The following is a 104,547-nucleotide window of genomic DNA, read 5'->3' on the forward strand; positions in this document are numbered from 1 at the left end:
AGGACTATTTTCCTGAACCCACCAGAAGTATAAAATAAATTCCTGTATTTGCTTTTAAGCAAAAACATTGAAACTAATAATCAGAAAACCCTCTGGTTGGACATGCAAGATTTCCTCTTCCACACTAGTTGTCAAGCAGCTAGAGAAAGAAGCCTGTCCTGCGTATCTCTCATTCCACATGCACCACGGTTTTAGTGTGGGGCTCATTGCTGTTCTCGTTAAAGGCTGCTGGGTTTTTTTCATGTTTTTTCAGTGGGCATGGACTTCAATCTGAGGTCTGTATTTAGACATCAAAAGCAATTTAAAGAATGTACAGAATTTGTAGTAAGAAAGACACCAAGGACTCAAAAGAAATAAAAATAACTTTTTCAAATTATTTTCATTATAACTTATTACTAAACTATGACAAAGTTGGGGGGGGCAGGGAAGATCTTTAACCAAATACCCAGATTTATAGTTTAGTGAAATGTGAATCAGCTCTCCCCAAAAAATACAAAAAGAAAGGTGAGGCAAAATTAATTAACCTGCAGAATCACTGGAATTTTTCAACTTAGTGTCTCCATGCATGGAAAAATTAGTGCTAGGATGCAAGTATACAATGGAACAATTTCAAATGCCTCCTTTTCTTGTTTCATCACATTAATACTTCACACTGCGCAAAATTCAATATCAAACATGTTTATATCAACTATATTTTATCACAGGTTAGTGTCTTGCAAGGATCCCCAATTTGAGGGGAAGGTAGCATGTACCTTGATAGATAAGATAAATCTACACTGAACTACATACTGTAAGAATTCTCACAAGTATTGTTATGAATGCAGAAGCCACTCACTCTTGAAGGCTACAGGAGGGTTGTCAAGAAAAGATCATCTGAAGTATGATTTGTGCATATCTTCAAAACTTAAAAAGAAACAAATGGTGCTCAGGCCCAGCCTGGTGTGGAGTTTATTTTTTGTGTCTAATGTATATGTGTTCAGAATTTATGGCAATGATTGAGGAAACAACACTATCAGGGCAGGACTTAAATTGTCTCTGGCTTTAAAGACATATTTATGTGTCATTTAACTTAATTTAATTTAAAGATATACTAACAGTTAGAGATCCTTTAGAGAAAGTTCTGTCTTTAATGTATATATGTATGCATGCAAGCACATATCTCCCTAAAGCCAAATTTTAAGATGATGATCACTGGAAGCAGAACTACTACCTTACCAGCAAAGGGATCAAAATCCACCACCATTCTGTAGACATGCAATTAAACAATTTCTTTCACAGACATGCTAAGCCTTCTGATAAATTGAATTGTTTCAAAAAAAAGCCAAAGGGAAGTACAATTTTTGCAAAATGAGTAGTATAATCTAATAGGGAGAAAGGTGGGGGGTTTCCACAAAAATAATCTTATAAAACTATTTTTAAAAAGATAAAAACCAAGAAGAGTATCTTCAGGATACTGAAGGCATCTTAGCTGAACATAGTGTAGGTATTACTTCAATGCCATCATCAATATCATAATCAATATAAAAATTGGGAACATATAACTTCCAATTCCTATGTGTACATAGACATTTTCTAAATATACCAAATGAATGATAGATCATAACAAATAGCCCCTGTACACATTAAAACTTACTATCAGCTGTGGTGGAAATATGACTTTGTTTCTTATTCAAGTATAAAGTTTTCTGTTGACTTACATTTCAATATTAGGTACTCCTGCTCAATACAGAAGTACAAAGTTGCTCTAATGATAGATGTGATCTGTAAAACAACACTAGTTTTATTAGAGACATTTCTGCTGAGCACTTCATTTCAATCTTTATTCTACGAAAATCATATTGCATGTAACTGATTTTTGTGTTTTGTGAACTTCTACTGAAATAAGATTACATCAATAGAAACAGATGCAGATGCTGCAAAAGCATACATATAATTGCACCACTGTTAGACGAAAGTCCTACATACAGCCTGACACTATCAACAAGGAGTTAAATACAAATGGAACATATTATTCTCTGTGACTTCTAAAATCCTGGTTGCCAATTACAATTTTAAAACATTCTGAAGCTAAAATATTATAAAGAAAGGCAGGTCCTGGTTAAAAGTTGAATCACATTCAAGGTTATTCTTTATGTTTGTATTAAAGATCAGATTTATCAAATTTCATCAACTCAAAATGAGAAAGGTCAATGATCCTTGTGGGTCCAATAATCTAACCCTTCATTGTTCAACTTATTCTTGGTATGTGAAAAAAAATCAGGGTGAAACTCCCACAAAATTTTTCAGTCTACCTGCTATATCAGTGACTATTGTTTAAACCACTGATTCATTACTCACACATTCTTGGTTTGTCTCTGCATCAAAACCAACAATTAAGAGAAAGCAGTATTTCTGCAATTTCCTGGAGAGCCTCCTATGCCCAGGGAAAAGTGAGTATGGGGCTGAGTGGTCTCTGCCTCTGAAAATGAATGATTTGCATGTGTGTATACATTCAGTTATTTACTAAAAAGAGCAGACAGAGAAAAATCAAATAACTCCCCCTTGGAAATATGCTTGTCACAGTCATTCTCCTGAGAAAGTACAGTTTGGAACCATAATACACTTTTTTTTTTCTTTTTACAAAAAAAAAAGGCACTGATGGGACAGTTCATCCAGCTAAGGGGTGACCAGCTCCTGGCAATTCACTGAACTGTACGAGAAAAACCAGCACAAGAGCACTGAAGGGGAGTAAATAAAGATAATTTTTTTTATTCCTTGCCTATAGGGTCTGTCAAGGGCCGACAGATGCTGCACTCAGACACCTGCATTTGTTAGTTTTGGACTGACTCATGGCAGTGATAAGGGGCAGGTTTTTCAGCACGCAAACACATGGGCTCTGTTCACAGCCACTGCTTCACAGCCGCGTGTCATACTCCAAAGGCTCATCTGCATCGTCAGCTCCTCTGGTGCTTATCTCCATTTCTATTTCGAAGGCTGGACCGACCCTTTCCAGTGTGTAGTCAGTTCTTCTCAAATCTGTGGCAAGAAAATAAATTCAATGATGCAGCCAAGTAAATGTTTGAAAAGCATGTACACCCCAGGCAGTGTCCAACCCAGTGACTGGTGGCAGTCTGTTAGCTGTTTCCAGGAGGAAGAAAATCTGCAGCATAGCAAATCATAGCCAGGGGGATGAGAGCCCTGGGGGGACCCAAAATGGTGTGAGCTGATATGAATGAACCCTCCCTGATAGTATTCATTCAGCTGATTTTCCCCTCTATTATCTCTAGCTGCCACAGACACAAATAATCAAAACCAGTAACACTGCAGTTTCTGTTTCAGAATCAAACAGCAGTTATTACTCCATGTAGGCACTGAAAGGAAGGAGCTTTCCCCCAGAAAAAAATAGGTGGGTGGAAATTCATCCAGAATAGCAATCTGTTTTGGCTTTGAGTCTTTTAAATCTGCCCCACATCAAACAGAAGCACACTCTATCAAATCTAACATGAACAACAGGCAATCCAACTAAGCAGAAGTAAGGGCTGCAGTGTATAGGACCCTATCCCAGGGCCAGGAAACCGCCACTGAGTTTTTCCCCAGCTAATGCATTGCTAATTTTTAGATTGTTACTCTTTCTTATTCTAAAAATTATTGCTGATGTTATCTGTAGTGGCGACACTGGAAAAATGAGCTACCATTTTGCAAAGCAAGGAAACAATTTAGTTGGTAGAAGTTTTCCTGCTGAATGCTAACATCAGGTTGATAGGCTCCAACACTTAAATGGTTGCTGGGCAAAAGAGCAATATTCTCATATCCGCCTTTGCACAGACAGAGTGTGCCTGCTATAGTCTTTCAGCTCAATAGAATTTCGGTTCTTGTCTTTATAGCACACCTAGCCCTTTACTTCCTTGCACTTAAAAAGTTATACAAAGATTAAAAATTAATCTTTACTTTGCATACCAGGAAGTTTCAGCCTCCTGCAGCAAGAGTTACAACGATGCTTTGTGATGAAGTTTCTTATTGCACCTTCTCCTAGGTTTGCTGGTCCGAATACCATCTTTCCAGATCTAGAAATATTATTAAATAATCAATGAACTCAAAATAAACCAATTGCAGGGGAGGGAGATGACAATGTTTTCGAATTTTTAATCAGAGATAAGTTTGCCCTTCACATAAAGACAATCAAAGCTTAGTGTACATCACAAGTTTCTTAGCTCTGGGACAAGAAAATTGCCAATTCTGGTAAAGTATTAGCCTACATATACCCCACACTATTTTTCCTTCCTGCTGCATCTCAGAGATGCTCTAAAGGGAGACAGGACAGACCCAGCAGTTCCTACTAAAATGCTCAAAGGAAATTTGGGCACAGTGACATTTAGACAACATACGCCAGAATCTGAGTGGCTCTGTTGCAGCCACTGCTCATTCTCATCAAGCAAATGATTTGGTTCTGGTTTTGATGGTACGTACCTGGGAACAAACCAGAGCTAGCAAGGAGTTACTTCTACCTTATTTAAGAATAGAAAGCCAAAAGCAAGCAGAGCTCTAGTCACATCATTATGCAGCACAGAAAAAAACCCCACAGTATACTGTTGACAAGCAAGAGTTTAAAATGTATTGGCTTCTTCCTATGCTCATTTCCATGTGTCTGCACTCTGGCCAATTCAGCAACATTACTAGGTGATCCATTTGTGGAAGTGTATTGCACACTCTGAGTGAAGCTGACACAATTACAAACAGAAGCAAGCTATATCCACACATGTATTAGAAGTACCACATAATTATAACAGATTATTAATGTAGTCTGAAAGATCAGTGTTCATTAATTTTAATATTGCTCCACCATTATTCTCAAGAATTTAATTGACATTCTAGACATCATGGAACACAGCACACAAGAAACACTTCCAAAGAAACTTTATGAATGCTAGTATTTTATTTTAATGATATGCAGAGTGGAAACAACACATTTTAGAATCTGAAATCAATTACAGTTCTGAGAAGCTATAGAAAAAGATTTCAACTCTCTCAAATCTATCCATAATCCACACTAACAAAATATATTCTCTCTAAAGAAAGCAGTTTTCAAATATGACACTCTCCCTTTTCACACAGAAGAAAAGCAATGATTAGCCAAAACTACTATAGAAAGCTTAGTATCTGTCTAATTTCTGGCAGACACTAAAGACTATCTGTCTTCTGGATCATCTGAAGGACTTGTCTAATCAGCCTTTACTGCAAATTAATACATCAGTCAAGGCAAGACATGAAATATTATTTAAGTGCCATACATACACTTTAAACAACATGATGCTATATAGCCATTTCTATCCCTTAGTATAATCTGGTAAAATGCCAGTAAGAATAGAACATACTTAAGTATTTGCTTGGGCAGGCCTTGGAAATTGAGAAGACTTCTCTAACTCCAAGGCTACAGAACCGTTCTGATACTTCCTCTGATCTGTTATTCCATGCAAAGTGCAGCAAACAGCACAAGACAGACTGATAATTTTCTCACGCTGTTGTGAGATAAACAGGGATACTGTCTGCAACACATATGAAGTAATCTTTCCTCTCTAGCCAGCAAAGGTTCAAGAGGAATACTGCATTTAAATTTGGAAAACTGCTTCAAGAAATACAGGGCTAAATTGGGAAAATATCAAGAATGACCAGCAGTCTAGATATCATGACATACATGAAAAGATTAGGGGGTAGCCTAAAAAGAAAAAAAAGAAATTGAAGGAGAAAATGATGACTGTCTTTGAGCTTGTTGAAATTTTTTTCTCTATGTCAACAGCAGAGAGGACCAGAAAGAAATGTTTCAAGAAGGAAATCAGGAAAAATCTTTCAGACAGTAATGATAGCAAACTATTGAAAACAGATGCTCCGGGAAGTTTTTAAGGTCATCCTTGGAAGACCTTAAGATTTGTCTGCACAAGACATGTAAAGCCAGGAATAACCTGGTGCAGAAGAAGAACCAGCTGAACTCTTCAGATCCCTTCTAACCCTACAAATGTTTTATAAACAAGGTCACTCTCCTGGTTATTCAAGGTCCGATTTTGTTTCCAAGGGGACAAAAATACAGAGCCCAGCTTTCCTATTTCCAAAGCAGGTGCATTAATGTGAGCTAATGGGCTTTAAAAACCAAAACATGTTTCTCCTTTTGTTCAGAACCTTACCTAATAGTTATGCTCCATAAAAGCCTACCAGATTGTATCAGACTGGTCCTGGCTGGCAGGCAGTTAACACAGACTGTGCTGATGCAGAGTGCTTCTTAATAGTCCAGAGCTACAAATGCTCAAAGCAGACAATAAGTCATTTACAGGGCTTTACTGATGGAAGGTAAAGGACTGTGGGGGGCTTCATGGCAAGCAGCACCTTCCCAGGGAGGTACCCAAGTCACTTATTCAGTATGTTTTTGTAGATTTAGTTTCCAGTCCACCTGTTTCTGTTGTGCAGGTTTCTACAGTGGAGGTTCAGTTCATGCAGATGTTTTGTCTACTGGCAGCAATTCAGCTGTAAATTGTTTGGCTGGAAGTGCACAGCTTGGTAAAATTCAATAGATCTGTTCTTCAAAACACATGCTAATGAGTAGCTTCACAGAACACAGTCTTCACTCATCTCTAAAACCTTCAGCCCATCACTGTCTGCTTAAGAGCTTTCAAAAGGGAGAGTAAGAGACCTAGCACCTCTGACGACTCCTTTTCACGTTTGTATTGAGATTTTTGATTGTCAGCACCCTTTTTCTCACCTCTCTCAGCAGGCCCAACGCATCAGTTCCTTCCAATTTGAGATTCAGCCCACTATTTTCCTCATCTCTGAATCTGCTCTACAGACAAGCCGCACCTAAAGTCTGTGAAAGCTTTACCCGTGTGGACTTTCTTGTGGATTTGGCAAGTAGTACATGCTAAAAAGAGCATCCAGAGTACTGCTTATGAAACAACTCTTCCCAACGTTTAGGCAGTACAGGAATCTGCAGGGACTGCTCTGTGTCACAACCTTACTGCTGTGCCTTGATTACTTCTGCTTTTAAAGGAAATGTTTTTATGAACCTTATACTGTTGTGGTTTAACCCCAGCCAGCAACTAAGCACCACGCAGCTGCTCACTCACTCCTCCCCCCACCCAGTGGGATGGGGGAGAAAATCGGGAAAAGAAGTAAAACTTGTGGGTTGAGATAAGAACGGTTTAATAGAACAGAAAAGAAGAAACCAATAATGATAATGATAACACTAATAAAATGACAACAGTAATGATAGAAGGATTGGAATGTACAAATTATGCGCAGTGCAATTGCTTACCACCTGCCGATCGACACCCAGTTAGTCCCTGAGCCATGATTCCCCCTGCCCCCACTCCCCCCAGTTTATACACTAGATGGGATGTCACATGGTATGGAATACACCGTTGGCCAGTTTGGGTCAGGTGCCCTGGCTCTGTCCTGGGCCAACTTCTTGTGCCCCTCCAGCTTTCTCGCTGCCTGGGCATGAGAAGCTGAAAAATCCTTGGCTTTAGTCTAAACACTACTGAGCAACAACTGAAAACATCAGTGTGTTATCAACATTCTTCTCATACTGAACTCAAAACATAGCACTGTACCAACTACTAGGAAGACAGTTAACTCTATCCCAGCTGAAACCAGGACATATACCCACATCATTTTATCACTTCATACACCCTATGCAGTGCACATGGCCAGATATTCAACTGATGTTAAATATCCATAAACTTACACCGATTTACATCATCTCAGGATCTGTCTGAGATGTCATAGTATCAGGCATACTTTCCAAACAGATCTGTTATTTTTGTCTTGGTACTGTATCTAAAACCAAGACACAATGCACTATCACAGAGCTAGAGGTCACATTTTGCCATTACAAAGTCCATTTCAAGACAGCATGCAGGATGCATGAAAGAAAAGACTCATTACAAGATATTGACATGAGCCACTAAATCAATGGAATTAAAGAAGCAAAACATAAATAATTTAACTATAAGGAGTGCTAAAATTTGAATCAGCCCTGTCAGTCAGATGCCATCTATTGTCTCCCAGGCTTCTAAGAGAACGTGAGCTCAAAGCAACTTTTAAGGCAGCGCACAGGTTTTGATTAAGTATCTTATTAAGTATCTTACCTACAAATGAAAACTTAAAACAGATCTTGCTCCTGCCAGAAATGTTTCTCTTGTGAGCAAATGAAGGTTAGAGCAAAGAAGGTTGGAGCAAAGACAGTACTTTTACATTGTTATTATTATTACTAATTTAGAAAGTGTTTCTTGGAACTGGATATCTGCTAGCTGCTTACAGAATCCGTTCACAGTTTCACTGCCTTATTCCTTTAGACCCCTGAATCAAAACAATATAGTTTCACAACTTGCTATTCTGAAGATTTCCCTGAACATAAGAAAATCAAGCTGGTTTTGATTAATTAATCAACACTTGCTCTTTAACTAGGATTTGACTGTTTTGCAGATGATAAAAAAAAAAACCAACAAAAAGTTCTGAAAATAAGATCTGTGTGATGACATTTTAGTACACATGACAAAATTATTTTATAACAAAAATAATCCAGAAGGACACTAATAAACATACGTTTCAAGATAATTAGATAAATATTACTCCTATTTTAAAGAGGATAAGCCGAGTTGCCATGTGAAGTACTGTGGTCAATGACTGGCCACAGTCTTCAGTAATACCTATTACAGTTTATGCTACCACTGATATAAAAAATCCACTTGAACAGTAGAAAACCAGACTTTTATACATCTGTAACAATACCTTAAAAATGTTTGCTAAAATCTAGTGAACTACTACATGATTTGACCTCTCTGCCCCTCTATCCTAAGCTATCCTTGTGCTTCTGTCACAGTCCTATGACCTACTTAGGGCAAAGGTTTGTCACTGTGAGGTGCTCAGCATAATTTTGATGTTGCTTCCAAAATAAATATTATATGGCCAATACACCTACATTCATATTTAAACAATCATGCAACATTAATACAGTCATTTATTACTAATCTTATTAATGAAATATTAATAAAAGTCCCACAACTAAGAGCCTGCTTGTTCTGAGTTCTAGGTAGGTCATCTGATATTTCTATAGTTAATTGCCCTTTATAATTAAATCAGACTATTCATACTTATATCTTCCTTCTTTTCAAACATGAGACACCCCTTCCATCAGATGACATGAGCTGAGCAAGAGGGAGCCAACCTGAGCACAAGACAGTGGAGATGCAGGGATGCCAGGCCACAGCTGGAAAGATGTGTGGGTTTAGGAAGACTCCCCAGAAAAGAGTACCCTGCAGGGCAGCAACCATCAACACCACTGCTTCTCCTCTCCCTACAGCAAATACCAGCGAGCAGCAAGGTCACAGGATGGGAGAATGGCTGTGGCTCTGATTCTGAAATTTGACGCATGAAGGCAGACTGCTAATTCTATGTAGTCTCTTTAGTTTTTGTAACTTTCTGCACATGATTCACCATCTCCGTATCATGGGTCTGAGACTGTAAGGTGCAGCATGCTTAAATGCAACACTAGGACCTATCGGAAAGATCAGAGATCCAGAGGCCCTCTCCTCATCCTCTTAAGCTATTGTGGCCCCATATACTCCATGAAACAGTGCCCCACCACGTAAGAGAAACTGGACTGACACATTTAAGTTACTGATGACCTCCACCGGTACAAATTTGTGAAGAGACTTACAGGGTCTTCTGTCTCCAATTCCTGCTCTCCCTGCATAGCCCTGGAAAATTCCTGTGCTCCCAGCACAGACACACAGACTCCCCACCTTTCATACACCTCTCACCACATGTTGGGAGCTGGAACACTTACAGCACCCCAAATCCACAGTCCTCCAAAGAACAGCTGAGAATGTAGTTTTTCCATTGCCATCATACCTTCATTTAACCCAGAACACCATGCGAAAAATAATTAAATCTCTCACACAAAACATAAAAAACACCCTAAATATACAGACTGTTGGCAGAACATCTGAAGTGAATGACAATTTTATCAGAAAGAAACCTACTTTTTGTCTTCAGGTTTAATCACAGATGGATCTGTAAGGTTTTCCCCAACACCTACAACAAAATCAACAGTGTGTGTTACAAAGGAAGGTAGTCATGATTTCATAATCTGGCACTTAACAAAAACGTAATTATCCATTTTCTTTGTAGATCATAAAGTGTCATAGTTAAAATGTGAGTTAAAAAGAAAATTCTATGAGTATAAAAATCTGTTAAGTATTGGCAAACATACAGAGTTCTTATTACAGTCCTGACTGCAGCTGCTTTGAGGTTTATTTATATGGAGATGGAAGGTTTACACAAATGCACTAAATATTATGCTGAAGCTCAACTAACTAAGCAAAATGTGACCAACTGTAAGACTACTATGTAAGTTGGAGTAAAGGTATTAATCAGATGTGGATCTTACTGATATCAATAGATCTACTCTCAGATGCAGATTCCCTTCAAGGTAACAAACACAACAAGCCACAACTTTTCAATTTGCAAATACTTGGGTCTGCTATCTCTTTTTTCTTCTGAATGGCCATGGAAGTGTATTAAATAAATAATCTCATTATGATACCTGAATGGTGACACCTATGTTGCAGTTTTCCCCAAACTGATGACGTACCACCATTTTACCAAAATTTTCTTTTCTTATATCTGAGGAAAACATTATGCTTTTACACTAATGAAAAAAGTCTACGATCATATGATATGCAATTATCTTTATTTCAATAGGCCACTGATGGTACGTTTATATTCTGCAATGAAAACCAGTAAAGATTATGGAAATAGCATATTGTGACTGAAATACCCCCAAATTGTAACACTCTTCAATAAGGGTCATTTCCGTTGATGTAAATTAGACAAAATGTGGTGTATATGTATGTGGAGATGGCCCTGGTATTATATAGTAAATTGTGATATAGATTAATTCTATTAGAACTCCAAGGGGAACAGCCCTTGCACTTTTCCTAAACTCTAGATTAGAGAACTACAATATATACACAAGGCCAAAACCAGAGCAGATTTCAGTTTGTTTGAGATGGAAACTGAAGCTCCAGTCTTGATAAGATTTACATAGATGTTTAAATTCTCTGTGTTTGAGCCAACACAGTTGGTCTGGAACTGTTGAGACTTGTATAATAAACCCAAGCAAACTTCAGACAAATTCTAGTAGGCTATGGTGAGGAATACACACCTACTCTTTCTGTATTTTTTTTCATGTGCAGCTAAAACCAAATGAAGGCAAGGATGGAATTATAAGTTTATTTTGCATAATAAGCATGTCTTTTTGTAATTCACGGCTTCTGGATGCTGTAAAATGTAAATACATTAAGTCCCTGCCTACCCATACACATTTCCCTTGACAGAAATGACAAACAATAGTGTTTATACTGTTTGATGGGTGATGTTGATCTTCTGAACACTGTCAACTGTTTTATCTCTTTAAAATATGCCATGTTCCCACTTACACATGTACAGTAAAGTGATCACATGCTCTTTGAAGGAGTCACCAGACTTTGTGAATAGCATTCAGGCTTGCAGCTTATGTAAACTGCTTACAGATTTATTAATATGAAAAATAAAAAAAATACAGATAGTAGTTTGCACTTTTCTGACAGATACAGACGTACATTAAGTGTGCATATATATATGGGTACGCTTGAGTCTCTGTATTATTCATATATCTTAACAAAAATAAAAATACCTTAACTGTGGAATGGTTTTTTGGAGATGGCTGAAATGTTCCTGCACAGTTTATCTACCTGCTCTTTTGCCCATTCAGTCTAGAGGTATTTGAAATCAAATTATTTTCCCATTACACCTACATTAATCTAGAGTGTTTCTGGGGATACTCATTTATCAGTGCCACACAACAGACATCCAAGGGTTTCTTGAGCTTTGACAGTATGTATATGAGAACAGAATTTGACCCATTCCTCAGTATTAAATTCTCCTTTGAGACAATTGCTTATCATTGGGTTTCAAATAGTGATACCATGCTAGCAGTCACCTTGCAAATCCAGGACAAGGAGTTCCCCACGGGTGTACACATAGGTCCAGTGAGAGAAGGCCAGCATCAGTTCTTCCAGCAAGCTATTGGGAGTAATCTCATCTCCGTTGTTGTTGTTGTATTTCCGAAACTCACCAGTCATGTACTTCTCAATGGTCAGCCACTGGTTTGCTGAATGGCAGTAGATGAGGAAAACTTCCAAGAACCTGTAGATACAAATGCTGTCTATCAGGAGCTGGCAGGGTAATGAACATCCTCACAGTCAGCACACGGCATGATGCAAAACAAATATATCAAAAAGGAGGCCACGTCTTCCCTAGCTGGAGCATTTTGAACAGCAGGAGGTACCAAATGGTAGATAGCACAAAGGCTTTCTCAGTTTGATAACTCTCAAAACAAAGCACATGACCAGAAAGTACAGTTTATGGACAAACAACATAACCTGATTTACATCAGCCCACCGTAAATAAGCTATATCAAATTGTCTTATGTTAATTGTATAAAAGGCAATTCTTGCTTAAGTCTAAGGAACAGCATTATGAAGAAGCTTATTTTGCCATCACATGTAGCTTAAGACAAAGTGCAAAGCTCCCTACCTTTCCTCTTGAAAAGTTGATTATCATTAGACTGTCTAAGCAGCAGCTATTTCAACCCGCTATGGAAAAGGAGGTTGCACTAGACCTGGGACACAGCTGAAAAGAGAAACCTTTGACACCTATACTTGAAAGACAGTGATTTTACCTTGGAGTATAGGGAATAGTATGAGGCTTCACTTGATTGAAGGTATAGATTAACTTCTGGGCAGCCCTTTGCTGTTGGATCTCCTGAAGAAAATAATGTTATAAACATCACTTTCTTCTTCATGAGGAAAGGTGCCATGGATTACTCAAAACAAACATCTGACTGTATACTGTTTACAAATTGGAGATATATCTTCCTCAAAACCTTTTTCCTTTCCAAAAGATAACATCAAATTGTATGTCAACAATGCTGAAGACATTCACATGTAAGCAGTATAACACTTAAGGCACATCAGGCTAGACCAGTCAGTGTACCTTCAGGTCTGAACTCACCCTCAGGCAGAGATGTAACACTGTGCCATCATGAAAGATCTTTTGCCAAGTCTGAACCACCTCTGGCAGAAAAGACTTCACAATAAATACTTGTCCCAGCTTTAATACATCATTCTCAGACCAAGTACAAATGACCTTCATGGCCCTCCGCAGACCCCCATCCATCTCCTCCCGTGACAGGACTTGGATCATTGCAGCCATACCACGCTGGGACCAGGAAGACATGCTTTTATCAAGGTTCATAGGTGAACTTTCTTCTAGCCGATAAACCGTAACTTCCTCTCCAGCTTAAATAAAAGGAAGTTTTATTAGCAGAAGCCACACATTGCAGAAACAGGAGATAACCGCATTTTGATTTGGTGACTTAAAATAACATACCACTTTACACACCTCTGTAAGCCACACTTTAAAAGAGAGCTTTTTTGTCATTACTGTTCATCTGTGTGAAAACTTCACCAGCCTAAACTTACACGACTTACTACATACATTCTGCTTCAGATCTACTGTGATAACATAAGTGCTCCAAATAGCTTATATTAAGCCTCTAAACAGAGATTAATTTAAGACCTTCTGGACACTTCCACACAAGCAAAGCTCATTGATTTATATGGACCAGAATATCAATCTCACTTGCCACAGTTTTTTAAGTACTTAAAGATGGTTGAGCTTTAAAAGTACATATTTTTCAAGGGTTACCATTTTATCTCCAGTGTATGAGCTTTAAACGCCCTGAGTGTGGCTCCCCCTGTTTATGCACTGATGTGGAAGGGGAATTTTTAGTAAGATTGGTTTTAAGTTAATCAAGATCCATGGAACACTCACAGTATTTTCCTTGTAACTATGCTTAACAAGCAAACAAACAGACAAAAAAAAAAAAACCAACACCAAATAAACAAGGCAAACAAACACACACAGCTTGTAATAGTTATTGACTACAAAATTAAAAGGCTGGAGAGTGCTACCTTTAGACGCAAATAGCTGAGTTGTTTCAAAAGTGGTAACTTGGCTACGATGAGACAGGGAAATTAGATTGAAAAGGACATGACTTTCCTTGGAGAAAGGAATCCTAGGAGAACAAGCTAAAGCAGATTAACAGGAAGTTTACAGTTTTGGTGTTTTAAATTAAGATTTGTCTTTTTCTTAGAAATTCCAATGTTATTTGTACTGCACAAAATTTCAGATGTTCTGCTCCTGCTAATAACAGTTTTCTGAAAGCAGAACAAACCTGGTGAGCTTTAACTCAGTCACACTCTGTTTCCCTATGTAGTTGTAATAGAATTCCTCTCTTGCAGCGTAAGCAAGATGCCTTTCTGTTGCCATCATTTGTAAACTAACAGAAAAGTGGACTGATTTTTTAAACCTGGCTTTCCTTCTTGCAACTCACATTATTGCAATGTTAATTCATAAGAAATAGGTTTTCACTGGCAAGTGTGATGAGGTAACTACATCTGAAAAATGACAAAGAATGGCATAAGGAAGGACAAACTGGATTCAGAGGAGTAGATTACATCCCTGCTCCCAAGCCTACCTTCACCAGTTAGCACAAATGTAGATACTGTTGAACGCCCCAATCTGCACACATTTTAATTTAAAATAAAGCAGTGGAAAAGTCAGTGTCTTACATAGAAGACAGACACTTGAATAAAGATACTATAACTAGACGCATTTTTTAATCTTACATTAGATCTTCATTTTATTATCTTTTGACAATTTAATACCTAGAAAGGTGTCTCCTGGGAGCTTCAAAGATTAGAATGTTCAATATGCTTATAGCTATATTAATTATCTGCAGCAATCTGGTCCCAAAAAATCCTATGATGCTGCAAGTATCAGCAATTAGTTGCTGTGAGACAAAATATTCTGCCCATTGAAAAGAAGGCACCTAGATCTCATGTGTCTAGAGGCAGAGCTTCTGCTGCTGTAAGCCAATACCGCAGACTAATTTCACAACTCTTCCAAACAATTTATTTATTATTCTCTACCACTCTTCAGTTACAGCACAGTTCTTTTTCCTTACTACACTACAAGTTTTCTGTACCAGGTACAGGAATAGTGCTCTTTCAACCAATACCTGGTTTTCTTCTGGATGGGATATCCTATACATATATATACATGCATGTGTGTGTGTGAGAGAGAGAGAGAGTGAGCATGCAGGTATTAAGGTGAAGGGGAATCTTTTTGCTGTCTTCAGCTATCCTAATGATAGGTATAGAGAAGATGGAGTTAGGCTCACCACTTTGGTTGACAGTAATCACATAAATACCAACAGATAAAAGCTACAGCAAAGGAACCCCCAACAAATACTGCAAAAAATACTAGGTCCACAATAAAGTCAGTCAAACACTGGAAGAGGTTGTCCAGTGAAGCTGAGGAATCTCCATTTATAGACATATTCAAAATGCAATCGGACAGGCCCTCAGCAACCTGATCTGACTTGGCCGCAGAAGGAGTTTCACCAGCTGACCTCCAAAAGCCCCTAAATTACTGCATGACTACAATTCTGTCCTGGTTCTTCTCTTTTAGAAAAGAAGAATTGCTGAAATTAATCCAAGGAAATTTCTCAAACACAGCCTTTAAAAAGATAATGCACCGACTATTTATAAAGCAAAAAACATAAGCAGGAAGCTGGTACTCACCAAAGAGCTGCACTGGTGTAAATGGTATAGTCTGAGCAAGTCTCATCAAGTTGTTTCTTTCAACAGCTGCAAACAACATAGATTTCACTACTATACTGAATAAACAACAAGCTGGCTGAGTTTCAAAAACATCTGGCAGCACTTTACTGTAGTGTACAAAGCCAAATAGGCTGCAGTGTGATCCTATGTCAGATCTGATCACCATTCTACCCAGTCAGCAACCCCGCTTTGCAGGCCTATGGTATCTCACAAGCATGAGCTGCCACTCTTTCCCCTGTGCATTGATTCCCTCCTTCCAAGGAAACAGGCTCTCTGGGACAAGCCCCTTGCACTCTGGCTAGAAGACCTGCTTCTGCTAAACCTTCATCCTCCTCCATCCACCAAGGACTGCCGCTACTTCCTCCTCCTGCCAGCTCCAGTACAGCAACATTCGTACTGTGCCAATGCGATGCATTGGCCCCAGCTGCCCTCACTGCCTGTCTTGTCAGGCTCAGAAGCACCTGGGCATTTAGCAAGACATCACAGGAAAATCCAAGCTTGCCCTGCACAGAGCAGTGTTTCTTCATCTGGGCTCCTTGCCAAACAACATCAGTAACATTATTATATCTCCTTAATTGGCGGCTTATTTCTCAGGCAAACATCTTCAAAACTTCAGAGCGCCAAATAAATATTTATGGATTTGTACTCACAATGACTCAGTTGTCAGGAAGGGGGAGAGAGGTGTGAAGTAAGCCACAAAGAGAGTAAGACTAGAACAAGAAGGCAACTCAGATGCTACAGTGCTGCCTGCCTAATTTCCCTATTCAATGCCTGAAGACAAAAGTAGCTTCCAAAGCAGAGAGTGAACCACAGCAGAGCTGTGTTTCTCTGCAGAGCAACCGAAAAGCCCTGATGGCAGACCCTTCCAGAGCTTGGACACCATCTGTCCTTCTTTTTAAGATTACTTGTCTGAGCAGAAATTAATTAGAGATTATGCAGCCCAGAAGGACAGCGCAAAGGAGACCCATAACATGTCAATCCATGAATTAGGGTCCTCATTTGAGAAGATCTGCATTTCAGACTCCACTTCAAGATTTGTTTACATATTCCAAATTTAACAGGCATTGGTTAACATGCCTGAACTGTTTTAGAGCATGGACTGAAAACCAAGGTCCTCCCTTGATGCCTCAGCAGGAACACACTCTAGTCACAAAATCAGTGCATAGCAGGGACAAGGATGTGAACAGGGGAGCTGCCAGACCTCTGCTAGTGCCCACTCTAGAACCTTGAGAAGCAACGTGAAGTGGACTTCCACCAAATGCTGAACTTGGGTCAAAACTCAACGTTTTTTGAGTGTGCAGAGAAGCAGAACTGTATTTGCCTGCACAACACGATAGCAAAAATAATGCATAAGCTGTATATGGTGCAGGATTTTAGTATCAAGCTTTGGGGCTTAGTTGGCTAAATTCTATCGTGATCCTCCTGAGGAAACAAAACCTACACAGGAAACCTTTCGACACATTTGTCAATTCATAAAGGAAAGTGCTCCCATCAGTGCTAAAAAGTCCTACCCAATCTCAAACAGCATGCCTGACAAGAGCCAAATTAACCACTGCAATAATGCCAAGATGTCAGAGAAATTACTGCTGTACACTGATGACAAACCAGGAGGTGCTATTCCCAGTGAAAATCATGTAGTTTTGTTGAACTTCTGGAGGCTGCCCATGCCCCCGGTGTCATCCTCGGCTGCCCATTACAGGAGGCCAAGTCCTGTGGGCAGCTGGGCATGCGCTGCTCCACTTTCCTCCAGGAAAAACCGGCGTCCCAGCCATGTGGGAAAGGGAATCTGTGCGTGCTAGGCTCAGGAAAAGACAGGGCTGCGGGCAATTAGTATTCAAATGATGTATTCCTTGCCAGGTTTCCAGGAGTTCATAGGTATATAAACACAGATTAAGTAGTACAGGACCAATTAACTGAAGAAACCAATTCCAGAAAGTACAAAGGAGGATGTGGGAGGTGTGAGGGGCAGTGACAGCTATAAACAAATGACTGCCTCCTCTGCCCCCCCAAGGAATTGGAGTTCTATTCGTTGTTTCCACTGATATTTTGAAAGCAATTATCTACCTTCTGCTCTGAATTTGCCAGAAATACTGGGAATGGAGCAATTAGCAGCAAGAAAACAATTCATAATTTCCTCACTGGAGTGTTAGGTATGAATTAATACAGAACCTTCTTAGCAGCGGGCAATTGTGCAACTCCTCAAAATGAAAATCACAGAGGATGACACGGGAAGAACTAATGATCTTTTTAATTTGTTAAATTACTCAGCTATCTTTCTGGTGCCTCCTGCTTACCTGAGTAGTGATGATGCAGATCTTGAGATGTTTTCAAGCAGGCAAAGATATCTGAAATAACGTTTAAAGGGTCATTACGTTAATTATTATAGCAGAGATAAATGCATGAATTTTTAATTCCTTCCATCCCAGAGTTTGTCATGAAACAGATTAATCAGAATTACTGTCTCAGCATTCTAAAGAGGAGAATCACTAATAGGTTTTAACTACATTATAATGTACAGTATACTGGCAGATTTCAGTCATCAACGTAATATAGCCAGATGACTTATTTGTTCAGGGAAATGGTTGGAAACTTGGGATATTAACCTCAAGGACATATAGCTTCTCTAAGCCAATTACACCTCTGGGATATTAAAAGCACTTTGCTGTCCATCATGCTTCACAGCCTCCCAAAGGCATGATTTTTCCAACTCCATCCCCAGTCATTAAGCATTCCATTAACTATACTATTACACCAATGTTATAATAATACTGTCACATTAACCCACAGCATCTAAAATGCTGTTAAAATATAAACAGACAACAAGTTCTGTGGTTACATATTCAGCAGGCACAGCCAGATCAAATTTGGTCCAAAAATCTGTTTTATAAAAAGTCTTTTTAATAAAACCAAGATTAATGACCATGTTTCTATTAATTAGATGAAATAACTTTTTTCTATTGGAAAACAATCCTCCAAAATGCCAGATTATTTCAGAAAATATGTTTACTGTACTACTTTCAATTCTGAAAAATGAGATAATCAAAACTGAATCTTCATCAAAATATTTGAACATTACACTTTTCTTCTTGGTGTATTTTATTTGCTTATATTCCCTTTCCTAGCAAAAGAGATCTTAAATAAAAAACACAGATAGATGTTGGCAGAAGGGCCAGCATTTCCACTGAGTGCGCTTGGTGATTCAAGGTCCCTTTTGCTCTATTTCTTGCTGGACCCAACTAGTTTCATTACATTTCATATGTTGTAAAACAACAAACATGAAAAGGGGAATGGTGACTAAGTCTTTCCTTTTGAGAATGGGAAAACCGGATTTTAATCAAAGCCATGGTGCGCTCTAGAGAGTAGCCCCACAATTCACTACACTTGCAGCAGTGTGCTTCAGCACTGCAGCGTTTTGTGCAAAGCCAGACCCAGAAAGAGCAGTGCTCGAAGAGGAGATAAGTCTAAAAGCAACTCATTTCTGTGTCACAGCTAGCCTCAAAAAGAGATGATAGATGCCCAGCTGCTCAGCCTCTTACAGCTAAGTGGCACGTCAGGAAAACTGTACGATAGACTAAACGGCAACAAATAAAAGTGAAGTTAACTAGCACTCTAGTGGAACAAAGTCATTCCCTGCTATAACCTTGAATTTCTTCATTGGCCATTTCATAACAAATTCAATCCTTCACTGATTTCATAATTTCAGGGAAACCACACAAACAGAGGAATTACACCAAACTCCAACTTGAAAAATAAGCATATGTTAAAAATTTTACATCACAATCTATCCTCAGGTATACAACCTGCTTTAAATCAGGAGGTCTCTTAGACTGCCAGGGATGAAAGCAGCACCATCATATTAAAGAATTTCCTTCTCCTGAAAAGGACAACATTACTGGGCAGACTAGAATGAAAATAGATCTTTTTAAGATTTTGCAGTTATCATGAGGAAAACATGTCCTCATAAAAAAGATCTTTCACTTTAAAGTACAAATTAATAACTAACATATGAAACAATAGCTGAATATTTTCCTGTAACCCTCCAACTACAGTAAATTAACCTCCTTTTGGATTTTGTACTTCAGAATTGTCAGAGTGAGATTTGCAGAGAGGAATTAAAATGAGTGACAAGCAATCAAAAACTTACTGCCGGTTTCCTCTGAAGATCTCAACCTGTTTAAAAGCAAACATTTGATATTTTACTCTAAAATTTCTGTCATTAAGTTAACACTGATACATACATAGAGAGGTGATCTATGTGAAAGCAAAATTCACAAGGGTTTGATCAGCAATCATAAAACAAAGTAACCCTCAGCGCAACTTTGTTCATTGCAACAATCAACAAATAATCTTCAGTTACTGAGGAATAGCCACATTTTCCTGCATGTTTCTTTGTCTGCTTTATGTTGAGCTGCTCTTACAATTCTGCACCACTGTTCACATCATTTACACTGCAATAACGGTATCACTTAAAGACAACTTCAATCATATACACAAGTGTTCATTTTTCAATCAATGCTAAAATGTATTCAGAGCTTCATATGCCATTACCATTGCTTGCACAAAACCAGACTTTTAAAACTGATGGTCCTTTGGATTAGCAAGGCTGCAAAAAGACTACAGCATAAGCATTAATGTTAAAGCAGTCTTTGTTACAGCCGACAGCAGATATGATTCACCTCACAGACCAGAAAGATCCCACTGAAGACAACAGACGAAGTGACAGAATCAGGCCACTCAATGGCCTGTAAGTCCTGCTGGTAAGTATGCAGTTTGCCTACTATTTTGCCTATAAATGACTGGGTTAAAAAAAAAAAAAAACAAAAAAACAAAAAACCCAAAACCCCAACCAACCACAGGACGGGTAAAAAACATGGTATCTTTTTTCATCTTCCCATAGTGAAATCATATGGGGTGTGACAGCTTTCTAGTGTCTTTTATTTATTATATCCACAGTGTTACTAAGTAAGAGAGGTATAAAAGAAATTGATGAAAATAAGAAAGAAAAGGAAAAGGAACATAGAGACAGCACTGCATGTGGAAAAAATACCCCCAGTATTAAGATAATGATCAATCAAGCTAGAAAAAAAAAATCAAAAAATACACAATAAAATTGAAAATACTTTTGAAATCAGTATACTTTCACTAAATATAATCAAAGCTTAATAACTATTGAAAACCCATTAAGAAAACCAAGCTAAATATTTTGTAAATGTGCAGACTCAGTATGAAAAAGATTAATCAGAGAATGAGAGAAGCTTTCAGGAGCTGCTAGCATTTTAATGATTAAAAAAGGAAACATGCAATTCGCACAGCAAAAGCAAATGCAACTTTTCATGCTCACTAGATTGGAATAATGGCTAGTTAAAGATGCTATGGTGATCTTAGTGATTGAATTAGAAAATTGGATTATTGTTAGAATAAAAAGGGGTGTCTATTCCACCTAAAATTATACACTTTGTTTAAATGGAATTACTTTATCTCCATTAATAAGGCTTCATTTAAAGAAACTTAAACAGACTGAATTGCCTTAACTCTTCATTTCATATAAATTTCTCATCCTAAGTATATTGCAGGAGTGAAGTGGAAACCTGCAGAAAGTGTACCACTCTCTTTCTAAAAGCATGTGATGAATATCTTAATACACTAATAATACATACGAGGAGTTCCTGTTCACATTACTTTTCTTGGTGGTTCCAAATATGCTATTACTCAAATCCTGTAAAGAAAAGAGATACTTTTACTGGTAAAATCTGCACATCACTGTCACATACACGCTGCACTCAAAAAGGTACAATCTTGAAAACACTTGTTGATACGCTTATTGTTAGCATGAATAATGACACCGACAGGCACTGATTCACAGCACTGCCATACCTACACTAAAATGGAACTAGTTTTCTCACATTACAGTTCTCCATGCTGTCTCTATACATTTGAATAAAATACTCAGGTACCCACCTATATCTCAATACACTCACAAAAGCATGTTGAAGGTTTTCTAATATGGACAGTATTAGAGAACTCTCTTTATATTAGAAAATTCCAATGTAGGGATAGGTTTTACAGTGGTTGAAAATAAAATGTACCCTAAACCTCTATAACAGAAGAAGGTAACACATTGAACAGCTTTCCAGTGATATTTAGATCACATATTTTCCAGGTCTTATAGTTAAAGAAATACTCAAATAGTCTTTTAAACTACCAGCCATATTAGGGAAAATTGGGCCAGCCAGGTCTTCCTAATGTGCTAGTCAGAAATGGGATTATTCTTCTGAATAGTAGTCAGGCAGATTTCAATCCTCAAAAGAAACAGCGCTCCCCCCAAAAAGTTCAAAGATGACAAAGTTTAAAGATAACTTAAGTAAAATTCAGCTTTGAATATTATCAGAAACTTAACTCACTATTTTTTTATTTCACTCATATTTGCACCTTATAGCTTGCTTTGCAAATGAAAAAGTCTTTAACAAAACCAAAACTTTCCTACACACACCCTTGCTTTGCTTCCTGCTACCCATCAGGAGGGATTTCTGAACCACTGGTGTTCAATGGGTAAATCTGAGAAGCACCACTTTAGGAAAAATACATTTCTTTAAAATATATCATACTCCAAGCAGAACAGTTAGATGCAGCAACATTGCTACATCTCAACAATATATATAAACTCTCATAACCCAGACAGGACTTAAGGAGACGCATAATGACTCACTGGGTATTTGAGGCTGTACCTTGAAAGAATAAATAATTTGAAGTTGGCATACTGGAAGTGACTAGTTTCAGCCTCACTCCAATCCTGCTGTCATCAGTGGAATTTTTCTGAGAACTTTAAAAATCCCACCCTTGAGTTTTACCCAAGACATCTTAATATGAGTTTTGAAGCACCAGATTACGTGGTTCCTTCACACAGTTTTCCTGCGTAATTTATTTTGCTTGTCTGACCCCGTGTTTCACATTTCAAAGATTTATTGATTTAGACTCCACGCTCAGGTTTTACAGAACACAAATTCAGTAAATTTATTTCTATTTCTCTCTCTCTCTCTCCACTCTTTCATAGGAAAACCTGCCATTTTTAAAATTTACATTCAAGCTCTCTTTCCTGGTATTTGGGATTCAAATCCTACAGCACTAAGAACAGCAGATCTGGAACTATCTACTTTATTTTTATTCCTTTAAAAAAAAAAAGACAACTCATAGCGTTCACAGTGAAAAATAAGCTAGGCTTTAAAGATCACCATTTTAATAATCAAGAGTGCTATAAGTAAAACAAGCAAGGAAGGGTGCTGTTGAAAAAGGAAGAGGGAAGAATTACTTCACAGTTCCTTTTCTTAATTTAGTCTTTGTTAATTTCCCTTCATACCTCTCAGATACCTCTGCGCAATGTAGTGAAAGATATATTTTCTTCCATTAGCTACACCTTTTTAAAACGGACAGAAGTCTCTATAATCCAGATTCCTGCCTCTAGTCTTCAGGAAATATAAACTGATCTAGCCCCATCAAAGTCTATGAGCCTATGTTGATTTACATAGGCAGAGGACCTTTACATTATAAAGCTGCAAATTAATTCTGATAAATAATAAGATATGGTGCTTATAAGCCAGTGGTTAAGAAATCTAAACTTTGCAATTATTATCAATACTTAATTCCCACTTTTCAAGAAATAACTATCTCTGTGTGATAGATTAAGAGCTATGTAGCTAACTTTCCAAAATTTACTTCACTCTGCTAACCAATTTTGCCTATAGGTTCAAGACCAAGCTGTGTGCTCACTCATTGCCTAATTAAATATCAACACATGCGTCATTTCCGACCAACTTCATACTCCATGATTCAATAATTTAATATCCTACTTCAATAATCTTAATAGAGTGTTAACAGCCGTTAAATTATTCATTTACTCACACCCATACACTGTGCCAGCAGACAACAAAAAAGTTCTTTGTCTCTCAAGAGGTATTTCATGACAAAGAACCTACAGTGGCAAGTCCAGGGACATCAGTAGAGCTATCCTGGGCTCATCCCAGCCAAAACTATGGACTAGGATGTGCAATCTTAGGTCTTACCTCTCGAGAATGCCTCAGGTAATCACAGAATGGTATGGTATGCCTACCAAGGTCTTGATTTTTCATTTTCTGGTGCATGTAACTGAGGCGTTCCAAACCTAGCCAAAAGAGCAGGTGTCAGCTATTTCCAGTGTGTAGATGAACAGCTCTACTGCTACAAACTAAGCACCTATGCAGTGCTAATAAAATAAACACTTATATACCCTATTGCCCCAGCAAACGTGTAATGGGCTATAAAAGCAATAACAGAATTTCATAGGGTTAAAACGGACTGTTCCCATTCTGTGTCAGCAGATTTTGGAGGAGTGCAGCCCTTCTCAGACCATGCTGTGCTGAGTCACAGCATTCGCTGGTGCTTCTCCCAGCAGCTCGCAGAATGAAGCCAGTGAGCCGCATCACAGCAAAACTGAAAGATAAGATGAACTATGCAAAGGATTTCTGAGAATGAAAGAGCTGGAGAATTACTAAAAGAAGAGTAAGAATGCCATTCCTTTTTCATTCCAACAGAGACAATACAGAATTCATTTATTCCTTTTGGAGGATGTGTTTCTGAGCAATGAGTAATGAATAATGCATGCAGAGGATCTGCCAGCAGATACAGTATCGCAGCACTGCCTGTGAATGTAAGCGCCCGGAGAAATTCACGAGAGTTTATTTTTGCAATTAGCCAGCATGCCACTTTAGAAGACACCTCAGGAGAGGTGGCAAGGATATCATCCTCCTTGCTTCCCACTTATTCCTGAGGATTAGTACTCTACTATCTCCCATGCAAGACAGGCAGCACTCCCGGAAAGTTTTACCTGACCTTCCATCCAACCTATGTCCCTTTTGCCTCTGGCAATGACGCAGCAAATAACCAAATTGTGTGTGTCTGCAACCTAAGTCTAATTCTGTAAAAATTATGCCATGAGGTGAAAGTGGTGGATAACATTTTGAATTTATGAATTTTTATTTACTGCTTCTTTTTTAAAGCTGTTCTGAATTTCACCATCTGCAAAATATCACATACTTAGCTGACTGAAATTAGACACAGTGAGCCAGTTCTTGCTGTGTTTCTCTTGCTCATCCCAGACATTGATCTCTGCAGGCTCTGAGCTCACTTGGGTGTTCTGGGGACAATCATCCACTCTAATCACCTGGCAAGACACAGACAAAATGACACTCGATTTATAGGATGACTAGCACCTCTGCAGTTCCTCTGACAGCCTATGATGTGGCCTTTCAGAGCATAGCTGAAATGCCAATGACTGAACTCGCTCTCAACAAAGAAACAGATTTTCACTTTCTTGTTACAAGTTGCAGAAGACACATTGCTTTTGTCTAGTAAATACTACTGATGAAAGATCTAGCACTTCAGCTTTTTAAAACAAAGTTGGAAGTTCCTCAGAATACCTTCAGAGGTATTAGGTCTCAAAGTTCAAGTCTAAGATCTGTTGCTGACCTGAGCATCTTATGTAAACAAATCAGTCTTCAGCTTTCATCTCACTAAGCAGAGATAACTCTTTCCAGCTGAAAAAGATCCTAGGAATCTCTTTATAACTCTATAAATAGGTTTTTATATACGTACACACACATATAGTTATGAAAGTTGCCCCATATATATGACAGAATCAATATGCTGTCTGAAATGCGCTAAATGTTTGATGGATTCAGAGAAAAGACTGCGGGACTTTTGTAGGCAGGAGGCAACTTTATGAGGCCTGGTTTGCTTGTTTAGAGTTGAACACCGCCTGGATATGGCTCACCACTCCTTCAGTCTCTCCCAGATCATATGAAGCCTCCCTAAGTCCTCCTGCCAGCTAAAGTGCAAGGACTGGTTCTTTTCTGTGTAAAATCAATAACAGCCCTGGTATACTATCTAGCAAAGTCCATAGACTTCAACACATTCAAAACCGAAATCCCACACATTCAAACAAAAGGGAAATTAAACCAAAGCCAGACACACAAAAAAGACGCCCCAATTTGTGTGCAGCATTTTAAATGTATACAATTTCAACTAAGCCACACTGCAGAACTGCTCTTATTGAATGAAAAAGACAGCTATGTGATACGTTATTCTCTTGCACCTGCACATACCGGCACCTGAAGGGGTTTTTGATTCTTCTTTCCTCTCCCAGACTTTCTGTCTCTGTTTTGTTGTTTTGCTTTTGTTGCCTCACTGTGGTGTAGCTCACTGGATCCTAAAGACTCTGTGGGAAAGAGTCAAAAAACACCATTAAACTACAGAGCTTTTGTTTACTAAGAGAAGATCTGATAAGTCTGAGAGTTGGCAGATCTCCAAAGCAAGCTGAGAAAGACTTGTGACACCCAAAGCTAATACTCATGCAGTTCAGTGCAAAGATGTGCACCATCACAAGGTATAAAACAACAAAGGTTTTCCATCACCTCATACTACTCATACTTAGAATTGGATCTGCCATATTTTAGCTGTTGGTAAGCAAACTTGGTGGTGGACCGGAAGGGTTTTAAACTAGCTATAAAAATGTATACCTCTTAATTCTCCATGCACCCATCTGACCTATGATACTGTTAATGTATCTCTTAGGGATTGTGTAATTTATTTTGGCTCCTGTAACTCTTGCATTGCACACCCAGGGCAGAAGACTTCTCCTGAGCAAGCACAGTCCATCTGTCACCCCAGATGTGTAGCTACAGCCATAGGGATCCCATGAGATGGGGAGAATCAGGGTGGCTGACACACAAGTGTGGTGCAGCTTGGATACCAGGCACATTTCAGAAATTCCCTACAACAGTCAGACCTAGCACAAAGAAAGTGAAGGAGTAACTCTGGACTGTCTCCTACTACATTCAACTGCAGTTAATACCTCCTGGGTGCGAGCAAAACATTTTTACAATGTCTTGGGCTCCCCAGTAGAAGATACTGTACAGGTATAGTGTTTTATAATTACCATCTATGGCCTTGCAGGTTTTCCCTCTTTCCTCTTTCTTAGGGGACTGTAAGCTGTTGCTCCTGCAGAAACTCCAGTCCCTCCAGAGTGGGCTGATCCAGAAGGAGGTGCTGCGTTTCAGCTTGTTCTGAGAGATGCTGCTGCTGTGATGTGACCTCTCAGAGTTGTAGGAGAAGGACTTTGATTCTCTTATCTGGACATGCCTGGGAGGACTACCCGTGCAATTGCAGTCACTGTTGTAGGTGGAATGTATGCACAGGGCTGCCTTCCTTGATTCTGAGCTGAAAACCCCTTTTTCATCACCTTCAGAGAATCCCCAGTTCACATAACCACCTTCAGTTTTTTCCCTGTCATTGCAGGAGGGTGTGGCACTCTCTTCAATATCGAGCGATGGCTGGAGACCAGGAGGATGATCAGCCTCTACAGCATTAGTCTTTTCTGATGGCAAATGAATAACAAAATCTCTCCGGCTCCATTGATAATCTTCTGGCTCTTTTCCAATGAGGCTGACACTCTGCAAGTTTCGCTGCACCACAATGCTACTTTGCAGTTCATCTCTGAATGCATCGTCCCCGTACTTGGCAGGAGTGCTCAAAAAGGACAAATTTAACGCGACATCCTCAGAGAAAGACCCTCCCTGATGGTCAGGGGGCACCAGCAAAAATTGTCCATATCTAGGAGTTGACTTAGTCTCAGAAGACACTCCTGAAGTGAGTGTGTCACTTTCTATTTCTATCTTTCGAGAGTTGTCTTCTACCACCTTCTTACTCTCAGTCCTCAATACATGGTCTTTGCACTCTGATGGCCACTGACTCCTTACCAAGCTCCGTAAGAGGGAGGGTGGCATGCTGTAGTAGTTGTATTTTTTGTCATACAAACATTCCAGGCTGCTCAAGGTCTTGGAATAGAGTGCATTGCTCCAGCTATGGGGCAGCTTCCTACAGGTTCGATGTTTTGTGTCAGCCAGTAAGGCTTCTTCCACCTGCAAGGTGTCTACAGCTGAAAGCACTTTCAGGATGTCCACTGTCAAGGCAGACAGGTCTTGCAAATGTCCTAGCTGGCTGTCTAGGGAGAGTAAAGACTCCTTGATATAAAATACCTTCTCATGCACTTCTTTAAGCTGCAGAAACATCTCCTCCACTCTAGGTGGAAAAAGAAAATATAATTAAAATACCAAAACACAGATGTTTACTTCTGTTTGTCAGATGATGAAGGAAGCCATTAACACATTTCAAAAAGTCAGTGTTTCAAACAGCCCTTTTTTTTTTTCTTTAATGGTGACTTCCATTCCCATTAATATCTATATTTGACAAAACCTATCCAGACTTACAAAATGTCTTTCAGATTACTGGGCCAACAGCCAGTGACATTTAAGGAAACAGGCTTTTTGTTCAAGGAGTATCTGTTTTACAGACTGCTATTTTCCAACTAATATCCATTTCTTGCCATAGAACTACTAAACCGTGGACAGCAGGACACAGCTTTTGCAATGCTGCATTGGCTATTGCTGTAAATGTAAAATGCTGTAAAGTATACTTCTTGTCAGCCAGTCATCCTGCATTTCTACACTTCTTGTGCAAGAATGAGAAGGACAAGGTTCACACAAACCTACAGATACTCTTGCATTTCTCAAATACTGGAGACTGCTGGGAAAAAGGTCTTCTCAAGAACCTATCTGGCCTCTGGGAACAGATTCTGTATATCTGATGCCATCAGTTATCTTCAGGTAAAATTCAACTGCCCAAAAAGCAAAGCCTTTTTTTATGGTCTTCAAATCCCCAGTGAACAATGCAAGAACTTCTTGGCCTGGAATGGTATCATTTTAACCAAATCATTATCTTCACATTTCCTGAAGATACTCTCCCTAGTGCTCTATCACTAAGACAATGATAAACTAGCTGCAGGCAATATGCAGAAGTTGCTCTTTTCCTTTGTCACTGAACAACTAAAAGATGCAGTATTTAACCAATAGCTGAATAAAATCAAAGACCAGTGTTCCAAAATATTTTATTCACCTAAATTAATTTCTTGTATTAATGTCATATAATGCTGTGCAGTGTTTCACCTTTGCACTCAGAAAAAAATTCCTTTCCAGATCTATATTTATCCACTAAATGAAATCTTCTTGCTGTAATCGATTCTCCAGCTTTTGAACAAAGCTACTTATTTTATTTCTTTTACAGGGGACATTCATTTTGCCTGTGTGTTTTGCTTTAGTATGCAGAAAATAAGATTATGAGCAGGCAAAGATTAAGAGGCTACCTTTCTCTATACAAAACACATTTATTAGATGAGACCAGTATTGGCATTCAGTAAGACTTTTTATAGGACTCACTTTCTTTAACTGTTCCCATTAAACTTAATGGCAGCTTTGCCATTGATTTCAATAGAAAGCTAAATTAGGCCAATACCAAGAGTTTTGAAACCCCATTGACAGTTGTATATTGACATTTTGCAAACCAAGACACTACATTGCAGATAACACTACAATGGTTATATGGTTATTTCTGTAAACAGCAGTTATACTTAATCACAAGCAACACTCTCACAACGTTCCTACATTAACATGTATTGTATGCCGTACTCTGGCATGTTTTCATGGTGCTACCTGGTCTGCAAAAGTGAAACTGAGCAACACCTTGCTATACCCCTTTAACCACCTGCACACTGCACTCATCTGGGGATGCAATTCTGCCTGCAAGGCTTCCCAGCCAGGCCTGCTATCAGTTCAAACAGATACGTGGTATTTCCATCAAATTAGCAAAGCCTATGCATGTTACTACTCCTCACATTCACAGTGACCGTAACCTGTTTCAAAAGCATTAGCTTATTAAAACCTTTTTATATGACAAATGTATGCAAAGAGCACAAATCTGAAGCAAAACACACCTTTCTGTTGTCAGACGGATCCTTTCACTGTCACTGGAACTCAGGCTTTCATTCTTCTCATGAAAATATTTTTCCACACACTGTTCCTCAAAGTCGTGGAGTTTCTTTAACTCCTCATCACTCAGGTACAGCTCTGAACAAAGGAGGTAGGAGTTGTTATGAAGCATGCTGACAAATGCAATTGTTTACAAGCATCCATGAGAAAAAAAGAAAACTGTCAGAACTGTTTTCCTCCCCCTCCCTTGACAGGAATAAATCAGACTTAACCCCATGAATTTGGGCTTATGTATAAAGACTTAACATGCCAAATACATGTAATTGTGTTTTCTAATCCTTCCTTAGCCAGGGAGCAAAATCACACTGACAAAAATTCCAGTGCAATCCCTTTTAAAGCCTCAAAAGTACATACCCAAATTGCTGCTCACAAATATGTATTTTCTCCCAAACTTTTTCCTGTATTTTGTTGTACATGTGGGACTCACGAGACTTATAGGTATGTAAGACTTACAAAGATTTCACCATAATTTGGTCCAGGCATTCATTTAGGGCTAGTCGCCTGTAACAATTACAGTCCTTTCAGGTACTCAAAGCTACAAAGCTTTTTTTCCACCTAATTGCTTCACATGTTCATAGGTATAAAACAATAAGCAAGATTACTGGGTGAAATAGAACACATTCAAAAGTTTAAAACCCCACAGCTTGGGCTGCTTATGATGCTATTCTTCTAGCACACCGTGACTTCTGAGAGAACAGATCAGTTATAAGTCAGTATGAAGAAATGCATATGGTGAAAAGCGTCTTTTTTCTTTCCTTTTTTTATGTACCAGAGTCCTCACTGCCCTTGCTAGGGGCTATCTGTGTCAAGCAACACGGCAGCCCCTCGCAGTGCTCTGGGGTCCCCATCTCACTCCAAATGAGACTTGATCACCTCCTAGGCTCCTTTTCCCCCTAACCCATCTGTGTTCTTGCCTCCAAGATTTTACTCTGTATCTTGTTACTTTCATCGATTTTCCACAGGGTGGCACTGGATCCTCACTGCTAAAACCAGTTAATTCTAACCACACCAAAATTTAAGTAGAAGAAACTTATGAAGTAATTATCAAGCAATGCATAGGCATATAGGCATATAGAAAAGGGACACAAAAGTACATAAACAGAAAAAAGTCTCTTTCTGAGAAAAGTGTAGGCAAGGCATAAGCCCTCTTCTACCCAAGGACTTTTAGAAGTGCTAAGCAGTATTTTGGTTTTCCTTGTGCCTAATGCACCTTACAAGAAAGACACTCTCTATGCTATGTCAGTGACTTATACTATGCATGCATATAAAATAAACAGTGGTACTCCAAAGGCAGGCTGATGTATCTAGTCATGATAGAGGAGCTGAGCCTGGCAGCAGGAGTAAAGCGGCTCAGCATTGATTAGTTAAGCCCATTTTTTAACTCTGTAACCACCTGTGAGCATGCCAGATCTTCAGGGATTCATGTTCAGCAGAGAAAATTCTAAGTGAAGCATAACCACGCAGGGTCTGCTCACCTCTGTTATTAGGCATCAAAGATGTACATTGCATTGAAAAGGATGAGGCCATATAATACTATGCACCAATGTTCCCCTATGTTTTTTTAGATAAGGTTACAGCCACCAGCCTCTCCTCGTTCCCATTCCCCTACCTTACCCCACCAACCACCAGGCCCCACTACTGAGAAGTCACTCCCATCCCAACATCTTGTGGTCCCCTCCCTGCAATGGCTAGGGCTGCTCCTGGCAGAGCTGCAGGAGCTGGTGACAGTGGGACAGGGAACTGGCATTGCCTGAAAAAGTCATTAGGAAGGACCCTGGGATGGAGAAATCCAGGTTGGGAAGGGTGAAGGAGGTGGGCTTAAGGTGCAGTGATAAGCCAGTGCACAAAGGCAAGGATGCAGCGTGGAGGTGGGAGGCCCCTATCTATGCTCTCTCTCTCTCCATCTGCCATCACTGGATCTCCTCTGTGGCTACTTTCTCTGGGCAATTAAAAATGAATTGTTGGTCTTTTCAGGACAAACATACAGAAATGTGTACCTCCAGTATTGTTTACTTTCTTTCAAAATAAGGCTTTTCATTCCTACAGAGTAAGTTGCTGTCACTTTATTTCAGCTCAGAGTTGTGATGTATTTTGACTGATGCACAGTATGTAGCACAGCAAAAGCCACATACAAAGCGAAGCATTCCCCTAGTCACAGTCACTTTTTCCTACAAGAGTTCTCAGACAAGCAGGTTAAATTCAGTTTTGCAAATAAAAACAGCCTCCTACCCAGAGAATCTCTTTTTTTTTTTTTTGGAGGAACTGAGCTACAAAGTGATGGGAGGCTGGCAAAACATTCCTCATGAACTACTTCTTTTAGAACCCATCTTAGCTCTGCTTACTTAGTCCAACGTCACCTTCCTCTTGATCCAGCTCATTTGGTGGCCAATGGTGGAAGATGCGGTTTATCAGAAGTCCAATGTGGCTCAGGAGGATGAATGGTGGGGGCAGCCATGGCTTCTCATGGTAGGTCATAATGTAGCGGTACCGGTTGTACTTCCAGAGCTTGTTCGATATGGATTTCAAATCATAATAAACATTACTGAGAAGAAAGATAGAGGGGGAAGGAGGGTAAAACACTCCTGTGAGGAATACTCCCAATACAGCACAAGATGCTTGTCTACAGATCTAATTTGACACTGAAGAAAAGTCCCATCCCTCCAGTGAGGTAATTCAGCTTAGCAACTTTCATTTAACAAAGCAGCAGCATGTGCCTGCAGCTAGTGCACTGAGAATGAGATCTTCAAAGCTGCCTAACGGATTTGGAGATCCAATTCCCATTCACATTAATGGGAACTGGGCAAAAAATATCCCTGAAGTGGCTTTGAAATCTCAGCCAGATTATTTAAACTTTAATACATAGCCTAACTGAGAATTCAACATTGTCTGCCTCTTTGGACTGGATTAAATGTAGGAGTCAGGCTAAGGGAAGAGTGTTAACAAAATGGTTCTGTGCACTCCCCCTAAACAAAATACTTGCTGCAAGACACAGCTACATGAGCAATTCTTCTGCAGGGTACTCTTTGGAGCTGTTATATTACTAAACGTGACTGTTGTTGCACTGAATAATTTCCTGTATCTACTATCATAGACCCAAGCACAGGAAAGCAACTTAGTGGTTTCTGGCACTGTAATTTCAGTTGCACTGTCATACTACACAGCCAGCATATAATCACAAAAACATCAGCTTTGCTTCTGGGAGCATAATTAAATATATTGCTCATACCCATTTTTGGTCCCACTTCTGGAACAATCAAATCACTAGGCAGAAGATTTAACATATCATTATTGCTGAAGGTTTAAATCTAGAAATAATTCAAATTACAATTTCACAGCTGTGTATTAAAAAAAAAAAATTGATGCCTTGCCACAATTTCAGGAAAGGGATTTCTAATTGGAAGTGGGAATAGGATGAGTTTTGATCATTCAGTTTTTTTGAATATTAATCACTACATTTCTTCATTTGAAATTTTTTAACCTACAGCTGACTTTTTCTTCCCCAGAAATACTAGAACTCTAGGAAATAATAATTAACTACTGGGTTAGACTGCTCTTTACTAATATTTTACAGAACTTGATCTACTACAAAGGTATCCCTGTTAAAACTTGAAAGGTCAGAATTACTATAAAGACACTGATTAAATATTATAGAATTACTATGAATTACTACAGAATTACTATAAAGAGCATTCCTACTCAGGCAACAGACATTAAAAAGCATATAGTTAAAAACACTACAGTTAGATTTCAGTCTAGGACATATCAAATTGCACCAAACAACAGGAATTTTCAAATTATTTCCTAAAGGAAGAGCATGCTCCTACAAAGTCATTATCCTCTTCCCTTGAATACCTTCTCCACTTATCTGTCAATTTAAACCTTGGGCTACCCTATGATGCACTTTATATAGGCTCTCAGCACAACAAATACAACTTCCACAAACAATGGACAAACTACTTCAGAGCTGAATTAATGTTGTTTGTTTGCCAGCTGGAGTTGTCCACTTTCACAGAGTCAGACTCTGTTTAAATGGCAAAACAGTTTAGGTGTCTGCTCACCATCCCCTTCCTCCCACCCTCTTACCTCCACCATTCTTTTTTTATTCACTGGATCCCCATGAAAGATGGGGTAACAACCACCATCAACATGCCCCTGCTGTGGCGTTTTTGGTGAAAGGCTTTTGCAGAAGTGTTGGCAGAACATGTATTAGTTGCTTTTGCTTTTGTAGTAATATACCACGGTACCTACTTAAAGAAAGCAATAAGCAAGTTGACCATGATGATGTACTGCACAAATAGGTAGACAGCTTGGAGGAACGGCGTGAGGAAGGAGCCAGGAGGACAGTCTTCATTGGTTTCACAGACTGAAATTGAAGGACATACAGAGCATGGTTAGCATGGGAATCAGAGCAGAGCACAACAATGGCATATGCTCGTCATTTGCCCCAGCCAGAAACAGAATAGTCCTCGTTACTTTCATGGAGATACATACTAAATTTCCAACTAAAAAGTCTAATTCCACATAAAGGAGATCTGAGACCTCTTCATGGTACTACTGCCCCATAGTTTCCATTGCAATTCATAAGCTGTAGACACCATTTCATACATATCCATTCTTATGCCAGTCACCCCGACTTTTTGTTAAAGGGAAAAATAATGCAGCTGAAATGTATTTGAGAGAAGGCATACACTCAGGTAAACTGAAATCCAAATCTTTGATCCTTAAAGCAAGTGGAAAAGTTTTCACTGATTCCACTGTGGAAAGGATAGAGTGCAAGGGCTGCTTTATCAGTACTGGAGTGTTATTCCTTCAGAGCTTCAGTGAGATCACATTAACTCATGTGCAAAAGGATATATGGCTACAAATATTTGTGAGACAAAGCAACAAATCATAGAAATTAAGGGATCTCTCTTAATATTTTTAAACTGTCAAAATACTTTTCAGTCTTTATAATTTTTAAGCAAATACCACGTTTGAGGAAATTTTAAAACACATTTATAAGGCACCAGCCCTAAATTCAGGACATATTCCACAGCATAAAGAGTCATTAGAGAAAACATAGCTTTATTTGGGAAGTCTCAAATTTCTAAAGGTTTAGCATTAATAAGCATTAAACTGTGAAACTTAAGAGTATCCTTTCATTTAAAGAATTCTGACTTAATATAACCAAAATACATAGCAATCATGTGACTGTTTCAGCAATAATAATGGATGCAACATCTTAAATTATTTTAATGAATCAGGTCTCTGCTGAACTATGTATCTTAAATATCTATATCTATTTGCATACCTGCTTTTCTATTTTAGGGACTGTTTTACTTGTACCCATCACTTAGCAGCATGAGAGTGCCTTCCATCTCTAATGCTGAAATACCTCCTGGAGTGCCTGGTTCTCTCTTACTGAGCCAAGGTCAAAGCCATAATCAAAATATATAATTTTTCCTATTTACATTGATTGGTTCTATTTTCCCGATGTTCAACTGGTTTATCTATTTAAGAATGATACCAGGTAACTCTTATTATGGTGAAAAATAATTTTTCTTTCTTATTTTTCCTTTTTTGTTTTCCCTTTATTCTTTCTTCCTTTAAGGCAACTGTGTAGTCTTCTCTCCAAGAGATGAGCAGCTTTGGATTCACCTAATTGGAAAGTCTTTTCACTGCCAGATCCCCTGACCATGAACTAGCTTAGTATTAGTTCCTATGTGCTTTGCTCTGAGCTTTGCAATATACTTCATTTGAAAAGCTAAATTTGAAGGTTTTAAACCTTAATCTTTATTTTTAACAAAGAAACTAATATTCTCACATTTATTCATGCAGTATTACTCATTAAGGACACATATATTCTGGAATCAAAATTGTTTGAGAAAGAATAGACTCAATATGTAATCAAAAGTCTAGTAGCCCAAAGTAGGCATTAGATTCAAGCTGTTGGGTTGTACTGTGAAAATTACCTACCATCTATTTCTCCAGCATAGACCTCACCAAACATCATCCAGTAGGGTTGAAATACAATATCTCGTGCCAGAGTCCAAGAAGGAGGCTCCTCTGGTGAAAGGATTGCCTTTCGTGACACTCCAAAACTCAACAAGACTATGGCCATCATGACCACAATATAGAACATGTTTGCTGTCTGGAAGACATGTTTGCATGAAAGAATTAGCTGTGTTAATTATATGTAAAGGAGACATACACTTTAGGGAAGAGTATTAATCACTGTTTTTACAAATCAGAATATAAAACCAGGGCTAATAATCTAATATGCTGAAGGAAAAAAAAAATAATTACTTCTATGACCTGGACTACCCAAGTATTTTATAGAGGTCAAAGTCACCTTGGACCAAAAAGGCCACCAGTCCTGCTTGCCTCTCAATTCCCTCTTAAGATCTTAAGCAAGATTTGAAAAATGCAGAGAACTTATGATGGTGCTTTTCCTCAGTAGTATTTCTTCCAAACTGAGAGCAAGGAATAGCAGTGAAAATTATTTTGCCTTCTAACATTGAATTGGAATTACTATGCAAGACAGAATATAAAAGCATTAATAAGATAGTTCCCAATAACTGAGGGAAATTACAGTGGGAATCTGCAGATGTCCCTAAAGACTAAGCAGCAGTTCTTATACCAAAAGAGAAAAAAAAATTAACTTTGATCTCAGAGAAATTTTGCCTGCTAAAATGGGATATAATTATTTGAATCAAAATGTAAAATAATAATGAGACAGTTTCCAAGAGCTAGGGGAATTATCTACAGTAGTGAGCCTATCTGCAAGAGACAGTGATTTTTCTTTCTCCTATTATCAAGCTGGATCAGAAACTCAACTCAAATGCAACCCTTCTCTAAGGAACGAAGCAAAAATGGCTTTTGTGAATAAATTCAAATAATGAATAAATTAGAGGGAACTGAAATTTATTTTGGTCAACTCACAAACAGAAAAAGACATGGTATTTTCAGGTAATACATTCACTATGAATTATTGGGTGACCTCTCCTTTGACCATCATTCTCTTCTGTCACTTCTGACCTTTACACATTTCTCAACAAATGCCTTAACTACAAAAATATTGCTCCAAAGCATAATACTTACCATTTTTCCAATCATTGTCAGGTATGGGCCAGCGTGCTGATTCACAGCAAAAAGATCAAGGAGCCGAGCATACCAAAATATTATATCCAAGCAGTAAAGTAGCCTCCCTGCAGTTTGAACAGGGGCGTCGGACCAGCGCAAGCCAAAACCAATCATAAACAGGATGATAGCTATAGAATCAGTAAAATTCCAGTATTCAGAAACCCAAACCTTCACTTTTTGGCAGAATTTTCCAGGTTCTGAGATAAATACCTGAGTAGAATGTGGGAAAAAGAAACAAACAAACAAACAAACAAACAAACAAAGGAACTCCATTAAAATCACAGATACTTTCTTTAACCTTTTCTGTCTGAACTGTTTCATGATATTTGGGAATGTATAATTTTTTTCCTTTTTTTTTTTTGCAGGCCTGTGTACTGCATATTGCCATTCACAGTTCATTGAGGTTTGTACTTATAGTGTTGTATTGCTCAAGTATGCCATACCAAATAGGATAGCTCTTTCTAAAGAAAAATGGATTCTGAGCCTGAACCCATTCACTAAAGAGCACATTCCTCAGCACAAAAGAGCAGCCAATATAGAACTGTTATGCCTACATATCATTATAAATTAACAAGCATTTATTCTAGAGGAATGGTCACAACCTGCAACAGCCCTTTCAAAAGCCCCTAAGTCATGGAAAGTACCAACCTAACCTTGCTGATGGGAAAATAACGAATGCCTTTTATTTCAGACTGAAAATATAAAGAAAGATCCTTGTATTCCAGCAAGGACATGCTAAAAAAAGGACTGCTGGCAACTAGCAAGGTAAAGAATGAAATATTCAATCCCTGAACTGTGAGGTGCCCCAAAGGGATTTTAAGCTTCACTGAGCAAATGTGTGAAGTGGAATCTTTGGGAGGCCATAAATAAAACCTTTGCACATTGTGCAAGTGAGGCCAATTATGCAGTGCTATGTAAGATCACACTGATAAGTACCAAGCAAAGGAGAGATTTGGAAATGTTACGCCCTCATTCTGCAAGAATTTATGCATATGAACACATTAATGTAAACAAGTGATCCTACTCAATACAGCTGGACTAACTCACATGAGGAACTAGTTGCAGGATCAGGGCCTAAGGCTTTAACAATTAGTTGATACAATCTCGAGAAACAGAGTCTTGCAGTTATATAAAACAAGGCTCTCAGCAGTTAATTAGCTGCACGTGCAAGACACAGTGTCCTACAAAGTCTTTGCCAGCAGACCAGAACTAGTACATGGACAAAGAAAATCAAGTAGAAGACATGAATCTCAAAGTCTCCAATGAATGTTAATGGTAGAAGGAAGAGCTGAAGAGCTGTTTCCACTGTTCCACCATCAACACGATGCAACAGCACAACAGTGATTTCCAAAGTGCTTGCTGTTTCACATTCAATTTTTTTCTCAATTACACAATCCTCGTGTAGGTTTTTTCAATTTTATCTCATGCAGCCACAGAACTTGCATGTTTATTCAAGTTTCAATATATTCCCAGTATTTCTGCTGCCCCTTGAAATCCTTCACCTCTCTCATACTGATGTCACAGTCTTCTGAGTGATCTATTGTAACAGCATCCTTCACTCAGAACTGTGACTGCTTTTGTGCAGTTTTATTCCTCTAAAAGTACAGTATTTCAAATGTCATATAAAAGACAAATCACACCACTGTTGTTTACTATGTGCTGATTCTACAGTGAAGATATGTCTGACCAGATACAATAATTTGGGAAACACATAGCTGCCTTTGTCCCCAACCTCAGGTTTGGAGTGCAAGTTGTGTTCAGAAGCTTGGATCTAATCAACTGCAAATAATTGCAATTAATTTTGATTGGAATATAATTTTTCCATGTTCAGTGAATCCAGCATTAAAAGTTGATGGTGGGTTTTTTCCAGTTTTGTTTATAGAGGGTCAGTTAGACTTGATGGAGACCCATAGATTATTCTACACATAACACCTTTTAATTGATAACAATGTCCATGCTGAAAGTAAGTATCTAAAGACAAATTCCATATATGTTATAAGAAACCTAATGGTCCACTCAAAAAAATTAAGAAACTGATAGCATATGTCCATACATTCTGTATGGTATGTCTAAATATTTTTATGGTTTTAATTTTTTTGTACCAGCCGTGGAAACTGGTTTGCTGCTAGATGACTGTAAAGGTGAGATTTGGTAAATAATTATTAAAAATCTTATCCTAACACTATGATTGAAACAATAGACAAAAGTGTAGCCAGGGAATTAACTAGTAGAGGTAGTTACTCATAAGTTTTACAGTTCTTTGCTCTTATGACTGGATGTTCCTGTACATTAGATAAGAATAATATTGAAACTGACCATATGTGACTGAAACCATGTTAAGCTCCAAGATCAAAGAACAAGGATGACGAACAAAGACTTGAAGGTCAGCCAACAGAATTTCAAATGGGTCGGTGGTCACAAAAGCAGCCCTTCGACTTAAATGAAGAACCATTGCGCATGATCAGACGTAGGCAGTACTATGATAATCAGTCACAATAATTTTTATGTATATGTATACTAATCTGATTAATATGTAATTAGTTACTCCATAAAACCTGTTTGTGCTGAAGCTTTGGCATGCACGCTAGGTGGAATTATGTCCCATGCATCCAGCGCTGCAATAAAGAATGTCTGCTTTCTAAAACTCCAAAACGAGTCTTGGAGAGTTTCTTCAACCGACTTTTTGGTATCAAAACAGGTGCCTACACTGGGGCTCCAAATTTCAATTCAGCACAATCACTCTCAAGTGACCTGCGCATTACCACTGGCTTTACACAGAAAAATAGAGCTTTAAGGACAAACTTTAAGATGCATTTTCAAAGCCCAAGTAATGGTCTTCAAACAAAAGACTTCTCAGAAATAAATGCCCTGTATAATTCTTTCCTTTGCTAAATTCTCTGCAAAAAGAATGCAGGATTTCACATTCTTCAGTTTATGGTATTCTCTGGTTTATAATATATCCTCTATAGTTGAGAAGTGTGAATGGAAAAGCTTACCTCCCTGACTTTTTCAATAGCAGTGCTGAAAACATAAATGATAACAAGCCACTCTTGCACACTTGGTCTTGGTTCCATCTTCACCAACACAGTGTAAGTGAAGAGCATGAGAAACGCCATGTATGCCATCTACAAAACACATGGTATATAATCCATATGCACAAAAATCTCTAACAAGTTTCTGCAAACATATTAACAGGTGATTAGCCTAACTATATGTATTCAAACTGTCAGATTTTTGAGCCCAAAATCTTTCCTCCAGTTCTCCAAAGTATTTTTTATGGGAATATCCTTAAACATCATTTGGAAATTGGTGCTTTAGTCCTGAAAAAATAGGAGCAGAAGACGAACTATTGCAGCACGTGTTCACCTAGGCCCCAAACCCATTTATGAGACAGAATATTTTATCTGCACAACCATTACTTGAACGTAAAGGCAGTACCATGCTTTTATCCTATCCTTCCGTGGGAGCAAGTACCATTCTCAAAGCTACATGAATCACTGCTGGTTAATCATTGCCTTCCAAAACACAGGAAGAACAGTATTAGGTGGAAAGCACATATTTTAAAGGTACCAGCACACGCTATAAATATATCTGAGATAATAGATTAACTTATAAAGCAGTTAACCACACCCTGTTAAAGGAGTAACAGTTTATGTACATGGTGGTCTGACCCAACAGGCAGCCTGGTCTTGAACATCCTAACCTCTACTGACACAGGGCTAGTTACTAAAATTAATTTAATAAATGCATATTTCTCTATAGCAAATGATATCCTATAGATTAATATTCATTCCTTCAGAAACAGTTCCTAAAGAAAGGGACACAAATATCTGTGAGGTATTTAAGGCCAGCTTCAAATTTATTTCTACATGTGCAATTAACCACTGTAAAAAGCTGTGCTCAGATTTTTCTTTAGTTCCTTATAATCGTTCTCCTTTTTTTTTTTTTTCAATGCAGCTGCATGATTTTAGCAGAACCACTAAGTGGCTGCAAATCCATGCCAGGCAAAGTAAAAGCAGCATCAAGCAGTATTTGAAGATCAAAGGAAGGTTTTGGCAATCTGAGTTCTAACATGATGACCAACCGTGTGAAACCAGAACTTGACAATTGGCGCGTTGTAGAACTCATAGATTTTTCTAGTGCCAGGCAGGTTTCCTTGTCCACCGTCTACTTGGCTTTCATCAGACTTCTGGGCAACCTTCTCCACATCATAATCTTTCTTTAAAAGGAAACAGCATTTTAAAAGTAAGAAACCATGGTCTATGATTGCAAAGGTTGTGTCATGTTAGAGGAGAGACAGGCACAGATGTTTAAGCTTTGTTCTGAATATACAAACCATTAGTGTAGCTCGATTTTGTCTGGTTACAGCCATCTCATTTGCAACAATTAACATGCACACTTTTCCACTATAAATACTCATTTAGAGTTTGCTCTTATGACCACAGGCAGTGGACTGGGAATCACCAGACCTGAATCCACTCCTGTTTCTGCCACACATTTCTTTAAGTCTTTAAGCAAAGTCACTTAATCTCTCTATGTCTCACTTTCCCCATCTGTGAAATACAGGTAAATAACAACTCCCAATACGACATAACTGTGTTAGCTAGAACTCCACTGACAACTGTGGCACATGCTGAAATAAGGGAATAAGCATCACATTTCTATTTCTGCTCATGTATACAGTCGCATAGAAAAAGTCAAGACAGTGAAATTCTAAATACAGAATCTAATTGCTTCTTTTGATGTGTTGTATGCCTGATATGAAGATGAGGATGAAATAAGTACTCTCTTGCAAAGATCTGCCTAAAAAAAATACAGGTAACTTCTTTATTATCTTCAGTAAAATAAAAACAAAAAAGCAAACACACTTGATTTTGTATCCAGAGTTTGACATTTGTCTGAGTACCCCTCTGAAAGTACAAATATCTGATTGCCACTGAAGCCTAAGAAGAATTGCAGACACAGAGCAGTGGGCAACTGACAAAACCAGAAGGTACTTAAAGGAGTTTCCAGAGATGAAGGAGAGAGGCCTGGGGAAACTATAAATAGCTAATACTTGGGCAAGGCTGAGGGAACCAGACTACCTTGTTCAGTTTTGTTTCAATGCTGGCCAATTGCCTTGGCTAAAATCAATGCTAAAACCTACTGCTACTATACATCTGCAGTATAGAACTTTTATGTGACATATTTACCCCTACTACACAACATTTCCTTGGGTTATCAGGGGAAAACTGATTTTTTTTCATCACACTAGACTCAGAGAAGTGCTAAACCAGAGAATTTGATACACAGAATCATCCCACTGTGTTAACATCAGATCCTCCGAGGTGAAGGAGAGAATTAGTCCCATGAAAGAGTACAATTTCCAGCTGTAGCAGGTCACTGGAATTTATGACTGTGTGTGAAAGATGCTCTATGTGGCACATGTACACTGTTGAAATTTTCTGTATATTCTTCTATAATACTTCATATCAGAGTATTTAAGAAAAAGCAGTAGCTCAGCCCTTTGTTTTAAACAACACTCTATATAGATACAATCAGAGGTTAAGCTTATTGCTAGCACAGGAAGGAAGCAGCGTGTCTGAGGCAGGTCAGAAAAGTGCTTACGCACATTGCTGTGTTGCCTTCTACCAGACTGCAGGGGTGGTCCTGCTGCAAATAATTACAATTGGCTTGTCCTCTGTATGATAGCTGTTACCTAACCCATAAAAAGCATTTTTGAACTGACTATATTAGACAGGCACTGCAGGATATAATGGCTTTGAGCATTTTTTTGCATCAGAGAGAGAAAACACAAGCATGGCATTGACAAGCCTACCATGCTGCCGCAAAAGCCCTCAAAGACAATCCGCAGTCTTTCATTTTACACAAATTGAAAGTTAACTGAGAAGGTCCCAAGCAATCTACAATACTTACGTGCTGTAAGATAAGCAGAGCAAAAAAGATTGCCTGACAGCTCTCACTTGACAATCCTGTTTTCATTTGTTAGCACCTCACCAACATTTACCTTTTTGGATGGAAATTCTCTGTGTCTGCTGTCTACCTCAGACTGAAAACTTTTGGAAATTTTCAGTTTAAGGAATGCATTGTGGAGAATGAGAAAAAGAAAGGACAGGCAATTCTGCCTGGCGGAAGTCTGGGGGAATTCAGATCTTAAAAGGCAAAGACTTCACCTATGCTGGAGACTCCCCACAGACAGGCCTAAGAAGGACTTTTGCACAACCACAGGTCCCTGCAGAGTGTTCCAGGACTCAGTTCAGGTGACTAAACCAAAAGCACAGTGCTTCTCTTGTGCTTTAAATGGCATCTCTGCTAGGCTCAAGCGATGCAGAAGTAGAGATACCCTGTTTTTCAACAAGTAGGGCAGGAGCTAGACCTCTGGAAGGGCTATGGTGTAATTCAGGAAACCAAATCTCAAGGAGAGACTAAGAGTGAAGGATGGCCATGGAGAGGGGGAGAGGCTGCAGCTGAGACGTGGGGCAGAGGCTATTGGCCAGGCAGAGCAGAAGGAAGGAGTGAGCTGGAGAGGATGAGACCTGGCCTGCCTCAGTTCTGCTGTTTCCCTGCTTTGGACAGCAAAACTGGGCAACCTGAATTGAGTTTTATGGATATGATTTTGTGTATGATATGAAACCATTCTTAGATTATTTGGTATACAAGATTGCATAGGTATTTATCTGCAGCTTGAATAGAATTTGTGCCCTAAAATAACTGTGTAACTGACAGATAATTATAATCTCATTATACTTCTGTGAGGTTGGGAAGGATTTTCTCATTATGACCAGCACAGAAATGACACCCAGGACAGATGAATTGTCCAAGGTCACTTAAGTCTGTATCCAAACCAGGGATCAAATACCTACTTCTTGAGAATTGGGCCCTGACACTTCCAGCTGATCACCTTCTCCTCACTCCACAGGATTATACTGTGGTAAACAGACAGACCTTGACACATAAATGACTGAACATTGCAGACTAACCAGAGACAAGGCATCTTTAATGCTGGTTGGGCTCTGATCCCCATGATACCATGTGAACTGGTGGAAGTCTTGAGACTGAGGCACATGAGACATTTCTGCCTTGCTTTTAAACTCCAGCATCAAGATGGTGGGAGGCAGGAGAATACTCATAATGACCTAAAAGAGAGACACAAGATTTAGGAAATTAATTCAGCAGTGATAGCATAGACCTGAGGCCATAGTCAGCCATGCACAAACCCAGTGCAATTCCGTTGGCCTGGGAGGGAGCCACTGGTGTGGGGAATCTCTATCACACTCCTACAGCCTCCAAAGTGTGTTGCTCTTGACTGTTTTGTGGCTTTGAAGAGTGTCATGGTATCTGGGAATACTTTAGATATGGCTCCCTATGACCAGAGGGCATCAGCAGCTGCCATCAGCAGCTCAGCTGGAGAACCAGCAATGCAGGGCAGTGAGAGCAGGTGGGGAGGAACTGAAGGGTGCTGAGAGAATGGGAACAGCAAAAAAACCCTCACGAAATGCATTCTCCTAACGTCATCCCACAGCTGCTTTGGCAAAGCAGTAAACCAGAAGCAAGTACTGTCTTCCCATCTTTCTTTTCTCTCCCAGATGTGCACGCTCCAATCCATACTTAAGCACATTTGTCTGAAGCTGCATTAGACGCGTTCATAACCACAAAGACATGTATAAAGCATCTAAACAGCATCTAAATGCTCAGAAAAAGCTAAAGTGATGTTACCTTAAACCAGGAGTTCTTCCGCATCTTCAGGCGTCCCATCCACATATCAGTCAGCAGCATCTGTGTGCAAGTATGTGATACAAAAGGCCGCAGTCCCACAGACACTGCTAGTTTTAAGCAAGTTGAGTTGCTCCAGTTTTTCAGTTCATAGGTCAGCAACTTCATGGCCATCTGCTCATTTTGTTTGAATGCTTTCTCCAGCACATCTAAGGCAAGCTGCCCAAATTCCCTAGAGCAGGAAGGAATTAACAGTTAAAATAACAGGGATCAGTCAAAAATCAGAATCACTGCTGCAAAAAGGTTGGTTCAAAAACTCCATTAACTAAAGTTCAGCTAACAATCTCAGTAAGTATGCCTTCTCCCATTTTTCCCGTTGCTTTATCAACGTATCTAGTGAAAAATAATTTGGGCAGTAAATCTATTTAGTCCTAGTCACAAGGTTTAGGGTCCTTCTGTTTTCTGGGGGTTTTTTGTTTTGTTCCTAATCTCACTCAGCAATCAAAATGGACCCTACAAAGTTCTGTGTATTTCCTTCAACAACAGACTTATCACCACTGTAGGCAAGCATTGCAGGCAGTTGCAAAAGCCTCTTCTTTTACAGTGGCTCTTAAAAATCTCTGTAGGTAAGACTCCTCAAGAAAGATACACCTTCCTTTAAATTAAGCTTCGGAGCTGCATGCAAAACAAGACAGCACATCTTACTGTACTCTGAATCTGAGGCATGATGTCCATAAAGCATACAATATGTCATCAACAAGAAAAACTACTAGAAAACACTAACATAAAACTATAAACTTGAAGAAAACTCTTGGTCTACCTCATTTTTTATTCACTCAGTTATTTCAGCATACATTTTTCTTTAGGTCTTACACAGAGCAGGATTTAAGCACTGATTTTAGTTTGCTCGTTACCACATTACAGATTTGAAAAGTCCAACGCATGTGTGCCACATGGCTTTTTAACAAGTTGAACTGGAAGGGAGGCTGTAAGGGAAATTCCAGTCTTCCACTTGATCATTTAGCAGACAGTGAGCTATGCATTACTCACCTATATTTTAATTTTCAAATATGCAACTAGATAACATGCTAATAGCTTTCCTTTAACTTGTGACCAGACTGCACACCAATACATAGCTCTATTATATAATATGAAGAGTGGGCAGCTGAAAGTATTTCTTTTACACTTTGTAGTCCACAGCACCACTAACCTTACAGATTCTTAGTGGATTAGGAAGATATCTAACCATTCTAAGCACTGCAGAACTTTATTAACTGAAGTGAAAGGAGAACTCATACTTTGAGTACTTCTTGAGTTCTTCTGAAGTGTCATCCACCATGTTGCTCTGTTTAGCTTCATGTGCCATTGCCCTGTAGAGTTTACAAGCCACAACGGCTTTTACCATGGCTTCCTCTCCATGCTGCCAGAAGAACATTGCCATCCTTTGCCTTTTCATTAATACTGCCCAAACCAGGAGGTCGTTATAGGGGTAGATAAAGCCAGATGACTCATAGTTCTCTGCAAAGTTTATATCCTCTTTTGATTTCTTCTTACACTTATGGAAAGCAGTGGATCTTTCCTATGAATTTGTTTTTCAAAAAGAAGAAAATCTCAATGAATGGTTGAGGTTCAGATTCATGTAAATAAAACTGCACACAAATCTGAATTGCAAGTAGCAAACTATTTGACTGTTATATACATTTAAATCATAAACCACAGCTAAGATCACATTCAGATTACCAATGCTAAGAAGCTGGTAACATTAGTGGAGGAAAAACACTCCTTGCTCTGTACCCATGCCACTCATAGCCTCCCCTTCCATAGTGTCGGGCAGTCCCCAAACCCCTTGATACCAAGATCCTACTTTCACTCTTTTCTTGTATTTGTGTCATGACAAGAGAAAAAGCAATCAGTAGACTGAAACATACACCATAGACTTCTGATACTTAAAGATTATTTTCACTCTTTGCCATACTTGTAATGTAAACTTGCTATACATTTGTGTCTGGATATTTCTCCATTAAAGGCAAAGAAAAAGTCTTACTGGTATAAGTCAGGTTGTCTCAGTGCTATAATGGGTTCATTTTGGCTCAGACTAATTCCAATAAAGCCATTTAAATTCATTCTACTTTATGTTTTGTCTGTCAGATATATGCATGTGGCGATCTTTGCTCTTTAACATTCTTTCTTTGAAAGAAAATATTCTATCATAATTTTTCCAGATATCAGAACTGTATCTTTTCTTAGCAGGCTTACTATAGCTACTTTAATAAGCAATCATGAAGAAACATTAGGAAAGTAAAGAGAATTCCTACTGTTGCTTCCAAATAAGAAGAGTTTTCACCCATGCTTGGTGCTCAGAAATTTGGTGATACTACATTTCAGTGAACAAAAGCTCTTAGCAACAAATGGATGGAAGTTAAAAAGTATCACAGGAGGAGTCTGAGCTTGATTTCAACATTAAAATTGCAAGACTTGTACTTCATGAACAGTGAGCAGTAAAACATTGCTTCCACTGGAATTTAAGTAGAATTATGATAACTAACAGCCTGACCAACATATGTCTAAAATCTCTCAATAAAATTATTAGCAGCCTAATATGTCCTAAGCAAACTCTAGAATAATTAATTATATTACCTTGTATTTGTAAGGTTGTGCTGTTCTGAAGAACTGAGAATGCAAAGTACTTTCAGGAGATCCCATTCTGCTACCTGTCTGATTACTCTGATGAAGGGAATGAGACAGGCTCTGGGAAAAGCTGGAGAGCACTCTCTAGATCCAAAGGCATACCAAAAAACCACAAGGAGAGAAATGCAAATTAGAGATTAATTTTGCCTGTACTTATCTCCGATTGCAATGGTGCCTGTATAAACTGATGTTATTCAAAGAAAAAATAGCCTGTGTCACACCTAATTTAAAAAATATGTATTTTTCTGAATCTCTAAATTAAAAATACTGATTTCCCCAATAGCATCCACCAACTACAACAACAACAGGGCTTGCACAAGATTGGAATCATCCAATCTGGAAGCTCTTCCAAGTGCCTACCCTTAATAAAGAGTGCCATAAGCCCTTTAAAAGACAGAAGTTCTCTGAACTTTTTGCTGACAGTTTTCTCCAAAGAATGGCATGTCTAGCACCCCTGGGCATTTTGTTCAGTGTTGACTGAGCGGGAAGAATGTTACCAGCTGAATCACTAATGCTTTTCTCTGCAGTTCTAGTTATATGATCATGTGGTTTCAGCCATCCCTGTTGAGGTCAAATTTCACGAGGATACAGTGAAGAGTGTTACAACTGCTCAAATATCTCTTTTTAAACATTGTATTAAGACAGTGACACACAGGAAGCTCTGTCTCTATGTTTGTGTTCACTCCAAGTAACAGTTTTCATTATTTCTTCTCATTTTCCCTACTCACCCTGAGGTTCTTCTATTATTCATGAAAGTAGTACATGGAGAGGAAGAGACATTTTTGTTGTTTGATTTTTAGCACATGGAAGTACTTTAATCAAAGTCCAGTTCCACTCTGAAAACTGGGGAGAATTCTTATGTAGTAAATCTGCTCCTTCTGTGATGTTGGGAATGATATTCAGCTAATTTATTGAGAAGTTTAGGCTGTTTCCAAGTTAAAAGTCAGTGGGGAAAATGAAAGTTTTGTTCTGAGGCAGTTTGTTTGTTTGTTTGTAGAGGTGATGCTACAGAAATGCAGACATGGCACAATGTTGTGCTGTACAGTGAAACACCTCAAGCATCTAGAAGGTGCAGAACGGCATGCATGTCCAAGCATAACCTTATGCCTGCACAAAGCCACTGCATTATGGGTGCAGCCTGGCACATCGAGCATGAGACTTCCCCTGTGATGACCAGTGCATCACGGAAAAAGCTCTTCCAGGCAAACACAGCTCATTGGCCTGGGCAGGAAGATGCACCACTAGCACTGAGCTGCTTCTAAAAGGTAAGACATTTGCTCAAAACTCAGGTCAGGGATGTCCATGTTGCTCTTCACTATGCCATCCTGACATGCTCTAAGTCTAGTTCAGTGCCTGTTGAATTCAGTATTTCTGTGATGTGGTTCAAGTTGCAAGAGCAGAAACATGCAACTGCTTTGCAAAAGGGAAAATGGTGGTTGGTACAGCCTTGTGGATCTTTACTCATGGATGACAGACAAAGAACACAACCTGGCTACTGGACACAAAGGTAAATTTACTGAACTAAAAGTTAATTTAACAATCACTGGTGGTCTTGGGGGGCAGGGAGTAGTTTGTGGAGAGATTTGTCTGTTTTATTTGCAACCTTTCCACAGCTGGCAAAGAGATTCATAAAACTGACAAGCGTGGCATTCATTTAACTGATACTCTTCAGACAAACCACAATAACAACCTCATCTATTTTCAGGTGTCATGTTTTGGCTTTTCTTCGTGACCAGTAGTAGCCATTTCACAGAAGTTACCTTATGTTTTCTGTAGAGATCATTGTAGAGAATTCGGAAATGCTTCCTTGTGTAGCTGCTCCGATAAGCTCCACCAAGGAGGTACTCTATCACCAGCCCAATATCAATCAGTGATATCTTATAATCCAAGGAAAGGGTATTCTGAAACACCAAATGTCACAAGCATTTCATGATGCTATTATACGCAACATTGAACCATGTCAGAGCCCTACTACTATGAGAGGAGTCTGGAAGAAGGTGCAACTGAGAGCTCCTCCATCTGTCAGGAAAGTGCACACATTCATTAGGCATACGAAACTCCCCTAGGAGGAAGAACACAGGCACATCCACATTTTCAGCCTGAAAAGTGTGACATCTACAGTCCACTGCACCCACATTGCATAGGAACATATATCGTAATGTTCACAAGACCAGCTGCATTCAACAGTGAGGGTAATGTTTCTTCAGGTTAATCACCAACAGCCAGAGAGACTGATAAAAATCTTCTTCTTCTCATAACAAGAGAAAACTAGCACAGTATGATTTGCTCATTAAACTAGTTCATTAATTAAAAATGAAGAAGTAGATGAAGCATGTATTTAATGTTGTAGAGTAATTCCTGGAGACTGGTAATCTCTTGTAGAGGGTCAAGGCTGTCATGACAACTAGGACAGCAACCGTACCTTCCGAGTTTCTTACTGCTTCTGTTTAAAGCACCACTGCTTCCCAATTTACCTCCACTGTCCTTCCAAGACACAAGATTTGTGAAAAATTCTCTGAAGAACAGATTATTTTCCATGCAGATTTTAAAGATTATTGGTAAAACCTTAAACTACAACTCTTAGAAGTGAAAAATGGGCCTGCACATAGATGGCATCAGAGGCACTAAGTATTCCTAGCGGTGTATGCCTTTCAGACTGTGAAAAGTCATTTAACTCAGTAGACTGAGGTTTTTTCAACAGACTTTAGTGTACAGTACAGGTAAGGTAAGTACAGCCAGGTAAGGCCACCCAGCCCTGGGGAGCAGAAGGCACCAACAAGCTGAGCACTCTGGGGCAAAAGCATGTCTCACAGGATAGAGGTTGCCAGCTCTGTCATTGAGAGTCAGGCAAGTGTTTCTTACTACCTATACTTGTAGATACTTCTCTGCACTAAAAAGAATATTTTATGAGGGCAGACTGCAATGTATCTCCATTCAAATGTAGCAGCAGCAAAGCTGGTCACACTAATTGAGAAAATATTCTGAAATCCATGGTCACATCACTCTGGCGACTGTCCTAGCTACTGTGTTACCATATTTAGTAAGACTGCAACTGCACAACTCATTCACAGAGCACTTACGCATACTTATAGAAGCTCAGGTGAAAAAGGCTTTTCAGCATTTAGACCTGTTTGCAGGTCCCAAAGTGAGTTTAGCCTACCCAATGGTGTATAAAGTTTTGAAATTGTGCACCCATTTTCTACCTAAATTCTACTATTCCATTCCAAGTGTCAAAAGCTTTCCTTTAGATCACACCCTGAGTTCTCCCAGTGTCCTGAGATGTAAGCAGGCCATGTGTTTTAGGAGAGGGGTCATACCAAGGAGCAAATCACTTCAGTATCAGTGAGAAAGGCAGATTTCTCAGCCTGGAAAAGTTCAATATATTTTCAACACTGAGTTCTTCCAGATCTGTCACATAAATTAGACCTCAAATATGTCCATCAGTATGGGAACACACAAACAATAGCTTGCTATGGAGACCAGAATACCCTACACCTATCTAAGAACCATCAATGGGATTGACAAGAAAGTCACCCACTATACGAAAATCATACCAGAAATCCCACTACTTGAGACCACAGAACTCTGCAAACAGTCAGACTTACCATTTTATTTTATCTTAGCATTCATACCCTAGAAAGAAATAGCAAATTAATCTAGTTTTGGATCTGGGCATCTCCTGAAGTGGAGAATAGATGCAGAAAGAACAGCTCATCCCTTCCTGGCTAAGCAGTGCTGCAAGGTACAATAGATAACAGAAACACAAAATAAATTAACTGTGTAGCTAAATAACAAGGCTGCCACTAAACTACTAACAGAGCCAGTGCTCCATGAAGTAGTCATCCACTGCCACCTTCTGTTCTCCTAGGCACCGCAGCACATTAAAATAATATTATATCTTGTCACAGTATCTTTTTGTTAGTGCTCAACAAGGAAAGACTTTTTTAGCTTTGGGGAAAAAAAGAAAACCTTAAAGCAATGAGCATAATTACTGCACTAATTACTAAGTCTTTTGTACAATCACTTCATAATGTCACTTTAGTACCTTGAGAAAGAGAGTCTGATCTACACAAACTGCTTGGCTTTGAAACTAAGGTACAGGACCCTTGGGAGCACTCAGTAGTAGTATGCTAGTTAATTGCTTAGGGGGATCAGTGGGATGAAGATAAAACCACTTAGTAGATATAGAAGAGTAGTAACGAACCCATCACTTCTACTCTTAAAATTCCCCTGTATTACCTAATAGCAGTACACCAGTGGACACTGAAGTTCTAAGCTACCATTTTTGCTCCCCAGCCTTTCCTATGTCTATTACCTGTTTCACATCTCGAACTAGGTGATGCAAAAGTAGATTTGATGGTCCTTGTTTCTGTGGTGTGAAAAGAGAAGACAGTAAACAAACACATCAACCTACCTTAGAAAATATGTACAGTAAAAGAAAGCAGCTAAAAGATCGTTGGCATAAGCTACTATGATTCAAACTCTCCCCACTCAAACTCTCCCCACAAACCTCTTCAAAAACATTTCAACACTGATCTCCAATACCTCTACTATCTTAACTCTTGACATATTCTAGAAAGAAGTTGGTATCACTTTGGTTTAACAACATATAATTTTCAGCAAGATAAACATGTATCACATACCACACTAAAATCAGAACATATTTCTCATAAGCTTCAGGTAAGTACTCAGTTTGGTTCATGTCAATGAATTGAAAATAAAAAGCTGTGACACCAATCCAAAAACCCAACATGACACGCAAAAATTATAAAAATCTGTTAATTTTCAATTTTTTTCAAAAATCCTTCATAAAAATGTGGCCTAACTATCAAATCTCTTAAGCAAAACAGAATTCTTACCTAATATTGTACACTGGGATTTCAAATACTCACTGTATTGTAGAGTTCTTCCAAACGAGATATGGTAAGAAAACGGTGCATGTTCACTCCATGCTCTATTAACAGCTTCACAAAATCCACACGGTCCATCACTAAAGCATCCAGCATTGCCTGTTCCAATGCGCCAACCTCCAGAAGGACAGAGGTGAAGGAAAAGCTTAGAAAATTATTAACTTCTTTTGGAAATAAATAAAACACTCCTGAACAGCTAGGGATCTCTTTACCACAATGACTTGCCTTTACATATACTTAAAGTGCACAGTACAAAAGAAAAATATGCTGGAGGAAGCATCAGTGTAAAAAATCCAACAGAGAGGGGGAGTAAAACTGAGTCTCCATAAACCCAACATCTGTAGAGACTTCTACAACTCTAACTTTACAACCAGACTCTGATAATACATTCCCTACTCTTTAATTCACTTCAGAAGCTAATGTATGATAATGCAGTGGGTGGAGGGAAGCCTTTCATTTTTTACATATGACAAAAGCCATTTCAAGGTACTGTATTTCAAGATCTCTCTATAGAACTTGAAGTTCTTTAAAGCAGACTTCTTTTCAAATATGACAGAGAATCTGCATTAGGATACACTCTCTCAAAGACACCATGAAGCAGAGCTCTACCTACAACAGTGTCCAAACGGTGAAAGCACTCTACTCATGGCACTTGCACAGAGCTCAGCAGAATTTCTACATGCAAAATAGCAAAGGAGTTGGACATATGAGGTTCATATAAATCCATATAAAGAATTTCTACAGAACACGTATGGACAGAAAACACACGGGGGTAAGCAGAGTGAGGATTCTGGCACACAAATGGGGCAGGTACTAGTGCTAACTTGGCACTTGAAGTTAGTCTTTCCATGTACGTATTTGTGTTTGGCAGAAGTGATATTAAAAGACGACCAATAAATGTTACAGAATTGCCCCATGTGAAAAGAAAACTTGTGCACTGTTCCTGAATTATTGGTGTTTCTTCCAGAAATCTCTCGAAGTAACCATTCTTCTATTAAATTTCCTCATGCAGTCTATTCCTTGTGCTGGCAGTGTGTCTAAAGAGGTTTAGACAGCTATCTGGTAATTACTAAAATGACATTTGTTGTTGTAAAGTCTGTTTGACATTGAGCTGACATTTAAGCAGAAACACAGTTAGAGCTGGTTACAATCTCTACCTTCTGAAATTTGAGGACCAGAGTTCTAGAAAGAAATGGCCACAATCTGTGCATAATTGTGCATGCTTCTTTAAAAGACTTAAATAGACAGAAAAATACTAAGACTACATGGAAAACTGCCTAAAAATTGCTGCTTAAATATCTAATTCAGAATTTGAACACACAACCACAATAACCATGCACAAACTGTAGACCCTGACAATGGCAGGTCTGGCAGACCCTGACAGTCAGAGGGGTACTCGCCTTTAATTAAGAAAGCAACTAAGTCAAAAGCAAACTTTAAAACTGCGCCTGTGCATTTTCTTTTTTTTCTTTTTTTTTTTCTTCTTTACAAGGTATGAAGAAAATAGTGTTATTTAAGATTTTTCTCCTGCTTAGTCAAAAGAAAAACTTTCAGGAATATATGTCATTCTAATTTTTGCTTGGAGAAGCAGCAAGAGATGTAAGGCTTGTTTATTACGAGCTCTTTACAACTTACTTGAAGGGGAGAACATACTCATTATCTGACAATGACTTGTCATTCAAAATGGTGCTGAACAATTGCACTGAGATAGATATGAACAGATACATAGATCTTTTTCAAACAGAAGCAGAGGAGTGAGTGTAGGGGGACTGCCAGTGAATCTGTAAGGCCAGAGGATGATCCAGGTATAAAAGAAACACGCAAGGAGACAAGGCTATTGCAGAAACGGTAAATTAATTCATTGCCTCACTGCTCACCACAGAACATGTTAGGAATGGTCCTACATCAAAGCTATTCTTTATGGCAGACAAATCTGAGGAACTGTGTCAAATTGAAGTGTCAGTAGAAAAGATTATAGAAGTCATCCGTAAAGTGGTAGCAAATTGTCAGGACCAGGTGGTTTTCACCTAAGAGTTCCCAGGGTACTGAAGTGTAGCTGAAATCAGCCCCTCTAACAGCAGAATGGAAGATGGTAGAAAATATACCAATTGTTAAAAAAGATAAAGGAGTCTGCAAGTTGTTAAAGTATGGCATAACAATACAGTTAGAACTTTGTAAGGACAAATATAATGAAACTACAATAACAAATAGCAATGTAGGTAAATACAGCAGAGTAAGAGGAAACAAGGTGGTTATTTTGTAGAATAAAATCAGAACTCTACCAGAATATTAGCAGGGACAATGAGGATAAGGCTATCCTATTGATAAAGTATGCTTGTATCTCCACAAAAGCTTTTGATGATGGCTTTCTTGAAGGACTTCTAAACAAATTAAGCTGCACAAGGCAAAAGGTCCTCCAATTGTTTAATAACTGATCAAATGGTAGGGAAAAAGATTATTAATGGTGGTGGGAGACCAAGAAAATCCCACATATTGAATACTGACTTGACAACACTTGCTGATGATACAAAAATACTCATCATAATAAAACTGATTGGGAGGAGGTACAGAAAAATCTCATAATATGGGCTAACCAGCCAAAAAAGCAGGTAAAATTCAATATTAGTAAATGTGAAATAACATGCCTTTGGGAAACAACCCTACCCACATGTCAGTCTTGAAATAATTCAGAAAAAATGTTAGTAGATGTATCTTCTGAAAGCATGAATGTAATTGGATGTAAGTTGGAAACACATAAAAAAGGCATACAGACTATTAGGATTTATACTTAGACAAGTACAGAATAATCTATAAAATGTTTGTATTTCACTAAATATCTCAATGAAGAACTCCATGTCTTGAATACTGGGTACAGTGCTAGTCTGCCTATCCCAAAAGATGACTGACACCTGAAAAAAGTACAGAAAAGAATGTCAGAAATATGGAAAAACTGAACAGATAATCACATTGGGAAAGCCAGGAGTGAACTGGGGGGACTATGCGACAGTTCTCTAAAATCTTCTGTGTCAAAGAGGAGGGGACTAGGAAAATGTTATTTGTTACTTCCCATACACATAGAATCACAGAATCATTTAGGTTGGAGAAGAGCTTTAAGCTCATCAAGTCCAACTGTAAACCTAACACTGCCAAGACCACCACTAAACCACGTCCCTAAGCACCACATCTACACATCTTTTAAACATCTCCAGGTATGGTCACTCAACCACTTCACTAGGCAGCCTGTTCCAATGCTTGACAACCCTTTCCAAGAAAAATTTTTCCTAATATCCAATCTAAACCTCCCCTGGCACAACTTGAGGCCATTTCCTCTCGTCCTATCACTTGTTCCTTGGGAGAAGAGACCAACACCCACCTTGTTACAAACTCCTTACAGGGAACTGCAGGGAGCAATAAGGTCTCCCTTGAGTCTTTCACCAAGGAACAGAAGGCATCAGATGAAAATATCAGGTAGCAAACAGCCACTGAAATTTAACATTCTCAGTTTAAGATCTCTCTATTTAGTAAAGCCTTTGCCACTGTTTCCCACAGCATTCTCCTGGAGAAACTGGCTGCTCGTGGCTTGGACGCACATACCCTTCACTGGGTAAAAAACTGACTGCATGGCCAGGCCCAAAGAGTTGTGGTGAATGGAGTTAAATCCAGTTGGTGGCCCGTCACAAGTGGTGTTCCCCAGGGCTCAGTATTGGGCCCAGTTGTGTTTAATATCTTTATCAATGATCTGGATGAGGGGATCAAGTGCACCCTCAGTAAGCTTGCAGACGACACCAAGTTGGGTGGGAGTGTTGATCTGCTCAAGGGTAGGAAGGCTCTACAGAGGGATCCGGACAGGCTGGATCGATGGGCCAAGGCCAACTGTATGAGATTCAACAAGGCCAAGTGCCGGGTCCTGCATGTGGGTCACAACAACCCCATGCAACGCTACAGGCTTGGGGAAGAGTGTATGGAAAGCTGCCCGGCAGAAAAGGACCTGGGGGTGTTGGTCGACAGCCAGCTGAATATGAGCCAGCAGTGTGCCCAGGTGGCCAAGAAGGCCAATAGCATCCTGTATATGTATATAGTATCAGAAATAGTGCAGCCAGCAGGACTAGGGAAGTCATCATGCCCCTGTACTCAGCACTGGTGAGGCCGCACCTTGAGTACTGTGTTCAGTTTTGAGCCCCTCGCTACAAGAAAGACATTGAGGTGCTGGAGCGCATCCAAAGAAGAGCAACAAAGCTGGTGAAGGGTCTAGAGAACACGTCTTACGAGGAGCAGCTAAAAGAACTGGGGTTGTTTAGTGTGGAGAAAAGGAGGCTGAGGGGAGACCTTATCACTCTCTACAACTACCTGAAAGGGGGTTGTAGTGAGGTGGGTGCTGGTCGCTTATCCCAAGAAACAAGCGATAGTACAACAGGAAACAACCTCAAGTTGTGCCAGTGGAGATTTAGATTGGATATTAGGAAAAATGTTTTCACTGAAAGGACTGTCAAGCACTGGAACAGGCTGCCCAGGGAAGTGGTTGAGTGACCATCCCTGGAGGTATTTAAAAGACGTGTAGATGTGGCACTTAGGGACATGGTTTAGTGGTGGACTCGGCAGTGTTAGGTTTATGGTTGGACTCAATGATCTTAAAGGTCTTTTCCAACCTAAATGATTCTATTATTCTATTCTATGAACCTATGATTCTATTATTATATCATTTATACTAATTCACCAGTCAAAGCAAGTTTCACCTGCCATACCTCTTACATAAATGGAAAGGAATTATGCAGACTCACAGGCCTTGCCAACATATATCTTCAATGATAAAAATGGCAAAACCATAATGCTTTTCTCTTACTCATATATTATAGCATTTGAAGCAGTAAGATAGATGGTGTCCCTCTTTCTTTAATATCTTACACAGATGTACTTCAATAAAGCTTATCAACAGTTCACAGCAGAGTTGTTGAAGACAAAAAACTAAATAAACACAAATAAAAAAAATATGTGCTATAAAACAATGAAAGAAGACATTGGGAAAAATAAATTGTCTTCAGAGTCAAAACATAACAGGGTATCATAAAAAAAATAATCATAAAGGCAAAAACATGCACACATCATTTTGTATACACAAATCTTTTCTATATTCCATAAAAACAAAAGTCTGTTGGACAGAAATACTGTTACGGGTATATGGTCAAACACTCAAAAGTTATCAGCTAATTGATCACCATGAATAATGGTACAATTATTCATTGCTCAATCATACACTATGTTTCCCCAGAGGGCATAGTCTTATTCAGTTTATAGAGTGAATGATGCTTTCTTAGCAGGGAGCTATTCAACATTTTGTTCTAACATTATTGTTCCAGGCTTGGTACATCCCTTATTATTCATACACCGTTCAAATCCTGAAAATGAAACCAGCAATTTCCTTCTTTGCCTTTCAGTAGGCACTCAACACCATTTATTTTTACCAGGTTTTGTGCAAGAACATGACATGATCATCTGCACTGCACAGATAGTGAACTGAGCCCAAAGAGGCAACAACAACAACAAAAAAATCCTTTCATTCATGGATGCCTAATTGTAGACATCTCAGGCATAGTCCTCCATGTATTCAGCCTTATACACCACAGGAAAATACAGACTGGTCATCAATAAATTCAGCTCTCTTGTGTCAAACAACCAGCTGCGGTCACTCAAAAAAAAATATACCCACTGTCCCTTTTCCAAGATTTACATTGTAAAGAAGAAAAGGCGCTCGGGATTGGAAAAATCAACCTTGTAATTCTTGGAAGCGAAAACTTTTGGAAGCATTAGAAAAAATTTCTTGAAGAAAATATTTACTCTTGTAACAAACGGGAATAGCATGTGTTGAGGCACATACAGTTTTACATTTATGATCTCTAAAAATCCCTCACTTAGGGAGAGTTATACTTAAATACTGGATTACATCTGAAAACTTGAAAAACACAATTATAGGACTGATTCAATTGCTACTGTATGTTCTTTCACAAGCATACAGTTAATGTGGGTCTAAATCATGGCTTGCCTTGACTGCAGCTATTCCTAAGAAACAATCTCTGAAATAATGCCATGATGCCACATTACCACAGTTAATTCTACCTTCTTTTACCTGGTCACACCATAAAGGACCGTGATTTCCGTATTTCTGTCTAAAGCTGTAAAAACAGAGGCAACACTCATTTCAAGTTTACTCCTTTGGCAAGAGAGTACTCTGGGCTACAATGAAATATCCTTGACCACTGATGACTGTCAACACAGGCTTGAGGAATACAGATCCAGAAGGACCACTGAAACTACTTGGAAAAGCTAGCAGCAAAAACTACAGGAATTATAGGTATCACCTTTTCTCTGGGGAAACAAATGTGATTTTCCATCTGATGCACTCTGCAATTGAATACTTCACAATTTTAAGAACAATGCCTCTCCAAAATCAAAGATGATTACTCCAGAAGACTGACTCCAAGCATCAAACTATTCCTTAATTAAAGCTTGACAAATGCAAATCATGGAAAATTTGTCATTATAATAAAGTGTAAAACCACTGTGAAAAATAAAAGGTAATATTACCTTCCAGTGTTGTCCATAAACCAGTATGTGTTTCTTGGCAATATCTAGCCGGTTCCAGGCCAACGCCAAATCTAGCTGAGCTGAAGCAGACATATTTGTACCTAGGAAACAAGTAAAGGACGTAGCAGTTTTCACACATTGATGTTACTCCTTTGCTTTGAAAAGGTAAACCAATGGAACTGTATGTCAGCTGAAAACAGATCATACTTTTAGACAGGTACCTTTCAAGAGTGCAGTCAGAATTGCCAAATCAATGTCCTGCTGATCTTCTGACTCCGCATCAAATATGGTTATCTGTTAGAATTGCAGAAGTACACTATTTGAGGTGAGGCAGGGAAGTCTGTAGTTATTGCTTCTTGGAAAGGGCTGTGGTAGATTAAATCATACACATTTCAACACAAACAATGGCAAAGGCCCAGACATGATTTTCCTTTGTTTCAGACAGAAAATGTACCATTTTGCTTTTTAATTCAATGGCATCCCAGGCAAACTGGAATCAACCTACTGCTTAATAACTTGACTCTATTTCTTTTTGATTAGCCTTTAAAGCTGAGAAATGTAAAAATGCAACATGGTTAATATCTACTCAGTTTTCAACTAAAAAACAGACAAATAAAGTAAAACAAAAAAAATAATAAAAACATATTGGGTAGTTTCCATCTTAGTGATCATTGCTACAATAGTCATTACTCCCATAACAAATACTTGGTACTTCATCATATTTGAGAAGTCGTAGCAGACTGGTGAAGTTCCCAGTGACTGGAAAAGGGGAAACATGACCCCCATTTTTAAAACGGGAAAAAAGGAGGACCCAGGGAACTACAGGCCAGTCAGTCTTACCTTTGTGCCTGGCAAGATCATGGAGCAGATCCTCCTAAAAACTATCCTAAGGCACATAGAAAATAAGGAGGTGATTGGTGACAGCCAACATGGCTTCACTAAGGGCAAATTGTGCCTGACAAGTTTGGTGGCCTTCTACAACGGGGTTATAGCATTGGTGGATAAGGGAAGAGCAACTGACATCATCTGCCTGGACTTGTGCAAAGCATTTGATACTGTCCCGCACAACATCTTTGTCTCTAAAATGGAGAGAGATGGATTTGACAGGTGGACCACCTGGTGCATAAGGAATTGGCTGGATGGTCACACTCAAAGAGCTGTGGTAAATGGCTCAATGTCTGGGTGGAGACCACTGATGAGCGGTGTCCCTCAGGGGTCGGTGCTGGGACCAGGATTATTTAACATCTTTTCCGGGGACATGGGCAGTGGGATTGAGTGGAACCTCAGCAAGTTTGCAGATGACACCAAGCTGAGTGGTGGGGTTGATACTCCAGAGGGAAGGGACGCCATCTGGAGGGACCTTGACAGGCTTGAGAGGTGGGCCCGTGCAAACATCATGAAGTTCAACAAGGTCAGGTGTAAGGTCCTGCACCTCAGTCAGGGCAACCCCAAACAGGGATACATGCTGGGCAATGAGTGGATTGAGAGCAGCCCTGAGGAGAGGGGCTTGGGGGTGTCAGTTGGCAAGAAGCTCAACATGACCCAGCAATGTGCACTTGCAGCCCAGAAAGCCAACTGTATCCTGGGCTGCATCAAGAGACATGTTACCAGCAGGTCGAGGGAGGTGATTCTCCCCCTCTACTCTGCTTTGGTGAGACCCCACCTGGAGTACTGTGTCCAGCTCTGGGGCCCCCAGCATAAGAAGGACATGGACCTGTTGGATTGAGTCCAGAGGAGGGCCACAAAGATGATCAGAGGGCTGGAGCACCTCTCCTATGAAGACAGGCTGAGAGAGCTGGGTTTGTTTAGCCTAGAGAAGAGAAGGCTCCAGGGAGGCCTTATAGCAGCCTTCCAATACCTAAAGGGGGTCTACAGGGAAGATGGAGAGGGACTGTTTGTCAGGGAGTGTAGTGATAGGAAGAAGGGTAATGGTTTTAAACTGAAAGAAGGTAAGTTTAGATTAGATATTAGGAAGAAATTCCTCACTGTGATGGTGGTGAGGCACTGGAACAGGTCACCCAGAGAAGTTGTGGAAGCCCCATCCCTGGAAGTGTTCAAGGCCAGGTTGGATGGGGCTTTGAGCAACCTGGTCGAGTGGAAGGTGTCCCTGCCCATGGCAGGGGGGTTGGAACTAGATGATCTTTATGGTCGCTTCCAACCCAAAACATTCTGTGATTCTATGATTGTACTCACAAATGAGCACCTCAGCTACTAAACATGCCAGCACATTTCAAAAGTACATTTCAATACTCAGAGACAAGTTCTAGCACAATTCTGTTATGAGTAGAAGAATGGATGGAAACTTTTCTAAACTAAAAATAAGACAGAGAAGAAAAAAAGTAGGAATTACTTGATCTTTCCTGTGAAAACAAAGATGTCTGGCCTTTTACTAAAATCAGAAAGGCTGTCATTTCATAAGCAACCACTGAGACTTGAGAAGTTAACTAAACAGGTTCTGTGGAGCTACTCAATATATAAATTAGCATAGACACCTTTGTGTTAACTTTATGTTAGAACACAATTACTTCTACAAGTGCTGTGCTCATGCCAACCCACCACAGAAAAAGCAAAAAGGGTAACAGCTAACGAAGATGTCCTAAACTCAGAGCATGAACCTCACTCACGGACTCTCTGTGTTCCATGCATTCCATCAAAATGTGAAAGAGATGACTGCACTGTTTCTGTCCCAAGCTAAATGTGTTTTGAATCATCACTAAGACCTCCTCCTTCACTTGAGGGCACAGCTCCCTGAAAAACAGATATACAAGCAAGAATAAGTATATTTTTAGCTACTTCTTACCAGCCCAAATGACACCTCAGCAAAAGACAAAACTTGTGCTAAGCAGAGACATATAAGAAATCTCTTTTATTTCTACTTTTCTGTTGATTTATTCCTGCCTTCTTTCAACAAAACAAAGCAAAGGCATCCCATAGCATAAATTATTATTCACACATGCATTAGTTCTGACCATACATATATACTATTGGTAATAGAACAAATGAAAAAGGTAACAATTTTCAAAGGATTGTCTGTGAATATAAAGCTAAAAATCACTAAAAGTTTAGCAAGCTTTTTCTTTTTTTTAATAATCATACAGGGATAAAATTAAATTCCTCATTATTTGTTCATCAGGCTTCATACCTCTCCCATCTTTTTTCCCCTCATTTATCTTTCCGTTAACCTTTCCGTCTATATTTTACTTTTCTTTTGAAATGGCAGGATTTTTTTTTAAAAGAAAAAAATGGAAGAAAAAGCAAGTGAAGAAAAAAGTTCTCAATACAACACACTAGGGAAAAGTACCACCCTCCCAAAATAATATTTAGAAAAGATAATAAATAAACAATTAGGATATAAAGTTTATTAAATTGTTCATTTTTTTAATTGGAAAGAACCCAGGCCACCTTTATAAATTTGATTTTTTATTTAAAAAGCACTTTTGACTTTGAAAAACTTTCACAGAAATATTAATTGGCTATACAAATATATATATATATTTAATTCCAGTTTGGACATAAAATTTTCATTCAAGGTAGGTTTAATAGAGTCTGCAGCTGAGGCTGCACTGGAGGTGACATAAAGAGTTACAGCTAGACGAGGATGACAAATCTGGGTTACCACTGGGTAAACCAAAGCCAAAGCCAAAGAACCTTAGTCCTCCTCCTAACCCAGTCTGAGGCTCCTACAGCTACAAGCCCCAGCTCTAGTCTCAAAAGCTTTGTGCAACCCAAACCCAAGCCCACTTACAGAATACTTATGGCAGGAGAAAGGATTGAGTCAAAACCCAAGCAGGCACCCTGGAGTCACCCAACAATGTCCCTCAGCAAAGGTTAGAAACGTTATAATAACTCAAGATAGCTAGATGCAGTTTCTTTTTCCTCTTCAAAAAAGCCACAGTAAATTTGGCAGAATAATTCTTTCAGCACTAGTTTGAGGCAGGGAAGGAAGAAACTCTGCTCTCACTTCACAGAAGTAAAAGCCAGCAAAAGACCGTGGTGGGGTCATTACTAGAAGCATTAGAAATTATCTCAGTGGTTTTGAGACAGGCTATTTCAGGTCCCTCCCAATACAGCAGACCAAGGAGGAGGAGCATTATGCCACTACTCACCCTGTATCACCTGTGTGTTTGTGGGTAAACGCCAGGATATCTGCAGCTCTGCCAGTGCCCTCATAAACCACCACAGGGACAGCTGGGCTCGCCCTCACGTACTCCCACACCATTAGGATCACGTTGGGGCCTCCTTCCACCACCAACCCAACTATGGGTACACCTTGGCCCATTCCTGTTTCAAAACACACCTAACTGGTTACAAACAGGTCTCAGTCACACCAAAAAATCAGAACATGTTGTAAATAAATACTCCTGAAGGAGTCTCATACATAGTTCAATGGAGAGGAAACCATGCTTTCACCATCTCTAATTTGACTTACACTTTTTAAGACTTTCACAGAACTTCTGCAACCAGATCAAAAAGACCAAGAAAAACTCCTGATGAAATTGTAAGTAGCCCTAGCATTGGAAGGAAGAAACATCCTTCAGAATATCCCTCTGCCCTTTACAATAGCTCTCACATGCAAGGACATTGATGGTGTTTGAAATTTGGTCAATATCCATTTGTTTACCTACACACATAGAAAAGTAATCAGGCACTTCTTTACAGACTTTCTCAAGTTTTACAGCAAGCAGGGTGGTTTTTTTAATAATCAGAAACAAATTTCAAATAAGCTGCAATAGAAATGGAAAAACAACTGAAAGTCTGACCTGCAAAATCTCATAGTAAGAAAAGATATAAGAGGATGAATAAGAAGCTCTAAATATGAACATGTTAAAAATTGGCTAAGTTTCTAAGTTTGTAAATACTATAATGTGAGAAGATAAAGGAAACAAGGATTCAACACCATAACTCTAATGTCTTTTTAACATACCACAAGATTTAAATCACTAGGTAAGAGTGAACTTCCCCAAATAATTTATACAATCTAGTACATAAAAATAAATACTTGTCTACATAATAAATATTTCATTCATCATTTCTATGCCGTAACTCAGTCATTGTACAGACAAACAATGGAAGATACATAATCTGACAAACAAACATTGGCTGAAGGTATTCCTTTCACAACCAGTCTTTGTTTCTGTACCTGAGGAGGTCACAGGTCTGCAATATAGAAGAGTGATGAGGACAAAAGTAATGAACAGGGGAAGAAGGATTTGAATTCCACTGAATGTGACAATTTTTCCACCTAGAAAAATGCTGGGAAACTATCTAGTGCTGATACAGAGACCATGAAAAACTACAAAGTGAGCAAATGCAATACTTACTAAATAACCTGAGTCATTTAGATGTCTCTACAACTAAGAAACCAAAATGCAAGTTAGCCCAAACGCATAATGCTTTATAAAAATGCTGTCCTTTTCATTTTCCTGATATTCAGGTTCAAGACACATGCAATTAATAACTTTCAACCTCAGTGAAATCTATGGCAAATGAAGATGTACAACATGCAACAGGAAATGTCAACTACCTCCACTATTTTTAGGACAGGCTTTTCTGTCATAAAGCTGACCACAGCAGTACTCACTTGTGTGTATTTTTTGAAGTGATATGTACTTCTCCAAATTCCTCCTGAGCATCATTTCATTCCCATACTTGCCTACTGTCCCATCATCTGCCATTAGAAAATGAGAATGCATGCTGTTGAGGGTGCTTAGCTTGCTGAGTGGATTACCAAGAGTCTGGTACAGGCAAACTACCTAAGAAAACCAAAATAAAAAGATCTTCAAAGAAACCAACAAAATATCACCATTTATCTTGCCTCGCTTGTATGTGTTTCTTCATCATATTGTGATCTTCTGAACGCCTCCATCACACTTTTTGCTGCTCTACTCAAACATGGGTTTTCATTTGATTCTTAACAGCAACAAAACCACAATTAATACCACAGAAAGCATTTCTGATTAGGCTTGTGGTCCTTAGTGAGAGTCACTGCCTGCCTTTCTTTGCAACAGTTGAAACACAATGGCGTATTTTTTGTGGGTGTATTCCCATTAAAAACATGTAAGCTATCATTTATCAGGACAGATTTCACCTTGTCAAGTTTTTTTAGACAGTGATGTAGATTGTGCCCCCACACTGGCACTCACATAAAGTTCTAGTTTATGAATAAAAATCATGCATATTTATAGCCTATTTGTGTATACCGTTAACCTGATTGCTCATCCTGAATCACATGAATATAGAAATACATCATTTGTAACCACAAGAGAATTGCTTAATTAACTACAAAATTTCAAAAAGGAATGGCAATTTCCTGTAAGAAGAGAAATATTTTAAAACTATTCATTTACATAAAAAAAGCAAAATACAGTCCCTCAACATACCACAGAATTCTACTGGTGAGCAAAATCTAAGCTTCTATTACTGAGAAAAAATATCAAACCAGTGAAATGAAGCAAGCAGAAAATAAAGCATACAAGAAAGCTAACACCCCTTGAACATGAAGGCTTTTATTATTAAAATGTGTCCAACTCACATCTTTTCCAATGAGATCCCTCTGGTTCTCAATGATACCCCATGGAGGAATCCCAACAGCACAGATCTTTCTTAGGTGTGGTGAGGCACAGCCTTTCAGTGCATCCCCCACATGCCTGGACACTCCTAAACAGATAATTAAAACATCATTTTTCTTCTACATTTGGAGACCTGCTACAGGACACCAATGAAAGGGTTTCCCATCATTTAATTTATTCTATGGTTATGTTTTAACCAGAAACAAACCATCCCACCCAGCTTCTATATTCGACGTGCAATGCAGGAATTGTAACGCTCAGACGTAATGCACCAATGCTTCAAACTCAACACATATTTCTAATTAATAATACTCATATATGTTGCTAATGGTGCTTTCTACCTCCATAAAACTTTATTATTTATGTAAGTGCACAGGACAGTTCTCCTGTATGGTCACCGGATTGAATAAAAGATAAAGAAGTACAGCTGTTTCAGTTCCATGGCTTACCAATCCCCTCAGTTTTTAAGAGTAGTCTACAAGGAGTTTCAGATACTAATAGGCTAATTAATGTACTATCCTAATTCAGAACTTTCTTAATTATAAAGCACAAGTTAAATTTAGATTTGAAAACTGTTTCAAAACCACCAATCACAGTCCTCAGAACCTAAATATTTTAATGAAGCAGATAAAACTGACTGCAATTAAGTTCTGGTTATCTACTATCAGTGTTTCTTACTACATGCAAAATACTCTGCTCTTTAAGAAAAAAAAAATATTAAAAATATTCAAAATGCCTGTCAACAGCAGAGGAACATGATGTCATTCTTTGAATTATCATTGTTCCTTAAAAAAAAAGCTTCATTTTGTGCTAAAATATCAGAAATTATCAAAAAATGTCATTATATTTGCCTTAAATGTATATGCTTGTATGCAGAGAAAGAACACCAGCAGAAGACTGAAACAAAGAAAAATAATTATGCTACCGCTGTTGATGCCTTCTGTAATTATCCATGCTCCTGTAGTCTCAGCAGCCTTCACCAATCCTTTGCTGAAAACCTGCTTGACCTTTGAGGGAAGCTTGAAATCTTGAATGCCTCCATGAACAGAGATCACTAGCTTTGGTAACTCCATCTGCCATTCTTTAACCATCAGGTGCAACAGCTGATCCAAATTGCTATCATAGGAGAGTCTAATATACTGGAAGAAAAATAATGGGTAAAATAAACAACCTTTAAATACTCCAAGAGAAGAAACTGATCTTACAAAGTTTTCAGCATTAATGTCTTAAAGATTTTGTGCAGGATTAGAACTTTCACAATACCACTAACATGATAGCACAAAAATACATCAGTGAGCAATACACACAGCAAGACAGACTACGCTTAATCACGGTGAAGTTCAATGTAAAAGTATTGTACATACACTCCAACCTGACTTACTTTTAGATTCCCCTGCCCTCTTAAGACAAGCAATCTGATATTCACCCAACACCACTTTTTGCATTTCTTATGCTGAAATTATAAAAAGAAGTCATATACACAAACCCAGCATCTATTACCTTGGCATGGTAAGTGTGATCTCCATCTTGAAAATTGATTGTACCAAATGCATCCGTTGGACTTGTCTTTGTGTGTTTTTGCACAGACCATTCTCCACCATCTATCTGTGGGGCAGTCTGATAAACAGGCCAGCTACAGTTTACTCCTGGGTGATCTCCAATCAGCCGTCCACAGCAACATCTCTCATTAAAAATAAAGAAATTATTTTATATCAAACCCCTTTGCATGCAGCTCTAAGATCTTCATGAGAATAGCCCAAATAGTTTTTCTACAAAGAAGGATATTGTAGCTTTCTGACACAGAATATAATAAAAATTAACTAGGCTGAAAAAATCTCAACAATGTTAAAATGACATTGAATTAAACCATAAATATGTTTTGTTGGATACAGAATTTGTTCTCCACCCGAGGAACACTAATAACAGTTGGAGGGTTAGAATAATCTTCAAAGGTCCCTTCCAACCCAAACCATGCTGTGATTCTGTGTGATTCTGTAACAGTTTGAGAGTCCCGCATACCAATTCTGACCTGAACAATGTAGCTCAGATTTACTGGTCTTGTACGTGACATTTCAGAGGAATATCTTAGGACACCAAGGTTTGCTATGGTTATTACCCAGGTTATTCTGGGTAGTGAAGAAAGATCTAGGAGTTACCGCCATTAATCAGGGGAGCAGCAACCCTCAGTCTAGAAAGAACTTCAGGGTGGCCTATGAAGGCCTATACTAAGGTCACCTTTGGATGCCAGCAAAGTGAATATACAAAATAAACAGACTGAAGTGCAATGTTAAGGGAAATTTAGCAGAAGTTCAGTTAACATTAAAGGCTCGCAACTGGATGAATAACCTAGATTCCAAATTCAACCAGTATTACTGTCTTACAGGCTTCGACAGGCTTCAGTGTCTTTTACAGGATTAACTTCAATATAATTTATAGTGACATCTGACAGTCCAGTTGTCCTTTAGACATTTCAGAATTTAATATACACTAGCAAATGGAGATAAATTCTTCCCTTTTACTCTTTTAAGATACCAAACAGCCTTCAACAACCCAAACTCAATAACTGCCTTGGGACTCAGATGTATTGCTTGTGCATCTAGGGGCAAGTTAGACGTAAACATCTGCAAAACCTGAAGAGGTACCTTCAGAAAGAGACAGAGTTTTCTGTGGAGATGAGTAAGAACTAACTGGTGAAAAAGAAATAGATTACAAATAACAAACAAACAAAAACAAACCCCAAAACAATGCTAAGCAAATTAACGAAGTGAACTGCTTTAGAAAGGTACTTTTTCATACCCAGAAGCCATGAAATTATGTTTGCATTCCAGTTTTTCAACACAGGCAAATTACATTTGATTGATTCAATGCTCTGCAAAAGCAGACTGGAGAAGGAAGCCTCCCACACTCTTGGGGAATTAATAACTCAACTAAACAATCTTATTCAGTGGAGACTTAAAGAGTTGTAGAAGCCTAGCACTGCAGAAAAGACTTAAGCTCTACTGTCACATGTATGATGATGGTTAGCTAGAAGTCAGAAGGCAATAGGAACTACTGAAAATGTCCAAATTTTTGTCAAGCTAATTCAACATGGATTAGCTAACCTAGACCAGCTACACCTTTTCCCTAGCTGAGACAAACAGTAGGATATCACAGAAATACAGGGACTCACCAGAAAGAAGTCAGGCATGTGCTCACAACTGAATCCTGGAAAAAGGAAAAGGAAATGATCTAGCTGGGGGCGGGGGGGGGGGAAGCCTCACAGAGGGATTTTTATTGCCAAGTGTCGTGGTTTAACCCCAGCCACCAACTAAACACCACGCAGCCGCTCACTCACTCCCCCCCCACCCAGTGGGATGGGGGAGAAAAACGGGAAAAGAAGCAAAACCCGTGGGTTGAGATAAGAACGGTTTAATAGAATAGAAAAGAAGAAGCTAATAATGATAATGATAACACTAATAAAATGACAACAGTAATAATGAAAGGATTGGAATGTACAAATGATGCGCAGTGCAATTGCTCACCACCCGCCAACCGACACCCAGCCAGTCCCCCGAGCGGCGATTCCCCGCCCCCACTTCCCCGTTCCTATACTAGATGTGACATCACATGGTATGGAATACCCCGTTGGCCAGTTTGGGTCAGGTGCCCTGGCTCTGTCCTGTGCCAACTTCTTGTGCCCCTCCAGCTTTCTCGCTGGCTGGGCATGAGAAGCTGAAAAATCCTTGACTTTAGTCTAAACACTACTGAGCAACAACTGAAAACATCAGTGTGTTATCAACATTCTTCGCATACTGAACTCAAAACATAGCACTGTACCAGCTACTAGGAAGACAGTTAACTCTATCCCAGCTGAAACCAGGACAGTATCCACCCCTTATTCTATACCATTGACGTCATGCACAGTTCCCATACCTTTAGTTACATCCTGATCAATCATCATCACCTTTGCATCCCTTTAAGACATATGAACAATGAGATAGAGAGATATATATATATGTATACACACACAGAGATATCATTCCTTTAGTTCATGGGTCATGTTCATAAAATGTTCATTGAGTTCATTTAGTTTCCGACTCTGGGCTCCATCTGTCATACCAGTCTTTCTGGGCAGGAGGGATGGTGCAAAGTCCTCTCAGTCGGTAGAGCAGAATTGGGCTTCAGTGAGGTGTGACAAGCAGGTGACATTTGGCGCAGCAGGAGGATGGTGTGCACCGTTGGATTATTGCATGCTGGAGTCAGTTCTGGTTCCATCACTACTGCGCTTTGCTCAGTTTTATCACAGTTCTTTTCTTGCTTGATCTAAGTGATTCTTACTATAGTACTATGGATATAGCATATAACAATTATAGAAGGATAACATACAGTAGCAGGGTTATATAGCAACTAATATACAGTTTAATTCTGGCTATTCTCCCCTAAAATTAAATCCCCTTGAGGCACACATCGGACTTCCCCATCTTTTCGCATCACCCACCAGGTGCACCCAGGCCCTTGAGCAAAAGCAATCCCACAAATGGGTTTACCTTTGCCTGAGGCAGGAGTAACCCAGACTGTCTTCCCTAACATGTTTTTTATGTGCACTACAGGGACTTTATCCCCTTCTACAGTATGTAAAAATTCTGACTGGGCAGGGCCACCCCGATTGGCAGATCCTCTGGTGTTGACTAACCAGGTGGCTTTTGCTAAATGTGTATCCCAATGTTTGAAAGTTCCACCCCCCATTGCTCTCAATGTAGTCTTTAACAGTCCATTGTATCGCTCAATTTTCCCAGAGGCTGGTGCATGATAGGGGATATGATACACCCACTCAGTGCCATGCTCTTTGGCCCAGGTGTCTATGAGGTTGTTTCAGAAATGAGTCCCGTTGTCTGACTCAATTCATTCTGGGGTGCCATGTCGCCACAAGACTTGCTTTTCTAGGCCCAGGATAGTGTTCCAGGCGGTGGCATGGGGTACAGAATATGTTTCCAGCCATCCAGTGGTTGCTTCCACCATCGTGAGCACATAGCGCTTGCCTTGGCGAGTTTGTGGGAGTGTGATATAGTCAATCTGCCAGGCTTCCCCATATTTATATTTCAGCCATCGCCCTCCATACCACAGGGGCTTTAACCGCTTGGCTTGTTTAATTGCAGCACATGTTTCACATTCATGGATAACCTGTGCAATAGTGTCCATGGTCAAGTCCACCCCTCGATCACAAGCCCATCTATATGTTGCATCTCTTCCCTGATGGCCTGAAGCATCATGGGCCCACCGAGCCATAAATAGCTCACCCTTATGTTGCCAGTCCAGGTCCACCTGAGCCACTTCAATCTTGGCAGCCTGATCCACCTGTTGGTTGCTTTGATGCTCTTCAGTGGCCCGACTCTTGGGTATGTGAGCATTACATGACGTACTTTTACAACCAGATTCTCTAGCCGGGATGCAATATCTTGCCACAGTGCGGCAGCCCAGATGGGTTTACCTCTGCGCTGCCAGTTGCTCTGCTTCCATTGCTGTAGCCACCCCCACAGGGCATTTGCCACCATCCATGAGTCAGTATAGAGATAGAGCACTGGCCACTTTTCTCTTTCAGCAATATCTAATGCTAGCTGGATGGCTTTCACCTCTGCGAACTGACTCGATTCACCTTCTCCTTCAGCAGTTTCTGCAACTTGTCATGCAGGACTCCATACGGCAGCTTTCCACCTCCGATGCTTTCCCACGATGCGACAGGATCCGTAAGTGAACAGGGCATATTGCCTCTCATTTTCTGGCAGTTTATTATACAGCGGGGCCTCTTCAGCACATGCCACCTCCTCCTCTGGCGACATTCCAAAATCTTTGCCTTCTGGCCAGTCTGTGATCACTTCCAAAATTCCTGGGCGACTGGGGTTTCCTATGCGAGCCCGTTGTGCGATCAGTGCAATCCACTTACTCCACGTGGCATCAGTCGTGTGATGTGTAGAGGAGACCCTCCCTTTGAACATCCAGCCCAGCACTGGTAGTCGGGGTGCTAAGAGGAGCTGTGTTTCAGTACCAACCACTTCTGAGGCAGCTTGAACTCCTTCATATGCTGCCAATATCTCTTTTTCAGTTGGAGTATAGCGAGCCTCGGATCCTCAATATCCTCGACTCCAAAACCCCAGGGGTCGGCCTCGGGTCTCCCCAGGTGCTTTCTGCCAGAGGCTCCAGGTAGGGCCATTCTCCCCAGCTGCAGTATAGAGCACATTTTTAACATCTTGTCCTGTCCGGACTGGTCCAAGGGCTACTGCGTGAACAATCTCCCGTTTAATTTGTTCAAAGGCTTGTTGTTGCTCAGGGCCCCATTTAAAATCATTCTTCTTTCAGGTCACTTGATAGAGAGGGCTTACAATCAGACTGTAATTTGGAATATGCATTCTCCAAAACCCCATGACACCTAAGAAGGCCTGTGTTTCCTTTTTATTAGTTGGTGGAGACATAGCTGCTATTTTGTTAATCACGTCCATTGGGATCTGACGACGTCCATCTTGCCATTTTATTCCTAAAAACCGGATCTCCTGTGCAGGTCCCTTGACCTTACTTTCTTTTATGGCAAAACCGGCTTTCAGAAGGATTTGGATTATTTTCTTCCCTTTCTCAAAGACTTCTTCTGCCGTGTTGCCCCATACGATGATGTCATCAATGTATTGCAGGTGTTCCGGAGCTTCACCTTTTTCCAGTGCAGTCTGAATTAGTCCATGGCAAATGGTGGGGCTGTGTTTCCACCCCTGGGGCAATCGATTCCAAATGTACTGGACACCCCTCCAAGTAAAGGCAAATTGTGGACGACACTCTGCTGCCAGAGGGATTGAGAAAAACGCATTAGCAATGTCAATTGTAGCATACCACTTGGCTGCCTTTGACTCTAGTTCGTATTGAAGTTCTAGCATATCTGGAACGGCAGCACTCAGCGGTGGCGTAACTTCATTCAGGCCACGATAGTCAACTGTTAGTCTCCACTCCCCATTAGACTTTCGCACGGGCCATATGGGACTATTAAAGGGTGAGCGAGTTTTGCTGATCGCTCCTTGGCTCTCCAGTTGGCGAATCAACTTGTGGATGGGAATCAGAGAGTCTCGGTTGGTGTGATATTGGCGCCGGTGCACCGTCATGGTAGCAATTGGTACTTGTTGTTCTTCAACCCTCAGCAACCCCACAGTCGAAGGGTCTTGAGAGAGACCAGGCAGGGTAGACAGCTGTTCCGTGCCCTCCGTCTCCAAGGCAGCTATACCAAAAGCCCATCGATACCCCTTTGGGTCCTTAAAATACCCTCTCCTGAGATAGTCTATGCCAAGGATGCACAGAGCCTCTGGACCAGTCACAATGGGGTGTTTCTGCCATTCATTCCCAGTTAGGCTTACTTCAGCTTCCAATACAGCTAACTCTTGGGATCCCCCTGTCACACCAGAAATACAAATGGGTTCTGCCCCTTTATAACTTGATGGCATTAGAGTGCACTGTGCGCCGGTGTCTACTAGAGCCTTATACTCCTGTGGGTCTAACGTGCCAGGCCATCGAATCCACACAGTCCAATAGACCTGGTTATCCCTTTCCTCCACCTGGCTGGAGGCAGGGCCCCTCTAATTCTGGTCAGAGTATCCAGTATTCACTTCTCGTAAAATTGGCCTAGAAGTCCCTTCAAGAGGATCAGAAATAAGATCAGCCCTTCTACTCTGTTTGGAAACCGGAGCGGCATTTTTCCTGGTAGAATCCCCTTTTGTGGTGTTTTTTCCTCGCAGCTCACGTACCTGTGCATTTAGGACTGAGGTAGGTTTTCCATCCCATTTCCTCATGTCCTCTCCATGATCACATAAGTAAAACCACAGGGCACCTCACGGTGTGTACCTTCTATATTCTCTCTCTTGGGCAGAGGAGCGCTCACTCCTAATAGCTGAGACATTGGTCCTTACAGGTGGGCAATAGGACATCTCCTCTTTGAATTGCTGGAAATCCTCGGACAGCTTCTCCACAGCCGAAATGCAGGCTTGTAGGGAGGAGGAGAGATTTTCTTCGTATTGACGGAGTTGGCGAGCCACTTCATCCACTGTCGGTGCCTCTTCGTCTTTCCAGGTCATTATTGCCAGTGAGTTGGCATAGGACGATGGTGCGCTCAGTACAAACTTCTGCCACATGGGTCGTGTGCATTGGACTTCGTCTGGATCTTTGGGTAATTGTGGGTTGTCTCTAGCACAGCTAATTCCCTCAGATATTGGATACCTTTTTCCATGGTTGTCCACTTGCTTGATTGACATATAACGTCTTCCTTAAAGGGGTACCTTTCCTTCACACTTGACAGGAGTCGCCTCCAGAGGCTGATGGCTTGTGTCCCTCTTCCAATTGCCTTGTCAATGCCACCTTCCCTGGCAAGCGATCCCAGCTGCTTGGCTTCCCTACCTTCTAATTCCAAGCTATTAGCCCCATTGTCCCAGCATCGGAGGAGCCAGGTGATAATATGCTCACCTATACGGCGGCCAAAATCTTTTCGCATATCCCGCAGCTCACTCAAGGATAGGGACCGGGTTATTACCTCTGGTTCTGCCTCTTCCTCCTGTTCCCATGATGACCCTTGTTCGCCTTCATCCTTTGCTAAGAGAACTGATTTTTTTGTATATTTCTTTTTCTGTACGGGGGCAACTGATACTGGTGCAGGTTGGTCTGCTGGTTCAGTTGCAGTACCACTCGCCAGGTCTTGGATAAGCACAGTGTCTGTTGCCAAGGTTTGGGTAGCTGCTGTGCTCGTTGCTGGGGCTGGAGGGACCTCAGTGCCCGTTGCCGAGGTTTGGGTAGCTGTCATGCTCATTGCCGAGGCTGGAGGGGCTGCAGTGTCTGTCGCTGAGGTTTGGGTAGCCACAGTGCTCGTCGCCGGGGCTGGAGGGGCCGCAGTGCCCGTTGCCGAGGTTTGAGTGACCGCAGTGCTCATCGTTTTGTTGTTAGGTCCAGAGACCTTCTCTTCCCCTTGAGGGTACTGAGTGGTGTCGAACAGGGCTCGATAGGCATGGGCCAGGCCCCAGCACGTCGCAGTAATTTGTATCTCTCTGGAGCTGCCGGGGTGACAGCATACCTTTTCCAAATATTGTACTAGTTCTTCTGGATTCTGCACTTGTTCAGGGGTGAATTTCCAAAACATTGGAGGTGCCCACTTTTCTAGGTACTTGCCCATACTATCCCACACACCCTGCCACTCATAATTATCCAGCCTTGGGGCAGATCTCTGGGTGATTTTCTTAAATAGTTGTTTAACCTTAAACGAGAGCTGAACCACATTCAGAAGCATGCTAATTCCTAGCAGTAGGGCTAGGACCATGCCGGTCCCAACATCCCAAGAGTATTCAAATTTTTCAAAATTCTCAAACACCATTGTAACTGGACTGAAGGAGAAAGGAGAGGGGAAGAAAGGTATCCCGCCCATAGACTGGTTTTCCAAGGAGGAAAGGTAAATGGTATAATTATTAATAGTTTCCCACAGATGGCTCCCACAGTATAAAGGTGACAATGCTGAGTGCAAGTACCGGATTAATCCCACAGCCGACGACTTTATCATACCATAAACCAGTGTTATACAATACATCAAAGCAAAAACCTTAATCTACCTCCCATGGATGATAAGCAGCAGAAGAGGGACTACATACAGCAGGCAAGGTGATACATAACAGAACTTTAAAAACCAGAGCAACAACTCTAAGAACACATAAATCAACATAATGACCAGCGACTATTAGACTGATATAATGAATGCTTATAACAAATTTGTTTTAACAAGCTCTGGTCAGGTTTGTCGTTATCTCAACCCTTCGAGCCCCACGTTGGGCGCCAAAAAGGACTGTCGTGGTTTAACCTCAGCCAGCAACTAAACACCATGCAGCCGCTCACTCACTCCCCCCCCACCCAGTGGGATGGGGGAGAAAATCAGGAAAAGAAGCAAAACCCGTGGGTTGAGACAAGAACGGTTTAATAGAACAGAAAAGAAGAAACTAATAATGATAATGATAACACTAATAAAATGACAACAGTAATAATGAAAGGATTGGAATGTACAAATGATGCGCAGTGCAATTGCTCACCACCCGCCGACCGACACCCAATTAGTCCCTGAGCCATGATTCCCCCTGCCCCCACTCCCCCCAGTTTATACACTAGATGGGACGTCACATGGTATGGAATACCCCGTTGGCCAGTTTGGGTCAGGTGCCCTGGCTCTGTCCTGTGCCAACTTCTTGTGCCCCTCCAGCTTTCTCGCTGGCTGGGCATGAGAAGCTGAAAAATCCTTGACTTTAGTCTAAACACTACTGAGCAACAACTGAAAACATCAGTGTTATCAACATTGTTCGCATACTGAACTCAAAACATAGCACTGTACCAGCTACTAGGAAGACAGTTAACTCTATCCCAGCTGAAACCAGGACTTCTGGTTACTCTAACCAGAAGTATTGCCAGGTCTGGCTCACTGCATGTCTCCACAACCATTTGCACTGTGGTAGTGGCAGAAAAAAACCCAGGGATTAGCAGAGGGGGCACAGGAGCTGCTGAAACAAACTATTGATCTAGGGACCTCATTTTGATGACCCCAAAAGCAAAACCCATTATAATTTTACCTCCTCAGAGGCAAACCAAGACAAATAGGTCAAGGCTCATAAACTAAAGAAAAAGTATCCAAGCTGTAACTTGGAGAATAAGCCAGTCACACTAAGTCGCTTACAGATGTACAATTAACTGACTATTTCAGAAAACTGTGAGGGATCAACACAGATGGAAGATCATTGCTGACATCATGTTGCCAAATAACACATGGACTCAGAATCCACACTCAGAGTTGCTATAGAGACATATCTAAACTAAAAGTGTTTCAGAGCAATGTAGCTGTAAAGCAGGTAGCACAAGGGACACAGATTTGGATAAAATCTGCCCACAAGGAGCACAAGGTTGATGAGTATACTTGTTTATGACTCTTCCTGCATACCTCAAAGGAAGGATCAGAAGAAAGAAACAGTTTTGATTTTATTATTGGTCTTCAGAGGACAAATTTCTCTACAGCTGTGCTATTAGCCTCCTTGCTCCATTTTTTTATGCTTGGGTTTTGGGGGGAATCCAGGGTAAGAGACAGCAAGTGTCAGGAAAAAATTGATCTTTAGATGAAAGATGAGAAAAAACATAGATACCCTATTGTCCTTTGGTCCTGAAAATACCTTGTGGTCACTGTACTCCTAGAGTGGTCTCACAATAACAAGACCTTTCATCCAGGAGCCATTCTGAAAGACAGAGGACCAACAGCAGTCCCAACCAAATGCTACATTACCTTACATTACTCACATACCACATTACACAGACTGAGTCTGACTCAGCAAATACCAGTGCTTGGAAGGACAGGACTGAAAAGCAATCAATCAGGCTCATTGGCAATGGATTAAATTTTCTAAAATACTAATTAATTTCAGCCCATCATTAAAATATGAGCACAGAATGACTATCTATCTCATACGTTACTGTTCCATACGGGGTTACATCAGCAGTTCCTCCTAGAGCAGCAAGAGTCAGAGCAACCTGCCTTTTCAAAGCAGATATCCTGTGGAAAGGAACTAACCATCTGACAAGACAAATCAATGCTGTAACCTTGACACTGAGAGGCCAAATGAACACTGAACTATGTTAGTAATTAACATCATTTGCATTACATACTTAACATTTACGTGTAAATGTACCCAGAGGTGAGCTGCACTCAGAACAGCTCAGTTATGCTTAGCAGGCAGTGGAGGAACTGCACATAGACCTACCACACAGGTGTGCAGGGTACATGCACCTGCTTTTACCTCAGGGATTACCATAGCAAAAAGTATGAACTGTGAAGGACTGGTGTTTCCCAAATAGCTCATGCTCTGCTCCAAGCTGGCACACTCACTCTCTAGCCATCTAGCAGGAAGGGACAAGGTGCTAAGGACTCCTGAGATACTTGAGAGGTCAAAAGCCAAGACTAAGTGGCTCTTAGGAAGGTTGAGGAAACCAAAGCAGAACATAACATACAGCTGTCTCAGGTTTTTTTCTGTAAGGTTTTGTGCTGTGTGCATAGTGACAGGGCTCAAGGAGGAGAAGAGCTACCAGACAAGGATGATGGTTGAGTCGGGATCACTTGGGAGCACTTGACACACACATGTGCCTGGGACCTGTCAGGCTGCACCCCAGGGTGCTGCAGGAGGTGGCTGATGTCCTTGTGCAGCCATTCTCCATCAGCTCTCAAAGGTCATGGAGATCAGGGAAGTCTCCAACAGTCGGAGAAAGGCAAATGTCACACCTGCCTTCAAAAAAGGGCAAAAGCCAATCTAAGGAATTGCAGGACGGCCAGCTTCCCATCAGTCCCAAGTGAAATCAAGGAGCATGTCCTCCTGAAGCCCATGCCTGGGCACAGCAGGGACTAGACAGCAACAGGGAGCAGTCAGCAAGGATTTACCAAGGGTAAATCATGCCTGACTCACCTGACTGCCTTCTGCGACAAAATCGTGGGGATGAGACGACAGCAGCAGATGCCACCTACCTCCACTCTAGCCAGGCTAGGATAGCAGTGGATGACACCTACCTCTGCTCTAGCCAGGCTTTTGGCACTGTATCCCCTAATATTCTTGTACCTGGGCTGTGACATTACCGTCTGGGAGGGAGGACACATTGGTGGGTGAGGACCTGGTTGGGTGGTGGGCTCACAAGTTGGTGGTTGTTAGGTCAGACGCTGCCTGGAGGCCAGTATGAAGCAGGGTCCTGCAGAGTCTGTGTGGGGTCTGTCCTGTTCAGCATCTCCACCAGTGACCTAGAGGAGGGGATGGAGGACAAGTGCAGCCCTGGGGAGGGGCAGCTCTGGGGCATGGCCCTGGGCGCTGGTGGGCAGTGAGCTGAGCCGGGGCCACCCGTGTGCCCGGGCAGCAATGAGGGCCAGCAGTGCCTGTGGTGGTGTGAGCAGGACATGGCCCGAGAGCCAGGGGAGGGCAGGGACTGTGCCCTCTGCTTGGTCCTTGTCACACCCTGTCTAGGTACCACCTCCAGTTTGGTCCCCAACACAGAACAGAAACCAGCAAACTGGTGGGACCCCAGGGGCGAGTGACCATCCTGGTGATGGATGGCAGGGCTGGAGCCCTTGGCCTCCAAGTAGAGGCTGCAGGACCAGGGATGGTCCAGCTGGGAGGAGGGATGGTTTCAAGCGCACCCAACAGCATCTCCAGCACTGACAGGAGGGAATGGAGGAGATGCAGCTGGGCTCTTCACAGTGGTGTGTGGTGGGAAGGCAAGATGCAGCAGCACAGCTGAAACACGGGAGGCTCAAGCTGGAGTTAAGGAGAAGCCTTTTCCCCAGGAGACCAGCCCAGCGATGAAGCCGGGGCCTGGGGATGGGGAGCTCTCTCTGGCCTTGGGGGTTTCACACCCCAACTGGGTGAAGTGCTGAGCAGCCCAGTCTGACCACCCCAGCTAAGCCTGCTTTGGGCAGGGGCTGGGACTGGAGACCTCCCCAGGTCCCTGCCCGCCTGAGCTATCCTGAAATCCTATGAATGTACCATATGAATTGATTTATTGTGCCTTTGCAATGACTTTACCTTCTTTGCCTCAAAGGCTCACTAGGCTACTAGTGAAGGAGGGAGCAATGTCAGTAACACAAAAGCAAGACTTCTGGATAAGTCACACTTCAAGCAACAAGGGGAAACCTAAAGGGTCGCACTGAGGCAAAAGTTACTGCAGTAGCCAGATTACAAAATCCGGTGCCCTGGCAGGCAGCACTTCAGAGATTGCGTCCAAAGAATATGCCTAAAAGGTCAGATATAGCGACAATTTGTGAGAACATCTCAGATGTGTAAGGATGCAGAAGTTCAGCACCAGATTCATGAATATTCATGCAGTGAGAATGCTACATCTAGGTGCCGTCTGAGATGTGTTTGTGAGCACTGCACTGAAGAGTAGATAGAGGCCACTTCAACACGCCAGAGAAGCACAGACAAAGGTGCCAGTAAGTTACTCGAATTTGATTAGCAACTACTAAATGGAGTTATTCTACTTAGTATTAGCAAACAGTTGCATAACCTACTCATAAACTGTTTGCAAACCTTAGAAGTTCTTTGCAAATAAGAAATCATTAACAGATTTCATTTGCCTACAATATTATGTCAAATTATAGTAGGCATCAAGTACATTCACATGACTTTTGGACTGTTGTGGAAAATTACAGATCACAGGAGGTCCAAAACCTGTCTCGTTGCTGATCTAATAAATACAATATAACCAGTTATAACACTCATGTGAAAATTATTTCCCCTCGTTAGGAACAGAAAAATTCTCCTAGAACAAAGCTTTGTGTACACCTTAAGATACACAAGAACACAAGAACAGTTAACATTTGAAAAATGTACTTGCAACATAATGGCTGACTGAAATGATCATCAGACACCCACACCCATTCTGCATATATAGACAGACCAACAAATAGGAGTCACATTAATTTAAACAGCATGAAAATGCTCAATGAAAAGTGAAAGAAACACCTACAAGATAAAAAACCCACAAAGGTACAGGATGTCTTACAGAGAAAGGTGAAAGATAAAAACAAACCCACCCTGCAGGGTGCACACTTCCAGCTTCTCTTCCTCCCTCTCGCACCGTAGCATTCACATTCATGCAGCTAACCTGTGTTTGATTAGGAGGCTGATTTGGTGGAAAGGTAATCTTGGTTTGGTTTTCCACCCGGCCAGGTTAATTCTCCCAGACCAAATAACAACATGGTCACTCTGCAGGGGGAAGGGGGAGGACTGCCAAACTACTGTAGGCTCAATTTAGACAGGATTAAACCCCTATATGTTGAAGCACAAGTTAACTTCAGCTTAGATACCCACCTGGGCATTGGCAGGTTAGAAGGAAGCATTAAAATCCTCCCTGCATTTCTATTTCCAGAATACCTGCAAAAATATTTGAAACTCTATTCTTCTGCTCTAAAGCAAAATAGACATGCAACCATTTCCTCAGAGGGAGTTGACCCTTTCTGAACAGACACCACACAGATCATTTGCCTTACTTACAAGGCCAACACTATTCTGTATATCAGCCCTTTACAGTGATCTGATTTCAAGGAGTAATTTATTTGCTTTTTGGAAAATGTGACTCTTGTTTCACATAAATCTTAGAAGCAAAATAAAATGTGTAACATAATGAAAAAGCAAATAATCATGCTCATGCAGTTGACAGCACTAGTTTGCACCAGCTTGCTAATTCTTAGTTATCAGAAACTCATTATTTCCTGTTGCTTCAGCCTTCAGAAACCTTTAACACAAACCAATGTCAAGGGAAGTTAAAAATTTTGTTCCAACAACTGATAATTCATTATCAAAAACATACAGCATCAAAACCTATTTGGGAACACCAGCTAAATGACAAATGTTGGATTGAAAACAACTAATTAATACAAGCCAGAAAATACTACCTGTCTGAAAAACCCACACACAAGTTAAAAGCACCAAAGTGATGTAATTTTTGTTGCTTGCCTTCCCAAAAGCAGGGACTCAGAAAGCCCACTGCAAAGAAGATGAAAAACCTTCGGAAAACATATCATCAGGGATGTTTCTATTACCATCTTTCACAGAATCATAGAATCATTTAGGTTGGAAAAGACCTTTAAGATCATCAAGTCCAACTGTTAACCTATTACCGCCAAGTCCACCACTAAACCGTGTCCCTAAGTGCCACATCTACACATCTTTTAAACATCTCCAGGTATGGTCACTCAACCACTTCCCTGGGCAGCCTGTTCCAATGCTTGACAACTCTTTCGGTGAAGACATTTTTCCTAATATCCAATCTAAACCTCCCCTAGCACAACATGAGGCCATTTCCTCTCATCCTATCGCTTGTTCCTTGGGAGAAGAGACCAACACCTACCTCGCCACAACCTCCTTTCAGGTAGTTGTAGAGAGAAATAAGGTCTCCCCTCAGCCTCCTTTTCTCCACACTAAACAACCCCAGTTCTTTTAGCCGCTCCTCGTAAGACGTGTTCTCTAGACCCTTCACCAGCTTTGTTGCTCTTCTTTGGATGCGCTCCAGCACCTCAATGTCTTTCTTGTAGCGAGGGGCCCAAAACTGAACACAGTATTCAAGGTGGGGTCCCACCAATGCCGAATACAGGGTGACAATCACTTCCCTGCTCCTGCTGGCCACACTGTTTCTGATATTGGCCAGGCTGCTATTGGCCTTCTTGGCCACCTGGGCACACTGCTGGCTCATATTCAGCTGGCTGTCGACCAACACCCCCAGGTCCTTTTCCGCCGGGCAGCTTTCCATACACTCTTCCCCAAGCCTGTACTGCTGCATGGGGCTGCTGCGACACACATGCAGGACCCGGCACTTGGCCTTGTTGAATCTCATACAGTTGGCCTTGGCCCATCGATCCAGCCTGTCCGGATCCCTCTGTAGAGCCTTCCTACCCTTGAGCAGATCAACACTTCCACTCAATTTGGTGTTGTCTGCAAGCTTACTGAGGGTGCACTTGATCCCCTCATCCAGATCATTGATAAAGATATTAAACACAACTGGGCCCAATACTGAGCCCTGGAGAACACCACTTGTGACTGGCCACCAACTGGATTTAACTCCATTCACCACAACTCTTTGGGCCTGGCCACCCAGCCAGTTTTTAACCCTGTGAAGGGTATGTGCGTCCAAGCCATGAGCAGCCAGTTTCTCCAGGAGAATGCTGTGGGAAACAGTGTCAAAGGCTTTACTAAATTCTAGGTAGACAACATCCACAGCCTTCTCCTCATCCACTGAGTGTGTCACCTGGTCATAGAAGGAGATCAGGTTAGTCAAGCAGGACCTGCCTTTCATAAACCCATGCTGACTGGGCCTGATTGCCTCGTTGTCCTGTATGTGCCACAAGATGGCACACAAGACGATCTGCTCCATAACCTTCCCCAGCACAAAGTCAGGCTGACAGGCCTGTAGTTCCCCAGATCCTACTTCTAGCCATTCTTGTAGATGGGCATCACATTTGCTAACCTCCAGTCAACTGGGACCTCCCTGGTTAGCCAGGACTGCTGATAAATGATGGAAAGTGGCTTGGTGAACACTTCTGCCAGCTTCCTCAGTACCCTTGGGTGGATCCCATCCAGCCCCATAGACATGTGTGTGTCTAAGTAAGTGGTGTAGCAGGTCGCTAACAATTTCCCCTTGGACTATGGGGACTTCATTCTGCTTCCCATCCCTGTCTTCCAGCTCAGGGGGCTGGGTGCCTCGAGAACAACTGGTCTTACTGTTAAAGACTGAGGCAAAGAAGGCTTTAAGTACCTCAGCCTTTTCCTCACCCTTTGTCACTATGTTTCCCCACACATCCAATAAAGGATGGAGATTCTCCTTAGCTCTCCTTTTGTTGTTAATGTATTTATAGAAACATTTTTCATTGTCTTTTACAGCAGTAGCCAGATTAAGTTCTAGTTGGTCTTTGGCCCTTCTAATTTTCTCCCTACATAACCTGATGACATCCTTGTAGTCCTCTTGAGTTGCCTGTCGCTTTTTCCAAAGGTCATAAACTCTCTTTTTTTTCCTGAGTTCCAGCCAAAGCTCTCTGTTCAGACAGGTCGGTTTTCTTCCCTGATGGCTTGTCTTTCAGCACATAGGGACAGCTTGCTCCTGCACCTTTAAGATTTCCTTCTTGAAGAATGTCCTGCCTTCCTGGGCTTCTTTGCCTTTCAGGACTGCCTCCCAAGGGACTCTGTCAACCAGGCCCCTAAAGAGGCCAAAGTCTGCCCTCCAGACGTCCAAGGTAGCAGTTCTGCTGACCCCCCCCTCCTTACTTCTCCAAGAATTGAAAACTCTTATAATTTTGTGATCACTAGGCCCAAGACAGCCTCCAACCATCACATCACACACAAGTCCTTCTCTTTTCACAAACAACAGGTCCAGTGGGGTGCCTTCCCTAGTTGGCTCACTCACCCACTGTATCAGGGAATTATCTTCCACACACTCCAGGAACCTCCTAGGCTGTTTCCTCTTTGCTGCATTGTATTTCCAGCAGACATCTGGTAAGTTGAAGTCCCCCATGAAAACAAGGGCTAGCAATCATGAAACTTCTCCCAGCTGCTTATAGAATATTTTGTCTGCCTATTCATCCTGGTTGGGTTGTCTATAACAGACTCCCACCACAATATCTGCCCTGTTGGCCTTCTCCCTGATTCTTAGCCATAAACACTCAACCCTACTGTCACCATCATTAAGCTCTAGACAATAAAAACACTCCCTAACATACAGGGCTACCACCCCACCCCCTCCTTCCTTGCCTATCCCTTCTGAAGAGTTTATAGCCATCCATTGCAGCACTCCAGTTGTGCAAGTCATCCCACCATGTTTCCGTGATGGCAACTATATCATAGTTTTCCTGTTGCACAATGGCTTCCAGCTCCTACTGTTTGTTGCCCATGCTGAGTGCATTGGTGTAGATGCACTTCAGTTGGGCTACTGATCCTGCCACCTTTTTATGGGTAGAAGCCCTAATTCCTACGTGATGACTTTCAGGCACTTCCATGGTTTCTAACACCTCAGTAACCCTTGTGTCTTTGCTGCCGCATGGATCTCCATCCCCTACCTCCACTGAGATGGCAGACCAAAGGATCTCACTAGCACACTGTTCCTCAAACACTGGCATGCCGCCTCTAGGCTTATCTCTAGTGAGCCTGGTTTTATCCTTTTCCCTCTTCAAATTTAGTTTAAAGCTCTTTCAATGAGCCCTGCTAACTCCTGTGCAAAGCTCCTTTTCCCCCTTTTAAGACAGGTGTACCCTGTCTGCTGCCAGCAGGCCTGGTGTTGTGTAGACTGACCCATTATCAAAAACCCCCAAATTCTGCCATTGACCCCAGGCTCTTCCTGTTTCTTCCTCATCATTCCCTGCAACTGGAAGGATAGAGAACACTACTTGGGCTCCTGATCCCTTAACCAGTTGTCCCAATGCCCTGAAGTTTCTCTTGATTGCCCTTGGACTTCTTGTTGCAACTCCATCGCTGCCTACCTGAAAAATCCATAATGGATAATAATCTGAGGGCTGTGCCATGGTAGGAAGCTTTCTCTTCACATCTTTAACCCAGGCCCCAGGGAGGCAGCAGACTTCCCTATGAAGTAGGTCTGGTCTGCATATTGGGCCTTCTGTTCCCTTCAGAAGGGAGTCTCCTATGACAATGACCCATCTTTTTTTCTTTACGGAAGTGGTTTTGACACAGGGCGTAGGCCGACTTAACCTTGGCAACACTTTCATGCTAGATGAACCATTGTCCTCATTATTGTTTGATTCCACTTGCAGAGCCTTGTACCTATTATGCAAGGGCACCTGGGAAGGTGGGGTAGTCACAGAAGAACGCGCCTGCTGCGCCAGGCAGGAACTTGTCGCCATTGCCCTCTATCCCTTAGGTCACTGTGTTCAGCCAGGCAGAGAGAGGACAGGGAATCCTCCGTATCATGCATCCTGTCTGCCTGTTGGGCCTGCTTCAGGGAAGGTAGGGTGCGATTCCAGTAGTCTGTCTCTCTCTTGCACTCCCTGATACTCCTCAACCTACTCACCTCCTCCCGGAGCTCTGTCACTAAGCGGAGGAGTTCCTCTCCCTGGGCGCACCTCCCACAGCGGTGCTCACTGCTGCCGTCCTGTACTGGCATGACGGCAGGGCACAGCCAGCAGCCTGGCACCTGGCTGGCAGCATGTGCCCACTGGAGCTCTGTCTGGGCAGCTGCACCAGCTGGGGCAGGTGCAGAGCTTAGGGAGGCCATGGCTTTCTGCTGGGTGGATACCATTGCTCCCTGGTCGAGCTGGCAGAGCTTCAGCGCCCTTCCTGCACGCCCTGCCATGCCAACTGCCGCGCCGCACTGTGCCCCTGCCATCACGCCACGGCCTCTTTGCCCAACCTGGTCCCTGGTGCTCCCCAGGAGCTTCTTTTATAGGTGTGGGGGCTTGGCCACCAACGCTCCTTGCCCTGCACAGGTCCCATCAACCACTGTGGCACAAACTGCGGGCTCCTGGTGGTTCTCTCAGCTCCCCGGAGGTTCCCCTGGTTCGGGAAACCCCCCCGGCACGATGCTGGAGCCCTCTGCTGCAGATCCTGCCGGCACCAGAGCTGCTCGCCTGGGCAACTGAGTGCTAGTTTTGGTTACACCGTGTTCTTCTCCCTTTATTTTGTTCTTCCTCTTTCCATAATTCTTACTGTTCTCCATGGCTTTCGTCTCACTCTCCTTCATATTACCCAGGATATAGCTGGAATTGTCTCCCATTTAAAGCCATATTTCTGCCTTTCATTCCTCAGGAGAAGATTAAGACAAACTCATCCACACAAGGTATTTGGATAAAATTTTCTATTGCAAATAAATTAAAGGTTATCATACAATTTATTTTACCCAGGTTTATGCTAAACATTCACCAGCACAGCCCCAGAAATGCTACTCTGACGATATAAGAGGAAGGATATTTTTGTTGTCATTAGTTCCTTGACTAGGAATGCCTATCATTAAATTTAGGTCATTATAAAAATCATAGATACCTATTTATGCACTCCTACCTGATTAAATTCTGGCACACCTGGCATCCTGCAGGACACCTGTGATAAAAGATGGATAATTAATATATGCTTGTATAAAAGAAAACATCCGCAATGGTATTCAGAAAGTATCAACTCACTTGTGAAAAAATTCTCATCAACAGCATTAAAGGCTGTATTCTTCTGCACTCACCCCTGGAAGACAGACTGGGTAACTTCAGTGATTTGTTTGGTGTTTTGCATTTCAGACTGTATATCAAATCTGCATTTCATAGATGAGCTATTTATCTTATCTACTGTACGCTATCCGTGTGTTCAAAACAATATGATCAAAATTACAAGTTTACATCCTCTGAATGTGATCTCACCGAGTTTATTTAGGCAACACCATCCACTAGATACACAAACTGGAATGCCAACTTATGTTTGCTTTCTCAAGTCCTAAAACACAGGTTGAGGATTTGATTTTCCTTACTCTTCACACTCTACACCAGCCTGACCAGAAACCTCTATCTCAGAAGACTGTGATCAGCAGCAGGCATTATTCTGAGGAAGGGAGAAAGTGGTGGTATAGGATTAAGAATTCCTGTGCAGCAGTAACTCCGTGTAACTCAATCTCTCAATTGGATGCCATACCACAGGTTTGGTTATTGGACTGAGAGCAACACATCTAAGAAGCCTAGGAAGGTCAATTATTGCCAATTTCTAATTCAGACGAACAGCCTCATTTAAAATGTACTGGTGACAGTATCTATGAAGACCCATAAACACCAGCAATCACCAACCGGGGTATTGCAAAACTGCAAAGAATTTCATCCAAGTTACACACAATGCCCATAAAAAATTATTCTTTCTAAACGTAACAGAAATAAAGTGAAATTCATTGTTTTACCTGTGAGGATCTTTTGAACTGGGAATGATGTGTACACATTCTCTTTTACTGAAGACCTCTTCGATCCAAGATTTGGGGGACTGAAAAGACATTTCAAATGTAATTGTATTGCTGAACTTAAGAACATAAAGCCAAAATATGCACTATAACATCTACATGGCTGTATATGCATAACACATAACTCAGAACGATTCCCATCACAATGTTAGATGAAACCAAACACTATAACCTGAAGTTACAGCTCTGAACAGTCCTAGCCCTTCACCCCCAAGTTTTACACAGCCCCACAAAAAGACCAATATTAAAATTTTCCCACCCCTCACTAATAAACATGAAAATTATTTAGAGGATCTGTCAAAAACATATACAATAGAGGAAGTGGTAAGGATGAATCAGAACTGCTTAAAGGACTGCACTTTCCTTGTGCCAGAAGACTAGCAAATGGCAATCTTACTAAAGCTCTAAGTGTCAAAAAAGGCAAGAAATTCTTTTTGCCTGAAAGAGATGGTTGATTCCTTCTTTTACTATTCTTCACAGAGTTAAGAATAGATTCATCCTGGTTATATGTTTGCTGAACTAGGACTACTGCGAAATGCAAGAGCAGGGACCAAAGACTAGACCTAGCACTTAGTGTGCATGTCAGGTGCGTTTTTCCCACTGGCCTCCTGGGACACTGTGAAAACTGTCTCCATGAAGCCTGTTGCAGCCAAGTAAACTGAACAGTCACTATGGTACACAGTTTTTTTTCAAAGAATCTCACTGGGACTCTTCAAACCTCCTTCTCTTCAGGTCTATCAGGATCAAATTCCCTGAAAGGAAGGATGGGGTTTGGGTGCTGAAATCTGAAATCTCTGGGACTGAATTTAGTAAACTGGAAGTAAAGGCTTTTTTTTTTGTTGTCAAAGGGAACTAGCCCCACAATGAAACATGCAATAGGTATTTTATCATGAAGAGTAAATGCAATTATACCTGTCATCATTGTCTCATTGTTTCTCATGTTCATCTTGCTCTCTATCTGTTACATAGACAGCAAGCTATCTAGGACAGGGCACAGTGGACATACAAAGCAAACAGTAACCAAATAATAAACATTGACTCCTTATTCACTCCTCATGTTTAAAAATGATTGATCCTCTGCAAAATGTCTACCTTCTAAAAATACTTATGGTAAGTATTTGTGTCCATACTTGTTTGTAAAATGTGTCTTTCATACAATGACTTAGAAAATAATTCAGTTCACAAGAATGCCAGTAATTCAACTTATTAAGAGTACTGCTGGGAGCATTTTATGGATGGAGTTCAGCAATAATTCTTATCAAAGAGAATACATCTCTTTTATCTCCTGAATGGAATTATGATCCTTAATAAAGCAGGCCTACTAGGCAACAAAAATTTTTTTTTACGTTATGGGATGACTTGGATGAGAATGAACTTTAACAAACTTTTCATTAACAGGAAAGGGTGGGACAGAAAAGCCAAGAGGCTGACAGATCTTACAGCATTTGCTGAGGCAACATGCTCAGCCTTGTGAGAGAAGAACAACATCCAGCTGCTGTCACTTTAACTTAGTAAGAGCACTAGTAGTTCAAAGTAATTTTGAGCAACCTGTTGGCATCGCACAGTCTCAGGTAGCTTCCTTTCAGCTACTTTACCTCCAGCATGACACATTCTGGAAATCAAGCGTTATCTGGGTATCTTTCCAGGTGTGAAGGCCAGCACTGGAGATATACAGTCCAGCGTAACAGGGAAGCATTGCATCAGCCTAGGCACCACCAGCAAAACATGCTGCCAGCTGAGCAAGGCACTGGCACTCAGCTAATCCACATGTGAATACACTTGAAAAGAGGTGTCAAAGAAGTTTTTTATCTCTAAAGCTTAGTGTTCCTCATCATAAAGTTACATGACACAAGACAAAACATAAATCAATAATTTTAAAGGGAGGAGAGGTCATCTGGTACACAACAGCTGTTTGGTGTGGTTATCTCAAACCAAAATATAACTTGCAGTCCTCAGTGATGGCAATACATTGTGTGAGTTGAAGTTACAACATCTAATATGGGAGATGAAAAGGCTTCTTCTCTACTGTCAACTTTTTGAACATCTAAACTGTCTTCTAAAAAACATACCTTTTTTTAAAAAATTCTCTTTTTTTAGATTTTGGAGGGTGGTTGGGGGTTAAGACAAAAATATCAATGCTTAAAATTCTGGATGTTTCGTGTATCCTTTTTCAATTTGGTCCAAAAACACCTATGTTTGTCTGCAACTGAGGCAGGAAGGGCAACGATGAACACGCTCCACAGCTGCTCAGGCCACTCTAGTCACAATGGGTCGGGCTCAAGGTCCAACAAAGCCAATGGAAAAAAACTCCTACAGCTTTGGATCACATGCCATGAATCTAACCTTGCTACTAAAGTGGTCATTGACAAAATTCCCATTTATTTCAGATGAACAAGATCGCTATGAAATTTACTTGATCTTTGAATCTCAAAGCACCAAGGATGCACCTTACCCAGTGGCACAGAGACTCCACTAGCACAGCACTCACTTCAGGTAACTCCAGGATTCTCAGTAAATAGGACTGAAAACAACATTTCAAAGTGCAATTGATACAATACTGGGAGTTTTCACCCTGATCTCCAAAGAAACATAGTACCTACCCATACAGATATTTCAAGATTAAACTTTGCTTGTTTATATAAAGTGTTTGCCAGAGTGTTGCCTATACTGCACTCTTTCACCTCCTTGCTTCCTGTAATTTTTACATTTTAAAAAGCAGTACTTAGATAGCATATCATCTGTATATGATCCTGACGAAGGCTGTAACTTTAGCATTTGTTTTCATCTCAAATGATAAATATGTGAATATAGCAAAAAACATTGTTTGCAAAGTCCACCATTTTTTGTTTAATGAAGTTCCTGAACAGATGGTACTACTTAAAAATAAATATATATTGAAATTCCAATCAACCATAGGAAAAAAATAAAGTACAAGACTGTATCACTGTATTTCATCCTATGAAGCACAAATCTCAAAACTGAAACACTGTGAAATGCAACACATTTACCATTATTCTTAATTTTATGTAAGGTGAAATCTTCACTTAGTACATAAAATTTACACCATAACAATAACATTCATTTCTTAATCTAAGGCTTTACTTAGGTTTCTAAGCTAATTGTATAACCAGGAAAAGGGTTTTAAACCTTCATGCTTTTTGACTTGAGGGCTGGGCAAGTACAAATGAAAAGAGACTTCTGAACTGCTATTTGTTTGCTCTTGATTCCTATCTTCGTAAAAGACCTCTGTAACATGTATACCTCCTCTCATAAAACTCTGGCTAACATTTCAAAACTGTCATAATTTAATTAAACTTCAACAACAAATTAAAACTTCTCCCGTCACTATAGTGAGGTACATACACCTCAGCCAGCATGAACCCATATCCTTTCTACCACCAAACCCGAAAGGAGTCAAAAATACACCTACATGTTACTTCTTACTGGCAAATTTCTCTTCTGATATACAGAAGACCTGAAGCCAAGTTTATATTGCAGTTTTCCTTCCAATTTTCCTTCCAGAAAGTCCTGAGACCTGTGTTTGGGAGTTTTGCCTTCTCATTTCTCGCCAGTCTGAGGATTAGGATTGCTGCTTATACTTCCCTGCCACAGAAGAGGCTTTGGAGATTTCTAGACTGATTTAGTCAATGGAGTGGCAAGAGTTTGGCTCTGAAATTTAAGGCACATGAGTAGTTTTTAGAAAATTGCTTTTAATCACTTCTCCAATATCTTTAATGTCTGAGATCCTTGCATAATATGGTATTAAAGGGACACTGTCAGGTCAAATTTGGTTAAACGTAAGTAATGTTCAAAAAATTAAGGTTTCTAGAGGTAAAGAAAGAGCATAAAATTTAGAGAAACACCTGCACCCTCATTTCTTTCAAACACTTGCTTATGGGAAGTGAGAGTAGACAAAACCTAAAAATCCAGCCTAGCAGGGAGGTATCTGTCCTCCAAAATCCAGGGGTGCCATCAGCGAGGCAAGTGACCATGCCACCGTCATGCCAGGGTCACGGAGCAGGTACGCAGCGCTTGGCTCACCAGTCTCAGAGGATGGGGCGACGTAGCCCTGAGATCACCTGCTGTACTGGTGGCCCCACTGATTCCACCACCCACCCATCCAGCGCAAACGGGTGAATGCTTCCGCTGCTGCTGCTGCTGCTTTCTTCTGCCCCGCCCCCCCCCCCCCCCCCCCCCCCGGTAAAGGACTTGCCAGAGTCAAAGCCTTTAGATGCACTGCACCAATTAAACACTGATAAGTAGGGGCTAATGTGCATTTGTCCTGCTCAGAATGAGATTTACTAAACTAAGATCTGCAAGAAACATTCAGCCCCTTCAAGACCAGACAATAAGCACTGTTCATTGGTGGAGTACCAAACTCAGGAAAACTAGGTTACAGTGCCAATACTACATGACAAATTTTTAGTACCATTAGCTGTACTTATGTTCCCTTTGGGGTGAAAGGCACAGATACACACATTTTCTAATGAAACAGCATGCTGCTCCAGACACTGTTCAATTCCCTGCAAAAGGAAATTAAGAGGCACACACCTCTGTGTCAGAATAACTTCATCCATTATTGAAATATAACCATTTATTGGACAAAGCAGGATCAACTGCCTTTAATGACACATTGTAGATCCAGACAGGGGCAGATAATGAGAAATCATATAATGACTAGCCAGTTTAAGTAACAGGTTAGTTCATTTAGGCAAAGTACAGTTGTGCTGGAAACTAGCCAGAACAATCAAGTGCTAAGTCACTTACTGAAACTGCAAAAAATTTGTACTGGTAACAGAGAGCAATAATTTCTATCTTGTGTCTTAGCCAAAACTCTACTTCAGGAGCTGAAAACTGCTGCCAAGCACCATGCCTCAGCTCTGCATACACTGTGTGTATAGTGAATCCACTACACAGAACCACTTTTCTATGTCACCTCTCAAGAATTTGGGTTTTCCTAAAGACCTTAACTATTAGAGCCAATATTTCTGCATTGCTGAGCACGTTTGGCAGAATCTTAGCAAAAAACCCAGTATAGTTACACATCACATAACTCTTTTTTCCAGTGAGGAAATTATTTGTTACCCTCAAAATGCTTGGATGAAAGCAAATACTCATTAAATAGCAACAGATAATCCTGGGGCTAATACATTTGCCTCATGACTCCAGTATACTTATACAGTACCTGTAAAGAACCTGTACTGCTGATGGCAAGAATTAGAAATACCCGAAAGATCCAAAACTGATTTTCAGTGCCTGGGAAGGAGGGAGACACCATTTTCAGGTGAAAGCATATCTGTGAGTAGTCAGTGTAGCATAGTGTTTGACCCACCCTTATTCAAGTACACAATGAGGGGAAGGAAAGAAGAACTTCCCCTTATTACAGCCACTGCAAAAATCCAGCCTCTGTGTTCAGCACAGCGTCCTAAAATATCTTAAACCCTTTTAAAAATTAACTACACATAGAGCAAGTCACTTGCAAGAACATTAGATACCTGAAATGCAGCCAGAGTTCTCATAAGCTAACACTCAAGACTATTTCACAAGAGCTCAGCCTGTAAGCACATTGGTATCTCTTGAACCCTTACCCCTGGAAACTCTTCCTGAGCCATAAAAGCTAAGGTGGACTTGCAGGTACCATCATTTTATGCATAATAATTCTTAAGTGAAAAACAGGACTTCAGCAGTATTTCTGCATCCCATGGCAACTGGTAAATTACTGCCAGCATTAAAGAGATTTCCAACTTAACAGGCTGTCTTGCATAAGCTTTTCAGCGCAGGAACTTTCTGGTTCAGCATCCATTACATGCATGCTTACAGTATGAAGTAATATAACAACTGACTGTAACAAAGAACACCACTTTGGATCCACATAGGGTAGAAGTGCATTGTAAAACTCCAGGGTCATGTGCAATAAAATATGAAGCCAATGTGAGGTTTTCAACAAACTCTCAGGTCTTCTACAATTCCCTTGTGTTCAGGCTACCCTGTCAGAGGACAACAGCCTGGCTTTGTAACACAGACGCAAATAGCAGTGGGGTCATGACAACAAAATGCAGGAAATACTAAATACAAAACTCTTACCTTGTCAAAGAAGCTCCAGCTTGACCCCTGGAGCACAGAGCTAGACAACAGGTGGAAAGCTTAGCCCAGTCTGAAAGACTAGGCCTTTAATTAATTTATTACTTTTTACTTTTTAAGTTTATTAACTAATCTATTAAGCCTTTCTGCTACCCCTGAACATGTAATGTTTTGGAAAAACACATCAAACAGCACTGCCCCAAGAGCACAGCCAGCTCAGGGTGGAGGCGCTCATGGAGGGACTCCTGGTTTGCAGCTGTAGGCTCCGAGCAGACTCTCCTGTCCCCCTGCACAGCCCATGGCACTAGACTAGAGGGGGAAGGCCACAAAGGCCCTCACCTTTAACATTTCTGCCAACAGCCCAGGCTTTCGCAAATGAGCTCTACACAAGAAATCTCAAATCACATTTATCTTCCTCAGACCTATCCTTGAAACAGGCCCCCAAAGCATTGCTAAAAATCCTATCTTGGCATTAGACATCTGCGAATTACTTAAGAACAGGTTTCCTGGTCTATTCCCCAGCTGGAATAGTCTCTGTGGCATGAAACATAATTCGGCCTTCCACCTAAAATAGGCCACTCCAAAACCCACTGCTCTAGAAGCACAGCGACTGTTGAGAAAGTTTGGATCTGGCTGTTTCATAACTGTGGTCCATACGTGCAATGAAAAAATCTGTGCTTAAAGCTAATGGCAGCTACCTTGCTATAAGGTGACTTTTATCTTACATTGCCAGCATTAAAATAGAATATAATACTGTGTATCTTCTGCTTTTATAAAGCCAATTCAATGATCAGCATAAAATGTGGATTATTGAACAAGCTAGTCATACACAGATACAGAGAGACATTTTCTAAAGATTTTAATTGATGGAAAACAGTCTGAATAGCAGAATAAATTATAAAAGACACACAAAACTTGTGGCAAACAAGAGCAGGCACCACTAATGGAGCAAGAAATGGCAAATTAATCCAAACTATATTTGCAAATTATTATAAATCCTTAAATATAAGAATGGCCTTATTTTACTGTGTGTCTTTCGGAGACAAAAGTTGCAGGGCTTCCTTAATGAACACTCCTGCCCGTCTCAAAGACAGTATTTGGAAGCCATTAGTACCATTCATATCCCAAGGAAAATGAAGCATTTGGTCTTCTTTTATTAACTAATGCAAAATAATCAGAAAATCCCACAAATTCAAGGCAAGTTACATATCCCCTTTGAAATGATCTTGTTGTAAGTCATTTTAAAGAAGTGAAAATCCAGGTAGCCATAAGAAAATGATGTTTCAGATGTGTTATTCAGAGGGTCAATACAATGCTTCGAGTCTTGCTCAGATTTCCACTTTGGGATCAATGGAAGCCAGTGCTGCTTCTTTGTTCAGCACTTGATGTTAGCAAAGAGCTCATCAACTCACTATTTTTGAAACTGGGTCTCACCTACCTGGCACTGAGCGATCACAGAGGTCAACCACCCGCTGCTATTACAAACGCATTCCTCCATCAAAGGATTCAAAATTATACAGCATAAAGCTCTTCCCAAACCAGGAGGAGGAAGATAAGAAACTTATCTGCTGGTAAATTTCAGAGCTTTCCTTTGTTTGTTTAATATTTTCACAACACAGGGATTAATACTGACTAGAGAGGTGACTCTCTGAAGACAGGATATATCTAAAGTATCCAAAGTGGAAAACAAACGTAGTTAGCAAAATTCAGCTGGCCGAAGCATGAAGGGCCCCAGTACCTCACAACTTGATAGCAATCTGTATTAAACAGTAATACTATGAAGATTAAAGGATGTGAGCGACCCACACATGACTGTTCACTGTCACTCCTGTCAGCATTGCTCTTTTTGCTCCATTGCTTGTCTCACACAGTAGTAAAATCTTCATGGGTTTGACAGCCATGTACAGCAGCCCTCCCACACACTGCAAGACAGGCAGACTGCTACAGGACTGAAATACCATTTTCCAAAGAGAGAGAGAGAGCACAGCTTGGATGATTTCTGAGGAGGCTGAAGGTATGGTCCCACCTCTGCATTTTCCACCCAGCTGTGGCTCACCACTCTCCTCGGCTCTGCCTACCCCACCACCTTGCACAAAAAAACCCCTTTTCTTTGTGTGCTGTCTTGCTTTTAAATGTAAGTCACACCGTTAACCCACCGAATGCTGCAGACCCACAAACAGCTGCCTCGACCCAGCTGGAAGAAGAGCCGGCCACGGCCTGTGAGCAGCTGCCTGGGACTGCGGGGATGGAAATATCCTTCTGCCCCTTTGCCACAGAGGCCATCTGAACACACTCTCGGGCTCTCCACTGGGTCTTCCCACGCCTTCGGCCTCGTGTGCCAAGACACATTCTGCAACGCCAGCCTTATCACCTGGTTTGTTGCACTGGAGGTTACAACAGCAGACAAAGGGATCCCCAAAGGCTTGGGTTTCCCCAGGGCCAGGCAGCGAGGAGCAGCTGCGGTTGCGGTTTATGCCGGGCTGCACAGGACGACCTGGCAGCCACCACCATTGCCCTTCCTGCACCAAGCCGGGCTGCAACTCCTGGCCCCCACCACGCCAGGCTGCTCTCCCAGGCACACTACCCTGCCACCTAAAAGGCCTCTGCTCCATCCTGCTGCCAACTCCTCTTCCCTGGGTGGCAGTCCCAAAGCCCACCCAGCCTCCTGGGAGCACTCCCTGCTCACCAAGCTGCCTGGCTGCATCTGTGTTTGGACAGTCTTGTGAGCTGCGCCGGCACAAGGGGTGAGGGAAGGGCCAGAGCAGGGGCAAGGAGGGTGCTGCAAGAAGCAGGGACAGGGCGAGCTTGCTGAGAGGGCTGAGGCTGCATGGCACCGCTACCCAGCCTTTCCAAAACACTGGCAAGCCAGCGGGCAGAGGGACAGATGTATTTCGTAAGCACTTGGGATGTTCTAGTAGAACCTCCTCTACCCCTGTTTGGAGGTTAAATTGCGCTAATATAATGTAACCAAATACAGTAGTTCATAGCAGTAGGACTGTGATCACACCTGGGATCGTCCCACCCCAGCCAGGCTGGTAAAAAATTTATATCCACAGTCCGACCTCAGCAATGCAGCCTAACCTGACTGACACTACAGTCACAACAGACTACCAACCCTTTACAGATGTGACCAAGTCCCTCCTCACCTCTGTGTAATCCCTACCACTACATGGCAGCTAGGAAACCCCTTTTATAATGAAAACATGTTATCTTTTGACACCACAGGGCTGGCACCAAGGTGCAGCCATGGCTGTTTACCAAGTTCCAGACCATTACACCTGAAACCACCAAAGGCTGGGAGAAGAGTGTTTGCCCTGTCACAGTTCCTGTGCAGAGTTTCATCATTATGACAACAGGAGCACCCATTTCATTAGCAACCCAAGGATATTTGACTTGGAAACAGTGACAACAAGATACCACACCACCAACGGGTTTTAAAAAACCCTTTTTTTTGATTTGCATTCATCAACATGCAGCACAACAGCATCCAGCTTCTGACCCGGTGAAAAGGACAGCAAGAAACCCCCTAACCTGTTTTTAGATGCCTCCTTCTGTTCCTGTAGGACAGACAGAGGGAACAGGACAACTCTGAACAGTGCGTACCAGCAATGGCACTTGGGCAGAGATGCAAAGCAACACCAGCCCTACGGAAAGGATGAAGACAAGTGCTTAATAAATCCTGCCTTTCTTAAGGCTTAAGCACTTTACTTAGAGCTACACCCCCTCAAAGGGGCAGGAGAAGGTGCGACCAGTTTCAAAAACTGAGGTAAAATGTTAGAGATGAGAATGTAAAGCAAAAGAACTGGTAATTCAAAGCACACAGAGCGGATCACAAGGGTTCACCTAGTATGCATGTTACACAGACATACGTTTACGTATTGCAAGAATCAGAGAAGTTTTACACAACAGTTGATAGAGCCAGTCTGAAAACAACACTGAGGGAAAATCAAAACTTGCTAAATCATGGCCACCTCAGCTTTCCGTTGTGCTATGAACTGCCTGAAGAGTGTTGAACTCATTAGTACACTTCTCAAAAAAAAGCGGATTACCCAGCTTGGACCTACCACCTCCCCAGATAGCACCCAAAAGCCTATGGATCAGCTTGCTGGGGGACACCTGTGGGGGGACCCACCTTTTCAGCTGACATGATGCTACTGAGTGAAAAATAAATTTAAGATTAACTGAGCCATGAAAAGGCAGGATGAAGGAATGACTTATTTAGGAAAAGAAGTAGGAAGAGTACTGCACATAGTTCATGTAGATTTTCCTCCTGGGAAGGTTTTGTTCAGCTTCAGCAGATGTAACCAGATCAGATCCATGCTGATGGACACTGTAGACGGAATACAGCAGTCCAGCATGGTCTGTGCCCATCCTATTTGTAACACCAGTCATGGTCAGAGTTGTGCTGATAGCAACAAGAAGGGAGTGACTTCCTCTTCTTAGTGCTGCAGCCTTCCCCTGACACGCTATCTTGTACTGCAACCCCACTTTAAAGACAATACTATAAATAAGGACAATTCTGACACCATGACCATTAAACCCTGTTTTCTATTATCTCTGGGCACCTCCCACTGTGGTTATGCAGATAGGAACAAGAAGTCCTTGGGATGACAAGAGGAGTGATATGCTGCAGCTGCCCGGCCACAATGTACAAAAAGTTTCACTGGTCCCAGAGGGCCCTACGCTTTTACGTGCCAACAACATTTTTGAAAACTGGAACCTAGGCACATAAATCATTTAGATGCTTTTGAAGATGTTACCTGCAGCCCAGAATGGAGTACTGTGCACACTGCACAATTGCATGCATGCATGGACAGACAGATGTTTACTGAGACCACATTTTCCTTTACGAGCTGTAGAAATTTTAAACTCATCTACCTTCTGCTCTTTTAAAACTACTACATGACTTTTTGCCTTCCACTTAGGTGGTCACAAATGGGAGCAGGAGTCGGGGGGGGAGACGTAACAATTATCTTATCTGCTCCCTGTCTCTACAGTGTTTAAAAAAAAAAAAAAAAAGGTGAAGGTGGAGCTCAGAGAGAACTGTCTTTCTCTGGTACAGTTCTGTGTGATTCTTATGTTTTCTTCCTGATACTGGTTTCTTCCAGGGACAGCATACTTCAGCACATTCACTATTGGGTAATTTCTGTGCCCCTGACCTTGTAACAGCCAAGAAAGCTTCAGCATTTGTCCCTTATCAAGCCACAAAACGATTAAGGAAAACTTAGGTTCAAATATAACCTAACCTATTTGCTGCTTTTCGTGTTTTTTAATAATACTATATAAGCCTGTTACTACTTTAAATAAGGTTGTTACAGTATAATATAAACTTATCAAAGAAAAGTCTGTAAACTGATTTCACAACTTCAGAGCATATTTTTCACTAAAAAAACAATGATGATGCTTCCTTAAACTCATTTCAGCCTTGTATCATTATGAGCTTATTCTTAGACATAACACTGCAATTGCCCTGGGAGGTCGAAAATACACTAAATCTCTAAAAACCGTCAACTCCATTTTGGTACCAAGAAAAGGATTTTGTGGTTTAACTTCAGGTGTTCACAACTTAAAACAGTAGCATCTTTTTTCTTAGTGTACAAGCAGATACTGCGCATTTTGAAAATCATATTCATAAACCAAAATACTCACAAAGCATATTCCACTGTAAACATGTTTCTCACATCAGCAAGTATTTCAGAAATGGATACATTAGATATGTTGCTACAGCATGATCTGTGTGAAATACCACCCGGCCTCACAATTTTATCTATAGTAGCAGAGGTGTGTTCTTAAAAGCCCAACATCCAAATGACAAGTTTCGTCTTTAAATTTTTTTAAAACAGCTTCAGTCAGCATCGCGGTGAAAATTTACTAGAGCCAGAGGCATTTCTCCTACATGTGACACCTAACTGTTGTAAACTTCGTGGCATTCAAACAGCACTACCACAAAACCCCTGTGCAACGTCCCGCTTGTAGCGTGGGCAATCCTTTTTGCTGGAAGCCTTTCACAGCTGCTAGAATACAAGCAGATGTGTGCGTAGTAAGATCACTCAAGTCCACATCTGCAGAAGCACAGGGTGGGGAATCGGCACGGACACCGGGACACCCAATGACTGGCAAAACAGCCCCCAGCAGCCTGAAGTCTTCTCTTTGCCATCAGCCCAACAGATCTGTTCTCTCCCCTGGTCGCCTGGACTGTCAGGTGAAGTCTGATGCCGTTTACCGATGTGCCCGAATGCCACTCACGAGGCGGCGAGTGCAATGCACGCCACCGGAGAAAGAAAAGCTTCAGCTCGACGCCGTGCTCCTACCGCCATCACCCGCTCCCTCCGGACATGCCTCCCTCTCTCTCAAAGGCCGAGGGGACTTTGGCCCGGGGGAGGACGAAGGGGATCGATCGGCCCCTAACGACTCCTGCTCCTCCGGCAGCCGCCCGCTGCGCGGCGGGGCGCTCGGCAGCCCGGCCCCGGCCGCGCAGCAGCGAGACCCCCGGCCACGCCACCACCCACCGCCCACCGCCCGCCTCCCCTCCCCGCCTGCAGCGCCCTCACCTGCGGGGCCGCGGGTTCGCGGTCGCCCCGCCGGCCTCCAGGCCGGGGGGGGCCGCCGCCGGCGGTCCTCCGCCGCCGCGCAGCGCTCGTGGGGCGGGTGCCGCCAGCCGCCCCCCCGCCAGTCACGGCCGCCGCGGCAGACGGAGCCCAGCTGCGAGAAAAGCAGGTCCCGCCACGCCGCCATGCCCGCCGGCGCCGGTGATCCTTGTCCCGCGGCGGCGGCGGCGGCGGGGAGGGCGGGCGGCGCCTCGGCGGGGCGCGGCGGCTCCCGGGGCGCCGTCCTTTACCCCCGGCGTTTTAGGCAGCGATTTGCGTGGTTCTTCGCCCCCCCCAGTGTTGAAAGGCGCACGCTGCCGCAAGGCAGCAGGCGCGGCTTTCCTGCGTGGGACAGCCGAGTACCGGCTCTGCCTCCGCTGCGGCTCTCCCGGGGAGCCCCGAAAGCCGGGCTGGGCGCCCGCTCCGCGGACCCCCGCCGACACGCTGCCCCCCTCCCCCCCGGGCCCAGCGGCGCTTTGCTTCGACCCTGCCAAGTTCTTCATCGCGTCGAGAAACCGGATCGCAGGTATCCCAAACGCAGGATACGGTTTTTGGCTCGAGTTTGTCTGCATCTCGGCTCCCCCTCTAAAGCCTGAGTTTTTTCCCTGGTTGTTTCTTAGGGTGTTGTGAATATAAATTCATAGTATAGGTTAAGCTTACAGCACTCATGATAAACCTAATGGGAAGGACCAAGAGGAAACCAAAGACTCCTGAATTATGAGGACTTGAATCATATGTAATCAACACGTTACTGGAAAGCGAAAGGTGAAAGAGTAATTGGATTACAGCTCATGATGATGAACAACTCAACCGGTCTACGAGAAAACCGGTATGTGACCAGTATGTGTGTTAATTAAAATCTTTATAAAGTGGTGAAATTTGGATATAAACCCAAATTTCCGAATACTTGGGTTCTTGATCTTCCTATTCTTCTTCACATACCTTTTGTACCACTTTTTCCACACTGACAAAGAAAACTCAGAGGAGGAACCTCAACACCCCTTCAGCAGTTATCACCGTCTCCAGCAGGACTGGAGCCCTCGAATGCGCTGAGGACCACAGCCATCAGACCAAAACAAGCACCTGCCGCAATTACAGCCAGTTGTACCTAGTGTGGACTAACATGGCAGGCATACGCCATTCTCCCTTTATTCTGAGTTTCTTTTTGTTTCCAGTTTTGTGTATTTCCTCCACCTTGTCTCTCAAACCTCACTTTTCTTTCAATCTCCATTTTCTTTTGTCCCAAACTTACCCTCTTCCTATAATCAATCCCAGCCTCCCATTCTTTGGTTTCCCTGCTCTGCCCTCTCACCTGCTTTTTGCCTACTCTTCCTTTTATTTTGTTAGTTTCAGTTGTGCAACTGTATTCACTGTGAGCTCCAATGCCCGCCTGCCTCCAGATTTTCTCTGTATTTCCCATCCACTTACTCTTTCTAGACGTTTCTCCCATTTTCTGGTCTCTCCATTTCTAATTTTCCTGCCCAGCCAAGTCTCATCTTCCTCCATGCTGCCCAGCTCTCCCTCCTCCTCCTTCTACTCCTCCTCCTCCTTTTCCTCCTCCTCCTCCTCCTCCTCCTCCTCCTCCTCCTCCTCCTCCTCCTCCTCCTCCTCCTCCTCCTCCTCCTCCTCCTCCTCCTCCTCCTCCTCCTCCTCCTCCTCCTCCCCCTCCTCCCCCCCCCCCTACACGAGAGCCCTGCCTTTGGACCACGCTGTCTCAGTGCAGGAGCCAGGGAGCAGAACCTCTAGGAGCACTAGGGAGAGGATACTCCCTCTGTCAGGTCAAGCACCCAAACTCAGCAGCACCCCCAAAAACTAGAGCAGAAAAGCCTGCTCAGCCCTGGGGCATGCCCCAGGGCCTTCTGAAACACTAGCTGTTAAACTTAGCAGTGGTTCCACATAAACTATCCTTTCAAAGACAAAGAGGAGAAGAAAACTTCTTCCAGCCCCCTGCAAAACATGTTTCTGCTTCTTATACTGCATCTTTTTGTCTTGAGACTTCTTACATTGCACTCCTTACACAGTAGGCCTTAAAAAGCATTACAGCTTCCAATAACAGAACGCACTGCTAGACTTTTTAGCAGGTGATGAACAGCATGTTCATTCTTTTCCTAGCTACACTTTCTAAGATATTAAATTATTTTCAATCAAATTTTCTCAAGTCATCCTGAGTCAGCATAGAAACTTTCAGCTCAATTTGCTAGTTTCACCAGAGTTTATAAATGAAATAAATAAGTGTTTTAATAGTCACTGTTACCAGGCCCACTCTTCGTATGAATCTGAACCCTGTAAGACACCTGAAACGCATGTACCCCAGCACATGCAGACGCTCTGGACTTTGACTGGGACATAGCTAGATGTACATATTCCTCTGACTGCAAGAATTTTCTTAATTCCAAATTTCTGCCATTGCTTTCTAAGTTGTGCATCTTCTTTCAGACATGAGAAATTCTCAGTCTTCCCTGGAATCAAGACTTGCCATTTGTAATCTAATAAAGACCTGAAAATCTGCTCTTGAAAGCCCTACAAACCAATTGTCATGCTGCAAATTCTCACACTCAATTCCCCAGCACTTCACTGATACAAAAACACATGTGGTATGTTTTATAACAGACATTTTAGTAGTTCAAAGTCCACATAACTATTATGTACTCTTTATTGTGTTATCTCTAGAAATCAGAACTGTTGAGATGTTTTCTCCTGCAGCCCTACTGCAGAATATCAATCCTATTTCTACAGACTTACCTTAAGATCAGCACTATCTTGCTTATCCATCCTTTATGCTTCTTTTTGCTTAAGTCCTATATTCCCAGTGTCTAAGCTGTCACTTCAACAGCAGTGCGGCCAGCTCAGTTCTTGGATGCCCATTAGGAACAATGCGTCACACCTCTTGCTTTTCATGTCCTAAGTGAAACGCAGACATGTCAAAGTATGACTGCATTAATTCATGCACAACCTTCCGTTGTTTTCAAAGTCCAAAAATCTCCTACCAAAAAGCAATCTTAAAGGAGGATAATACGCTTAACAGAAACTTTTACCGAAACAGGAATGGCTTTGTTTCTGTTGTTTCCATGGGGTGCCTGTAAAGGTGTAAGCATCCAGATACCCACTCTGTTTATGTTCTGTTAGATCATACCTCCTATCCAGCAAGTATATTAAAATGTTTTTTCCATCAACTGTGTTTAATCAGGCAGGATCTACTAAAGGTGTGTCCAGATTTTGGAATGAAAAAGCCAAAACTAATCTACATCTTATGCACTAATCTGCTTTAGAGGGAACTCCCAGTTTCATTGTTTCGTCATCTCCAAACATGCTGAAGACACTGAGTTTCGTGACTACAAACTTTTACCTTTGCCTTACTGCCCTAGCAGATCTTGAAGAACTGATGAAGCAGAAAAGAGAGGAGAAAGGAATGAAACTGGTAAAGACTGCTTCTAGATTTCTCCCCCTGTCCCATATCATCATCAACAAATCAGCCTGCCCCTAGGCTTATTTATCTTTATCTTCCAACATAAAGTCTGTCATCTCATAAGTTAGTCCAACACCTAAGGCTGACAGCAGATACATTGAACACACAATCATCAGATGACAACTGTTTCTGCTACTGCTTTAGCATGCTGCGGAAAGGCACCGTGGCAGATTATTTTTCTTTATAGCGCAAAACTTAAATTTTGTTTTACCATGCAGATTCTGGACTACAACAGAACAGAATCTTCTGCCTTGGTCTTCCCCTGCAACTTACAGTGTGCAGAAGCAACCTCCTGGAGTGAGCTTAAGTCATGCTTTATTGCTTATTTCACAGTATGTGAATATGCAATGATTATTCCAGGTCCAATTCTAGTAAATCTTCCCTCCTGCTGCCCACTGCACACTGATATTAGACACTGGTCTGCCAATAAATGCTTTTCCAAGAAGGAGAACATGATTTCCCTCATCACAGATAAACTGATTTTTCGATTAAAGTTGAGGATGACAGAACCTAGGCAGGCATATAAATGTCCATCAGCTACTGGTTCACATGACAGATGTGCTTCAACAGGAGGCAAGAATGAGGACAGTCTTGAGTATTGAATTATACACAGCCAGGATGCTATGTGTTCCTTTGGTGTTTTTTAATCAGATCATTCAGTGGTTGCAACAAGTAGTTACATGGCTCAAAATCCTTCAAGATAGTTCAGACATTGTATTTGCATGAAGAATTATTCAAAGTCAACAGGACTGTCTGCAGAATTTATTCTATGAGAAAACTGGCTTTTAAAAAGTTTTGATTAGAGTTTGTATGTTGCCAGGAATGTAGTGGGGTACGTTTTGTCAACTTGATGGTCACAGTCACAAATATCCTATCATCAATTCTCCAGAAATGCACTCTGTAAATAGCTTTGAAGTCAGTGCAGACCCAAAGAACAAAATGTGACAGGGTCTTGTTACAGTCATGAATAGTTTCTGTGCTTCTAGTGATAGTCCCATGGAAACCAGCATACTGCTTCCTAAGGCAGGACATCACAGTCCAAAATTGAGAAATAACATTTCAAATGGTGTCATTGGTCTTTGTTACTCAATTTTCTTAATAGAGGTAGGAAAATGAGTGAAGAAGGCCTAAGACAACTCAGTATAGGAGTGCGTTTGGCAGCCTTAAGATGTAGTAGTCTCCATCTCTTGAGAATAAACCCTTCACAGAGGTGGAGAAGCACAATGTACTTTTGTAGGGTAACAGTCATGGAGACAAACACGAGGAAGATGCAGGATTGAAGGATAACCACTTCAGCTGCTGTTCTTACCTCAGTATTAGATGATTCCTCAGATGGTATGTGCAGCTAAACAGTAACATCTTAAAAATTTTCCGAGTTTCTGAGGAGCCTTTCTTGAGCATTAACACAATCCCTGCTTCTAAGAATAAGAAGCCTTAAGGGTTTTGCAGAATAGTCTCATGGAACACTACTGCTCTTCAGTTTGCTCTGTCATTCCTTGTATCCCTCAGACTAGTTAACAGACTTTTCAAATGTGTCATCTTTCAGAGTACTCCTAGATGTGAACTCTGACTTGTCAGATCCCTGGCCTGGGTCAAGTGACAGGCATCTGGATTCCTCAGTGAGACTTTCTCCAGATGTGACCCCAGAGCTTTCAAATCCTCATTTTGAAACAATTTTCAAGATCTGTTCTTT

General features: G+C 41.2%; 1 protein-coding gene across 1 annotated transcript; it reads right to left on the minus strand.

Annotated features, from left to right (window-relative positions):
• Positions 1-1,458: 1,458 nt before the first annotated feature.
• Positions 1,459-99,960, minus strand: TRPM6 (transient receptor potential cation channel subfamily M member 6). The gene is made up of 40 exons (XM_052776589.1): positions 99,752-99,960; positions 99,353-99,503; positions 86,664-86,743; positions 85,793-85,831; positions 66,747-66,927; positions 66,172-66,385; positions 65,210-65,334; positions 64,259-64,430; positions 62,784-62,958; positions 61,302-61,425; positions 58,899-58,971; positions 58,678-58,778; positions 52,081-52,215; positions 51,504-51,557; positions 48,949-49,089; positions 47,138-47,272; positions 45,799-46,079; positions 44,504-44,732; positions 43,768-43,923; positions 40,872-41,006; positions 39,784-39,912; positions 36,746-36,997; positions 35,621-35,795; positions 33,914-34,028; positions 32,008-32,207; positions 29,611-29,743; positions 26,722-27,863; positions 25,889-26,001; positions 24,822-24,948; positions 23,813-23,910; positions 21,413-21,471; positions 19,900-19,925; positions 18,050-18,100; positions 15,717-15,782; positions 13,081-13,367; positions 12,749-12,831; positions 12,008-12,213; positions 10,008-10,059; positions 3,937-4,043; positions 1,459-3,015 (listed from the first exon to the last, which is right to left on the minus strand). The coding sequence occupies exons 1-40, from the start codon at positions 99,958-99,960 to the stop codon at positions 2,894-2,896; spliced, it is 6,453 nt and encodes a 2,150-aa protein (XP_052632549.1). The 3' UTR covers positions 1,459-2,893.
• Positions 99,961-104,547: the final 4,587 nt, after the last annotated feature.

The sequence above is a fragment of the Harpia harpyja genome, chromosome Z (assembly GCF_026419915.1).
Source record: "Harpia harpyja isolate bHarHar1 chromosome Z, bHarHar1 primary haplotype, whole genome shotgun sequence".
In the NCBI taxonomy this organism is placed as follows: Eukaryota; Metazoa; Chordata; class Aves; order Accipitriformes; family Accipitridae; genus Harpia; species Harpia harpyja.

What these genes read in the sequence shown, in the direction of transcription:
- TRPM6 (XM_052776589.1), bottom strand. Translation starts at nt 99,960, where the DNA reads ATGCAGACAAACTCGAGCCAAAAACCGTATCCTGCGTTTGGGATACCT. An exon ending in GGAAGAACTCCTGGTTTAAG is followed by an intron (nt 43,924 to 44,503) that starts GTAACATCACTT and finishes TCTCTCTTTTAG; the next exon opens with GTCATTATGAGTATTCTCCT. An exon ending in AACCTGCAAGGCCATAGATG is followed by an intron (nt 26,002 to 26,721) that starts GTAATTATAAAA and finishes TCTTTCCCACAG; the next exon opens with AGTCTTTAGGATCCAGTGAG.